Source organism: Lutjanus erythropterus, chromosome 12, assembly GCF_056507025.1.
Source record: "Lutjanus erythropterus isolate fLutEry1 chromosome 12, fLutEry1.hap2, whole genome shotgun sequence".
NCBI classification, from domain to species: Eukaryota; Metazoa; Chordata; class Actinopteri; order Lutjaniformes; family Lutjanidae; genus Lutjanus; species Lutjanus erythropterus.
The window spans coordinates 28,198,112-28,342,290 of NC_139328.1; the positions used below are offsets into that span (position 1 = coordinate 28,198,112).

A 144,179-nucleotide genomic window follows, 5' to 3' on the forward strand; every position below is an offset into this window, starting at 1 on the left:
AACTAATCTCATTGATTGTCAAGTTTAAGGGCTTTCTAGGGCGAGGGCTGCAACTATTTTCATTATTGATTTATCTGCTGATTATTTTCTGGATTAAATGATTGATCATTTGGTCTATAAGATGTAAGAATGTCTATCCCAGTTCCTCCAAGTCCATGATGATGTCTATAAATTTGTTCTGTTAGTCCAAAACCCTAAGGTATTCATTTTAAAATTATATCAAACAAAAAAACGGCAAAACTTCATATTTGAGAGGCTGAAAACGGCATTCTCTGACATTTTTGCATGAAACTTACTTAAATGATTAATTGATCATGGAATTGTTGAGTTTTATGTCAATTGTTGCACCTCTAGTTTAACCTTGAAGTAAATTCATCAGAAGAAGGATACAGTGTGTCACAGATGTAAAGAAACAAACATTCTTGTAAATTGAAAATGGTATGACAATCCCCCTCTTTCTCACTAGGATGGACTTATTAAATTTTAAAAACTGTGTTGAGCTTTTTTTTTACCACTTGCCCAACCAAGCAGTTGCGTTGTTAGATTTACTAGCCTCACATGGCAGTTTACTTGCCCTGGGCAAGCCTGGGGCAAGTATTGAACCCTGTGAGAGATGCTATGTCAACATACGGTAGAACAGGAACTAGATTTGGTTATGGATGAGTTATCCCTAAGGCTTTATGGTGTGGCGTTAGTCATAACTGAAACATTCAACGCACTGTTCAGACTAGCAACAGGTGAACTTGACAAGCCTAACTGTTAACTGTGGCCTTTCCTTTTTTCCTGAGAAAAGCGATTGCTTATATTGCCTCTAGTTGCATTGTGGGTTCAGCGAGTTATTTAGCGTGGGTGTGTTAAGAAGACACTTGCTTTCAGTTTTAGTAGTATTGGTAGTAGTATTAGTCATGTAACTGTAATTTAACTGCCTCAAATTTTGATATGCCCCTGCCTTTAAGAAATGCATGGATGTGGTGCCACCTGCTGGGCCCTTGTGTGTAAAGTTATGATCCACTATTCTATTATGAAAATGACACCCAGATCCCAAATTATAGTTTAAAAAATAGGTCTGATTAAAAATGACAAGAGGTCATTGTCTCCTCTGTACAGAAGTCAAGGACATCCCGTGTTGCTGCTCATGTCTGTAATTCAGAATGTGCTGCTGTTTTAAGAATACTTCTGCAGGCCTAATAAATGGGATTTGCCTGTCTCAGTGTTCTACTTCATTTTCCCATGAGCTACTTGGAGCTTTTCCCCAGTATGACTCTCACATGATTTGCCACTGCACAATGACTCCTACACACCCCTGACCCCTCTCCCCCTCGCCTGCTCCCCCTACCGTTGTTCTCTTTTTCTCACCGTTTTGTTGCCAGACATCTGTAGGGCTATTTCACATTCTGATGTAATTTTTTTTGGTAACTGTGTTGATTACTCAGGATTTTGGTCAGAGAAGAACATTTGGATTAAACTAATCAAGGTCTATATACAGTACAACTGTGTTAAGCTGCAAAAGTTAAAGTTTTCAGTAGTGTATTTGTGTGTGAATTTATTTAAAGTAAGCAGGCAAATTAGTTATACAGCACCACACTGGAGCAGGTTCAAATGAATTCTGGTCTGTCGGCTGCAGGTTGTTATATTACCTATGATGTTTATCATGAATGGGTATACTGTGTTGATTTTGGGGCTTTTGTTCAGTGTTGCTCAGTCACTGATTATAAGCTGCTATAATACTCTTAACATATGTGTAACTAGGTTAGGGCTGCAATTAATAATTATTTTCATTATCAATTAATCTCTTGGATAATTTTCTGCTTTAATCAAAGTGGATCACTGTTTCCCAAAGCCCAAGGTGATGTCCTCAATTGTCGAGTATTGTCTACAACCCAGAGATATTAAGTTTAATGTCACAGACTGCTAAAAAATCCGTAAAATATTCACATTTTAGAGGCTAGCTCTAATCTACATATAGAGGGTTACATTGTGTGTTGGAGATTGGTTTATCTCTCTGTGCCTACAGTGTCTCAAATCATATACCATAATTTCATCTATTTGGTGTCTGCGCTCAGATGCATTACCTGTTAACAAAACTTTTGAGCTGTGCCGTTGTCTCTGAAAGATTTTTCTTTTTGATGCACTGTGAATGTTTCCAGTCAGAGTTCAACCACTAGTTAGACTGGTCTTTCCCTTAATTCTATGGTATTTGACTCCAGGAACGCCTCAGTTTTTATTGTAACATGGCATGAAGTGATTTTACTGCTAAAAATAGTCTTCTTCCTTTTATGAAATGTGATAAGATTCTTGTTTATGCATCGGTTGAAGTGCTACTACAATGTCAGCTTAGTAGGTAGTAGTAATTTTTTTTGCAACAACTCATTAATATACACATGAATGCAAGCATGGTGTATTAAGTTCCCATTTGCTGATGGCAGAACTCTTTAGACAAATAGGCTCAGTCATTGACACCATAATGATAGTTATTTGACATTGTTATGGCAGATGTATTTAAGGTTGCACTGACTAGTAATAACTCTTGCTAAGGTATAATGTAAGTTGTTTGACTGAAGTGATTATTGGGAAATGATCATGTCAGCAGTTTAAAATAAACCTCATTTGACTCCACGCTAAGAGTGGACCATTTTGTGCACATTCATACTTTCACATTAATTCAGTCAAGTTAATTCAGTCAATGAGTGTGATTGATTCAGTTATTGTATTTGAGTAGGGTGTTTTCACCTTTAACTTCTTCACCCACTGTGAATGACCCTTAACAGAGTTCACAATAGTGCTGTTGTAATGTTAGAACAGAAGTCTCTTTTTCCACAGCTTCAATAACCTAGTATATGAAGCAATGCCTCAGTTTTGTTTTCAAAGGGATTTTTAAAGACCACCATAAAGAAGCTAAAGAACTTTTGCAACGTTTGACCCTGGAAATCAGAGGAATTCACCAGTCACACACTGACAGTGATATTTAATTTGCCCGCAAGGCTATACAGTCCTCAAGGATGAATTATGCTATATTAAAAACTATTTACAGTCTCTTACATGTTTTTTTTCCATTGTTTCCTTTTTAAGTTTTTTCTTTCATTTAATCTGCTTTATATTGAAGAAAAAACCTTACTGGGAGACTGGGAAACTATTCCACATGTTTTATTTTTCTGGCCTTGACTGCACATGCCCAGTATGCGCACGAACTCTGTCCATCATCTCTTGTTAAAGCTCAGAGGGCTGCGCTGTCCTGTCCTCATTTAGCATGACGGTCTTAACATGTCATGCCTATAAGTGCACTGCAGTGTCCTCAAGGGCGTGTCTCAATTTTGCTCTTACTATCTCTCGCACACATGCATCTAAAAATTCTTGAATGGAGATACAAGCAGTGCCTCTTCGTCATAGTGCAGAGACTGCTCCAGGCAAATTGACACCTTCAAGGTCATGAAGCACATGCTACCACATTTTAGTGGAGCTGTTAGTGTGGTGTTAAAAGTTCCTTGTGTTTGGTGTGTGTGTGTGTCTAGTTTCTGCATGTAGTTATGCATTCTTTATTTGTGTCCTCTTTAATATTGCTAATATCCATAGGTCTCTCAACTGAAAGAGTAGCTAATCTGATTAAAGTCTTAAGGCCCGGTATGTTTGGTATGTAAGATTATAGGCATAGCTCTGCCCACTTTAGAGAGCAATTAGCTTTACAGAGCAGCTAAGCCCGGTCTAATTCCACTTTTTAAAGTCCATATTCGTCAAATGTCATTAGGTTGTGTTTGCAAAGTGGGCTATGAATAAGAAAGGCTACTCTTTTTTTATGTTTGTGACCTAGAGTTGTCACGATAACAGAATTTTAAACTTTGATACAACACTAGTATAAAAAATGATAATTGATGCCTCTTTCGATACCATGCCAAAAAGGGGGGAAAAAATCCTGAAGTAATAGTCACTGAACACTGTCTGATTTTGCTATGCTTCCAGGCAAATTTCAGACAGGACAATGAAGACTCAGCTAAGGTCATGAGTGAACTCGTGGTCTTGAGAAAGTTAAGTTCCTTTGACACTTTTGACTACCTTATCATGACATTTAGGTCTAATGTCTGTTGTAGGGTTGTGTCACCCCTCAGGGTCGTAGAAATCAAGGACTCCTGGGGGTGTGTGAGGGCAAGCCATGTTCTAAACTTAGCTGTACTTCATAATGCCTTGAATAGCCAACATGTTTTCTGAGCTAAGTTGTTGTATGGCTAGGCTCCAACATGCTTGTACCCTCATTTGCTTCATGGAAATACACTCTGAGTACAAGGTTAGGCTTTTTATCTTGCCTGTGCTGTCTTGGAAACATGCTGTGGGAGTTTAGCAAGGCCATGCTTTGGCACTGCAAATTAGGACAGGCCTGCCTGTCTGGTCATTTGTGTCCCCTTGGCATCTGCCCACACCAGCTCTCCTCACGCAATGTCCAGTTTGGGATCTCCCTCCAGTGGAGCTTGTAAATTGGCCTGTAGGGGTCATTAAGGGTTTTTCTGTGCTGTCTTGCTGCACAGCACACATCACGATCCCTCCAGGCAAGCTCAGTATCTCATTTTCCCTTTTATTTTCAGTTTTTATCTTTGAGTCAACTGTCAACAAGTGTTTTCAATGCTTTGTCCAGTCCAAAGTTCAGTTAGTGTGGTAATAGTTTAACCCTTGACGCCGTACCCTTCTCACACACGTTGATTACGAGTTGTTGGATTAGCTTAGGACTTGATAAGACCAGGGTTGTTTGAAAAGTTTTGGTCTGTTTTGTTCTTCTCATAAGGACAGGCAGGGTAGGAGAGGTCATATGGGGGGTCAAATCATCCTGTCTGCTCTCTAGAACTGGGATTAGTGTTAGTAACTTGCAAATACATAGTACATGTTGCTGGATAGCTAATATGTTGGGGTTACTGAAGTATGGGTTTACTGAGCCTGCTCAAACTGCTAACTTAGTTCTTACAGAAGAGCTAGAAACACAGACGGCAGACAATGAAAGAAGAAAATGGCAAAAATTTAGAAGTAGCTAGATTATTACACATGTAAAGACATAATGTAATGTGGTATGTGCCGCTAGTTTCCTCAATAAGCCAAGACAAGCTTGTTTTTCATTGGAAACGCCACATTACAGTTCATAGAAAAACTGGACAAAATATGTCTCTCAGTAAATGAAGGCTGTGTTAACTAAGAGATGGAGTCAAAAAGGCACAATTCTCTTACCTGGTTATATGAGCTTTTGTCTATAAAGTTGCCCTGTTAACTAGGAGATACTCTTCCTCCAATACCATCTGTATTTTCTATGTGTAGGTGGTTCTGCGTATTGTTGTAGAAACATAGCACACCTTTGTACAGCTTTTATTGTTCTGGTGTTAACACCTTTTGTACAAATTGTGTTTCACAACCTGCCCACCATTATGCTTTTCTAGTGTATAAGGAAGTGATGCCACTTATTTTTGTGTAGCAATGTTGTTCATTGGGTAACTTCCCAATGGGGCATAAATGTCACCACAGTAGAATAGTCGCAGTGTTGGTTTTGCAGATCTGTGACTAACATGCATTTGCAAAACGTGTTACTACATGTATACTACATGTTGTTATACTAGTGAACCTTATCAGAAAAGGGTGTGCTGTAAGTTTGCGATAAGCCAATCTTGTTGACACCTCTTGACCAGTGTAGTCCCATACCCCACTGACTGCCAAACCACAGCTACATTATGTGTTTCTTACTGAAATGTAAAGTTTAAATAATAATTGGTATTTTGTTACTTTAGGTATCAGCTAATTGTATATGAGGTCAGCTGGATTTACAAAAGTGTCATTGTTACTCAAAGGTGATCCTTAGCCAGCTTTCAAAAACAGCATCAGCAGAAGTGTATGAAGTGACTATGCAGTGTCAAATATCGGGGAATCAACAGAAAATTGACTGAGTAGTCAGAAATTCTATACCGTTATATTGTTTCTGTCATACTTTGATGTGCACTTTTAAATGGAAAATGATGATTCCTCGTGAGTGAGAATACAAAAACTGTGCAGAAAAGCCTGATAGTTATTATCAATAGTTATTATCAAATGGTCGTTTTGTGATGGGCCTAAATGCATTAAGGGATACAGGATTCATCTGATCTTCCATAGCTGAAGCACCTTACAGAGCAGGCCTCTCTCCTGACGACGATCACATGCACACCTCTTATTCCACTGGTAATGCATTACAGTATTTAAGAAAATATACAGAGGAGTTGCATTTCAGGTTTTGTTTCTCTGTTAAATTGAAACCGTGTTTTGTGTGGGTTGCTTTGTTAATCAAAGCTAGTGGGGAGCCAGTCATTCTGTTATTGTATTCCTCTGGCAATGGAGTTCACATGAAGGCATGGAGTCTGTGCTGACCTGTATTGGACACTGGTCTTTTGTGCCCAGAGAGGGTGCTGCCTTTCTAGTTGGCAGCAAAGGAAACACCATGGATGTTTGGACAAGAGGTGGGACGTGTTCTCTGGACACCCCATTATTCTAAGAAATTAAACCATAACACAATGTACTCACTGTAGAGAAATGAAACCTCCAAGTATGTTATATTCCATCTGAAATCTTCTCTTTTGAATATAACCCCCCCCCCCCTTTAGACTTGAAAGGTGGCTGTTTAAAAAGTATTTTATATATAGCCATTAAGTCTACGATAATGTTTCATACTCAAGATAGAGTTTGGACTGGATAGAGATGGACTGTCCATTTTTAGGAACAAACAGTGAAAACGATGACAACAACCATATTAGGGCCTGATGCTTCACTAATATACTTTCTTTGCTTCTTTCCCTTTTTAGATACCTGTGAAGCAGCAATGGACCAGGCAAGGTCAACGATATCCAAAATTGTGAGTATTGTATTACAACCTAAATCCCAAAATAACAAGTTTTGCTACAAGGAAACATCCTCCCCTTATTACCACATCAGAAATGAATGTTATTATACACTACTTGTCCCTGTTCCATAATTGACTGTTTTGTCTTTTCGTCTTGGGTAACAAATACTTATTACTTTACTTTACATTTCATCACCATATGAATTCAGAGGAACTTGAGATTGTCAGTGCAGTTAATGTTGCATATTATTTAAATGGTGTAAGTTTATCCTTTAGTAAAATTAGGGATGTGCTGTGTCACTTTATAATAATGCACAATTTATAAAGGGTTTATACATTGTGTATAATATTCAGATCATACTAGCACACTCACTGTAGGAGAAGTTAAATGTGCTGCTTTGTTAAAACAATGACAGAGAAAAGGAGAGCTAGAAAGAGAAGTTGATCACAAAAGTGCAACAAAACAGATTCATTCATTATGTGTATTTTAACAAGCTTTAAAAATACAAATAAAACCTTATTGACACACTTATACACTTCATGTGCTATGAGGCTTGGAACCACCAAGTCAGTGTGATTCCTTCACTTCAAAAACCCACCAAGCCCAGCTATAACTGTTAAAGTCTCAACAAGTGACTGGTTGTCCAGAGCCTTTTTCCCAGATGTGACGTGGTCAAATGATCCTTTGACTGATGAATTAAAGTGCTCGCTAAAGAAAGAAAGTAACTCATACTGGAGGAGGAAATGTAATTTTCCACACCTATCAACCCAATAGCTGGTCGTTACTACCTGTCAAATGAGCATTGCCAAAGGATTTATTTAACTTGTTAAACCTTATTCGCTACAACTTATACTGTTTATTTTAAAGCATGGCTTATTAGACTGGCGTACCAAACTACATTGCTGATGCTGGAACATTTAAGGATGAACCTTTGTACATAATATCTGTTCCCAATTCTGTCATCTCAAGCAAGTCATTAAGAATGACCTGAAAATAATTGCCTCCATCAACAAAAATGTGTTGACTGAATAATGAACCTTGTTTTCTCCTCCTACCTGCACTTTCATTATAGTTTAATGGGGAGCCACACTCCTACACACGTTTCAACTTGACCCAGAACATGGAAGGTGATAACAGCCAGGTAGAGATGAAGCTGTCGTCTGACATGGATGAGGAAGTTGGAGGAAATGGTGTGGGAGAGCACCTCAATCACAACTCTAACCGCAAACCCTATGTGGCTCAAAAGCTTGGACGCACCCCTAAGAACCTCTGCTTCATGGCAGCCACCACCCTCCTCATCTTCATCATCGGTAAGAGAGCTGCTGACTTTCTATTAGGTTTGCATCACTGTGAAATAACTTCCTCAGGGATCAAGACCACTACTTTTTAATATGTATTTGTGGTGTTATCAGGAGACAGGGTCTGTCCGTCCCCACCTATGCTGAAGACTGACAGCTTTATTTGGCTGTGTCTCCTGATGTCACAGGAGTAATGTGTGTTCTTTTTAGATATGAGTGACTGGATATCACAAAATGTTTTACAGCTCAAGCAGGATAAAACCTGAAATATTTGTTACAGCTTCTGAGACTTGAACGAAGAAGCTGTATTCTTCAGGACTTTCCACTAGATAACAAGAGGGAAACTTGGTGTTATCCTTCGCTCTGAGCTAAACTTAAAGATCTCGGTGGAATTGGCACCAATTCTGCCTTGTATCATCTGAAAACCACTGCTGACTTTGTGATTTAGGCTGTAACTTTATGCCTTTAGTCTGTCCTTAGATGTGCACCCTGTTCCTCTCTGCAATTGTTTCTCTGTGTTCCTGTTTGTTTCTAAATGGAAACCACTGCTTAAAATTTCAGGGTACCTGATTGGTTACCTGGTTCATCGGAAGAAGGACTTGGCACCAAACTGTGTGGCGTCCGTACTCCCTTTGAAAGAGCCTGTTTCCCACGAGACAGGTGCTGCTCCCCTCATGGACTGGGACGCTGTCAAGAACCTCCTTGCAGAAAAACTCTCTGCAGGCAACTTGGAATCTGTCTTCAGGTAAATATAAACCCCCTCACACTGCCTGTAGAATCTGCTGTGAGGCAGTGTTGCCTTTTTTCAGACTAACCCTGGAAAATGTCTTCATTTATTTTACTTTTCTTACAAGTTCTATTTTCTTATGTTTCATTTCCTCCTATCCTAGTGAACTTTCCAGAGACAGCCACCGGGCTGGTTCTCCAGGTGATGAGTTTCTGGGGAACAAGGTGCTTGAAAAGTTTAAAAATCTCGGCATGGTCACCTGGACTGATGAGCACTTTGTTAAGGTTCAGGACCCCCCAGCTTCTGGCTCCAACAAAGTTGTTTTCAAAGGGAAAGAGGAGCGTCCAACCGGATTCCTGTCGTACAGTGGCAATGGAACAGTAACGGTAAACTACAAGCTAAAGTAAAAGAAAACATTTTTTCAGTTAAGTAGAGAAAAATACAGTGAATTCTTCTTATTTTTATTTATTTTATTATTTTGTGGCCTAGGGTCCTGTGTTGTATGCTCATTACGGGCAGGAAAATGACTTCAGGCTGCTGCGGGACAAGAACATCAACATTAGTGGCAGGGTCATGCTGGTCAGAGCTGGTAAAATCAGCTTTGCTGAGAAGGTGAGAAGGTTTTAGTAAGAATTACAGTTTATTTTGAATATTACTGTACACTTTCTTCTGCTTTTCCCCCAGTCACTCAAAAGCACTTGATGGTATAAAATAATTTTGTAAATGTTGGTAATATTTGATGAAGTGTAACCTTTTTCTCCATACATCCCTTTCTTTTTTACAGGTAGCCAATGCTGCCAAAATGAGTGCCTCTGCTGTGTTGATCTACCCGGACTCCACTGATTACACTTTTGAAGACACCACTCAGCTCTTTGGACATGTGAGTGAGGACAGTTTATTGTTGGAAGATAAAACCCGTTAGATAGATGTCCAGGGAAGGAGAAGACCACTTGTCATTGTAAACATGGAAGTAAAGGAGGCAGAGAAAAGGACACACAATACTTGTGTTGTGAACACTGGATGTAAACGTTAACTGTCCATAAGAGGAAGCTGATGCACTTCTCCTGCAGTGAATTTCATTTGCATGCTCAGCCACAAAAGATACACAAAATGCATCAGTAGTTCTCAGTTCAGTTGTAAATTTGTGTAATATGAATGAATTACAACTTTAATTACGTTATTCAGCTCTGTGTTGTATAATGATAATAAATGTCCTTGAATCCTTGAAATGACTTTGTTTTGTGAACAATACGCTGAACAGTATGGATAAAATCAAATATGATATTCTTGACAAAAACCCTCTATTGATATTGCAACAATATTATGAGAATGACTATTGGTGCGTTCACAATATATCAAGACAATGATAAATAATCAGCTAATGAGGATATAATGGCTAAGTGGGCAGATATTAGAACAGTGGGATAAGTCACTTTACTGTAATGCACCCTTTGAAACTAGAAAACACTTAGGCAGAACATTTGTGTCATATAGGATATTCAAAATCTTAAGACATTATCTGATCACAAATCACAGTCTCAGTATTTATCCATACCCACTACAAGGATTTCTTTTCTAAATAAAAAGTTATAAGTAGTGGGGACTATACCTTAAAACTTACACCTGTTTATTAATGTTGTTTGTATGTTTATTTTCTTATGAGTGCAAATTTGGGCATAGGAGTGTATAAGACAATGTACAACTTGTCTGTAGAGTATTTTCATTTCATTTTCTCAGTTTTAAATGTAGAAGTTTAAGGGTAAAGGCTCTAAGATGCTGGTGGGATTAGTCTGGAACACAGAAGCATTCAAAATGTCACTTTTGAATCATAGCTGCCCTGCAAAGTTGAGAAAGCAATCCAAGTTTCCTCTGCCTCTCTCCCACAGGTCCACATGGGTTCAGGTGATCCCTACACCCCAGGCTTCCCCTCCTTCAACCACACCCAGTTTCCTCCTGTCCAGTCTTCAGGCCTTCCAAAAATCTCAGCTCAGACCATCACAACACGAGTGGCTAACGACATTCTGAGGTGAGGCTGTGGACCAACTGAAAATCAACAGGGAAAGATTGTAATAAATACAGCGACTTCATTTTCAAATATCCCTCCTGCACTGTGATTGTCTAATACAGGACCCACCCAGATTGATTATTAGTCTGGCGACAGCCTTTGATTTAACACACATCCAGTCACTCACCTCTGGCACCTGTGCTGTGCAGCTACCTACTCATTTAAACAATCTTCAAGCTTTGTAGCACGTCACCTCCAACACTGCATAGGATTAATATTTATCATCTTTGTCCCACAGACAGCTTGGAGGTGAAAGTGGACCGGAAAGTTGGGAAGTTATTCACAAACTGGGAGACCAGAATGATGTCATTACTGTGGAAGTGAACAACGTTCTTACTGAGAAGAAGATAAATAATGTCTTCGGGGTCATCAAAGGCTTTGTGGATTCAGGTAAAGAGAGTGTTAATTTAACGCGAGATGTACTGTCATCAAGATTTTGATGTCGGGAAACAGAATGCTGAATGTCTTTTTCTTTCTTTCTTTCTTTCTTTCTTTCTTTCTTTCTTTCTTTCTTTCTGTTTTTCTTTTTTTGAAATGTTAGATCGATATGTGGTTATTGGTGCTCAGAGGGATGCTTGGGGTCCAGGCTTTGCTACATCGACTGTCGGCACCAGCATCCTTGTTGAGCTGGCACGTTCCATCTATGAAATGATGGAGAACAGTAAGTCTCAGTGGGAGCTGCTATTTATTTTTTTAATATGAATTACTTAAAATTATTATTAGCAAATTGATGTTTACTTTATGTCAGATCCAACACAAGTCATGAGCAGCTGGTCAAAGGATATCCTTAGTCAGCATCTGCATATTTTTTTATTTAACAGGGGCACTGCACTTTATGTTAATGTGCATTTGTTATCTTCTTGACAGATGGATTCAAACCAAGGAGAAGCATTGTGTTTGCCAGCTGGAGCGCTGGAGAATATGGGAGTGTTGGTGCCACCGAGTGGTTGGAGGTGAGAACTGCACAATAAATTCAAAATCAAGGTTTTTCCAACTGCAGTTTTGTTGATCATTAACTTTTATGCATGAATCATTCTGATCGATGTAAGCACTCTTCCTTATTTTTTTCTATATCCAGGGTTATCTTTCTTCTCTGAGCATGAAAGCCTTCACCTACATCAACCTGGATGGAGTTGTTGCAGGTATTCACTTCAGGTTTCTTGTTAAACTCTAGATTAGGTTGTTACAAGTTTAACTCCTCTTCACAACAACAATATGACGTGATCTTCAGAATAACCGAATAGAAGTCTTCTTTTCCAGGACGCAATGGATTTAAAGTAGCAGCCAGTCCCTTGTTGCACAGCCTGATTGAGAGCTCTCTGAAGGAGGTAAATTCACAGCTTTAAGTGAATCAGATTTTGAAACACATGCATACAGGCCTGCAGTACTGTGACTGTTTAAATGCCATCATTGTAATTTATTTCCAAATGTCAAGAAGTAACATACATGTACAATGGTTTCGTTCTTAGGTGAACTCCCCAAACAAGGCTTTGTCTCTCTTCTCTCAATTTGCAAAGGGCAACTGGGAAGCAAATGTGTAAGTCTGTCGTTCCAGTCACATCCACAGTCAGTGTTTGCACATTACCATGACATCCAAGCTTTTCTCACCAGCATCACATCCACAGCAGGAATGTGTAGGATAGATCCTCATGTTTGGCGAATGTTCACTACCTAATCCTTGTCAAAATATTTATCTACACTGAGAGAAAACACAGCTAAAGCTCCATCTTACATGTGGTTATTTTCCAGGTTGGAGCCTATGAAGTTGGATGATGCTGCCTATCCTTTCCTTGCCTTCTCTGGGATTCCCTCAGTGTCATTTAGATTCACCCCTGGTAATTCAGTAAGTCATCCCACTGTGCTATAAGTCAAGATAATCATTTTAGAGACAATGTCTTTTACTCAGGAGAACATTGAGCCATTGCATTTAAAACTTGGTTCAATTCACTGTAATTTTCAACACATCTCTGTTTTCCCTCTCAGGAGTATCCGTACTTTGGCACAATGCTGGACACCTTGGATAAACTGAACGGTGCCACGTCACACCAGGTTCCTCAACTTTCTGTAATAGCCGCCCAGTTTGCAGGTCACATAGCTCTGAGGCTGGTCCATGATCATCTGCTGCGGATGGACCTAACGAAGTATGACAAAGTTATACGTACTCAAGTGGCTCAGATCAACAGGAAAGTCGGGGCGGTTCAGAGGGTGCGTGTCCAGTTGTTCTTTTAAATGACTTAATTTAGTTACTGTTTTATGTCCAATTACTGATTTGATTGTGTAACTCAAATGTGCACTGAGGATGCGCGTCCATTTAGTTGTGTTTATTCAGACCACTAAATGACTGCTGTGCTATGTGTGCTTCCAGATGCAGCCCCAGCTGTTGCCCAAGGCCCTGACGGTGCAGTGGTTGATCTCAGCATCTGGCTCATACGGCCGCGCCGCTCGCAACCTGGCAGCCGATGTCCAGAACAGTGACCTTGATGACATCGAAATGTGCCGCATCATTAATGACCGCATAATGACGGTAAGACCTCTGCAACTTTCTGTGCATTTATTAGAGTGCAAAAACAATTATATTGATGCATAATCTTCATTCATGTTCTTCTTGTCTCTGTAGGTGGAAAGAAACTTCCTGTCACCCTACGTGTCCGCCAGAGAGAGTCCCTTCCGCCACATCCTGCTGGGCTCCGGCCCTCACACTCTCAAGGCTCTGTCCAACCACCTCGAAGCCCTCAGAGTTGAAAACCCTGAGGCAGATGCCGACCTGTTCCGTAACCAGTTTGCCCTGGCGACCTGGACCATTCAGGGCTGCGCCAACTCACTAGCAGGAGACATCTGGTCCTTGGATAATGAAATCTAAAAAGTGGTAAAACAAAACAAACAAACAAACAAAACAACAAAAGTCTTTGTTCATGGTTTGGCCCTCTTATCACAACTGGCAGTGTGAAAACCAGTAGGCTGTGATCATTAACCAACAGTCACAGTTGCAGTTTTAAATTAACTTAAGCTGATAAAGAAAATGAAGTGGAACCAACATCCGAGTCATCACCTCTGATCCAAAATGTTCAAAATTCAGTGAAAAGCTGCCTCATCTCCTTTCTGTCTGAAATTCTCCGTACAGCCAAACAATTATGATAGAAAAAGGTACTTGAGCCTTTCGCCTTAACAAAAGCAAAGTTTAGAGTATTTTTTCCCACTCTGGAAAGAAATATAATTTCATCATTTTAAAACGTGGTACTTAAATACTACGTTTTGAATACTTTGGTGCTACCAATGACTACCTACATGTTAAGTGGCATTACTGCTTAAATTGGTGTCACACTATGAATGAGTTGAATGTAGTGAAAGTGTTGCTTTTTCAGCACAGTATCAGGTCATAATCACAGGTAATGCTGTGTTTTCCAGCTCAGAGATTAATCAAAACACAAAAGGCCAGTATGATCTAATAAGCTAACAACTTTCCATTCGTTTACCATGATGATTACAAATCAAAACTGCTGGTATTTCCACTGCTGCTGTAGCCTCATGTTCAAACCTGAGCTGGTTTACGTTGGTAGCTGCAAGTTCATACTGTGCTGAAATCTGCTGCTCAACTCATTGCCAGAGATTCAGAAGTTGCTGCAAAGGACTAATTTACAGAAATACAGCAGTTGCGTTGCACAGAACACATGCAGAGGCAGCTTTTGGACAGTCTGCTGGCGTTACTTGGCACCATTTAACACTCATGCTGCCTTAATCTTTGAAGAAAAGTCCTAATTACATGCAACAATTTGAAAAAAAATATATATATATTTTGTCAGTTTGTTAATTATCTGAATTGTCCACCACCTGACATGAGAGCACATCTCTGTAGGCCTTTCAAAAACCAAGGGAGAATGTCTCCAACCATGTGGCACTGAAACAGAAACCGTACGTCTATTTATTGTGTTATTTATTTATCAGTGGCAGGGTTCACTATAAATAGTTTTTTTATCGCCTTTTATAAAAAAAAATGATGTATAATTATCGGGAGCAGTGCCTTCCATAATTATGACAGTTATACTGTCGAATTGACAAAAGCAGCATCTGCTAAACAAAGTGTACATGTTGACTGACGGCCAGTACTGAACACAGGCACCTCAAACCACACAACTCTGAGGTCGTTTTTTTTTTCTACTTAACTGACACTGGATTGGTCTTTTAGTGAAGACCAGCTCACAAACCACATCTTGAAAAATATATCTGTGGCTCTCTGTCAGTACCGGTCCCTTGGTCCATGGACACTTCAGGTCCTGATGACATTATCGGGAGCAGTGTCTTCCATAATGTGAAAAAAGAAGGTAGTTTTTGCCTACCAGTGTGTATCCGTATCGGAGGCAGTGCCCTCCATATTTCACTGTAGGGGTGGATGTTTTTATTATCGGGAACAGTGTTTCCCATAATGTGTATATATACAGTACATTGCTACACCTTGCTCACATTGTCCGCATCTTTAGAGCCCTTCTGTGATGCTTTCATCCTATTGTTCCGTCTGTAGTTTCCTCCGAGGCCTGCTAGTGTTGAGTTTTAACATCAGCTCTTCTGAAAACACGTCTCATTTGTCTCCTTAGTGAGGTACAGAAGCTGCAGGTCTTTAAATTGTTCTCTTTTTTTTTTATGAGCAGTTTGTCTCATTTTAATCAAACGCTGATAATGTGTTGTTTTTTCTTTCTGGAACTGATGAAAGGTCTTTTGCTTTAAAGAAAGATGTTACAAACACATTTGGGACCACTGGTTACAGCAGCGTGGTCCAGTATTTACAATAATGATAACCACTCTGCAGAAATGGGTTTTGTTGTTAATGATTCAGTCAGTGTGAAAGTAGATTCTACTTTCTATTTGGATGTGTTCATTCTTCTTGTTACAGAGATTTCCTTGTGCCTTTTTGTTTCATCACTGCATTATAGAGTTGAGTTTCTTCATACAGTACAGTACTTAAAGAGGTGTTTGAGGAGGTATATTTGGCTTGTTTTGTTTTAGTTTTGACATTTCTGTATTTTCTTTTTCTTCCCCTGTTGTCTGCTAGAATCAAAAGTTACTGGGTTAAAGACCTGTTATGCTACAACACCTTTTAGATAAAGTTACCAGAAGAATGAAAATTGTAAAAAAAAAAAAAAAATGAAAAGGACAAAAATCAATGTAAATGGGATTTAAAAATTACACAGGGAATGTCACAATAGTTTTGTCACTCATTTTCATATTTTATTATGAAAACCCACCTGATGTTATGCCTCAGAACTACATGAATTCTTGATCAGGATTTGATTTTCTAATGATCTTTTAATCATTCATACATTCCTAATGTGAGTGATTAAAGCGATCTTCTGGACTACAATGACACACGTACTTGTAGTTGCATTTCTAATTTGGCATCTTACTGACAACTCACAAAAACAAAAGCTGTCTTTGAAGATGCAGACAGCTGCAAGATTGGTTTTTGGTGGGATTTAAAAAAAAAAATTATAACATCGATGAAGAATGTGTTTGGAAATTGTTAAAATGCCTTTTTTTCTTAAACTGTACACGTTTGCTTAGCTTTATGTTTTTGTTGCTGCAATAAACAATCACATTACAACAGTTGAGTCATGTGTGATTATTAGTTCACGTGTATGTGCCAAGTTTTAAACTTCTAGAGTCAGCAAGTAAACAGCAAGTGTTTTACTGACGCTTGTCATGAACATCCGCAATTTCTCCAAAAAAGAAAGCTACCGGCGCCGCCATCCACAGAAAGCTGGACAGCAGCAGCCGCCTGTAAACCACTGCAGGTCTAACACATAGTCATATTCCTGTCTGCACATACGCACACAGTACGTAAAGGTCCCGCCTCCCCCTCGTGCGTGTCAGTGTTGATAAGTTTAATCAGAGGAAGATGATCACGCAGAACGAAAGCGTAAACAGATGAAGAGTGAGCGGGATGAACAGTAATCAGGTAAACTTGTGTTTCCTCCTCTACAACTTTGATATAATTCATTCACGGTGACGTTAAGTTGTTGATATTCATTCTGTTTATGAGAGTGAAATGAAACAATTTTATCATGTTTGATGAGCACCAGTTTGCAGCGGGGTTTATCATCTGTAGCTCAGAAAGATGACCGCGTCGCGCGTGAGCGTCCGGTCATGTGCGCGTGAACACTTTCCCGCAGCAGCCTCTGTGGAGACCAGTCCGTCTGTCTGTCCAGGCAATACAGAGACATGATGTTACTCCTCTGAGGTGGCCAGGAGTGTAAAAAGTATTCAGATCCTTTACTGAAGCAAAAGTACTAATAAAATACTTCACTATAAGTAAAAAGTCCTGGACAAAACCTTACCAAAATTATAGTATCGAAATATAAATATGGAATATTTTCTGATAAATATTCTTAAGTAGTCATGTTGCAGTAAAATGTTCCCTGACAGTGTTAATATGTCTGATGTTTTTGATTAATATTATTGCTTTGATGTTAGTGCTGTTTACTGCTGTAGATGTTTATGGTTGAGCTCATTTTAACTACTTCATAGGCCACTGTTGGTTAGTTTAAGCTACAGCAATGCATCATGGTCTGTACGATCATCAAATGTCACTAGAATGACTTAAGTGAGAACCACTTATCTCTAAAAAAAATCTCTGCGATGTAGTGTAGAAACATAAAGTTGGATAAAATGGAACTAAATTACAAAGTATGTACAGTACTTGATGTAAATGTACGTAGTTTGCATCACTAACAGGTGTGACTCTATGTGTGTTAATATGTGTTCTCCAGTGCCTTTTGTCCGCTTTAAGTTCTCAAGACATTTCAGTAGAATGGCAAAAACATTGTGGTGTGTGCCGAAGCAAAAAAAAGTTACTTTGCTGCACGTGAAAGCAAAAGAACATTTGGTCGCAGTCTCTGGGCTTAGCCCCAGATCTCCTCAAGTCCTAGATCCACCAGTGAAAATGAGCACCATGCAGTTCTGGTTCCATCAGTGGTGAACTATGTTCTGTCAGATGTAAGCCATGAAAACTGTGTGCCATGTGCTTAGGCCCGAAAGTTGAACCATGATTTCTCAGAAACTAAAATCCATATGCTGAGTGTGTAATGTTCAGATCATACTGGCACACTCACTGGAGGAGAAGTTAAATGAGCTGATTTGTTAAAACAATGACAGAGAAAAGGAGAACTAGAAAGAGAAGGTGATCACAAAAGTGCAACAAAACACAAATGGAGCTCTTTTGGTTCTTAAATTATTGTGGGTATTTTAATTTTAACGGAGAGCCACACTCCTACACATGTTTCAACTTGACCCAGAACATGGAAGGTGATAACAGCCAGGTAGAGATGAAGCTGTCGTCTGACATGGATGAGGAGGTTGGAGGAAATGGTGTGGGAGAGCACCTCAATCACAACTCCAGCCCCAAACGCCACGTGGCTCAAAAGCTTGGATGCACCCCCAAGAACCTCTGCTTCACCCTCCTCATCTTCATCATCGGTAAGTCATCAAAAGCTGCTGACTTTCTATTAGGTTTGCATCACTGTGAAATAACTTCCTCAGGGATCAAGACCACTACTTTTTAATATGTATTTGTGGTGTTATCAGGAGACAGGGTCTGTCCGTCCCCACCTATGCTGAAGACTGACAGCTTTATTTGGCTGTGTCTCCTGATGTCACAGGAGTAATGTGTGTTCTTTTTAGATATGAGTGACTGGATATCACAAAATGCTTTACAGCTCAAGCAGGATAAAACCTGAAATATCTGTTACAGCTTCTGAGACTTGAACGAAGAAGCTGTATTCTTCAGGACTTTCCACTAGATAACAAGAGGGAAACTTGGTGTTATCCTTCTCCCTGAGCTAAACTTAAAGATCTCGGTGGAATCGGCACCAATTCTGCCTTGTATCATCTGAAAACCACAGCTGACTTTGTGATTTAGGCTGTAACTTTATGCCTTTAGTCTGTCCTTAGATGTGCACCCTGTTCCTCTCTGCAATTGTTTCTCTGTGTTCCTGTTTGTTTCTAAATGGAAACCACTGCTTAAAATTTCAGGGTACCTGATTGGTTACCTGGTTCATCGGAAGAAGGACTTGGCACCAAACTGTGTGGCGTCCGTACTCCCTTTGAAAGAGCCTGTTTCCCACGAGACAGGTGCTGCTCCCCTCATGGACTGGGACGCTGTCAAGAACCTCCTTGCAGAAAAACTCTCTGCAGGCAACTTGGAATCTGTCTTCAGGTAAATATAAACCCCCTCACACTGCCTGTAGAATCTGCTGTGAGGCAGTGTTGCCTTTTTTCAGACTAACCCTGGAAAATGTCTTCATTTATTTTACTTTTCTTACAATTTCTATTTTCTTATGTTTCATTTCCTCCTATCCTAGTGAACTTTCCAGAGACAGCCACCGGGCTGGTTCTCCAGGTGATGAGTTTCTGGGGAACAAGGTGCTTGAAAAGTTTAAAAATCTCGGCATGGTCACCTGGACTGATGAGCACTTTGTTAAGGTTCAGGACCCCCCAGCTTCTGGCTCCAACAAAGTTGTTTTCAAAGGGAAAGAGGAGCGTCCAACCGGATTCCTGTCGTACAGTGGCAATGGAACAGTAACGGTAAACTACAAGCTAAAGTAAAAGAAAACATTTTTTCAGTTAAGTAGAGAAAAATACAGTGAATTCTTCTTATTTTTATTTATTTTATTATTTTGTGGCCTAGGGTCCTGTGTTGTATGCTCATTACGGGCAGGAAAATGACTTCAGGCTGCTGCGGGACAAGAACATCAACATGAGTGGCAGGGTCATGCTGGTCAGAGCTGGTAAAATCAGCTTTGCTGAGAAGGTGAGAAGGTTTTAGTAAGAATTACAGTTTATTTTGAATATTACTGTACACTTTCTTCTGCTTTTCCCCCAGTCACTCAAAAACACTTGATGGTATAAAATAATTTTGTAAATGTTGGTAATATTTGATGAAGTGTAACCTTTTTCTCCATACATCCCTTTCTTTTTTACAGGTAGCCAATGCTGCCAAAATGAGTGCCTCTGCTGTGTTGATCTACCCGGACTCCACTGATTACACTTTTGAAGACACCACTCAGCTCTTTGGACATGTGAGTGAGGACAGTTTATTGTTGGAAGATAAAACCCGTTAGATAGATGTCCAGGGAAGGAGAAGACCACTTGTCATTGTAAACATGGAAGTAAAGGAGGCAGAGAAAAGGACACACAATACTTGTGTTGTGAACACTGGATGTAAACGTTAACTGTCCATAAGAGGAAGCTGATGCACTTCTCCTGCAGTGAATTTCATTTGCATGCTCAGCCACAAAAGATACACAAAATGCATCAGTAGTTCTCAGTTCAGTTGTATATTTGTGTAATATGAATGAATTACAACTTTAATTTCGTAATTCAGCTCTGTGTTCTATAATAAATGTGCTTGAATCATTTAAATGACTTTTTTTTGTGAACAATATCTGTGAAACAATATTTCTGAAAATCTAAGCTAAGTGGGCAGATATTAGAACAGTGGGATAAGTCACTTTACTGTAATGCACCCTTTGAAACTAGAAAACACTTAGGCAGAACATTTGTGTCATATAGGATATTCAAAATCTTAAGACATTATCTGATCACAAATCACAGTCTCAGTATTTATCCATACCCACTACAAGGATTTCTTTTCTAAATAAAAAGTTATAAGTAGTGGGGACTATACCTTAAAACTTACACCTGTTTATTAATGTTGTTTGTATGTTTATTTTCTTATGAGTGCAAATTTGGGCATAGGAGTGTATAAGACAATGTACAACTTGTCTGTAGAGTATTTTCATTTCATTTTCTCAGTTTTAAATGTAGAAGTTTAAGGGTAAAGGCTCTAAGATGCTGGTGGGATTAGTCTGGAACACAGAAGCATTCAAAATGTCACTTTTGAATCATAGCTGCCCTGCAAAGTTGAGAAAGCAATCCAAGTTTCCTCTGCCTCTCTCCCACAGGTCCACATGGGTTCAGGTGATCCCTACACCCCAGGCTTCCCCTCCTTCAACCACACCCAGTTTCCTCCTGTCCAGTCTTCAGGCCTTCCAAAAATCTCAGCTCAGACCATCACAACACGAGTGGCTAACGACATTCTGAGGTGAGGCTGTGGACCAACTGAAAATCAACAGGGAAAGATTGTAATAAATACAGCGACTTCATTTTCAAATATCCCTACTGCACTGTGATTGTCTAATACAGGACCCACCCAGATTTGATTGATTATTAGTCTGGCGACAGCCTTTGATTTAACACACATCCAGTCACTCACCTCTGGCACCTGTGCTGTGCAGCTACCTACTCATTTAAACAATCTTCAAGCTTTGTAGCACGTCACCTCCAACACTGCATAGGATTAATATTTATCATCTTTGTCCCACAGACAGCTTGGAGGTGAAAGTGGACCGGAAAGTTGGGAAGTTATTCACAAACTGGGAGACCAGAATGATGTCATTACTGTGGAAGTGAACAACGTTCTTACTGAGAAGAAGATAAATAATGTCTTCGGGGTCATCAAAGGCTTTGTGGATTCAGGTAAAGAGAGTGTTAATTTAACAAGAGATGTACTGTCATCAAGATTTTGATGTCGGGAAACAGAATGCTGAATGTCTTTTTCTTTCTTTCTTTCTTTCTTTCTTTCTTTCTTTCCTTCTTTCTTTCTTTCTTTCTTTCTTTCTTTCTTTCTTTCTTTCTTTCTCTCTTTCTTTCTTTCTTTCTTTCTTTCTTTCTTTCTTTTTTGGAAATGTTAGATCGATATGTGGTTATTGGTGCTCAGAGGGATGCTTGGGGTCCAGGCTTTGCTACATCGACTGTCGGCACCAGCATCCTTGTTGAGCTGGCACGTTCCATCTATGAAATGATGGAGAACAGTAAGTCTCAGTGGGAGCTGCTATTTATTTTTTTAATATGAATTACTTAAAATTATTATTAGCAAATTGATGTTTACTTTATGTCAGATCCAACACAAGTCATGAGCAGCTGGTCAAAGGATATCCTTAGTCAGCATCTGCATATTTTTTTATTTAACAGGGGCACTGCACTTTATGTTAATGTGCATTTGTTATCTTCTTGACAGATGGATTCAAACCAAGGAGAAGCATTGTGTTTGCCAGCTGGAGCGCTGGAGAATATGGGAGTGTTGGTGCCACCGAGTGGTTGGAGGTGAGAACTGCACAATAAATTCAAAATCAAGGTTTTTCCAGCTGCAGTTTTGTTGATCATTAACTTTTATGCATGAATCATTCTGATCGATGTAAGCACTCTTCCTTATTTTTTTCTATATCCAGGGTTATCTTTCTTCTCTGAGCATGAAAGCCTTCACCTACATCAACCTGGATGGAGTTGTTGCAGGTATTCACTTCAGGTTTCTTGTTCAACTCTAGATTAGGTTGTTACAAGTTTAACTCCTCTTCACAACAACAATATGACGTGATCTTCAGAATAACCGAATAGAAGTCTTCTTTTCCAGGACACAATGGATTTAAAGTAGCAGCCAGTCCCTTGTTGCACAGCCTGATTGAGAGCTCTCTGAAGGAGGTAAATTCACAGCTTTAAGTGAATCAGATTTTGAAACACATGCATACAGGCCTGCAGTACTGTGACTGTTTAAATGTCATCATTGTAATTTATTTCCAAATGTCAAGAGTAACATACATGTACAATGGTTTCGTTCTTAGGTGAACTCCCCAAACAAGGCTTTGTCTCTCTTCTCTCAATTTGCAAAGGGAAACTGGGAAGCAAATGTGTAAGTCTGTCGTTCCAGTCACATCCACAGTCAGTGTTTGCACATTACCATGACATCCAAGCTTTTCTCACCAGCATCACATCCACAGCAGGAATGTGTAGGATAGATCCTCATGTTTGGCGAATGTTCACTACCTAATCCTTGTCAAAATATTTATCTACACTGAGAGAAAACACAGCTAAAGCTCCATCTTACATATGGTTATTTTCCAGGTTGGAGCCTATGAAGTTGGATGATGCTGCCTATCCTTTCCTTGCCTTCTCTGGGATTCCCTCAGTGTCATTTAGATTCACTCCTGGTAATTCAGTAAGTCATCCCACTGTGCTATAAGTCAAGATAATCATTTTAGAGACAATGTCTTTTACTCAGGAGAACATTGAGCCATTGCATTTAAAACTTGGTTCAATTCACTGTAATTTTCAACACATCTCTGTTTTCCCTCTCAGGAGTATCCGTACTTTGGCACAATGCTGGACACCTTGGATAAACTGAACGGTGCCACGTCACACCAGGTTCCTCAACTTTCTGTAATAGCCGCCCAGTTTGCAGGTCACATAGCTCTGAGGCTGGTCCATGATCATCTGCTGCGGATGGACCTAACGAAGTATGACAAAGTTATACGTACTCAAGTGGCTCAGATCAACAGGAAAGTCGGGGCGGTTCAGAGGGTGCGTGTCCAGTTGTTCTTTTTTTTTTATGACTTTTAATTAATTTTGTCCAATTACTGATTTGATTGTGTAACTCAAATGTGCACTGAGGATGCGCGTCCATTTAGTTGTGTTTATTCAGACCACTAAATGACTGCTGTGCTATGTGTGCTTCCAGATGCAGCCCCAGCTGTTGCCCAAGGCCCTGACGGTGCAGTGGTTGATCTCAGCATCTGGCTCATACGGCCGCGCCGCTCGCAACCTGGCAGCCGATGTCCAGAACAGTGACCTTGATGACATCGAAATGTGCCGCATCATTAATGACCGCATAATGACGGTAAGACCTCTGCAACTTTCTGTGCATTTATTAGAGTGCAAAAACAATTATATTGATGCATAATCTTCATTCATGTTCTTCTTGTCTCTGTAGGTGGAAAGAAACTTCCTGTCACCCTACGTGTCCGCCAGAGAGAGTCCCTTCCGCCACATCCTGCTGGGCTCCGGCCCTCACACTCTCAAGGCTCTGTCCAACCACCTCGAAGCCCTCAGAGTTGAAAACCCTGAGGCAGATGCCAACCTGTTCGGTAACCAGTTTGCCCTGGCGACCTGGACCATTCAGGGCTGCGCCAACTCACTAGCAGGAGACATCTGGTCCTTGGATAATGAAATCTAAAAAGTGATAAAAATGACCTTATGGGCTACAATGAGGCATGTGCTTGAAGTCATCTTACTGACAATGCACAAAAACGCTGTCTTTGAAGATGCAGACAGCTGCAGACTGGTCTTTGGTGGGATTTCAATTTTTTTTTATAACATCGATAAAGAATGTGTTTTGAAATTGTTAAGATGTTTTTTTTCTTTTTCTTAAATTGTACATGTTTGCTTAGCTTTATGTTTTTGTTGCTGCAATAAGCAATCACATTACAACAGTTGAGTCATGTGTGATCATGAGTTCACGTGTATCTGCCCAGTCAAGTTTTAAACTTCTTTCAGAGTTACATGACTATAGGCTACAGATGTTCCATATACCACATAGAGTCCCGATCTGATAGTTCGTTAAAAAATACATATAGAATTGTTATTAACAGCTGTACACTGCTAACTCTGGATAGGATATGAATGCTCTCATATATGGCCTGGCTCAGGTTAAAAGATTTGGGGTATGGAGCACTTCTGAATAGCAGGATCCTGTTTCATGCCTAGTGAAATACACAGTATTGGATTAGCACGCTGACTCGCTGGTACCCTTTCATAATGAGTGATTAATTCCAATTATAACTTTTTAAGAACCGTAATTTCTGGTGAATGTCTCTTTTTTAGTATAAGCTCAACATTTTTGCTTTTAACAACAGAGTAGGCTTATACACCCACATAATGATTGATTATCACAGGGGTGCGACCTACTAAGTAGCCTAGTATTTATGATTGAGGACAAATATCATTTTAAATCTTTATGTATACAATCTTTTGTGCAAATTGTTATTTTACTTAAAATCTAATTAAATTAAACTTTTGACACACTTTTTGTCTCGGATACCCCCCTGTCATTTTTGGTGCCACCCTAAGGGGGGGCTCAGACTCCAGGTTGGGAATCAATGTAGCAGACATTCAGAGTTCAATTTCCTCTGGATGAAGCTCAAATCAGCGCGGCCCACTGTTTGTGTTTGGTTGACTGGTGATTCCAGAAGCTCTCACATCTTTAGATTGTGAGCTGTGTGACTGTGGTCTAGTCTGGTTCAGACTTGTGCTTTTGATGGTTGTGGAAACACCACTGTATTCTTTTTCTCAGTTGATGATCCCATTATAAACAGCAGAGCTACAATACCATGACGAAATTTGTTTTGGAGTTGGATATTTTGTAAGTGCTGTAGTCTGACTCTCCGAATGCTTAGTGTGGGTGTGTAAGTCTCCCATTGGCCGCTTGTTTTGAGTGGCAACGCAGCATCTGCTATCTACATTTTCAAAGTCTCCAGCTAACAAAAATAACCTCTGAGCTGCAATCTATATGCTGAAAACAGCAAATTATGGCACAATCTATAACAAGCTAACAACTGTTGCCTTTTCTTTCACAGTGGTGTAGTCAGTTTAATGCCAGTGCCTGTCTCGTGACGTGCAAATGTTCTCCAAAACAATTTACTCTCGACACTATTTTGCAGCAGCACAGAGGACAATGAATCTGCTTTATCGTGATACACAAACCTCCAGCAGACTCTCGTTTTAGCGCAAATGCAGAGAGTCTGATAGCAGCTGCTCTGTTTCTGCTAAACTGAGCAGTGTTCAGTAGCCACGAGGCCTTGGTTGTCCTGTGCACCCCTAACTCGCCCCTCTCCTCAGCCCTCACCCACCTTTTTGTTCTTTTTTTCTGTAATTTTTCGTAATGATGCAGCGTTCAGACCTGGGCTTGAACTTAGTTTCAAATAACTCAATGTGATTTTTATATTTGTTTGTTTATTATTTGTCTGATAGTTACATGGTTGCTAGCTGTTCAAAAAAAAAAAAAATAAATAAAAACAAAATTGACGTTTGACCAATGGTGAACTACTTCCTGTCACACTTTCACAAAAATGGCATGATATTCGTTTTTGAAAATATTTGTTTTTACATTTTTTCCTTACCCAGTGCAAGTCATTTGTGATAAAAATAAAAAAAAGTACAAAAATGTTAAAAAAGGAAAACTTATTTATTTGAGAATGTGTAGATGTGGAGAATGTAACAGAAACTGGAAGTAGTTCCCCATTTTACTCTCGGAAGATCCTCCTGCCAAAAGCTTCCACTGTGTTATGCAATCTTCCTGTTCAGCTCTCAGGAAGCAACAGCTGTAAGTTCACTTTGCTCTACACTTGTTTAACTTTCTATATTCATGGATATTTTGTATATTTATAGAGATGTGTTGATAATTATGATGTTTGATCATGTTTGTGCATTATGAGGTTATGCTTTTCTGTGCCATTTGCCGAGGCCCAAACGCCTAAGCATGGTTTGCCAGAAGCCACAATTCATTTCCTGAGCCTAAAATGTGCTGATCACACTAGCACACTCACTGAAGGATAAATAACATGTGTTACTTAGAGTTAGAAAGAGGAGATCACAGAAGTGAAGCTAAACAGAAACTGAGCTGTTTTGTTTTTTAATGTTCTATGTGTATTTCACTAAGCTTCAAAACACATGTAAAACCCTGGCCGGCATTCTTACACTACATGTGTTATAGACTACTGACATTTCATTGTCAGCCAAAAGTAATGAGTCAGTGGTTGCAGATTTATACTAAACCATGAGGTCTCTAGGATTACTTTAGTTCAGAAACCCACGAAGCCCAGCTGTAGCTGTTAAAAACTTCTTTTCTGTGAATCTGGTAAGTGGTCCAACCGAGGGATCTGTATCTCTGATTAAATGAAGTGCTAGCTTAAAGAACAAAGCAACTCATGTTGAGGAAGAAATGGGACTTTGCAAAACCTGGAAACCCAAAATTTGGTCTTTATGACATTAATAAAGGATTTATTACCACTGGCAAGCTCATTAGCTACAACCCATACCCTATATTTAAAGCATGGCTTTTTAGAAAGTGGCACGAAAAACTGCGGTGCTGATGTCGCAGCATTTAAGAATAATTCATAATTCTGTCATCTCAAGTCATAACTGTACAAAAACACTTTTCTATAAAATGCACTGGACATAAATTCGAGCTTATTTCCTGCAATCATAGATTCCAAAAAAAAAAAGTGTTGTTAACTAAATAATAAACTGTCATTACAATTCAACAGGGAGCCACGCCTGCCACGTTTCAACTTCACCCAGAACATGGAAGATGATAACAGTCAGTTGGTGATAAATCTGTCATCCAACATGGATGAAGAGGATGGGGGAAAAGGCAAATATGTGGCTCAAAAGTTTAGATGCACCCCCAAGAGCCTCTGCTTCATGGCAACCACCACCATCTTTATCTTTAGCGTTGGTAAGAGAGCTGCTGTCTTTCTGTTAGGTTGGCATCACTCTGACATACTTTCTAAAATGTGGAGTTCCTCAGGCATCAATCTTTGGACCACTACCTTTCAGTGTGTGTGTATGTTATATGTATAGGTGTTACCAGGAGACAGGGTACACTGTTGCTGATGACACACAGCTTTATGTGTCTGTTTCTCTTGATGACACAGGAGTAATTGTGTGTTCTTTTTATATGAATTTTAATATGAGTGACTGAATATCACAAAATGCTTTTCAGCGCAACCAGGATAAAACTGAAATATTAGTCACAACTTCTTAACTTGCAAAGAGGAAGTGAACAAAAATGAAACCTGGCGTTTTGGTTTTGAACTAGACTCATGTTGTCAATGTCAAGTGCAAACCTTGTCTCTCCCTGTTTTAACTTTTTTCATATATTAACACAATTGGTAACCCTTTATGTCTGTCTGTGGGTTTTACAAATATTTAACAGTATTAAAAGAAGCCAGTAACTCTGACTAAGCAGCATTCAATTAGTTTAAAAAAAAAAAAAGTAACAGTCTTGGACATACAAGGTTTCTGCCCAACAGTGACAATATTGGGAACCAATTCTAACCAATTCTGCTTTTTAACATCTGAAGACCATAGACATGTGGCCATGTCTCTTTTTCTAAACAACACAGAGGCTAATGCGAGCTTTTAAAAACTGGCTGTCAGGCTTTGGCTTGAAGTAGCTGATTCAATAAAATCTAATATACTGAATGTGAGTCCAAGTTTCCTGGGTGGCGTAAGGGACACATACTGTACAATCCAGTCATAGTCACTTTCTTGGTAAAGGATTTCAAAATGCTGACCTTATTGTTTTTGCAGTAACTTGCAGTTGTTCCTCTCTGTCCTCCCTTGAGGAACTTCTAATTCCACTGCAAATTTCAGGCTGCTTGGTTGGCTACCTAATTAATCAGAAGAAGGGTGTGGCTCCAAACCGTGCTTTTGAAGAAGCAGTTGCCAACAAGACAGCGACAGGTGCTGCCCACCTCATGGACTGGGACGATGTCAAGAAGCTCCTTGCAGGAAAACTCTCTGAAGCCAACTTTGAATCTGTCTTCAGGTAACACTGCGTGTAGAATCTGCTGTGAGACAGTGTTGCCTTTTTGTTCCAAATGACTAATCCTGGAAAATGTCTTTATTTATATTATGTTGTTTACAACTTTAAACGTGAGTTGTTGTTTCCTGTTTTCTTTCCCCCCTTTTCTCATGTTGCATTTCCTCCTATCCTAGTGAACTTTCCAGAGACAGCCACCGGGCTGGTTCTCCAGGTGATGGGTCTTTGGGGAACAAGGTGCTTGAAAAGTTTAAAAATCTCGGCATGAACCCCTGGACTGATGAGCACTTTGTTAAGGTTCAGGACCCCCCAGCTTCTGGCTCCAACAAAGTTGTTTTCAAAGGGAAAGAGGAGCGTCCAACTGGATTCCTGTCGTACAGTGGCAATGGAACAGTAATGGTAAACTACAAGCTAAAGTAAAAGAAAACATTTTTTCAGTTAAGTAGAGAAAAATACAGTGAATTCTTCTTATTTTTATTTATTTTATTATTTTGTGGCCTAGGGTCCTGTGTTGTATGCTCATTACGGGCAGGAAAATGACTTCAGGCTGCTGCGGGACAAGAACATCAACATGAGTGGCAGGGTCATGCTGGTCAGAGCTGGTAAAATCAGCTTTGCTGAGAAGGTGGGTGGTATTAAGCCTGACACATCAAATAATCTATTGTACGATTTGACAGATAAATCTATGCAATTATGTTTGCTTCATATTTGATACGTTGGGCATTTATGAACATTCAAACAAGTATTGTTCATTAGGAAAATTCATTTGGTTTGGTCCCTTTTCCCTAAAGAGGAACCTTTTTATTTTTGCCTTGTGGTTGGTGAAAAAACAACAGCTCACTCAGTATAATCTGAACTGGTCAAAATAACATAAAGATTCTGAGAAACAAGGAATTGTTTTTAATTTAAAAGACAATATCAGTAACTGTTCACCTGCATTTATATAAAAAATATGCATATAAATAAATCAATTTGCACTCTAAATTTACCTTAAGATGGCATTTCAATCTTTAATTAGTTTATTTAACAATGTATTTGTGATTGTGATAAGAAAAATGGAGATTGTCTCATGAAATTCAATAGAATATTGATTGAGGGATTCACAGTTAAATTAACATATTTGATACATACATTTTTAACACAATTCTACCACAAAATATTAAGTAATTATAGTTTGTTTCACTACTCATACTGAAATATTAGTAACAATATAACTGTTATTCTTACTGTAACTTTTCCAAAATTAGCAGGGATTTTCCTGCCAAAAAGGTGCGAGTCACTACATGAAGGCAGCCATGTTGGATTCATTCACAGGCTGGTTTCTGCCTGCAGTGCACTGATAATCCACCAAAGGACAGAAGACATGTTTCATATTACATGCAACAGGTTTTTCTGGAACATATTCATCATATTGATGTTGTAGAGATCTCAGAGACTCATGTATCACGTATGATGCAAATAGCATTACAGTGTAACGTTCATGTTACTGTAAAATTTCTATAACTTTTTTTTTTTTTTTCCCCAAATATCACTTTCTATGTCCTTTTTTTTCTTACAGGTAGCCAGTGCTGCCAAAATGAATGCCTCTGCAGTGCTGATCTACCCAGACCCTGCTGATTACTCTTTTGAAGACAACACTCAGCTCTTTGGACATGTGAGTGAGGACAGTTTAGACGCTTGATGCTAGAAGATGAAATCTACTGGGTAGATGTCCATATTTACTTTGGCCAGTGTTTGATGATATTAGAAGCATAATATGAAACATTTTCCAAAAACAAAAACCCCAAAATCAACAAACAAACCAAAAACAACCCCAATGTATAGACTCATATAAACAAAATCCCTCTAAATAATCATATATGGCCTATTAGAAGTGTGTGGTGGTGTATCTGCAGAGACCCTAACCCTCTGCCTTTATTTCCTTATTTTCTCATATGTTGCTCTACTTGGGATATTTCTGGGCCTCAGCCTGTTTGGCGATGATGTGTAGCCATCCCAGGCAATAAAGAGGGTGTGTTTTGAGGTTGGGACTCTATAAATATGTAACAAACAATGGTTACATGCTGTCTCTTTTGCTCTCTGTCTGTGAGAGCTGCAGAGAGAGATACACACAAATACAAACATACGTTCATCAGACGAATTTAAGGGTACCTACTGGTTTGCTTGGAGGAATTTATTTACGAATGGCTCCCTGTTTTATTTGTATATTTTGTCTGGCCAGCCTGCATAGGAGCACAATGGGGAATATCAAATCCTACTGATGGTTTAACTTCAGTCTATTATCTGCGATAATGAAGACAGACATGTTGCAAACAGCAGGAAGACTGCTCGCCGTTGTAAACGTGGAATGAAAGGATTGAGGTTTCTATTTTTTTTTCTAAGGCTTTGCAAATGTTTTAAGAGGAAGGAAATTCACGAAATACACCAGTAGTTCTGTAGATTGGTTGGTTGTAAGAAAATTCCATAGGGTATGAGGTCATAGGTGGTACTGAGCCCTAAAACTAATACTTGAACAGGAATATGTGTTTTCTAATCACAGCAAATCTGGGTATAAGGGTAAGTGTATAAATGTGCAAATTGTCTTTAGAGGATTTTCAAATATTTCAAATTTAAAGGTAAAGGCTCCAGGGTGCTGGTAAGATTAGTCAAGATCATACGTTCAAAATGTCACTGTCAAATCATACCTGGCCTGCAAAATTGGTAAAACTTCTGTCTTTCAATCTAAGCTTCCTCTGCATCTCCCTCACAGGTCCACATGGGTTCAGGGGATCCCTACACCCCAGGCTTCCCCTCCTTCAACCACACCCAGTTTCCTCCTGTCCAGTCTTCAGGTCTTCCAAAAATCTTGGCTCAAACCATCACAGCACGCGTGGCTAACAGCATTCTGAGGTGAGGCTGTGGACCAACTGAAAGAGAAAGATTTTAATAAATACTGTACCTTCATTTTCAAATGTTCCTCTTGCTTGTTTATTGTCTGCATCCCACAGCCAGCTGGGAGGTGAAAGTGGGCCAGAAAGTTGGGAAGTTGTTCACAAACTGGGAGACCAGAATGATGTCATTACTGTGGACGTCAACAACGTTCTTACTGAGAAGAAGATAGATAATGTCCTCGGGGTCATCAAAGGCTTTGTGGATTCAGGTACAAAGAGATGTTTATTTATAGATCCTGTGTGTAGGATTTAGTGACATCTAGTAGTGAGCTTGCAGACTGCAAAAATGTCACCTCACCCTCCCCTTCCAGGCATATAAGAATACCAACAGAAACTCACAGAACACATGAAAGGCCCTGTCTATTCTGGGCTACTGTAGAAATGTGGCAGTGCAACATGGTGCTGCCATGGATGAGGACCTGCATCTTCCATAGATATACAGTAAATGGATCAAATCTAAGGTATCGGAAAAAAAATTTAGGTGATAATAGGAAGTTGCGATGGTGTGACTGCAACAATTCACACACATTCCACCAATAATTCTGTGCAACCTTTCAATTTTGTCCAAACTCTACAACTTTTCCTCAAATTTATTTAGTTTAACAAAAATCATCATTAGTTCCTGTGAGCTCTACCAACCATAGCAAATATCTTACACGTATATCTCAATGAATCGCTCACTGTTTTGACTGAATTTGCGCTCCAAAAAGATTTTCCTTCTTTGTTGCAACTTTCTTTTGCAATTTTCACTTAGTCCTGCAATTTCATTGCAAAAACATGCCTTTAAAACATAGCAACATGCATCACACTCTTTTAGAAACACTGCTGTGAAACCAGGCATTTTAGGCCACAACAATCCCCAAAACAGCTTGTGAAATCCCAGAGAGACTGACTAATGAAAACATACTTTTGAATGTTATATTCCATTTCTTCCATGTTTTTCCAATAGTTCCCCGTAAATCTTACACATTGGACCTTTATCGAGAGAGATACTGTGGTCAGGAATTTGGTGAAGTGAAAAAGAATGAGTGCATGTCCCTTTTTGTAAATGTTAGATCGATATGTGGTTATTGGTGCTCAGAGGGATGCGTGGGGTCCAGGCTTTGCTACATCGACTGTCGGCACCAGCATCCTTGTTGAGCTGGCACGTTCCATCTCTGAAATGGTGAAGAACGGTAAGTCTCAGGTAGCAGCTGATGTTTAGTCTTAATATGAACTGAATAAAATAATACTGATTGAAATGATGTTTACTTTATGTCAGATCCTAACTACGATTAGACAGAATCTGCATATTTTCTTTTTTAGGATGGCACAGCTCTTTTTGTTAATGTACATTTGTTATCCCCTCTACAGATGGATTCAAGCCAAGGAGAAGCATTGTGTTTGCCAGCTGGAGTGCTGGAGAATACGGGAGTGTTGGTGCCACCGAGTGGTTGGAGGTGAGAACTGCACAATAAATTCAAAATCAAGGATTTTCCCGAAGGTATTTTTCTTTATCACCAGCTTTGATGCACTACTAATACTGACTGGTGTTTTTTCATTCTCCCTTAATTTGTTTTCTACATCCAGGGTTATCTTTCTTCTCTGGGCATGAAGGCCTGTACATACATCAACCTGGATGGGGTTGTTGCAGGTATCTACTTTGGGTTTCTTGTTAAACTCTAGATTAGGTGACTAAAAATTACCACCTTCCTACAGCTACAATATAGAACTATGTGTGACTGATTTTCAGAATGACTTAATAGATTTCTTCTTCTTTTCCAGGTCGCAGTAGATTTAAAGTAGCAGCCAGTCCCTTGATGCACAGCCTGATCGAGAGCTCTCTGAAGGAGGTAAATGCACAGCTGGGAATCTGTCAGTGAATCAGACACTGAAGCATATTTAATACAAGCCTGCAGTACTGTGATTAGCTAAATGCTCTGATTTGTTTGCAAATATCAAGGTGTACCTTATAAGAGGGGACAATCGATGTTTTTTTGGTATAAGAAAATTAGTTTACTTTTTCAGTTCACCTTGAAGTGTTTTTTTCATGGTCACGGTCAGTTGGATTGGTAGTTTTTTATGACAGTGTTGGGCACCCTGTCCCCTTGACAGTCCCATTTTGATGCAATAAATGTGACTGAAGTGAGATGAACAGACTGAAAAATTAATTTTACTATATTAGAATTAGCCACAGTAAATGCCTGTTGACACACACCCAATCTAAAGAGGCAGGGAGGAGTACCAATAACCTGCTCTTATTTTCATAGAGGCTCTTTGGAAAAGGGCAGGCACTTTCAAAAAGGCACTGTGCAGGTGAGTGAATGAACCATCTGTCTAACTTCAACCCATCATATCAGACTCTTGCCAAAGTCAGTCAGGAACAGAAAAAACATCTTTTCTTTCAAGAAAAATTTTCAGTGCCGTACTTTACTCTATATTCAATGGAGCTCTCTAGGTTGATAAGTGTTGGTTCATCCAATCACCCGCCAAGTGTTTTTTGAAAGTGCCTACACTTTTCCAAATAGTTTCTAAGGACGAACCATCCATAAACAGGGATCTACTGTAGCTAATACACTGACTATCAAGAAGTACCTCATACAGCCACATATTAAATAATGCAGGTTATCCCTTTATTGTGGGGTCTCTAGTAACATACATGTACAATGGTTTCGTTCTTAGGTGAACTCCCCAAACAAGGCTTTGTCTCTCTTCTCTCAATTTGCAAAGGGCAACTGGGAAGCAAATGTGTAAGTCTGTCGTTCCAGTCACATCCACAGTCAGTGTTTGCACATTACCATGACATCCAAGCTTTTCTCACCAGCATCACATCCACAGCTGGAATGTGTAGGATAGATGTCATCCTCATGTTTCTTCTGAATATTTACCTAAAATGAGAGAAAGCACAACTAAAGCTCTATACTGCATATGGTTATTTTCCAGGTTGGAGCCTATGAAGTTGGATGATGCTGCCTATCCTTTCCTTGCTTTCTCTGGGATTCCCTCAGTGTCATTTAGATTCACCCCTGATAATTCAGTAAGTCATCCCACTGTGCTATAAGTCAAGATAATCATTTTTTGAGACAATAACCCAGGACATAACTTTTAAAGTGATAGTTCACCCAAAAATGAAATTTCAGTCATTATCTACTCAGCCTAATGCTGATTGAAGGTTGGGTTTAGTTTTTTAATCCACAAAACACTGCTGGAATTTCACTGGGAAACAGCGTTGCAAAATCTCTCAAACAATGGAATTGAATGGTGTCTTCAAACATAAAAAACAACAGAATAAAAACATTGAATGCCTCCATACTGCTCATGGGCTTACACCAAATGTAATCCAAGTCTCCTAAAGTCTCAACATGCCAACTTGACTAAATAAATGCTATCTTCACTGTTGATCCTTAGCTAGCCACACGTGTGCACACTGTTTGGACTGGGTGTGTGTGTGTTGTGATGGTGTTCAAATGGCACATCAGAGTGAGCAGTATGGCGGCAGTTTTTTTCCCATTTTTTTTCCAGTTGTTTTTTTATGTTTGAAAACTGGTCACCGTCCACTTGCACAGTTTGGGAGATTCTGTAGCACTGTTTTGCAGCAGTGTTTTGTGGACTAACAACATAAACCCGACTCTCAACTGGCATGAGGGTGAGAAGACAATGACTGAATTTTCATTTTTAACTGTCCCTTAATACATCTTTGTTTTCTCAGGAGTATCCGTACTTTGGCACAATGCTGGACACCCGGGATAAACTGAACGGTGCCACATCATACCAGGTTCCTCAACTTTCTGTAATAGCCGCCCGGTTTGCAGGTCACATAGCTCTGAGGCTGGTCCATTATCATCTGCTGTGGATGGACGTGATGAAGTATAACAAAGTTATACTTACTCACGCGGCTGACATCAACAGGAGAGTCAGGATTGTTCAGAGTGTGCGTGTCCAATTGTGTTTTTTAAATGACTTTTACTTACTTGTGTTACTGTTTTATGTCCACTTGCTGATTTGATCGTGTAATTCAAATGTGCACTGAGGATGCGCATCCAATTAGTTGTGTTTATTCAGACCACTAAATGACCCCTGTGGATGCTATGTGTGCTTCCAGATGCTGCCCCAGCTGTTGCCCAAGGACCTGACAGTGGAGTGGTTGTTCTCAGCCTATGGCTCGTACAGCCGTGCCGCTCACAGTCTAGCAGCAGCCGTCCAGAACACTGACCTGGACGACATCGAAATGTGCCGCATCATTAATGAACGCATCATGATGGTAGGACCTCTACAACTCTGGGTCCATTTATTGGAATGTGAAAACAGTATATTTGATGCACAATCTGTTGTTATACACTCATAAACACCACAGTTTCCTGTAATACCCGTGTAATCCCGTGACTTTTAAGAATGCAAGTTTCCCTCTCTTTATCATCCCATGTTCTTCTTCTTCTTTCTGTAGGTGGAAAGGAACCTCCTGTCACCCTATGTGTCCCCCAGAGAGACTCCTTTTCGCCACATCCTTCTGGGCTCCGGCCCTCACACTCTCACAGCTCTGTCTAGCCACCACGAAGCCCTCGGGACAAAGGCAGACGTCGATCTGTTCCGTACCCGGTTTGCCCTGGCGACCTGGACCATTCAGGGCTGCGCCAACTCACTAGCAGGAGACATCTGGTCTTTGGATAATGAAATATAAAAAGCAATTTTCTCCCGCGTCCCTTGTTCAGTGCACTCAGCTTGTGGCGCTCAAAGCACCAAAACAAAATGCATTTGAAAAATCCAGCACCAATTTCTCTTTCCAGAAATCATCAGTTTCTTTCTAGTAGAAAGAAAGTACATCTGGTAGATTCTACCAAAGAAAGAAAAGTGTTCCTGTATGAAAGAGAAGGCAGACATCTCTATGGCCTTCAAAACTCTGAAACTCATACTAAAACTATCTAAATGGGTAAATACCACTAAAGGACAGAAGAAAAAATATGTATTTTTGACTTTTGGGCTGAACTGCACTTTAAATGCTGTGACATTTCCTTAGGAAATTTTGGCAGCCAGATTCAGAAAAAATGTTTTGTCTCCATCACAACAACTCCATAAAAAACATATGAACTATTAACCTATTTTTGTTGCTGTCGTTCCACTTTCAATCATATAGCTACAATTAAAATCACAAAGCTAAACCAAACATGCTCACCTGCCTTAATGAACACATGCTGACACAACAGCAGAAAATACAATACAAGAAAATAAAAGTTCAAATGGGAATCAAGTAAGTCAGCAGTTATTTATTACATTCTTAATGTTTATATGACAAACTACCAGTAAGCAGCAAAAGAGGCAAGATCTGCACGCTTCTCAGACACAAATTATGGCGACTTTTCACCAGTGATGACCGTCCGACCACTTTATTCAAGAATACTAATATCTTTGTGTCTGGCAAACCAAGAAAGTACATTTAAAAATCACATCGACACACTTCGACACAAAATTGGATATTCATGCAGAACCAGAGTAAACTTTCCCATCTTCAGCTGGAAATGGATTATTGAGGCAGTCTTCATGTCTATCCTAGACTATCTATAGATGCGTCTCTGCCTCCACCGTCAAACTTCTAGACTCAGTTTATCACTTCGCCCCAAGATTTATTACTGGTGACAGCTATTCTACACATCATTGTATCCTGTATGAAGAGGCTGAGTGGACATCTTTAACTGTTAGATGCAACAGACATTGTTTTTTTATTCATTTGTAAAGCCATAATTGGAAATTCTTACATCACTTCATGTGTCCAGTAGCCATTTAAAATTCTCAATTGATTGGCCAACACTCCAAGTCTCCTGTAAAACAGCTTTTAGTTTTTGTACTGCACACATGGAACACTTTACACAACACATTAGAACTGAAGGCACCTGTACCAACTTGTGGACTCAAGGGAGTTGATTGCCCCCATGTTTTTTTTTTTTTTTTTAAAAAGACATAGCAGAAGTGTTTTGTTATCTTGTGCAGTTATTCTCTTCAGCCTGTCCTCTCAACATCACTGTAAATGAGGGCACTCCCTAAATGATTCTTCAAGTTTAAATAAAGCTTGAATGGATGAATGAATGAACTGATGAGCACAATTCTGAGGAAAATAGTTGATATGACAACTTTTGACCAGATGATGGAGACAAAGTAAACTCTATGTTTCTTTTGAATTTCAAGCTTTCCTACTGTTAACTTTAGTCTCTCCATATAGTATGAATCAAAGATTTGGATTTAAAGGTGCTCATTTAAGGTTCCCAAACATTTTCCAGTCTGAACTCTGACAGGGTTTTTGTGAGGGAAATTATTCACCATAGAATCTCATCACTTCTTGGACTTCAGCTTGAATTGTCCTCTTTGAATGTTTTACTGCATGTTGATGAAGCAGCAAAAATGATTTAAAATTATGTGTCAGAACACGTGTCACAAATCAAAGCACTATAGTTGTTTCTGGAAGCTGCAGTCACCAAGTGCAGTAATATTGCAAAATTGTGGCATGTTCCTTTAAGAGTGGGCTGACAGCATGAATGTGTACCAGAGATTCGGGAAAAAACACAGACTTCCCACTTCGCTACTGATTCCTGCTGCAACAAACATCTTCACTTCACCAAAACTGGTGGAAGATATGTAGAGCAAATGAAATGAGAAGAAACATAGAGACGTAAATTAGAAGCAAAACGATGAGAAAAATGTAAACATGAATCGCTGACCACTAACACTCAGTCACAGGTCAATAATGTGGATAAAAGTGAGGAAATGTACTCAGACACAAGAACATTCAAAATCTACAAAAAATCTGAGTGATGGTCATTCTTGTAGTTTGGCAAGAAAAAATGTGTGATAACAATGTAAGGCACTAAATGTGACACAAAGCTGTATTAACTTTACTTTAAACTATAGTCTTGTTGTTTTTTATGTATGTACTAATAATTGAATATATGGTGTTTAGCTGTTTTTTTTTTTTTTTTTTACATTGATTGTGAATATATCAAAAGGCAAAATTCAAAAATGATGCAGAGTTAGTAGTAGACCTTTTTCACAGCAGCCATATTGATATGATTCTGCACATTTCTGCTTTAAAGTGTCTAAAAACACTAGATATATGTTAAAAAAAATACCCCTCTCTCTGTGTTTTGTCTTATCATGTCTGTTATGTTGTTTTTTATCTTGTTACATCCTGTTACATCTTTTATGTTGTTTTTGTCTTGTTACGTTGTTTTTTTTATGTTGTTTTCTTGCGTTAAAATTAAGTAACAAGCTTATTTTGAACAGATATTTTTGCACGGATATTTGTGTTGAAATGTAGGGCATAAAAGTACAAAGTTATCAGAAAAAGAAATAGTCTTATTAACTATGTCTTGCAAGTCAAGTAAATAACTAACCAGTAAATAACTAACTGAAGTACATTGCCAGACAGGCACAAGTGCACAAACAACAGTGAGTTTGTTTGTCTGGAGTGACCCATCCTCACACACACAGACGATCTTTGTGCCGTACAAAGACAGCAAAGAACTGACGCCAGCAGCAGCCGCAGACTCAAATCCCGACTGTGTTTTCGGACGGGGCTGCGGTGCAAGTGAACCAGTCAACACGGACTGGTGCAAACTTTTACTCAGTTTCAGCCTCGTTTACGGTACGGCCGAGACCCCTCATTTGACTCGCTGCAGATGTCAGGACTTGTGAACTTGTAGCCGGTTTGTTTGGAGTGCCAGAACCCACCGGAACAGGAGGTGACAGCAAGTGACAGGAGCTGAGATTGACAGGTAGGTACTCTCACTGCAAACACCTAACTACTGCATGAAACCAACAGCTAACCTCATCAGACTTCTAGCAAACGTTTCCGTGTAGCTTTCTTAGAAAAGGCAGCTTGTACAGAAGATGCAAATTTGTGGTATAGCCACTTGTCAGAGTCATAACATTACCTAGCATGCTGAGTTTGTGTGAACCATCTGCGGATCAATCTGCGCACATCAGCCATAAAACTACTTTTTTGAAATAATTCCGCGGGACAACCTGCTAGCATTCACTGACTACACTATAAAAATGTGCAAAACAAGGTAAAACACATATTAAAGATTTAGATAAAATATGATGAAGATAAAATTAACATGACATGAGTTTTTAGTGGTCCTCTAACAGGTGTACCGAGTTAAACGGAGTGGGTAAATTGGGGCACTGAACACCCCTGAAATCTGATTGGCCACCCCGTGTGATCGTCTATTAACCTCAAGTAATGATTGGCTACCTGTCCAGTGAGCGGCGGGAACTTACTTTGTTCCAACTGTTTCACAAATATTTTTAAATGTGCAATTGTTTTTGTATGTTTTTATATGGTTCTTTTAATTTATTGATTATTTTACAACACAGGGTTGTATAATGAAACAATAGATGTTGCTCCCTTTATGCCACTCTAAAAAACAAAAGTCATATATGAATAGATAATACCATAAAAACTATAAATCATAAAAGTAAAACTGTTGTCATTTTGGGTGAATATTTTATATAGTATTATATGTATTATATATATTCATGGTGAAGATACATTAAGGAATCTCACAGAAAAAAGGTGCACTGGAGGTGCAATTTATTTTTGAGGACTGAAAGAATTTACATAAGTCAGTGCCCCACTTGGGCCACCCCAAGCAAACAGGTCTCTATGCGCCCCTGTTGTACATGTACATACATCTCCCAGTATTTTACACTGATTGGCTTGTAGACGGGCATGTGTCTGACGGCATCATGTTTACAATTCCGTAGGTAGCCTGACTTCAGTGGCTGTTTATGGAGAGAGATGAATGAACAGATTTACACTGTTGTCAAAATAATATTACCAGCAGTACCGAAGTGAAACAACAACTGAAAAATGTCTGCACTTTTGAGTTTTTGCCAGTCGACTTGTTATAAAGTCCTCAGACCAGATGTCAATCAAACATCTGGTCTCCTCCTGTCCCCATGTGCACCCGCAGTTCACTTTATTTTGGTGTGTTGTTTTCCCCTCTTCTTGCTCTGATGATATTCTGTCATAATTTTCCTGCAACTGGTCTGAAAGTCCAGACCATCCAAAAAATGTTTGTACTCGAACAAACTGTACTTGAGATGTTGAATGGAAAAAAACCCCTTTAATTTGGGACTATGGTTGGTAAATCAGGGACATCTGAAAGTAGAATTTGCAGGACAGTGAGGAAAGAAGTTAATTTTGAGCCCTGATTCAGTGGGTCAACCACTACATGCCTGGGAGGGACGCAGTCACCCAGTCACACACGTTTACCTCTGCTTGTATACATGTCATCACACAGAACAGCCATGGAGGAAGAGAACTGCATGGTGAAAGGACATTTTCAAATTAAAATCTTTCATCCTGTTGCTAAAATTGAATAAAATACAAGACCAGAGTTAAGCTAAACCCAGAGCTCTGTGACTGACACTGCACTCCTACTGAGCCCTGAGTTAAATGCCAGCTGGTACAACAGAAAGATCAGTGACTACTGTAAGACAGGGACACGCAGAATAGCAAAATAATGTTCTTGAATAAGGGTTTTTTTCCACAGAGGATGTTATGACATGTCGGTTTAAGAAAAGCGCAGGTGTAACATTAGTGGAGGCTGAATTATAGCTCGTTCCTGTTGTGACCTGCTGTGACACTTGAATACAGCAGAGTAATCATTAATATTATAGATAACACAGATGCACACACCTTTCCCTACAGTGACAAGTCAAATTGTTTGCTTTGATGAAGTAGAATTTTAAAGTTTTATAATCATTTCTGCCTACAAAACAATGTCAAAATGTTTATTTGCTGTTCTGCATGTAAATATGTCTGCCGTCACTCAAAATAGGCTTACATAGTGAATATAAACCTTCTCATCCAGACTATGACTTAGTTTTGTTTTGACAAATAGCAAATATATAGCAGACCTGACCAGTGAAGTTTTAATTGCAACACTTACAGTTCATACAGAGACAAAGAGGGAATAAATATGAAAGCAAAGATTGCATCATGCAATCATGAGGAAACTTGTTAGTCTGGGAAATTTTTCAGTAAATTAAATTAGTTAAATATGATGAGCAAGAATCCTCTGATTATTGAGTTTTCACCTCAGTGTAGTTGTTTATTTTATATGATAAAGCTTCAAGTTTTTGTCCAAAATTAGTGAAGCTGAAGCATATAAAAGAATCACCCAGGATGAATAAGAAAAAGAAAATATGTGTTTGACTTCAGAAAGACCAAATATGCAGCTTAGCTCTATGGGGGCTTTTCCTGTTCTCACTTGCTTTGTGTTATCTCTCTCTCTCTCTCTCTCTCTCTCTCTCTGTCTCATCCTCTTCCCTCTCTCTCTTTCCCCTCGCACGTGCACAAACACACACACAAACCTTGTTCTCATGGAGAAGTTACAACAAGCATGAGGGATTGTCAGTTGAAGGGCTGCAATTCATGATAAGGTTCATTATCGATTATTTTGACAATCATTTTCTCAATTAAGCGTTTGGCCCATAAAATGTCAGAAAATGATGATTGCTGTTTCCAAAGTGATGTCCCTAGGTGTCTTGTTTTGTCCACAATCCAAAGACATTCAGTTTAACCAAAAATATTTACGTTTTACATTTTAGATGCTGAAAATTAGAGAATTAGGCCATTAAAAAAAAAAAAAAACAGAATGATATTATGTTATGAAAAATAGATGATAATGAATGCAATAGTTTGCAACTAATTGATTATCTATAATCAGCTAATCGATGCAGCTCTAGTCATTTGCTGTCAGTATTGTATCTTATGCGTGAAAACTGTTGTGCAAACACACTTTATCCTTCTTTCTATCTCTGCTCAACACACACACACACTTGTCACATCATGCACACACTACCAACTTGCTGTAATGGCTCTCATTATCAGTAGATCTATGAGTAATGCTCATAGTTTTATGCTTGGCATTATGTAATCCATTTGCACATAACTGATTTTTTATTGGTACAATTAACTTTAATGGCTGCCTGTGTTTGACTATAAAATCTGATTGACCCAGTGTCTTCCGACAGGGTAAAGTCTAAGTCACTCTTATACAGGAGACTGTTGATGAATGAAATGTGGGTCTGTCTGATTTGTTTGATCATATGTTTATATTCATGTATTAGAATAATTTTATCTAATTGACATTTGAATTCGGCTCAGAGCAGTCAGTCAATACACATTTGAGCATCTGACTTTAGAAACTTTGTAGTGTTGGCTTAATTACTGGCTTTCAGTTTGAAAGAATCAGTAGTGCACTACAGTAAGGCTAGATATGGAAATGTAAGTCAGTGGAAACTAAAATGGACTTTTTATCAAGCTAACTTGCTGATTTAATACAGTGTATGTCTCTATTGGTATCTTAACATGAAACACTGCTATATAATACATGAAGCCACACTTAACCAGCCTCTGGCTCAAGCAGTTTTGAGGTTAGAATAAATTTCCGCCCTTGTATTGCATGAGCCTGTTGTATACTTTTAAGACAGTAGATGATGTTATAAGACAAGTAGGATGTGATGTTCCTCTGATGTGTTTGAAGTGCTGCCTGTTATGACACAACAGGTTCTGTCATCAGCAGACAGGCTGCTTGTCTTCACTTAGTTGTTTGGCGTCACTGCTTGGTCCAGTATTGTGGAAGGTACTTGTATGATTTGGTGAGATGTGATAGCTTCTGAATTAAATAGACGACATGACTTAAAACACCAGCTATGGTGCAATGACCTTGTTCTCTGTGAAAAGACAAACTTTGTTGTTCCCTCAATACAACATAAAACTGCAGTGTTTTCCCCTTGAATGGTGCCCCCTTGTTTTATTAAAAAGCTTTTATTATGAAGTGAAACATGAAACAGTGAAATAAAGCAGATATCTGAATGTACAAACAGCACACAGGAAAGAAACTAAAATTCAAACCACAGAGATTCAGTTAGAAGCTATAAAAGTACTGAGAGCTCAACACACAGATATTTAAAAATCCAGTGTCAGTCATTTTTTCTATTAATTGATTAATAAATCCATGTTTGAACCTTTTTTCCAAGTACTTCCTGTGATGATTATTTTCATTTATCGATTCATCTGTTGATCATTTTCTCCATTAATTGATGAGTTCAGGTCCGTAAAATGTCAAAAAATGGTGAAAAATATTAATCAGTGTTCTCAAAGTCCAAGATGATGTCCTCAAGTGTCTCGTTTTCTCCACAACCCAAAGATATTCAGTTTACTGTCAGAGGGGAGTAAAGAAACCAGAAGATATTCACATTTATGAAGCTGAAAATTTCTGTTAAAAATGACTCAGAATACTTAATTGATTATTAAAATAGCTGGCCACTAATTTAATAGTTGAATAATAAAACAATGGAGAAAAACATTTATGACATACTTTTGACTTGATTTTATTACAAAGTGATTTTATATTTACATGAAGTTTTTCCAAATTATCTGTTGAGTCCAAAAATTTTGACAGAGCTGTTTCCCTAGGACAGGTTACCTCCTTTCTCAAGTGTTTTTGTCTGATCCAGTTGGTTCAGGTCGTGAAATGTCCTGGTGAACCGTAGTGTCTGCTCTTGGTTTCTAATATTAGAAGTCACATAATGTAATGTGTATCAGTGGGGAAGAGTATTATGCCTTTCATCTCTCTACCTGCCCCTACCTTGAATCTCACACATTACCTCAGACTCATATTTGGCTGTAACTACTTCCACTTTTCACATGCTGTAGCTTGTAAATGTTCCAGTAGGATCAATCTGTGTTTGAAGTGGATATAGTCCAATTTTCAACCACATGCTTACTCTGAATATTACACATTGTTGGTCTGTGGTGATAGTGGGAGTGCTCACATAAACACACAACACAGCAGTGATAGTTGTGGATTGTAGTGAGCTCTGTGAAATGACCAGCTTCTCCAGAACCTTGAAATGTTTTTTTATGACTTTAAATAACAGTTTTATCTTAGTTTTCTATTGTATTGTCGTCTGTTCTGTTTCTTAAGTCATAATCTGCTTCTGATCATATTACTTGCAGGATTTTCCATGCATTAGTTACTAAGTTAGCAGGATGAGGCTGACAGTCATATGACATAAATGCAGTTAAACACATTTCCTGACACAAAGTCAGTCATGCTGTCGTCACTAAAGACTGGTCAGCCACAGCCTACTGATTTTATGCTTGACATAAAAAATGAACAGTTATATTCTTTCATTTAGTTGGGGGCTAGCACACATTCACAAGTGCAGCCAGGATGCAGGATTGTACAGTTTTGATTGTTTTGTTTGTTTCGATGTTATTTTAGATCCATAAACCTTGATTTCATTTTGGTGCAATGACCTTGTTCTCTGTGAAAAGACAAACTTTGTTGTTCCCTCAATACAACATAAAACTGCACAGTGCTTCCCCCTTGAATGGTGCCCCCTTGTTTTGATATTAAAAAGCTTTTATTATGAAGTGAAACATGAAACAGTAAAATAAAGCAGATATCTGAATGTACAAACAGTGACAAACATCTATATCTACAGGTTTGACAGAAATTATCTGATGGGATCTTTGATTTATTAGGTCTGATGTTAGGTTGCTTTCGAGAAACACAGTTTGTCTTATTTACTCAATTGCCATTAGCAGGCTGGTATGTGTTCTGTGCAGCAAAACGTATGCTCTTCAAAGACATCTTCAAAGATATAGTGGTATTAGTGGTAAACATATTTTCATTTGGACTTAAAGGGTCTTTATGCACATTGGACTATTTTGGCCTCCATGTTGTCCATTAATTCCTGATTATGGACGATATCCTGCTTATACCATGGTCACTGGCCAAAGAAAAGAAAATTAAAAACATTCATATATAATTGTATGTGTTTTGCAATTAAAATCTAATGTTTTTCATTTGGCATAGCTCTGTTTTCCTGGAATCATATGAGGGTCTGACAAATAGTTGGAACAGTCATTACCTTTCCATACAATTCTTATGCAACATAAATGTTATTTTCTAGTCCAGTAAATAGATACAACTTGAGAAAACCATGACAATGCTGTGGGATTATGGCAGGATTGGAGTCAGTTTTTCTATTGATCATGGGACTGGGGCCAGAAATGAATAAAAGCCAATGGGAGCGGCCAGAAGTAGGATTCGTGATGACAATAGGTCAGTTTTTTGCAGGAAGGGAATGGGATGGGAGCCACTCTTCCAGGACTGGGACAGGACAGGATTTTTTTTGTGGGAGTGAGATGGGTCAGGAGTGAAAATCCACTCCTGTTTCATGCTCTACCACCAATCTTGTGCGCCGTCATTGTAATGCTGTTTGTACTGTATGTGTCAGCTTCCGCCTCCTTAAAAGGGTCTTTGAAAATGAAAGTAACCAGACTCTTCTACCTAACATGTTTAAACACAGACCCCTAAAGATGTTGAATTACAAAACAGTTATTTCTGCTCTGAGTCAGTATGATTACAGATGATATGACATGTAAGATGGACTGGGAGGAAGCTGTCAGTACTGGCTTGATGCCCATGGAGCAGTAAGTAATATGGAAGAGTGTCGAATGCATCTGGTGCCAGTTCCCCAACAGGATGTCACAATCTGCAGGAGTGTTGCACCACCTTCCTGCATGAGTAGAAAATGTTTGAAAACTCTTGATGACTCAGAGCAATTCAAGCTGTAGTTTATATTGCGAGACAGTAATTAAGAATGACAGATGGAGATAAGATGTCATTGCTGCTTCAGACCAGCTTGACTGTTCAGTAAGTTTATGAGCAGCATGTGAACAGTAATGTAATATGAAGACTTGAAGCTGTTAGACTCATTTGGGGACATGTACAAAAAGCATTAATCCCAAAGTAATATGCTGTTCTGGGGCTGTAAATATTCACTACTGCAACTGAAAATAGTTCCTAACAAATACATGATTTACTCCTCTTTGAATAGCATTTGGTAAAAACAAAAAACAAAAAACAAAAAAACATTATCTGAAGGGGTGTGCATAAGACTGTCATTAACAGGCAGGATATGCTATGAATGTTTGTGACTGTTGTCATTAAGTGTTATTTTGGTCAATCATTGTCGTTTTTAATGCAAAGTTGTCTTTTTTATGACAACTTAATATTAATTACAGGGATAGTTCACCCAGATATGAAAATTCGGTGAGAAGATAAAGAGTGAATTTTCATTCCTGGGTCAACTATCCCTTGAAGCCAATATTGTCTCTGACACATTATGTTGTCTTGGTTCATACAAAGCTGTTAAAACAATGTTGTTATCATGTAGTTTGGTTTGAGACTGGGCATCATAAGACCATTATAAGTATGTTGTGAATATTCTCCTTGACCGCAAGCAAAGTGGTACATTTTGGACTTGTCATGAAGATGTCATTAAATGTTATGAGGCCAGTTTAATGACAGAGTTAGAACCAATGTGATTTAGCTTACAGAGTTTTTGATGGACTGCTAGTCAGCTAGTTGTTACTAAAGTCAGCTAACTGCTATTTGCTATAGTTGGTGTTCACTAGTTAGCTCAGTTAGCTCTGTTAGCTGTAGAGCTAGCTGCTTAATTAGCTGACTCAGTCCCTGGGTTTTAGGAGCTAAACCTGGCAAGAAAACCCTCCTTTTACTGTATTCCCTGTCATCAGACTAGCCACCGTCAATCTCAGAGTCAGTGTTTGTCCTGGTCCAGCTGTGATCTCCTGTCCTGTCAGACCCAGCAAGATGCTGAATACACTTAACAGTGACTTCTGTACCAATGACTTTTATATGCAGTCTATGTGACAACTCATAGCTTGTTATGAGCAGATAGAGAAGTAAACAGAAACAAACCCATAATTAATAATAATTAATTAATAATAATTTCAGAATAATGGTCTTCCAACCTAAATATCTGAACGTGACAAATTCTCAACGTAACTTAAATAAAATGGTTTGTTTCTAATGTTACGGGAAATACTGAATTTGTTTTTTGTTTTTTTTTTAAATATGTAATTTAAGGTTAGGGCTGTGTCAGTTTTCCCCTATGGTATTGAAAATGGCATTGAATATTGATATTTTTCAAAGTAGACATTGTGACAGCACACGTTTCTACAGTAGCTCAGAACAGACAAACCTAACACATTGGCCTTTTGAAAGTTTTGCAGCTACAGTAGGTGTGTGTGTGTGTGTGTGTGTGTGTGTGTGTGTGTGTGTGTGTGTGTGTGTGTGTGTGTGTGTGTGTGTGTGTGTGCGAGCGAGTGTGAGTGAGTGAGTGAGTGAGTGAGTGAGTGAGTGAGTGAGTGAGTGAGTGAGTGAGTGAGTGAGTGAGTGAGTGAGTGAGAGAGAGAGAGAGAGAGAGAGATGTACAGCAATAGAGAGACTACTGGATTTCCTGTACATTGTCCTTTGTTGGTGAGAGAGGATTGTGTTTCACTCCTCTGGCCTCATCATAGTGTCTCCTCTTCCTCACTGCAGCTTTGTTTTGTCCTCAGGAGAGAATACAGTTGACTTGACTTCTGTCTGTTCATCTCCTATTACCATAAAAGCCTAGGACTCATTCAGGATCCATAGAAACATCATCAAAACAAGAGTTCTGTTATAACATATATATCTTAAGTTTTAATTATATGGTTAAGGTAGTCATGATTACCTGGTATGTTTATATATGTACACACACACACACACACACACACACACACACACACACACACACACACACACACACACACTTACTGTATATACTGGAAACAAAAGAATTGAGAAACAAAATTTCAAGGCCTCTTACTTCAACAGGTTTTTGACCCTAACCCAACTCAAACTGTCAAATTTTGAAAAAGTTTTAATAACTAATAATGTCTTGTTGAAATAATTTACTTTTCCACTTTAGTTTAACCTGAATATTTGAGTGTCATAGGAGTGAAGGTGAATAATGGTTAATAATTTAATATTCTCAGTTTTGGCCTTTTGACTTCCAAGTACCCAAATAATGATACAGCTCACTGTGAACATTTTTTGAAATACAGTTTTTTGGGGGGAGTTTCTAAAACTAAAAGAATTAATTCCAAACTCAAAAATCTAGTGAAGGCAGTATTTTTCCTAACTCATTCCTTCTTTTTTTATACAGTTGTATAAACATTTAGTGGAAGAGTTTAAATTACAGCTCAAAGACAAAGATTGTCGTCAGTCTTCAAAAGGTCCTGGTAAACTAAACATGATGCAATTCAAAACACTTTCTTGGTGAGTGGTGCCATGTTGACTTCATCAGTGAGGGGGGCAGCATGAATGAAAGACTTTTCTGTTGGCAGTGGAGTGCATGAATCAGCAGTGATTGTGCAGTGGAAAAGACAGGAGAGGCAGGCTTTCTATTCAGCCTGACCAATTGTGGTTAAATTATACGCTTATTTAAAAAGACAAAGAGCAAAGGAGGCCGGATGAAGAGCCTTTTGTACTAATATTGTTTGAGTAATGCTGTAACATGTGCAGATGATCCTGTTACATTTTGTGGTAAACTTGTATCACTATCATAAATTTCCTACAGTTGGACGGGGAGGAAAAATGTTGCTCTGTCTCAGACCAAATTTGCATCACGTAAGCTTGATATGTAAATGTTGACTGCAAGGACACCATTTTAAGTCAGATATTGTCGCCATGCCTTTTGCTGACTACTGATGTGGTGCCAACAAGCTAGGCCCTTGTTCCAGTGGGGCTGCTTAGTGGCCAACATTAGCCTAAATGACAGGTACTGATAGGTGTTAATAAACATAACATAAAACAATAGCTATACCACAACTAATGTTCAGTGTGACTTTGAACAGACCAGTTAGCCAACAGCCCGGTATCTTTGACCACTCAAACTGTGATTAAAGACAGGACACCCGTTAGAAGTGAGCCAAAATAAAAGGAAATACATGACACTACCGATGTAGAGCAGATTTTGTGCTCAGTTTAAGTTATACATGAACAATTGTAGCAGTGCATTGATAATGTGAAACATTAATCCATGAAACACAAGCAATTTAAGGGATGGTTGTCCTGCAAATCAAAAAAACATATTTTAAAATTTCTCTGCTAAACAAAATAATGTTAGATTTCTAGACTAAATAGGCAGACCAAATGAACCCATGAGAAAAAGTGTGAGCTCTCTTCCAGTATCTTTGACCACTCATACTATAATTAATGGGGACAGACTAGTCAGAAGTGAGACAATAAATAAAAGGGAATACATGTTCTGATGTATGAAGGAAAATTGCTTCTATACTTGAGCACAGCAGTGTTATTAACTAAAGAGGAATATCAGCACAAACATGCTAACAATGACAATGCTAACATGCTGATCATAAGCAAGTAATGTTTACCATATTTGCCATGTTTCATGTTAGCATGCTAGTATTTGCTAATTAGTGCTAATCACAATAAGAATGTCACTCTTTTCTCAGTAATTTTATCATAAAACAAAGTAATGGCAAATTTAACTTTTGACCAAGTGATGCTGCAAGACAAAAGGTTTAGGGATCACCAAAGTTGTTACAACTCATCCTAAGAAGGACATCAATATCCAAACTGAATTTCATGACTAGCCATCCAAGATTTTCTTCTTCTTCTGAACCCTCTGATAGTGCAAGTGGAAAATGCAGAGGATCAATAGGCTTCATCCTCTGAGGACCATGAGCATCATTTCAATCTATCCAGAAGTTGAGGCATTTCAGTTTGGACCAAAGTGATGGACAGACTGAAATTCAGTCATATTAGTAAAGTGACAGTAAACAACTTCTCCTGCTGATACTGGTCGTCACTGCATTTGTTCCTCTGACCTCAGCTGAGCTGCTTGTTTCGTACGTTTGTAGTGTTTGCAGTGGCCTCTGTCCTTGACTGTTTGTGCAGTTTATTTCTGGCCTTTCTTCACTCTCTTGGGATTGCTTGGTGTTTATGTGTCCTTATTTTCCAGGGTGGGGGCTCCAGCCATAAACTACCTTCTCCTCCCTGCCCTGCCCACTGACAGAGTTGCGCAACAAAAATGTCAAAATCGCCGGGGTCGTGTGATGTCGCCCTCTGGCGTGTTACAGATGGTTGTCGATAGAAAGAGATGCAGCCCGCTGTTTCAGCCTGAGCCAGTAATGCATGAATAGTGCATGTGTCGATAAATGAATGACATCCCAGTGGCCATGTGTCACTTAAAAGCTGCCAGATTGTTGAGTGTGCATGTTTGTTTATCGTTCACGCCTGTGAGCTTTTATGTGATTGGTGTGTATTGCTGTCCAGTGTGTTTACAGTTGCATACGTAGTCTTTCTTTCCTCAAACAAAGGAGTCATTTGTGGAGTGTATGCAGGGAGGAAGAATAGCTTGGTGTTTCTCCTTGTTGTGAGCTTCTCCTCTGACACTGTAGGCTCCAGTCAGCGACTTTACTAGGTGGTGGGTGGACTGTGTCCTCGTGTGTCCATGTGAATTGCATTGATTCATTCATGCTGCCCTCTCCTGCACAGGGCCCCTCAGGCATTCCTACCACAGCCCCCAGACCTGGTTTGGAACAATGTCAAGTCAATTCACAGCATGCATTTGAAGTTGCTTCCGGTTGTAGCTGACTGCAGGTTATTAATTCAGCAGATTATGGAGAAGTAGTTTCATGTTTTGCTAAAAATTTGTGTTTTTAGGATTTATATCTAAGAATATGTGATCTCTTAGGCGTTTATACTGTAGATTAATCCGATATAACAAATTTCTCTGATCAGAGTGGTGTCACTTTTCAGTTCGACAATTGTGTTGTGACATAATTATTCATGTCTGTGGTTTACTTGGCTCAGGTGTTGCCAGCACTCTGTTTGGTCATGTGTGTAAAGTGTGAGTGAGGGGATGGTTGTTGCTGAAATCTTGGCTTCCGCATCATCTTAGTACCTGCTGAGTTTCATTTGCCCTGAAACAGGAAGAAACAACAAGAGAAGCGGAAGTTTAACTGAAATATAAGAACTGCATAAAGGGGGCAGTATGGCCTAAAATTTATATTTGAAAGTAAGGACAGTAACAGCATACATCACAATATATTTTTCTTTCTTTAAATTTTGATATAAATTCTTCTGCAGGGGTAAATGACAGCTATCACTGTATCCTACATATTTTACATAGTACATATGTATTTTAAGAGTATTAATCAATAAATAGAAGAAAATATAAAACCTTTTCGTATAAGTATATCAAGCATTACCACTGCTTATAACCGCTGTCATCTGACATGATTTAGCAGCCTGTGTGTTCAAACTGTGTGTGTGTCTGCAGGGGGCCCTCCAGGTCAGTCAAGTCTCTTTCTGGTGAAACCTCTGCAGGGTCCTGGCTCTGACTCATTCTTTCATCACAATATTAAATCTCCCTGTGAGGGCACAAAGCCTCATGGGTGCTCAATTTCAGTCACTCAGGACAGGGGAGATGCAGTGTGCAGTGTAAAGATGTTTAACTATTTATTTAGACAGCAGATCTGCATTTACTGTAGAGGAGATGAGGCAAGGTGTTTGTAACGCTTTATGAAGCAAAAATTATGATATTTGGATCCCATCAGACAAAAAGAAATGACCATATTTTGTTTGTTTTGCTCCAGGTGTAGTTGTGGGTTTGTTTTGACCAATGGATGAGGATGAAATGTGAGTGTGTGACAGCCTCGCAGTGCCATGGATCTGTAGCTGGGAAAAATCTCACCTCAATGGACTGGGGGCCTCGTCTGCACGTGGTTGACCTTCTGTCATCGACCTGAGAGGAGTATCTACGGTGTCCGACCAGACACAGGAAAGAAAACCAGGTAAGAAGTTCATACGCGCGCATACTTTCAGTCTCTCAGACAATAGCACTGTATCAATGCTATTCTTTTTGCAGCAGGGTGTGACTGTGTGCTGTGCGTGTTTGTCGTAATGTACACTGTTTAAGCACACACACACACATACACGAGTTAGGTTGTGTGTCTGAAAGTTTATCTGTCATACTCTCTGTTTGCCCTTCGGTCTCGGTGTGTGTGAGCTATGCAGACATGAGATCATGCCAAACAGTGACTGTGCTCTCCTCAGAGCGGGGAGGTCCGCTGACCAGCTCATTGTGAGTCTGAATGGGAACTATTCACCTTTGAAATGAGGAGAAAATACCGGGGATGATGTCATCTTGGGTCACACTGTTGGTTTTTTGCGTGTGTGTACATGGCAGGATGATGAAGAAAACAGGAAACAATCCTTTACTTCTGGCATGTTTTTATGCACTGTAGAAAAAAGTTGAGAAAACTTGTGTCTTAATAGTATATCCTAGTTCTAGTTGTTAACTCTTTACACCTCACTGATCTGCATTACAACTTCATGCTCTGCAGCCATACACAGTTTAAACCCACAGACATTTTCTTTATTTTAAAAGGTGGTGGTAACCACAAAATTCCCAAATATACCAAAGTCTTTGGGTAAATGTGCGTAAAATTATATACAAGACATAAATATTTCAATATGACTGAATGGTGCAGCCATACATAACAGTCTGCAATATGACTCTTTCAGTCAGTGTAACCACCTTTTACTGTACACTCTCAGATATAAAAGTGCTAACTAATGCCATATATTGCTCAGTATTTCAGGGGGTTCTGCCTAGAACCCAACATAAAGATTTATACCTATAACCATCTGTGAAAGATTCCACCCAGACCCTCCTATGACCTGTAAAAAAGGAAATTGTATATATATGTATTTTATAAGGCCAAACACACATTGACCTGGGAACCAGATTTGTCATTATTTTGGTGGTTTGGGTTTCTAAAACTTTCTAAAACTATTAGATGATAAAACTTTTTTAAAACTGAAAAACTCAGAAACAATTGAAGGAAATTGTCTTGAAAGTTTGGGTTTTCTCAACTTTTTCATTTTACAGTGTGGTCTCCTTGCCCATACACACCTAAAAACAGGAGGTGGATGTGGTTGACCATTTCCTGTTTAATCAGACTTGTGTTTGTGTATCTAAAGGGTAATTGGTCACGTCCCATTTAATTTATTTTCTATTTGTGCAACACAGTCACCAAACAACAATCCTTAGCTGATGAGGTAGAGTAGGAGGAAGTGTGTGTCACATCGGTGGCTTTAATAGAAACCCCTCTGTTCCTCAGGCACAAACAGACCCACATACAGGATGCAGACCAGCCAGACACTCCCAAACAGGTGTCTGCAAGCAAAGATAAATAATAATTGAATATGTGTTTGAGAGCTAAAATGAAGGGAAAGTGAGAGGACCAGACAATGAGTGTGTACAGTATGTTTCCCTGTGAATGTAGGAATTGTGCCAACATGCCTTTGTGTGTGAGTGGGTGCACTCACTGACACTTTGTATATGCTTTTGTTTTGTGAAACACCACATGAATGAGCAAATGCTGCTGCCAGGCTGGCAGTTTGCTTATCAAAGGCAGACCATCAGTGTTTAGCTGAGTAAATGCTCTATAATTGGAGCAGTGCTGAGGGCAGGTGGAGCGGCAGCCATGCTAAAGATGATTATCTCCCAGTGCTGTTAAGGTCAGGCTGGGCCTCCTTCCTTCCTCTGCCAGAGGGGATGTCTGACTGAAACATTGCATCTGGAGTCTTACCAATAAAGGATGTGTTAAGTAATGCTGGCCCCACACTACAGGAATTTTGGGCCGATTTTCCTCAAATGCAGCCCTCCTGAGAATCTCAGGAGGAATTTGGGCCAGGACCTTGGTCGATACTGATGTTCAGCTAGTATCCAGTAATGTGAGGGGTTTACGGATACATTATTGACCCCAAACTGCTTCTAGACTCATTGGGGTCACACCGATAATTTTGAAACATGTTTGATATTTATGAATTTAAACCTGGATAATTATGTCAGTACAGAAGTGACAAAGAGGTGTTGCCAGCAACTGTAAACTTTCTAGCCCTTAATGCTAACATTAGCTTCCATACTACTGTTGACAAATATTAAAACTGTGAAATTTCACCTCTAGTTCTGGCTTAAGAATAAGCAACCCATGTTGACCGTGTCTCCCCAACATTATATTTTCTCACTACAAAGTATTAAGTTGTTGTAAGCAAGTTGTTCCACTACATCCATCTCTGTTGTTCACATCTGCTTCTTCATGAGATCATGTGAAAATATGTTTTAGACAAGAGCATGTGAGATTGTTACCACTCCTCTGGCATGATAATCTTGTAGTGTGTGGTGTGCTGTAATTTTCAAATCTTGAAGTGTGTTTGTAGTGAAACAGAACCTGGATAAGGGCCCGGCCATGAATTTGCATCTGCGTGCACACTGAGTTCAACCTTGGTGAACTTTGATGGGGTGGAGCCACAGCGATGTTCACCTCAGCAGGCATTGGCCACACCCCCACATTTGCGCATGTGAGACCAGGCCCTGACTTGTGTTTTCAGAGTTGTGCGATTGGCTAGTCACATGTTAGCTAACGCTGTTGGCTGTTTAATTCAGATTGGGTCCAGATTTTAAGAAAACTACAATACAAAGGGGCAGGTGCACACAGGCACACACTTTTTTAAAGGAACCCTTCAGTTAAATATTGTTATATCGACATGCAATTGTAAAAAAAAGTAGTAATTTCAACCAACTTGTACTGAAATAATATTACCCAATGCAACTGTAATTGCAAAGTTCAAGTAAATGAGCCCTCCAAGTTTTGCTAATCTGTTATGCCTTAAGAACAAATCCGTGCTTTCTAAAAGATTTACTGATATGTTTGCCACTTGTTACTCAGCGTTTAAAAAAATAATAGTGGGAGGAAAGGTAGACAGCAAAAATATGAGGATGGAGGGAAAGGCACTAAAAGGGAGTTGGGGAACGGAGAAGAAGCTCCCAGAATAGCAGCAGTGACCAGTGAGTGTGCTTTTTGTGGAGGGTGTCTTTGAATGCTTGGAGGGCCTTGGGGGCCCAGACTGACAGAGGAGAACTTGGAGGAAAGGGAGCCTCTGGGAGTTAAAGTGTGTGTGTGTGTGGGGGTGTGTGTGTGGACAGTGTTATTTTAACCCTGAACTTGCATCCGGCTGTCACAGCGCTGCTCTAGTCTGCTGACTCCTCAATCAGTCTACCTGCACACCAGTTGTCACACACACCTCACTGTCGTTTTCACTCCTTTACTTTCCTCTGCTTTCACCTTCAGCTGTTTTTTTTTTCCTTCGTCATCCTTTTCTCTTTTTTGTGTTCCTCCACATAGATACGCAGGTATTGCGTTACCAGCCCCCCTGAGGACTGGCGTGCTGTCTGCTGCTTCCGGGTGTATTGTATGTTCGCCGTGTTGTTAACGCATCAGGTTTCCTGATGAAGTGACCCTGTAATAGATCACCTTGTGACACTGGCGAGTCACAGCTACAGGCTAGAAGGCTAGAGCTCCTCATAGTTTTCAATTCAAGCTCTGCTTTTACAAAGATGAAACATAAACCTCAGGACAGTGACCACTATTCACATGTGATTAGCATTGTAGGCACAGTCTGATGCCGATAGTGTATCACCTACATCTGGTGTCAGTTTGTCACCACAGACATGATTCATCTCTGGTCTTATTCAAGTTGTCTCTCTAAAAGGGAATTTCGTGGTGGCTTGGTGGCCTCATAGTTGGTGACATATACCGTAATATAACTGCAGCGTCCTGGTTAGATTCAAGCAGGGGACCTATATTGTCAGACCATTTGTCTGTCTCCACCTGTATTTCCCGTCTGTATCTACTGCCTCCACCAATAAAGGCAAAATGTCTCAGAAAATATGATATATGCTATTTTTGTGTCCATTGGTCATGATAACTTTTTACACACTATCCTTGAGGCAAGGAGCGTCAGCCTCCAAAGAACTTTCCAAAGAACTGTAACAGAGATATTCTCGAACACTTAAAGTAAACATAAAAAGTAGTCTAGGAATCCTTGCAGCTGTTGTAACAAAATGCAGAACACAGTGGATCCACCTCTGTCAAAAAAATTGTACTTTTACTTTTCTAGCAGGTTAAACAAACCGCCGTGCATTTAGCTAGTCAACTGGCAAGTTGACCTAGACGTGGATCTGCTGTGTTGCCAACTTGAGCTACTTTCTGTTTACTTTTTGTCCAACTCAAAGACAATTATTTTACATTTCTATTGATTATAAGGTAGGGCTGGGCAATAATATAACGACATTATATTGTATTGTGATATGACACTAGATATCGTGATAGATTTTGGATATCATTATATCGTGATGTCAGAAGTGTTGTCTTTTTCTGGTTTTAAAGGCTGCATTACAGTTAAGTGATGTCATTTTGAGAGTTTACCAGACTGTTCCAGCTGATCTCATATTTGCCTTTACTCAGTTAGGCATTATATCCACATTACTGATGATTATTTATAAATAAATCTCACATTTTGTGAAAGCACCAATAGTCATCCCTGTAATATTGTTGCAATATAATAAAACAAACTTATTTTATCCTCTCAGCCACTTCCACCCTTTGGAGTACACAACATATCAGTCAGAACTTACACGATCAATAATTATCGATATCGACGGATATGAAACTTCACTATCGTGACAGGTTTTTCGGCGATATCACCCAGGCCTGATATAAGGCTCATAGCTGCAAGCAATGGACAACAATATGAGAGTAACACCCAGGTTAGAAGACATCAGGATTTTCCTTCAGTGCACAGTAACCGGTGAGAAGCCTACAGAATCATAGAAGTTCAGGGCTCACTCTCAGTTTAACACCATGCAGCACAGTCACATTTCTGGCTGTGTGTTTGCGTGATAATGTTGAGAAACAACTCGCTCAGATGAGTCTCACTGATAGCACCTGTGTATCCAGGTTATCTGTGTGTGTCTGTGGGAAAGGGCTAGATTCACTACAGTTTGTTGTTTTCCTTCATGGTAATCTTATAGTGTGTTTTCCTGTAGTAAAGGATTGCTTCAGTTTTTTGATAAGCTGTATTTTTGTTTCTTATCTTCTGTGTGTGTGTGTGTGTGTGTGTGTATGTGTGTGTGTGTTTCACCTGCAGACACACACTCAGGGCCACAGGATACAGTGTGTATTGTTGTCTCTCCTATCAGGTGTTACGCCGCTGAATCACTCCCTCGTGGGCAGAGGGGACCGGAAGAGCAGCTTACATATTGACCAGGCACACTTATACGCACTTATGCACACTTGCACACACGCACACACCTGTGTACCACTTTAGACAGTGATGGTGCAATTTTGCAATCTTTCTTGCAGATCCGTGACAGAGCCCACATCACCGCCCACACACACTTACTCAACTTTTTTCAGTTTGAGGCAGGTGCATTGAACAGAAAATGAGACAGGATAGCCAGTAGACTTCCCCAAAAGTCTTAAATGATCCATTTTAAGCCATTAAAAGTTTGAAAGTCTTTAATTTTTTTTTTTCCAAGACAGGTTATTTCTAGTAATTCTTCAGTTTGGTGGGAACTTGTGCATGAAGTTATAGAACTTTTTACAAGTTGATAAATTGAGGATTTTTAACATTTGGACCTGCACTTCACTTTGACCTTTATGCTGTAATATTCTAGTCCTTAAAATGCCATCTGTCAGGCTGTTTCTGAGGCCATGCTCTGTGTGTGTGGATAGAAATCATTAAGCTGGCATTTCACTTTTTCTCACTGCCAAACTGCAGAATGAACAGCACAGTTCTGCATGTTGATATCAGTCCAAGGGAAGAACGTCTGCTTTTTCCAAAAATAGAAGAGATTATGTCCCTGGAAGCTGCTGACAGACATTATAGAGAATTATTAACATGTAACCTGGCATCTGTTAGAGCCTGCAGCCTTTTCTTATCTCTGCCGAATAACTTTACTTACTGTGTAGTCTTTACTTAAATATTATAAAAATGATGAAAAGTCCAATGTGATTTCAAACATATATTGTTTGGTTTAAAATGTTCCCATTCTGCTTCTGAACACCTTCATTACAGCTGCCCTCCACCTTTCCTCAAGCACATTTTGGGACCAGATACTATGAAATCAAGCCAAGCCCATTTTTAAATTATTTATTTTTCTGTTCAGTGTCTTTAATAAAAGGCATGAGGTAGAAAATCAGATTTGGACTACAGGTCTTACTCCTGCTTGTGACTTTTTCCTTTGACTGTGTCATGCTGCCCCCATGTGGCCAGATGAAGAAAAGATAACAGCAGATAGTTTGAAATAGAGTTTTAACTGTGTGTGTGTGTGTGTGTGTGTGTGTGTGTGTGTGTGTGTGTGTGTGTGTGTGTGTGTGTGTGTGTGTGTGTGGATGACCAGGGGAACAATTTAGAGTCAAACAACGTTGAAGGAATGTGATTTATGGGAAATAAACAAAAAAGAGTTTGCTGATGCTATCATGCTGACCTTTATTTCACTAAAATTCATTTTTTTTCAATTCAGTGTCTCTTGATGCTTGTCCCTCAGTATTACAACATCAGTCCAACATCACCCCAGATGTTATAGCCACATTAGTAACATGCTGATGGAAAATTAAACGGGATAACCTAACATTATAAAATAAACACTAAAACAACAAAATATGGCAAAACTCAAAGCTTTCAAGTTTGAAGTCAGGTCAGTGACAGTTGGTATCAACCTATTGTTAAGAATGACTAGCCCTTGTTCAGAAAGCAGTCAGATAGAGTAAAATCCACACACATGCCATCAAAAATAAACATTTTATCCACTCAGCTTTTCAGTCCTCTTGGGCTGGGGACCAACGTTGTGATTTGTGCCGCTACTTTAATGTAATAATGGATTAAGAAGTGCTTCTCTTCTCCATATTAAACTAACACTAATGACTTGAACATGTTGACCAATCATTCAGAAAGTGTCAGGCCCAATTAATAGATAGAAAGTTGATAGATGATAGATTATTGATTGATAATATATTGTTGCCCTTGATCACAGTGCCCAGTTTAAACTGCAGGGACCATATGTGGGATCTGCCTTGATTCTAGGACAGCAGGGTTGGCATGTGAGCTGAGGGTGTGAATGAGTTAGTATGTTCAGTGTCTCACTTCAATGTCACTACACACACACACACACACACACACACACACACACACACACACACACACACACACACACACACACACACACACAAAGCCCTTGGCATGAAGCAGGAGCAGGCACCCAGATGGCAGTGAAACACAGAGGGCTTTTGCCTCTGATGATTTGCATACCTCATCACCTGTGACCTTGGCACCACCACACATGCACACACAGATTAAGTGAAACAGTGGGACCCTCGTCCCATCCTCCTGTCCCCCTAATCCTCTTCTGTGCTGCCCTGCAGGCCCGGTGTTGCCCCGCAGGCTTCAGATCACCCTCTTAAATCCCACCTGTTTAGCCTGCAGGGACAGAGGAAAGCTAACACCACACACACTCACGTGTCCCCTCAACACTTCCCAGAAAGACAACATGAGAGCTGAGGATTATATAGCATGAAGGTCTATCTATCTCTCACTCTGTCACATTCACACACACACACACACACACACGTATCCTCTTTGTCTCTTCATCTCTCTCACACACCTCTGTCCGCAGTGGATTTGTTCAGCGTGCCTGTCCACCTCTCATTCAGCCGAAGTGGAAATCTTTCTGGGAAAGGGGTGATGAGAGGGGATTTGTTGAGGATAATATTTCTCCTGACAACTCACCATGAAATATTGTGTGTTCTACAGTAAATGGAAGCCATTAGGATGTTTGACTCTGTGCCCAGCCATGATTGATCCAAACTGAGCCTGCTGGGTTGGGGACAAGCCATCTTTCAACCACATCCTTTTCATTAGGTTTACAGACTTACTGCTTAAAGCTGTACATGGTGTTTTTTTTTTCTCGTGATAAAAAAAGGCAGCCAATATGACACAAAGTCAGAATGTGATACTTTATTAATCCGAATAGAATAACAATTTGTCTGTTAGCACATCCCCTACCCAGGGTATTACTGTCAATTACACCTAAACATGATAAACTGATTAGATGAATGGATAAAACTATTGATCTTATAGGAGTGAATCTAACATAAACCTGAAAGAAAAGATTTTTTTTTTGTTTCATGCGGCATCTCTGTGATATGAAAAATGCACTACTAATGCAATACATTGTTTAGCAATTTGGGCATTTTGTGCCATTATGAAATACATCAAAAGCAATAAGATGGCAGGATGACAGGAAATGAGAAACATGGTTCCCAGACTCTAACTGGGAATGATGCAGTTCATGGTCAGCATCTTAACCTTTTAGTTTTCCCCTCAATTTGATAGTCAACATCAGATTCAGCAAGTCATGGTTGGTACCTTAAATTCTCTTTGCCAGCAGGAAGCCCCACGGTTGAAAGTGGCTTTTCACAAATTAAACATATAAAGGTCCATTGTATGAGATTCATAATGATCTATTGGCATAATATGACAGAAATGGAATATAATATTCACAAGTATGTTTTTATTTGTGTATAATGACCTAATGAGTCCACCATGTTTCATTTTCTGAGTATTTTCTGACAAATAGAATAATGGAATAATGTTAAAAATGATAGTGAGAGTCTACAGTCGCATCTTAAAATTGCTATATTTTTTGTTCAACCAAGCAAAAATATTGACTTTACAATGATATACAGGAGGCTACTTGATCAATGACTTAAAAGATGAATTAGATATTGAAATAGTTGTGGTGTCTTTTTAACTAAGACAATGATAATGTTCTGATATACAGTTTTTTTTCCCCAGAAATGAGGCAGCAGCAACATTACATGTTTTTCTTGAAAACCTTATTAAGAGTTTTCAGCATATGGTGCGGATTTAGAGAGAGAAAAGAGGTTTAATTTGGACTGACAGCACGTGGATCAACAGTCAGGTTTCAGCTTGCTACTGTTGAAGGTAAAGGTAAAAATATAAGCAGAACAGGAACGCTGAAGGAGCTGCTGTACCGTTTCCCCACAGTCCACACCCTGACCACAGCTCCATCAGCTTCCTCACTGGCCGATTACGCTTTTACTGTGTCAACATCTTCCCGGGGGCACTGAGCTCAGATTAGTTGCGCAGTCATTGGTCAATCTGAACGTCTCTTTTCATATCGTAGAGTCGTGAATCATCTGGTAGCACGTCTGGTGTTTTTCACCCTCAGCGAGGTGAAGTCATCGCCTAAGTCAACAAGATTTGATCTCTGACTAGAAGCTGTGGGTGGGTGGTGCTAGCATGACCTATAAGAAGAAATATTTCTTTTTCATGGGTACTTTTTAAGTGTTGGCTGCCTGAATTGAGCTTGAAAAGGATTCATTCAACAGAAACAGGTCTGTTACCCATTTTAAGCTCATCTACAGCTCATGAACAGACTTTTGATGTAGAAAAGTTTGACTGCTGTTCAGTTCTAAGTTCTTCATTTTCCATTAAATTCTGAAGAAAAAACAAAACAAAACAAATTTTGTATATATAGTGGATATACAGGATTGGTTGGAGAGACATATTTATACATACATTATACGTCTTTTTTTCTTAGATAATTTAAGTTGAAAGTGTTATGATGAGTCAGCTTCAGAATAATCTGATCAATTAATCAACTAATTGTTGCAGCTCTACCACTCTTGTTGATGTGAGTTCCTAACTTCATAGAAGTGCAGTTCTAAATAGCTGGAGATATCCAGAAAATATAGGCGTATCTAATATAATGTGGATTTAACTGCAATTAGTGTCCTAAAAGACACATTTAGAAAGTATTATATATACTATACCATGTATTTTGTATGCCTACAATCAAGTCTTCAGTTTCTTTAATTTCTCTCATTTAAAATATAGTACAGTATAATCTTATACTTCACTACATTGCATTGCATTTTCATTTTGGAAAATACATTCAATGATGTTAGTATCAGGACTACCACTAATTCATACTGCCTTTTACAATTAATGTATTTATTGTTTTGTATTCAGTTATACTAATCAAATTTTAAAAAAGATAAATATCCATCGTAAGTGACCAAAACCCAAAGTGACATCTATAGAACAACTTTCGTTAATTGTTAGTCAGACAAAATAGAAAATCATCATTATATATTCATTATATATCATACTTTATATTGATGTGATATTGTTAAAGAGGGTCCAAAGAAAATGCACTATTCAAACACGTATGCAAACTCTCTCGCTCTCTCTCACACACACACACACACAGATACAGTACACCACCTCTTCCTCTGCTCTGTCCAGTCACTACCCTGATTATATTTCCACCCTACGAGCCCCACATCAGTAGTAGACATCAGGGATTTCATCCTGCTGCTGTTCTAAAGCTTATTGCTGCCCCCAGAGCCTGCACTCTGCCCACCAACAGTCGTAAAGAGACAGGAGGGACCCCAGAGTCCCAGTCCTTTTCGTCTTTAAGGACTCAGAACGGTCTCTTAAAGGGAGCTTTTAAACGGCCTGTGATATTTGGGCTGGGAACGCTGAGCCGTTACACCCACAGCCTGTCTGCTCTGCTTCTCCTCGCTCTCCATCACGAGGACAGAGAAGGCGTTTACATGTTTTAACAGGCTCAGCTTTACCTTCCCCCTGACACAACATACCTGACAAATGAAGCTTCTTGGGTCAAAGGTTGAAGCCCAGCATTTGGTTATTAAAGGGCTTTTCCAGGTGTCTGGAGGAGAGTGTGTGAAATGTGGTCTGTAATGGAAGCAGAAAGGTCAGAGGTGAAGGTGTGGTGCCCTGTGAGTAAGTCATATCATAGGTTTAAAGGCATATGAAAATGACCAAAAAATATAAGATACATAAGAAATATAAGATGTATAAAATAAAAGCTTGCATATTAAAAAAGGAGATCAAATATAGAGATGAGATAAACGAAAAATAATTGCATGTCCATGAATTAGAAGGTACAGTAATGACATACAAATGCACATTTTTTTCTGTCCAAATTAAGATGAATTTTGACATTAAATGTCAGGGAAGTTTTATACAGGAAATATTTTTTATTTATTTTTATTAAAATAGAACAGACAACTCTATGCAAAGTATGGAATGAAGATGTACAAAATATAGAAATTCATGGAGTCAAGAACATGTCCACATTCTTCCTGTGACTCTATAATGGCCACACAGTCATTTTCTTTGTATAAAATATTTGCTTTGTTCAAAAAAAAGGGCTTCAGGCATTTTATTGTCTTCTTTTGCCTTTACTTACTTTTTAATATTTTATTACCAAAGCTTTGGTTGTTAAATTACTGCAGTACATATCCAGTTTACTGACTCCAGTAGATAAACAGGTCTTTTGATTATCCAAATATCAGGCATATGAAAATTATCTTATCTCATATTTTACTTACTTACTTTACTTTATGTCTTCAGTCACCATCGTCTTTTCTAAATATTAAAATGTTTCTCTCATCTGAAATGACAGCAAATCCAATCTGAAATAGTACTAAAACAGTATAAATATTATGTTATAATCATGTATAGAATGATACAGTTTAATGACGTAACTTCTGACATATTTACTGTTCCTTATGTACCAGATTCTGAAATCTACAGCAGAACCCAATAAAAATCTAAAACAACGTTACCTGCTAAGATAACCACGTATGTATGTTGTAATGTGCATGGAATAATGAAATTATATATGACTGTTCTGTCAGATACAAAAAACTCCACTATCATGATCTATGCATTATATATTGGACATTAGCCACCCAGCTCTATAAATATCGCATCGGCCATTAAATAAAATCCATATTGGTCGACCACTAGTTAAAAGCTATAACACTACATCATCAGAGAAAATTGTCCTCATGATCCCGACCACCTGAACCAAACTGGTTAAATCTGCCTTTTCTTTTTATTTCATTCTTTTCATGTACATTCATTACACCTTCCAGTTAAAATGAAATATGAATAAATACAATAAAAAAATTTATCCTACTTTAATACTCCTGGCTTTGTTCTATGATCACTTGAATATTTTTACACTACTGCAGCCTTGCCCCTTGTCTTACCAAACTACCATACAATCTGTAAGTGTGCGTGTTAACTTCATTAGAGGGAGGTGATGGGGGAGCAGCGACCTCACATGACACCACAGCTCATCCCTGCTCCATTTATCACGGCTTCGACTGCCCAGGATGTCCGCTCTCAGTCTGTCTGACTGTCTCTCTCCTACTGCTTCTTCATTTTCTTTACCATCTAGCTCTGTGTTACTTTGTTCCTCTGTCTTGTGCATTTTATACTTCATATCGTAGTTAGATTGTTTACTGTTTTTGATTGTGCGTGTGTAACCGTGTTTGAGATCATAGTTTGTGATACTGCATATTATATCCTCCTATGCACATTTACATGTCCAAGGCCTGATGTGCGTCAAACAAATATTTTTGTATAATGTGGGATGAAAGTGAGGTTGTTATTATAATGACATTATAATGACATACTGTAGTTTTGCAGAGATGCCCCATCCTACAGATCTCCTTCTCCAGACATAATTAAACATATTTGTTTGGTACAGACACCAACAAATGTCACATCATCACAATTTGAATATTTTTTTAAGTAAAAATGAAAATAGTGATGCAAAAATTATCATTCCCACTAATTGTGAATCATATTGCAACTGCAATATCCGTGAAAATATGATTTATTTTTACCATATCATGCAGCCCTACTGTGTTGCTGCCTGCTCAGCGTTTCTGGGTTTCCGTTTTTGCAGGCACGTTTGTGCGTTGATGCGTGCACATGTGCCTTTGTGTGGAGGTGAGCGCATGTTTGTGTATTTACAGTGCGATGTTGCGTGCCGCTCACATGTGTGACAGCCAGCCTCCAGACGAGCAGATTCAACAACAGAGCAGAGGAGAGGCGGAGGAATGAGAGCAAAAGGCGAATGTTGCTCAGCGGGCTGCGAATAACTGGCCTGAGGACATCAACAGGACTGGAATGGAATCAGAGAGATGGAGAGGGAGAAGAAAGGGGTGGAGATAAGGACACAAATGAGATGAGAGCGGGGAGAAGGAGTTTAGGATAGAATCCGACACTGGAATTTTAGGGTTGATGCCAATAACAATATTAGGGAGTTAAAAAAATTGCAGCAATATATCAGCCTATATCATAGTGATCCCTTAGATGTACTTATCAAACAATTTTCACAGATATATAATGAATATTTTAGAGTTTAACAATAAACTTTGTCCAAAATGACTTAAACTTGAATTAAGAAAAGGATGAAAGATACATAAAATGCTGCCTATAAAACAAAAAGCTAAAAATTGGGCACATATCAGACAATATATATGCTGATAGTCATGTAGACCGATATAGCTGGAGTTGGCAAATATCGGCTGATGAATATTTCAATGTGGCCCTAGTTTTAGGGATGTTACTACAATGCTGGTATCAGTGTTGGTGAGTCTTTGCACTGATCCAGGGCACCTCACGATTCAGTTTGATTCAGAGGGCTATGATGGGATTATACCACATAATTCATTAACCCTGAAACGGGACCCTGCAGCATCCCAGCAGCATTCCATAAGCCATTTTTTTCCAGGATGGTGAAGTCATATTCTATGGCATTCATTCTCTGTATGTATTTGTTCATGTTTGACACGGGGTTTAACCTGAACCAGGCCAAACAACAATGAAAGCAATCATACCACACCATACAGGGTTAGTAGTATACAGCTGTTAAAAAAATAATTCTATTAGAGCCTGACCAATATTGGTCGACTGATAATATTGGCCCAATATTGGCCTATCACAGCAATATCAGTCAATATCAGTATCAGCATCACATATGTGTTGTGTGATATGCCATTTCCACCAGAACATAAAACATGTTGTTTTTATTTGTTAGTTTTATGGCAGCATTTTATGTATATTCTTCATTCAGGTTTAATTAACTTTAATTAAATTAAATTTTTTTTATTGAGTTATACATAATTATTAAAGATTTAGTATAAGTCTACTCTTTCAGTGACCTCATATCATTTTGGACAATAAGCTATTGTTAAACTGTAAAATATCCTGCCTCCACTACAGATGGAGGTTGATATGGTATCAAAACAACATTTGGAGCAGCAGTAGCTCAGTCCATAAGGACTTGGCTTGGGAACCGAGGGTTGCTAGCATCGACCAAAGCAGAGTACCCGACTACATGTATGTATACGTATGTGTGCAGCCCTCTCGCTCCAGTGTCTTCCCATTATTGCATGTCTAAAGGTTCTGTTTGTGCTTGTGGTTGTATTTCAGGCTTGTGTCTCTATAAAAATTACAACAGAGTGAAGAATTTAATCTCCCCCAGGGGATTAATAAAGTATGCCTTCTTCTGTACCTATAGGTCAGATCCTAAATGCTTTTTTTTTTTTTAACACACTGTCATAGGGTCAGTGCTCAGTATTGGTTGGTATGCATAAGTTCAGGTATTGCACTTGGTATCAGAAAGGAAAAAAAAGGTATCAAAACAACTCTATGTGATTTAAAATAGAAAGAGGGAAGACAAAATACTGAGTGACATGAACTGAGGGCTGGAGAAGCTGGAGACATATGAGTCAGCAAGCACTGCTGTCATTTACATGTGTTAAAGATTTGCACAGTGGCATCAGTGGTTGGACTGCAGTGCTGCTAGCACACGGGACAGACCGGGAGGTAGTGTCATACATACATATACACACACACACACACACACACACACACACACACACACACACATATATTGTTCTTTTATTCTATTTTCCCCTCCATCCAGATGTCCACTCAGCAAGGATCCAGATGGCCTGGATACCCTCCCTGTAGTGGCGAGGTGCTTTTGACACACACACACAAACACACACACACAAAGCAGCATGGCCATGTTTTTCTCCCTCTCAGAGGGAGGATTAACTCTCCTCATTAGTGCTCCCCCGCCTCTCGCCATCATCCCTCCTCTCCCTCCCTCCCCCATGTCGGCATGCTTTGCTGCCATTGGCTGCTCCTATCAGGACCACCGCTGACTGGATTGCCGTGACTACAGGACACAGGGGAACGGGGAGGAGGTGGGATTGGTTGATGTTGCCACGGTAATAGAGGAGGGCGACCACTCACCACATCATCGAGCGAGCCGGGGCTGAAATGGAAAAAGAAAAAATCAAGTGGAGGGGTGGCGGAAAGCGGGTTAGAGGGTGAGGGACTGAAAGGAGGAGAGGAGGGGGGAAAACAATAACAACAACAGCGAGGGATTAGGCATCGACCGAGCAATCAGGAAGTCCATTTAGGACAAAGCGGTGTTAAAAATCCCAGACTTCAGTCTTATCGTCAGAGCTGAGCTGCCAGTCCGATTGGACAGCTGCTCAAGGTTTATGGCGAGGAAAAAAATAGAAGCATGCACACAAAGGAAGCAGATGAAACAGGTGAAAAATTAAAAACAGCTCCTGTTTAATGATATTTCACTCCCAGCGATGAGTGAGAAGAGGTAAGCTGGCCAGAGCGATGCCTGGGGCACGGAAATAGAAACACAGAGAGAGGGAGAGGATATGAAGAGCATGCGTCAGCATTAAGGCAGGGCCAACAAGAGAGACGGTGACAGCAGAGATGAGCGAGGTGGCCAGCGAGGAGAGATTGAGGGTAGAGGTGATTATCGCAGTGTGAGATGGGACGACAGAAATAGAGGCTGCCGGATCTGTCACCTCCAATGCCACACCTTGGCCACATCATCCCGACACTCCATCCTAACTGCAGCAGCTTCCACGCATGGGGTTTCCTTGTCGGTGAGGACAACAATGATCAATACATGATCAGTTTCACACCTCGGATGCTTCCTGGAGATGTAAGCCAACGGAATCTGAAAAGGACAAACTGAACAACCTTTCAAAAAAAAGGCGTATTTTCAGGTTTTCTTCAGAGGAGGAAGAATCCCCACCTGCACACAACAGTGCAAACATAAGGAGTATGTTCATTCTGCAGCTTGCCAGAGGAATGCATCACTAAAACCTATTTCCATAAAGATAAACACCTGTGTTTTTACAGCCTGAACGCAGCCCTGTTATCACTGTGCGAACATGATGAACTCATCGTCCAGCCATTTTCAAGGAAAGCTGACTCTCCCTAAATGAAGAAGACAATGAAGGTGGGAGTACTGGAGGCGTAGTCCATTAAAATGATTAGAAATAATGTGCTCGGGTATCTGAAATAATGGAGTGACATGCAGAATCCTGTATTTGTCTTCCTGATGACAGCGCAGACCTCGCAGCGGGGCCGACTGACCGACTGACTGACTGACTAAGTGAGTGGGTTTGCTCACTGGAGTGGAGCTGTGGCTATTTGAGGACTTTGAGGACACGTAGCCCCGGGCAGGTACCGGTCGGGTGCAGGAGCCCCACCATGGGGGAGACAGCGGAGTACCAGAGGCTGCAGGAGACGTCAGAGTCTGACTACCAACGGCTGCCCAGCGATGACGAAGAGGTAGACCTCTACATTTTCTTTCATTTTAGTAGTGATCTTGCAACAGACAAACATGGATGACACACAAACAATGAGCTGCAGTTTCAGCAGGTGTTATAGATGCTATTGAAGGAAAATTGAGGGTGTGAGATGATGTCGGTTTTTGATATTTCCCAGTGAATGGAAAATTAATCTTAGATTAGGGCAAGGTGATGTATCTCAATATTTTTTCAGCAGATCTGTGATATATGTTGTATATCTCAATATACAGATTTTTCTTAAAATAACAATTTCAGGGCTCAACAGTAAAGGTTGTCTGCTTGCTTGGTGCAAGTATAATGCTGTGTTGGGCTCGTAAATCCAGCAACTCACTTGCCATGACTGGGCAAGTGGTAAAAAAGAATTAAACTATTTTAATAATTGATTCTTTGTTGAAGTAATTTCTCATGCAAAAATAGATAAATATTTCCTACTTTTCTCGATTTCTTATCGTATTAAACTGAATATCTTTGAGTTTTACACTGAGAAAACATTTAAAGACATCACATTTCACTTCGACAAACTGGGATGGACATTCTTCATTACTGTCTGATGTTTCAGCCCTAGATTAAACAACAAGTGACTGTAGTCTTTGTTGTTGTTTGATACCCACTAATAAATAACAACTGGGCTAGTGAAAAAAAAGCCCATAAACATTAAACCGTGATTATAGATTAAATTATACAGTGTGTTACATTGCTGTGGATTAATGTACCCAACAATATATGACGTAGCCAAAAGTAGCAGAACCTTAAACATCTACACAATGCAAAAGTAATATTAATTCAAAAACATCATATATAATAGGTTAAAAACTGTCCATGACCATTTCACCAAGCAATGACTGCTTTATGTATATACATTTAGCTGGAATTGCTATATTGTAGGGATGAGTGTTTGTTGCCATTTGTTGTTCACAAAATATTGGCAAAATGAGATAAATAATCATTAATAATGTGGATATAATGACTAAGTGGGTAAAGGCAAATAATAAAACAGCTAGGAGAGTCTGGTAAGTAAATAAAATTACATCACTTAACTGTAATGCACCATTTAAAACCAGGAGAAGATAACACTTGTGCCATATCATGATATAATAATATCTGAAATCTAAGATGATATCTAGTCTCATATCACAATATTTGCATTTTTTTTTTCAGCTCCACTTATGTATCGTTTGTAAATGTGTAATTATGTGTCTTTGTGGCAGTGACTTAATAACAGTGTGTATTGTGTGTGCAGATGTGAGTTTGGATGTGCAACATCTGTGTGTGCTCGTGTCAGTAACCAAAAACCTGAAATATTTTTGGTTAAAATCAAAGCAGCTGTTTTCTTGTAACATCCCTTACACTTCTCAGTCAGAATCAGTGATTGTCATGATGTTTAAGTGTGTTTTTGAAAGTCAGTGTGCACATTGATAGTGGTGTAATGGAACCTGAGCAAGTGGCAGGCATCATTTATGCTGTCTTTTTCACAGGCGTGTTTCAGTTTCAGGGTCCTGTTAGCATGCATACTGGTACACTGTCATGGCTTACTTGAATAAAAAAGAGCCATCATTAATGTGTTTTTCCTACCACAAGTCAAAACATCTGCTGTAGAAAAGATCTAATGTTTACATATAATCATGCATTATGAGCTGTCTTAACACGGATGCTAATAACCACAAATAATCAGAATAAAAGTGCCTCATGTAAACAGCTCAATCGGAGGAGACTGGGATATTCAACCATGCTGTAAGGCATTGTGTAAACCTCTGATAATCTGACAGGAAAATCCTAACCATGTATACGCTAAATCCGATCATTTCTCTCCGGTCGGAGTATATTCTTTCTGTGGACATCTACCCCAGGCGGGGGTTGGTGACGTGTCACAAATGAGTTTCTGCGAGGGACAAAACTTTTCTGTTAGAAACCTTAAAAGATTTAAGACACTAATATTGTTCCCAGTAGAGTTTAGCGATGCCAATCGAATTAGCATAAGATGATGTCCATAGTGAAGCACTGTGATGAACAGTGATATCGTTATTGGGTCTAAAAGGGCAACATGTCTGTAATTTAGTTGTGTTTAAAAAAGAAAGTAATAAACAGAACATGGAGATGTAATGCAGCAGCAACTGGTTATATTTATTTTCTCTCCTACGTGTCAAAAACAGCAGCTCTGAGGGAACACACCACCTCAAATACAGATGTTTTGATGGTAGGGGGCTCAGTGGTCGATGACTGTCTGCCATTGCAATGGATGATGACATCGTTCATCTCCCCAACCGAAGTTCCCGGGATACAATGTGGGTCTACCTTAAAGATTACTTCTTTCTGTGTTATATTTCTAGCAGATTAGATGCTTCAGGTGGGCGAAACCAGTTTGAGCATGTGAAAAAAGTTATATACTGATTGATGCTTTGGGGCATGGAAACACATTTAATCAAATAACTTTATTTAGCATCTATGCAAACAGTTAAATTGGAATTTCTGATCAGAATGATTTCAATCACATTAAAGAAATATTGTCCGTGTAAACGTATCATAGATCTCATTCCTCTGTCGCTCAGGGCTTCATCTGTCGCTGTTTTGTACTCGTATGTCACCATCACCCTCCTCAACCATCACACACTCATGCACACACATCACACAGCACTTCTTGCCCACACACAAGGCCAATCCCTGGGTGTGTGTGTGTGCAGAGTTATTGAATGCAGGACCATGAGGTCATTGATGAGGTGCTGCTGAATGAGCTCGGTGACAGACAAACTATGACATTTTATATCCTCCCACCTCTTCCGCAAACCCCCGCACACTTTCACAAACCCTGTGATGTACTGACAGACCAGACTGTGACTATTCTTTTAGCTTGGATGAGGCCAGCAATACCATTACCTCTACACTGTCCGCGTTTATGCCTCTTTTAAGTCTATATATTGTAGGGAGGCAGACGGGAAACGTACCAAAGACAGAGGAGGTTGACACAAAGTTTCCCGACTAGATTCAAACAGTGTTACGCTGGCCGATACATAACAAGAAATTGCAGTAGTTTTTAAGGTAATTATACTAGAAATAGTGTCACTATTACATGGATTGTTTGAAGAGCAAGTTGATTTTTTAACTCTGGAATGTTTCACCCAGTAGGCTTACATCTCTTGGCTACCATGATCCATATGAAGAGTGTTTTTGTTAAAAATAAAAAATCTGGTTAGACTATCAAAAGTATTGATGCGTTTTCAGTACTGTGTTTAAAACAGTAAGTTCAGTCTCAGTTCTCAGTTCAGTCTTCATGTCTGGCATAAAATTTGTTTTGCAGCAAAACAAGACAATATTAGACAAAAAAAAAATCCTGTTTTGTGTGCCAGGACTGTGTTCGTTCTTGGTGTGTGGTGTTGTAAGAGGTATTCATCGTTTCTTATACTATAGTATCAAAGTTTAAAATTCTGGTATTGTGGTACAGCTCTGTTATTAGCCAGTCTCGGTTGGGTTGCAGTGGAAAATGTTTATTTTGTTTGCACAAGATTCCTAAATATACTGTGAAATGAAGTGAAAATGGAGTGACCGGTGTATGGCTGTTTGTATGTGAGCAACAGTAATAACGTGTGTGTTGTTACATGTCCATTTCCCCAGTTTTACTTTGTATTTTGCTGTTTTATTTAGGCAAAGTTCTTGTATAGCAGTTTGGGTTTACAGCACAAGGTTTGAGAAGTTTGTCTTTTTTGTTCGATGAAAGAAGACGACTGCATAAAACATTTTGATTAGGAGTGTAAAAAAATGTTGATAGAATATTTTGTTTTGGGATACTGTATTCATTCTCTAAAACACTGTATTGTGATGAGATATCCAGATAAAGATATCTGGCAGTGGCTCATTTTGTGTTGTGTTTTAATCCCTGACCACTTGATAGCAGTATTGTTAGTCATCTACACTTTCTGATTTTCTATGACTGTATTCCTAAAATTAGACTTACAAAAGCAATATATCACCCTGCTTACAATATATCCAATGCAATATATTGCATTACATTGAAACATAACCGCTGTATCCTGATGAGTATGATGTTGCCTGATTTTTGCTCTAATATAGTATTTACAATCCCTGAGTGTAAGGATAAAAATTTGTTTTTGTATGGCTACCAAAACTCAGCGCGGCTTTCAACCAGTGTGTACTGGGACAGACTCTAGAGCCCTCTGTGACCCTGCACAGGATAAGCGGGTATAAAAAAAAAAAAATGGTGGATGAATGTGTAGATCTGTGCAACAGTTTAAATACCATGAATGTGGACTGTGTGTGGCGTTCAGGGTCTGTGTGCTAGTTCAGCAGAGTTGAGCCGCTGGACACTGCAGCTGTCCTGGTTACTGGGGGCTGAATCAGATCACTCTCTTCCCACAGCTGCAGCTCTGTGCTGAATGCAGCGGTTTTCTAGTTTTAAAGCACACAATGCTAATACACTGCACACAGCCATCTCCATCAGAAACTCAGAGACAGAAACAAAGATGTGGTGTTTACAGAAGAAAAAGAGAATTGAGAGAGGTTAGAGTTTATTCAGTGTTTGATCAGAGCAACCATTTTATCCTTAATACAGATCTATTTCCTCTCTGGAGCATGAGGGGATTAGTGAGCATCAATCAACATTGTAGGAGTGCAGTTACTGCCTGCCTTACTGCCTGCCTGCCAGACTCCATTAATATATTTCTCAGTTTAAACATTATAAACATCTACTCCTTCTAAAAGAAGAGTTAATGGAGAAGAAGGAGTTACTGATTTCTTCAGACTCATACACAGACAGCAACTCATTTCGCAAACATTCAGCATTAATTTGAACTCTAATTAACATGAAATGGGCAAACCAAAAAAGTTATTCTGCCCCAGAAAAGAAGTTTCAGAGGAGGACAATGTTGAAGAGTAGTCAGAGTTTCAACTTAGCATGTTTCCTTAATCTCTGATGGTATGTTACTGTCATTTTATGATAATTTACATTAAACATATAACAGCTTTCTCATTTAAAATTGAAAGTCAAATTGAATTGTGGATTTGGAGAATTGTGACACCCTGAATAAATAATCTCCATTTATCTGACTGCATCACACGCTGTGATAGACTTTTGACATGTTGTTGACTGTCTGCAGGAGGTCTGTCATGACATTTGTCCGACATTTTTCACTCACACCCTCCTTTTCCCTCTTAACCAGCTTTAGGGGATCAAAAGGGGATGGCTCAGGACAGAGGCGACAGGACGCAGTTAGTAGGGGTTGTTTTGGTAGTCTGGCATTATGCATATTAGGCCAAGCTACCAAAAGGGGACACATATGTTCTGTGCTCGCCTGGAAGCACTGTGTTTATATCCAGAACTTTATTCATTCCCACAGTCGGCTCTTGTTAACAACGCCCACCACCGCACAGCGCCACTCCTCTCCTGACTGTGTGAATGATGAGGTGCTGAGGATGGTGGAGGGATTTAAGAAGAACGTAAAAGGCAGACTTTGGCAGAGGGTTCCTATTTGTGAGATCAGGAATGACGCATCTCTGTTTGTCTGTGCATTCAGGCCTCCGTCAGAGGCATCGTCTGTTTGTGCGTGGATATTTTGCTTACACAGTTGTAAGAGGGATTAATGATGTTTGTTCTACTACTCCTTCACTCTGCTCCACCAGTTATTGGCACCCGGCTCGAAACCGCATATTGATGTTTTGCCACCAAAAGGTTGCAACTTATTTTAGAAATGCACTGGCAGCGCATCCGACCGCATCCACTAAGCTTTCTTAATTCCCAACACTATACGTCAGTGTGAATCCAGCCGATGTGAGCACATGCCTCTGCGTGCCTCTGTCTGTGTACAGTGAGCATCATATTACAAAACCAAGCTGAATGTGTGCGTGTATGTGCTATACTCAGACATAATGCAGACCTCACACAGTGCTTTGTTCTTCATAATCTTATTAGCCAGCAGGCCACTAATTTGATGCCAATTCACGATAATACAATCTAATCACGGTCGGACATTTAACTTGGGCTTTACAGCATTAGCATCCTTTTCATATTCCAGTTGACAGCCATTGAGTCATGCTACTGTCTGTGCGCACGCATGCTTGTGTGTGTGTGTGAGTGTGTGTGTGTACATGCAAGAAAGAGATGAAGGCCAAATAGAAGCAGCTGCACAGTCCTGCAGTAGCTGCTTCATTGAAAGTGTGAGGGACCAAACAAGTCAGACACAAGTTCAACATCCATTAGAAACAAACCACTTTAACCTTTTCAACTTTGAAATAGAAATGTCTGTCAGAGTGTCTATCTGGAGTGTCTTCAAATGCTTTGTATACCTAAAATCTGAACAGCCTAAGATAAAAGGTTGCATAAGTTAACAAATCACAAATCAAAATTGAAAAAACAAACAAAATCAAAAACAACATCAAATAGAAATGTTGGAACATGAGCAAAATATTTCTTAAATCACCATTATTTATTTGAACTATGTACATTTTTAAGTTTTGAGATGAGATGGCTTAGAAGGATAAGAAACCCAGATAAGGTGTTTACATGTCCAGCCCCAGCAGCTTATATCCTGGTTCAGAACTGGCTTAAGGGCTCATACAGGTTTCTGAATCCAGGTTATTTTGTTTATTGTGAAGATCATAACCATGATACTCCAAAAATCTGATTATGATACTTGCATACACGTAAAAACACTTAGTAAGGCATGTCATTGTACTGAACAAAGAGGAAAAAGAGGATGTACCAGCACTGTCTGCAGTTTGTTAATTAAAAAAGGATAAATATCTTTGTGTGCCTACGACTTGTGGACTATTACTGGTACTGTATCTAGAGCTGCAATGATTAATTGATTATAAAGTTATTATTAAATTTACTGTCAACTATTTTGGTAATTGAATAATTGGTTTGAGAATACTTTTAGAAAAAATCTCTCTGCACCTTAAATGTGAATATTGTCTGTTTTTTTTACTCCTTTATGCAAGTAAACTGAATATCTTTAGGTTGTGGACAAAACAAGACATTTCAGGACATCATCTTGGGCTTTAGGAAACACTGACATTTCTCACCATTTTCAGACAACTATTAATCAGGAAAACAATTGACTGTTTTATTGAAGGAGCAAGATAGATGTTGTACTTTACAGTCAATGCCAATCACTACGCAGTGAATAATATTTGAATTTACCACCGGAATAAATATGAATCAAAGCTGATAGTTTGAAGTGTGTTTCATTGTTCTGCTGACTGGATTAATCCTGATCATGTCACTATGAATACAGTGCAATCATTGCGTGTCCTAATGCTGAGACCACTCATCCACCCAGCTGAGCGTTCACAGACACCATAGGACTGGTGCTACCTAGTGGTGTCACAGTGGAGCTGCAGGTCAACTCACTGACCATTAATCGTATCGGTTTAATCTGCTCAGTCAGGAGGCAGCTGACGTTACCATGACACATTCCTTCCACCGATTTAAAACAACCAAACACTGGTGTAACTTGTGTATCTGATGCGCTGCATGCACCGTTCAGTAAACACTGCTCTGTCACACACTCAGCTCCCTGCTGCACTAATCCTTACCTCACCTTCCACTGTCTCCATGAGGTTTCTGTCTTTCTTACTGCCCCTGATCCGTCTTAAGTGATTTTAAAGTGTTTCCTTGTCTGTATTTTGTACTGTCAGCTGCAGATGAGCCTGAGTCACTGTACACACACCTGCATGGAGGCTTAGTTTTTTCTCTGTTGTATTAGATGCTCTTTCTGGAAAAGGCTTATTTTCACTTTTTAAACTCCGCAGTTACACGATCAGCTACAGGCTCTTTGTCCTGCTGCTGATTTGAAGGAATGTGGCCTATTTTAAATCATCTGTTTCATAGTCATGTGAGTTATATAACTGCTTCTGTACTTAAGTAAACATTATTATCCTACTTGCCATCACAATATAGTTGACTTTACTGTGACCCATTCCTTCCCAAAGCACATTAGCCAACTTATGGTTAAAAAGAGCAGAGATCATGTGGACACTAGGGAATTTTTATGCCATTAATAGCATAACTCGTTTCAGGGAGTGTGTGTGTGCATGTGTGTTTGTGTATGTGTGTGTGTGTGGTTGCAAAGCAAGGAGAGCGTGAGGGCAGGAAAGGGTCTTTGCTTTTTTTTCCCCTCCCTAATGTCCTGTCACATCCTGTGTGCTTGATGATTTAGAGCCAGAATCGTGACGTCACCTCTGCATCTGAGTGACTGTGAGAATCAGACAACTGATGGCTGAATGAGTCTGGGGGGAATCCACACTTAAACTCTTGAAATAATGGACAGTGGGCTGGTTAGCCCCAACAGCTATTTCTCATAAAACATTTGTGAAGCACAAGAAGAGTAAAAGTTAGTGTAGATACTGTGGGCCTTTAGGAGGCCTAATGACTCTGCAACAAACTATATATGAAGGAGTGTTGGAACAGTTTGGCAGCATGTGCATTTGTGATTTGACCTCACCACCCTTTCTCTGGGTGTGGATTAGGCATGGGCTTATTTCATATCTTTATACCATTCTGTCATTTTACTGGGGTATGCAGTATTATGACAGTATTTGAGTTAAGCTCTAATGATCTATGACTGATCATCACAGAGACGGTATTCCGTGAACATACACTCAGGAGCTTGGCTTTGGTCTTGAGAAGCTGCGGCCTTTATTCACTGACAAACTCAAACCTAAACTGCACATTTACTGCCAGACTGACAACTTCCAAAGCCAATGTAAAGGAAGCATGGAATTATATGGGCAGGAGTGTTCGAAACATCGTTTGGGGGCATAAATTAGTTAATGAATGAGCTAATGAACTACCAGCAGTAGGTGGTTACTTTATGTCAAACAGGAAAGCACAGAGAATCAAGGCAGAGCAGCTGGAGGACATCAGAGGGAAAACCAGAAAACTTTTCTCACTAAAATATGATCCAGTCTCTCAACAAAACATAGTTGGTGGTGTGTGACTTAGTGCTAGAAAGCATCACGCACTTGTTACGACTCAGCCACTAAAGTTACATAGTGCAAAAACAAGCATAAAGTGATTTTAAAGATGTTATTTTAAAGTTGAATAGTTACATTATGTTGCTTAAATGACATCTTTACTGTAGTGTTTATAATGACATTTTAATTAAAGTGTGTCATTGAGACAAACTGATAAAAAAAACATAGTAAGTAAGTACAAATTGCTCATGATATTCTGACAGATCCTGAGAAATTCCATCCTCAGATTAATTGATTGAATGCCTTCATAGTAAATGAGTTAAGTAAAATCTTGTTGTGAATGGAGGCAACACACTCATAAACAAAACCGTGTCTTTAAAGCCAGACATTTTCTAACAACATCCTTGTTTTGTTGTTGTTGTTTTCTTTCCTTCCCCTCCGTGACTCCACCGCTTGCTCACCTCCCTTCCTTCCTCTAGTAAACTCAACTCTCCCTAATTAAAAGCAGAAGAGAGTGACTTTGAATGAGAGAGAGAGGAGAGGAAAAACATCCAAAGTAAAAAGCAAAATGCCAAGTCAAAAGCTGAATAGACTGATTAACTAGCAAAGAGCAAAGAAAAGCAAGGAGCAGGGAGAACAAAAAGCTGTGAAATTAGAAAACCAAAAGCTTAATGGCGTTTGGCAGGAGACAGGACAGGAGGGGGCTTGCTGCTACTGAGGGTCTGAAAAGCAGCTGGTAAGGGTTTGTTTATAGTCAGCAGAGGGGGAGAGAGATAACATTTTTGGAGGATTAGAGGCAGGAAATAAAAGGCAGCACCAAATAAAGAAGAAAATGCAACGGGCTGGCCAGACCCTAGGGAGGGAGGGAGGAGATTAATGAAGGAGTAAAGGAGGGAGGAGAAGGGTGAGGTTAGAGACTTTTATGCTGCAGTCAGTGGTAAAAGACAGAATAGACATCAGTGAGACAGACGAGGGGTTGACTTAAGTCAGGTGAGCAAGTCCTGTTAAGATAATTGTTTTTTATTTTCATCTGTAACTTCAAGTACTAGTCGCCCACTGACAGATATCTTCTGCCTCTGTGTTTTTAATCCTCACTGGCCAACAGGCTCCTGTTTGTTCAACTGTAATCATGAGATAAGTGGATTCAGTCTGCAGAGCCACTGCTGCCCTTTAAAATACAGGCTTTATAGGCTTTAAATGACACATGAATGATTAAATGATCCAAATCACAGTCAGGTGTGTAGGGCTGCAACAATTTTCATCATCGGATACTGCTTCAAATAACTTATCAATCGTTTATCAGTCAATTCAGTGGTGCTCAACCTAGGGGTCGGGACCCCATGGGGGTCGCAAGGTAATTGTGGAGAGTAAAATAAAATAACATATTGTGGCAAGCAGTATGGAATCACAGCCAAGAAGCAGTTCTCAGTGACATCAAGCCCCTTAAAGACATTTAAAGTAAGGCTCAAGCACTCATAAATATGAAAAATACAACAGGCCTTAAAAAAACGCAACAGCCACCTCATTAATGGCAGCAAGAAAATGACAATTTCTAACATAAACCATCATGGTTTTAACAAACAATAACACGAAAAATAACTTTTGCATTATGTAACATAAAATGGCAAACTTAACAAACCACTAAGTCTGGCATTTTTTACAAGAAATTTAAGAGAAAAAAAAACATTTTTATATATTGTAAGATGAATATCTTAACATTGAAGTTCATTCATTGTTTTATAATTTATTTTTAGAAATGGGCCTCATTCCCAAATTGCAGACCACAAAAGTATCACAAGTTCACTTTCAGTTTCAGTGACAAACTAAAAATCTCAAAGGGAAATATCTCCACCGTGGTGAATTTTAAGATAAACAGGCAGATATGAGACCATACTGTGCAGTGGAGAAGGGAAAGAAGTGTTCGATGGTGTGTGTGTGTGTGTGTGTGTGTGAGTGTGTGTGTGTGTGTGTGTGTGTGTGTGTGTGTGTTTGCGGGGTTGCATCACAGGAAACAAGCTCTCCATCCTGCAGTTGAATGTGACCCTTTGGCCCTGGATCAAATGCTCCTCCGGGCTGAATACCATGAAGCTTCTGTCCTCTGCACCACGCACTGCTCTGCACTGCACGGACCGTCTGACTGACTGCCTGCAGGAGGGAGAAGAGAGGAGGGGGGTGAGAGGACAGAAAGATAGGGTGAGGAGAAGAGCAGGGAAGAAAACTGCAGGAAGAAGGTGTGGAGAAAGTGGGAGAAAGAAGGTAGCAATCCAAACCAATATCTGTATCATGGCGTGACATTGATGTCAAACATTCATACTGAACTCATGTTACAGATTCATATCTAAATTCCACAACGCCATGTGCTTTCTAGTAGTAAACACTATGGTAAGCAGTTTGAATTGACAGCTGTTTCATGACTTTCACATCTATTCTGCACTTACATGCAATATAAGGGAAACATGTTTCAACTTCTTGAGCCACCATATAGCTGGAGTGATGAACTGTTATAACTGCCTCATTCATGATGTAACAATAAACCAGCCCCAAAATGACAATTGCCAACATAAATCACCACTAGAAACAGCTGTGTTCTGGACAAATCACAAACATGTGATAAACACTTACAAAAAGTAACATTTGCATTTTGGAACATGAAATAGCAAACTTAAACTCTCAGCAAAGCATCATGGGAAATTATGAAAATAAGTTCTGTCCTCTTGCCTATAAGCTGCATGTGAATATAAGCCACAGTCCTTCAGTGGCCTACAATGGTTGAAGGTGTCCATTAAACAACTTACCTTCCACAAACTACACAAGCTTTTCTGACGGAGGCTAAGTTTTAGCCACATATAATCTAACTATTACCACTAATAATAATAAATATTGCAAAAAAGAGCTCTGGTATATGAGCAGGTATCCAAATTTGGATCGTAACTGAAAAAAAGTAGTAATGCATCATGAGAAATTACATGAGGGTCGTTTCTCAGCTGCACATGTGACTGTCACAAGCCACAATCCTACAGCACCCCTCAATGGTTGAAGTAATCAATATGCAAGTTACATTACACAAACTACAGAAACTTTCCAGACTAAAGATTAGTTTGGTTTAGCATTGGTATCAGCAGATACTGATCAGCAAATTCAAATATCTACATTGGATCGGAACTGAAAAAAGTAGATTGCAACATCTCTACTAAAATTTGCAACCAGAGACACTCACTCACTCTGGCTCTCTTGTCTCTGCTGCCCGCCCGAGTGGAGAGCAACTGAATCGGGGAGAAGTCGCTCCTATTTTTAGCCCCATGCTCGATGGAAGGATGGAAAAGCAAACAGACAGTAGCTGCATGCGCAAAGAGAGTCTAGGAGAGAAAGAGACAGAGAGGGGAGTCTGAGTGTGTGTGTGTGTGTGTGTGTGTGTGTGCGTGTGTGCGTGTGTGTAAGAGAGAGAGAGAAAGGGGAAGGGAGGAAGGAGGAGTGACTTATTTGTGAAGTTCTGCAAGTTTGGATGACTGGCTCACTGCTGTCTGAGAAGGACACATGGCTGGACTGGGCACAGGGCAGAGCTGGGTGGCTTTCTCTGCTGCAAACAGCAGCTCTTAATCACTCCACAGCCCTTTTTTCACACATTATAAGACTCCTGAAGTTCTCTTTTGCACACTTAAGTGCTACATGAACGCCTCTTTGCATTCTCAAGGGAGCAGAAGCTAAACAAGGGGCTTACTGGACGCTTGCCCCGCCATGGAATGTAGTAGATTTTCATACAGGATCGTAGGAAGCTTTTCTTCCCTCTCTCGGGTTCGGAGCTGCGGGTCCGGATCCAAGGAGTGCGTGAGCTTCTTAGAATTCCCTCAGAGACTGGGAACGTCAAACTGGGAGGACCCTGGTAATGGTTTAAAAGAAGAGCAGCCACCTCTGGACATTTAAAGCACACACTCATATTTTTTATGCACCTACACTCACCCAGACGAAGGAATTCAGGATGCGACGCTTTGACAAGCTGAAAAAGTCATTCCCCTTCCTGGCACACTTTCACGTATATCGAGTAAGTCTGGTGTCTGCCTGATGTCTAGTCCACTGACGGGTTTTAATACTTGGAAATATGAGCTGGAGAGTTGTAACTATAGTCAAGATCATGTGGTCTACACAGATGTTTGAATTTAGCATTTGTATCATGAATATGGTATAGTGTGTGTGAGTGTGTGTGTGTGTGTGTGTGTGTGTGTGTGTGTGTGTGTGTGCGTGTGTGGACTGTCCAGCTGGACTGGCCGTCCTCTGGGAGGGTTGTTGTTATTGCAGCAGGATGTTAGAGCAGAACAGATCTGATACAGGACATGGCTTTGGCCAGGAGATGTGTGTGTGTGTGTGTGTGTGTGTGTGTGTGTGTGTGTGTGTCTGTGTGTGTGTGTGTGTGCATTTCTCCACCACCATGAGGAATGAGTTCAGGCCAGAGGCATTTCTCAGCAGGAACATCATGTTGTTTCTCTGCATCTGAGTTCCTACATCCCTCTTTCCTCTCCCTGTGTCACACTTGTTTCTGTCTCTTTTTTTACCTAGTCTACCATATCTACTAGCAGGAAATGTCGACTCTTAGTGGTTCATTTGAAACTAGAACGATTACTGGTTCACGATAAACTACGCTAAAATTTCAGACAATTAGTATTACCATTCAAAATAAAACCAAAATCATTGAAACCATGATTGATTGCTGTGCTTTGAAAAACACACATTAAACAAAGTACAGCATCAACTGAAAAACGAAAATATTCGTAAGTTGCGGCCTTAATTTAGAGTGCTAATACTGGACCTCTGACTCTGGTTGGATTCCTCACACTCCTGCCACAGTTCACACCTGATGGTTTGAATGCAGCTTTCCTCCTGCTGACCTCACACCTCCACAATGCATGGTCTCCTCCTCATCCCATTACAGGAGAAGTCAATATAAGCATCTGGAAGAAACAAAATGTTTTGCACATGACTACATAAGAAACGAGTGTTCACAATTTTCTCCTTTGAAAATGTCATTTTATAGTGACAGTAATTATGTTCTTAGACACAACCCATCTAAACCTCCTCTACAGTGAAGGTATGACAACTTATTTCTGTGCAGCACCTGTCCAAAAAAGTTTAAAACATAATACATATATGTATGTTTAATGAGTTTTGTAAATTAGTTAGCAAGTTGACAGAGAAATATGATAGAGGGGCTTAAGCGCCTTGATTTTGACCCCTCATACCTAAGATGTGACACTATCATGGAAAGAGGCCCAAGAGGAAGCTGCCTTACGTCTTTGGCACCGTGCAGTGAAATAACACTCACATGTTGACTGCCAGGGAAGATCAGGCTTGGCGGGTGATGGTGGACATGGTGTATGCAGAAATACAGAAATATGTTGTCCTTTATGTAAAAATATTTCTTTCAGGGATGCAAAAGAAGATTTAGTTTAGTCTATTTGTACCTTTAGGTAGATTTGATTTACATACATCGACAATGACAAATACGGTGAAAGTACTCAAAGGTTCCAAGGACTCAGTGAATGAGAAATAATAATAAACACTTCAATCAGTAACTCCTATAATGAATAATGAGGCTAAGTCAGACAACAAATAATACATAAACATTACAGCATCTTTGCAGTGTTGCGAGGACTTGTTCATCTGACTGATGGCTGCTGGGACAAGTCTATTTCCAATGCTTTGAGACTATCTGGAGACTATAAACGTCCACCCAGAAGAAAGAAGCTTAAATTCAATGTGCAAAGTGTGGGAGTCATCATTTAAGACTGAGATGTTATCCAGTGTTGCTGCCTGGTGTACAGGGACACCTAGTTAAGCTGTGACTCATCAGTCAGCCTGCTGGACACGTTTATGTCAGAGAGTTTTGAAAACAGTTTGTTTAAACTTTTTCTGGGAAAACTTAAGCTTGAAACTCCTAATAGCGTGAGATGCAGATCAAATAAACATGCCACATGGCAGGAGAGCATTCAGCACAGCTTAGCGCAGTAGTGGACCAGCCAAACAGGCCGCTGTATCGTCTTTCTCAGGGTAAGAGTCGGGCATGATGCAGCAAAATATGGAGATGGATTCAATGACTGCAGCTGTGGTTAATCCTAAAGCCACAGGCACAACAGGCATTCAGTGTAGCCTGCGTCTTTATAAAGTGGATCTTGCAGGTCATTATGTTATAGCTGGACAGGTTAATAACAGGCTTGGACCTGCTGCTTCACTCTCCCAGCTAACATCAAAGACTTAGAGTGCATTTGATCAGAAACAAGCTCAGAGTATTTTCATTTAAACCTGTCGCAGTGGACGGAGCCTCCCGCTGACTCGGAGAGCCAAAGCTGCATGTTTGGATGTAGCTAAAGAGATATCAGCTGACCCACTTTTATGTGCATTGCAATGAATTTGTATCAGGATACAGACATCTGGCATAAGCATTGGGGGATTGAGCCCTCACAGCAGACTGGCCTCGGTCAGACCTCGCATCAGAAATTCATGGAAAATACAGGACCACTCACTTTTAAACTCTGTTTAATCCTCCCATTGAGAAGACACAGTAGAAATATTTCCAGTGTTTATGGCCCAACATTAGGTGTGTATATGTGTGAGACTACTCAGGTCATGGTCATTAAGCAATAGGAAGTGACCTCTAACCAAGCCCATTAAGAAGTTGAAATGACAGAGAGGAAGCTCTGACCCCTCTGACACTTTCCTCTGGACCTTGTAACCTTGGCTCAGCCAGCACAGGAAGTTCCTCATTCACAGAGTCTAATTACCACCCAGTGCAGTGACCTCTACACCCCGGAGCATCCAACCTAAAGATCTTCCTGTCAACCGCTGCGGATTAGGAATGTTTGTCATTTTTTCTTGTGTTGATTAGGTCGGTTTACGGGTTCACTTCCCCGTTGACACTGGGATTAGTCCTGTGGCCCAATGTGAGCAGGTGTAATAGAGGAGTAGATGAAGCTTTGTAATGGTTCATCTTCAAAGTTCTTTACTGCCTTGTAAGGATGTCACAGTGAAGAAATTGTCCCACCAGTTAATAAACTCAGGACAACAACGGTGTTACAGATTACACCAGATATTTTACAAGAAAAGATCGTGGAACATATGAGAGATGACACTCAATATTTGTATAATTTTGGCACTTACTTTGGTTTTTAATGTTAGATCTTTAGATCTTCCCCTTTCTTTGAACAAAACGAATGCTTAGGACAGAGTTGTCAAACTCAATTTCAACCTGGGCCATAGCAGCACTTTTGCACTGAAAGAGCTGGTGGCAAATTTAAGACCCAAGTGCCTGGAAAACAAAATTGGGATGCAGTCTGGGACAGTAATGTACTTTATGGACACTGTACTTCCATAATGCAGCATAGGATTGTATTGCATGAATTGCATCCTTTCGAGCTCTCATTGATCTGGGATGTATTTGGCCCACATGTCTTGAGTTTGACACATATGGCTTAGAAGGCTGGTTCATTATTGAGTTTCCAGTTGCAGGTCTATCGAACACCCCCTACACTGACTCCAACAATTGTAGCTGTCCACAGGTAGAAAGAAAGGTTAACGCTAAGTACATGCCAGTTGTAATGTTAGCTCTTTGTCAGGGCTAGCTTGGTTTAGCTAAGTTAGCCTTAGTTTTGACAAATCAGCCACCACCTAATTATTCCTTGATGGTTATGCATTGAACAACAGAATACTCACAGCGGTCTGCCTGCACACGCCACTGTTTGGCGATGCTGGGGCTCTGTATGACTGCCCTACTAGTGAATTTCAATCTGTACAACCATATCCAGTTGGCAAGGAAATCTGAAATCTGACTCCTGCTACTCTGTGCTGCAACTCTGCCACTGTAGGGAGCAGAAACTTTCAGTTTACAATGTTAGCATCCATTGTCTGACAAAGTATTGATAACAAACTTAGATGGTGGGGATGGTGGGCAAGTAATGTGGGCAAGTTTATTCTCAATTGAACTCCATCATCTTGACTAACAGCCCCATGAAGAAGCCCATCAGGCTTTAAGCTGAATTTCAGCTAAATTCTGTGCTAGATTCAGCTTGTTACATTAAGTAGACAGTGATGGATGGTGTTTTAAGCTGTGCTGGTGTGTTTTGACATGGAAGATTGATGGCCTGACTCAGTGCCTTATGCAGGGATGTAGCATATATGTTGTGGTCAGGTTGTTTAGGAGCCTCCCATTTGTCTTCATTGACACTTATGGACACCAGATGTGCGTCATTCATCTCACGTATCTGCCCAAAATACTACCTTCTCTTTCCAGACTACTTATGAATCTATTTGGCTGTCACTGGAATGTTATGAAGAAGATAAACTGCAGATTAAGCAGTACATTAACAGATCTGTGTAATCAATGTCTGCTTCATAATTTGTAAGTAAAGTGAGTGCACAGTTAGTTTTTTTGGCCCACTGACTGGCAGCTCATGCTATATTTGGCCCCTTGCCCTCTATGTCCTTGTTTATGTGATCTCAATTTGGGCAACCCAGTCAGCAGTGTGTATGTGTTTGGAGTGTTTACACATATTTATATATCTGGACTCTGATGTAAATGTCTGAGCGTCTAAGCAGGTATTTCAGTCAGCTGTAAACAGTTACAGACGGGCACACAATGGATGTGAGCTCAGTTTCCTCCTTTTTGTACAGAAAAGAATGGTTTGATTGTTGCTCAGTGACTTTCTATCTGGCTCTATTTTGCAGGTTTGTGACCAAGCTTTGAGAAAACAGTTGAATGAATATTGAATGTTTTTGACTCAGTTTTCTGTTTTCCTTTATGTGTGTGTTGCAGAAACTGGGCAGTAGTATGCAGTGTGAGGAGGGCACAGAATGGCTGCTGGAGCTGCTGATGGAGGTGCAGTTGCAGCAGTATTTTCTGCGGATCAGAGATGACCTTAACGTCACGCGGCTGTCACACTTCGACTACGTCAAGAATGAAGACCTGGAGAAGATCGGCATGGGTCGACCTGGTGAGAAACCGTGTGTGTCTGTGTGCGTGTGTCTCTGTGTGTGTGTGTGTGTCTGTGTGTGTAGGTTTTTGTGTTTGTTTGCACAGTATGTGTTCCTGAACATTAGTGTCTAGTCTGCCTAAAGACCAAATTCAGTTAGTTCTGCTGAAATCCTGAAAACAGTCTTGATTAAGAGACACATTAGACTGACATAATGCATTTGCAGTGGTAGCTGTTCAGTTCAGTTCCTGACCCAGCTGGAAAAGTCCCTGCTGGAAAACTCCCTGGTAGGCTTGAAAAATCAGAATATCTTATAATATCATCCCTGATTCAGAGTAATAGTCTGTCCAAGGTTCGACGTAATGTCTTCTCACTTGTCCAGTTGGAAAAATGGGTCAGAAATCTACTTGCCCAGGGTCAATATTTACTTGATCCTATACAAAATATTTTATTATTAAGCTGTTATCAAATGGCAGCAAAGTAACTAGTTGAACTAATGACCAGCATTTTTTTGGAAACTTGATAAACCCTAGAAAACTACAAAACATAGCTAGAGCTTCACCCACAACCTGTAACAGCATCTAACTGAACTCCTTACAGGACATTTAAAATGCTTGGTTGCACTTCAGCTCATAAAGTTTGTCCTTACCCACTGCCAACAGCACTGCTGTGCTGAAGGACACCATTACAGACCTGCTAGCATGGCTGTAGACTCTAATGGGCTTTCCATATTGCACGTCACCCTATGCAAAGACAGCTGTTAGCTGTAGGCTAAGAAAGCTTTCACACTGGCACAATCCTGGCACTTTCCAAAGTGGGCACTGACTTTAGCCTAGAGCTTGTTGGCCCTGCTGTGGAGCAGGGTTAGCTCACAGGCTTAGCTTAACCCTAGGCTAACAATGTGTGTGTGAAAAGGGGCCATTCATATTCTTAGCCCAGGGCTAGGGATATCACTGGGCTACAAATATGCAGTGTGAAAAGCCCTTTAGTCGTGCTTTTACTTATATCTTTCAAGACTGTGAATGAATGGACCACCAGACAGACACTGCGGTAATCTTCAACTGTCTCTTGGTTGTTTCTTCAAAAGTCACTCTGGCAGATAAACAAAGGTCATTTGGGTGTAAAACTCCATTTGGCAGATCAGAGAGGGAATTTTAGAAGCTGCCAAGCCTGCTAGTGTCTGCTTGACTTGTTTTCATAATGTTTGCTTCTCTTCACCCTTCTTGAGTAATCATAACTCGGCAGCACTTGTTTCCTCAGCATCTCTCTATTCTCTGATCATCAAATACACCTCAGGATTGGCAGAGTCATGTAATCTTTCCATCATCATTTAATCATCATCATATTCTTTCTCATATATGTCATTTGTATCCATTAATTATACACTGCAGAGAGATTAAAAGCAAAGTTTAATGAATATTGTCTTTCCAGTGTTCTCTTTGCTTTTGTATGACTATGTAAGGGACTATAATACATCTATATATAGCCTGAAGTGTTACTTTTGTCTGCAGTAATGACAGTGTGTCATTTGGCTCACCCTCGGCATAGCAGGAGCAAATCCTCCATCACTAACACCCCTAATATCGTTTTAAAGCCACAGCTGGTAATTAGGCACAATGGGAAGGGGACACATGAAGCGCCAAGTCTTTTGTCTTGTGCAGGGTGTGTGTGCGCAGTATGTGTGCGCAGTGTGTGTGTGTGTGTGTGTGTGTGTGTGAGAAGAGGATGGCAGCAGTAATGTTCAAAATCCAGTTACAGAAGCCCTCAGGGCCTCAGCTACCGAGCCGCTTAAGACTAATTACACCCACTTCTCCTGCTCATGTATTCACTCACATCTTTCTTCTCCTCCAGTCAGCCCACTGTTCTCTGCCAGGGGGGTCTATGAAAACTTTTCAAATTAATTCTTTAAATTAATTTTTATTTTAAAAAAGGCTTCAAAGTTCAAGGAATTATGTTCTAATCTAACAAATTATAACTATTAATAAATATATAAATCTTCCTCTCCACCAGTCATGGTATGTACGTACTAAGAGTGTAAGAAACACACTCTCCTGATGTGTATGTGTATCTATGTTGTGGGTATTCTGTGTTGACATGGTGCAAATATTTTTAAAACTAGTCTAATCTCTTTATAAGACATTTATCTTGTGTTATAACTAAACATAAATTATCCCAAGGGTCACGCATTAGAGGGTCCACTATATATTTTCTATCTTTTAAGTGGTCCTTCTGCTCTAGGCTCTCCATCTTTTCTTCTTTCTTGTATTTGCTTTTTTAAATTGAAACTCTTCTCATATATAGTATCTGTATGTCCTCCATTGGGAGTTGGGAGGTTACTTGATATTCAATATAGTATATGTTTGTTACTTCTGTGGCTCCTCCTGATTCAATCTTGATGTGTCTATGTTTTTAGCACTGACCATCACTGAATTACTGTTTTATTTTAATTTTTTTGATAAAGGACAGAGACGTCTGTGGGAAGCTGTGAAAAGAAGGAAAGCCATGTGCAAGCGCAAGTCCTGGATGAGCAAGGTGACGACATAGACACACACACACTCACACTCACACACACACACACACACACAGGAGTCATTTATTATGGAACATGCTTGACATTTCGCCGCGATGGCGTCTGTCTGTCTGTGTCGACACATTCATGTGAACGCAAGAACTTATGAACAATATGTAGTAGAAACTTTACACTTTGGCCACAGTTTCCACCTGTTCAGACGATATGATCACATTTTCCAACACCTTGCTGAATGAATGTTTGCATCTTAATTATTCTATGAGAAGACAATTATAATAACATAGACACATCTTCTACAATTCAGCCTTAACTGGACCACAGCGATGTCATAGTGAACTCAATACTACTGTGTGAGGATGATTAAGTGCAGTCCTGGTTGTGTTTATAAAATGCATGAACTGTTACACACAGATGAAAGATGTGTTACTGTAATTTTAAACTTTTCAGCAATTACGATCATTTTTTTTTTATTAAGCTATGGCAGCATTTACACAAAAACATTTTATTAGAAATCACAAATTCTGTATGCAGTAGATGGCTCCAACTGTAATATCTTGTTAAAAACAGGGCATAATTACAGGACATAATTTCATGATGAAAGGCTGATTTTTCTGATTTTAGAGTGCAGCTGAAAGCATTTGTTACGTTTGGAGACGATGTGCACATCCTGGTGATGTTATTAATCATTCATGACAGTTTGGTAGTGCTCCAAATGACAAATGTGGCACAGACGTATATTCCTCAATATTTATGGGTCACCAAGTCAAGTCTTCAGGCATTCAAGTCTCAAATAAGTTGAGTCTCACAGCAGACTAGTCCAAATCGCTCTAGTGAATGGTCACATAGTGTAAACATAATGTCAAGACATTGCTTGTGTGTGACACGCACTCATGGCTTTAGTGACTGTGTACTGTATGTGTGCGAAGGTCTGTGGTGATTATGGTGGAGGTCTCAGTGATTTGTCAATTGGTTCTGTGACGTCTTTTCGAAAGAAAAAAACACATCTGGAATGTCCTCTACAAATGCATAAACATCTGTAGGAAACATTCCTCCACGTCCGCATTCAGACACATACACGCAGAAAAGTCACAAGAGCTGGTGACACACATAATCGGAACATGCTGCATTCACAGAAATCTTGTTTCTCCCTTAAAGAAGCAGAATGAAGCCTGGCAAGAATCTGGTGATAAACTATGTATCATACTATGTTACATTACAGTCCTGCAAGCAAAGTGATATATTGTGTATATATGTATATATTGTATAAACTCTTTTATCCTTTTGACTTTTTAAGCAATTAGAATAGCGAAGACAGATAAAAACACTGCTACCTAGATGTTGGGGGGTTTAAACACAACACAGAATGGACCGCTGCCACAAATCTTTGCATTTCTCATAATTAGATATGGGACCGATCCAATTCAATATCATTACTGGGGCCTTATATTAATGTAAGATACTCATCGGGTATGGGACTCACATTACCAATCCCATGTGTTTTCTGTTAGTAAAGACACCGCTATGCAACGCAAATCAAGACACTTTTCACCTCATTCACGATGTAACAACAAACCAGCATACACATTACAAACACTTGAGAAACGCATGACAAAAATGAACATTTGCGTTTTGGAACTGAAATAGCAAACGTAAACTCTCAGCAATACTTAATGGGAAATTATGCAAATGACAGCACATGTGACTAGCCAGAATTATACAGTGCCTCACAGGGGTTGAAGGACGCCATTACACAAGTTACACAAACTACATAAACTTTTCAGACTGAAGTTTAGTGACAGCCTTATGTAACCTTCATAATTGTAATAATAATAATAACAATGCTAATAATAATAAAGAAAAAAGAGCGCTGGTATCTGTATAGTATTGGCATCAGCAGATATCCAAATTTAGATATTGGGTTGGAACAGAAAAAAGTGAATGGCTACGTCTCTAATCACAAATCACAGTGCAGTGTTTTTGACTATTTTTGTAAAAAGTATAACAAAACCTGACATCGCACTACTCAAGTTTATCGATATCATCTCACACCCCTACAACTGATTTTCACCCGTTCACTTCTTTTAAATAAAGGCTGGAAGATAAAAAGTATCTTGCACACAAGCTTACTCCAACTGTGATACACCTACACACAGGCAAGAGGAATGAAGTGTGTGACAGAATACTGAGCAGGCCTTGCCAGTACTCTGTGTGTGTGCGTGTGTGTTGGCTGTTCTTAGTGGAAGTCGTGGTGCCTAGAGGACGGTGCTGGCCGTCTATAATTACACCTGTCTGTTTCCCCCTCTGGCACCATCCTCAGCTAGAGTAATCTGCTTCCTCAGCCCCCTGTGTGTGTGTGTGCGTTTGTGTGTGTGTGTACATATTTGTGTGTTTGTGCCATAGTCAGAATCTTTTGAATGTCGAGCCTCCTATTTGAAACCCACTTACCACGCAGTGACCACAGAGATGTGGTGTTTTTATAAAAAGGTCTGCAGCATTATGTCATGTCTGGTACAGTGTGAATGTGAAACCACACACCAGCAGCTCGCTACTGTTTATATCTGGCCAGACAAATATGTTTGGCACTGGGGGTTCATTGACACCTTTCTTCACTGACGATACAGTTTCTGAGTATCACTGCATTCACTTCACAAGCTTTTTGCTTTACATTCAAAATTGCCCTACCTCAGAGACAGAGATATGATGTGTTATGTGTTAATTGTTGTCAGATATTACCTTCTTTCACCTTATATGTTAATGGATATGTATTTTCCCTCAGTATATGATACCAGCATCAGTTTCTGTGCATTCTAGTCTATTTATTTTCAACAAAACAAAGGTTTCCTTTAATATCTCTGCTGCACAGCACACACATTGTACAGGTTCAAATTTAGGGGAATGGAAAGCTCTTAAAGACTCAACAAACACACACATATATATGTGCACACAGAAACATTCAGGTCACTTAATCTAATAGTGCTTCTTAATGAGCACTTCCTAACAGCTCAGTCATTCCTGCTGTGTCGTCAGCGTTTAAGCCAAGAGATGGGAAATTTCTCTCTCTCACTTAATGATAAGTGTCTGTGTGTGGACATGTATTACTCATGTTTAGTGGACATGAATCTGTTCAGTCACGTTGTTGGGGCTTGCCTTCTGTTTGAGGACAGAACCCCATAACGTAAACCACTGGCACCTGAGAGGCCACCAACTGCTGAGGTGCTTAAATTCTATTAACTTCTATTTTTTCTTTTGCATATTTTGTTGTTGCATAAAATGTTCTCTTACCTGTGACTGGTAGTGCTGGATGGTAGTGTAGATATCATGCAGAAAGTTTAAGAAAAGTTAGCAAATCAAAGTCCAAACTGCTAACATCACAAAATAAACAAGAGAATACAAAAACATTTAGAAGTCGATGATATAGGATTTTAAAAGGCTAATATAATATTTAGAGTTTGGAGTTGAAACTGTTGAAATGAACAATCTTTGACTTGACTAGAAACTGGATATCTGCTGAACTTAACATCCAAGTCAAAGTAATAAATTCCCCTAAAAACATCTCTTTCAGTTCTTGATAATGCATGATGCTTCCATCTAGTGTTGCCAGTGGATGAGTGGGTTGGTCAGTCCCGTGTGTAGGAGACAAGTTTTCTGTGAGGTTACCAGAGATGGAAATGAGTGGGAGATGGACTCCATAATTGAAATTAGTGTCTGGTGTCTTCCCTTCGTCTCCACCCACACTCTCCGGCTCAGTGGTGTTCAGGCAGCTCAGTAACTAATAAACGTGGGAGATAAAACACAAATGTGTCCCTTCACAAGAGTTTTCAACCCATTTGTACGGTAGATAAAATGTGTAGATTAGTTTAGGCTATAGTTACACTGCCAAGGATTACTTGTCTACATTCTTTATTTTAAATATGATAAAATGGCCAAATATTTGAATCATAAATAATTCATATTAATGATTCATAATTCATATTAATAAATCAATTAAGAAATAATCTGAAACATTTTTATTGTAAATATGATATGATATTTATGACAAATATTTTCAACTCTATATCAAAGTAAGTTACACCTCTCACAATGCCAGGCTGCACTGAACTAATATTTTTTGTTTGTTTTAATAATGATTTATGGGTAATGGGATTTGTATTCCTTTTAATTTACATCTACAAATCTAAGATGAACATTTGAGTAAGTGCTTATTTTACTGTTTTTTAATTTTAAAGTAATCCAAACATAATCAGATTATATTGCGTTTTTTGTAAACTAGTGGATTATGTTTCTGACAAAAAATGCCATGTAATTTGCATTCAGTAAGTGACCTTTCAAAGTAATCTGACCCAGCCTTGTTTGTAAGCAGTTCATTTCATTTCACATTATACATGAACAATGAAACATGATCTTGTAACTCCTGTATACTGCATCTAATGATAAAAGTGTAGAAGTTATATTACATAATGATATAAAAATAACAATAGATGAATAAGCAAGTGTACTCATGCTTCTTTTTAATATTTTACACTCATGTGCAGACACTTTTTCACCACATTATTTCTCTTAGACACACATTCTCTCTTCCTCTGTAGGTGTTCAGTTTTCCTCTTTTGCACGTCTCACTACACAGCCAGCTTCATTCATCCTCTCCCCTCTTCTGTTCCTCTTCAGGTGTTCAGCGGTAAGCGTCCAGATGGAGGCGACTTCCCCCAGCAGGGCCAGCCGGCCTCCTCCTTCCGTAAGCTGTCTCCCACACCGCCGCTGGGCCTGGGGGAGGGAGTCCTGTCCACACAGCCCAGTGGTGGTGGTGCTCCTCTTGATGGGCAGCAGCAGGCTCTGACCTGCCTCATCCCAGAGAAGGACCTGACGCTGTTTGAGAAGCTCGGGGACGGCTCCTTCGGTGTGGTGAAGAGAGGAGAGTGGCTGACGCCTGCGGGGAAAGTGGTGAGGAGAACTGCACTTTACATTTATTTAGTTCTCTTAAGATGTATAAAACAGCTCCTGTATGTTGAAGATATTTGTTAAAGGGATAGTGCAGACTTTTTGAAGTGGGGTTATATAACACACTCATCCATAGTGTGTTAGCTACAGTGGATGGTGGTCAACATGCCCCTAATTTTGAGAGGCAAACAGGACTACAGGAACAGACAAAAGTGTACAGCTATGGACAGGGTCAGCAACACAACATATTTTAGCCACCTCAAAGGTTATATCAGTTTGTGTACCATATATTCACTGCTTTTTTATTTTACCTTGCAGAACACAGGAGTTTCTGGTCTACCACTGCCTTGATCTGTTTGTTTGTTTGTGTTACTTAGTTATTTTGGTAAACCCTAAATTACCTTTCAAAGCATCAAAGTCATGCAAACTAATCATGACAGTGGTGGACCATCATCTCATGTGCTCTGTGGGGTAAAATTGCAGATTTTGCCAATGGAGTTTGGTTTTGAGAGAGCGATATTTGGCTTTTATAACAGTGGTTTCCTGCCTTTTCTTCAAACTGTAGATAATATACTGACAACACTGACAAGTAACTCATACAACCCCACTTCATAGACTCTGAACTATCCCTTTAAAGGGAGAACTAGGGCACACTTCTACAGTTCTTTTGCATAAAACATACAGCTTGTGTGCATTTTGTGCTGATGTAGGAATATTTAAAAGCAGGTGCATGAATTTATATACTCATACTATCTTCATGATGAGTTTGTGTGAATTTGATTGGAGGTGCTTCTGCCATAAATGGAGCCCTAAAATGCTGATGAATATATTTGTCTTTGTTTCCAGCTGAACGTAGCTGTGAAGTGTCTGAAGACAGACGTGCTCAGCCAGCCCGACGCCCTAGAGGACTTCATCTGTGAGGTCAACGCCATGCACTCCCTGGACCACCAGAACCTCATTCGCCTCTACGGTGTGGTGCTCACACACCCAATGAAGATGGTAGTGGACACACAGAAACGCACACACACAGGGAGGACAGAGACACAGAAACACAGGCATACGCACCAGGGATGTGTGCAGTTAGTCAACTAAATGATTAAACGTTCCTACCCTCTGGGGCTGAAATAACTAACTAACTAACTAACGATTATTTTCATTGTTTATTAATCTGTTGATTATTTTGTAGATTAATCTTTTAATCGTTGAAAGTAGTGAAAAATGACTCAAATGTCTTGTTTTGTCCACAACCCAAAGATAATCATGAAGGAGTAAAGAAACTAGAAATTATTCTCATTCAGGAAACTGAAATCAGAGAATTTTTACTTTTTTTACTTTCTTTTTAAAACATTACTCAAACTGATTCATCAATTTAGAAAATAGTTGGTGATTCATACAGCTCTAGTGTCCATGATCAAGGACATGAAAACTAAGTTGTATGTTGGCTTTGTCAAAATAAACTGACATACTGATACCGATACTTGACCAGAATAATGGCTAACCATATTGAACACAAGCGTGTGGACATTAACCTGCAAGGAGAAAGGAGAGCAGGCTGATGCTGTTAACACTGCTAATATTAGCCATGCTGTGTAGCAGCTAAAGCTGTGGGTAAACAATATGACACTGATGGCATATATGACATTGTTTACCTGCAGACGTTGTGATCCTGCTTGGTCTGATTGACTTTTAGACTGGCCAACTAGTCTGAATTAAAATTCAAAATTTAAAATTTATCAACAGGGAAATTAGTCACCAGAAACATCTCTAATAACAGGGTTTCCTGAAATTTTGGCCTTTAAAGGTCTAAGTATGATTTTGACAGGTCTGAAAAAGGTACTGGATTATGCAATCAACATTACTTTTATAGTTGTATTGACTACAGTCTTGCTTTTAAATGTGTTTTTGGAAAAGAAAATGTGTTGATCACGCTTAAACAACTTCAAAAACAAAACCAACTGAGGCGTCCCTGTGGCTCAGTTGGTGGAGCGTGCGCACCATGTGTTGAGGCTGTCGGTCCTCTGTGGCGGCTGCCGGTTTGATTCCCGCCTGCGGCCCGTTTGCTGTGTGTCATCCCCTCTCTCTACCCCCTTTCCTGTCATATCTTCAGCTGTCACTATCACAATAAAGCCAAAAGCCCAAAAAATTAAATAAAAACAAAACAAAACTGACAATAAACCATTCTGCACTAAGAGCGTTAACTCCTGCAACTCCTTTACAATGAAGACACTGGTGAGCTGTGAACTATGTTCCATGATTCTGACATCACTAAAACCATGCCATATATTTTTTTTGCCAGAATTGGCGTGAAATAGGTCTTAAATTTCATTCATAATGGTTTTAAAAAGTCTGACATTTAATTTGCTCAAATGTGCAGAAACCCTGTAATACACACAGATGTACTTCACTCACTAGTACATTCACTTTTTCTTGACTTACCTCTCACATGCGCCCACACTTAACATGAATGTCCCTCTCAGGCACACTCTCAGCTCACTTCATGACCTCACATTCTGTTTAAATCAGGTCAAGCACCTTAAGGCCTTTGTCATGACCGCAGAAAGTGATGGAAAAAAGAGACAGGAAGGGAGGAGGACTAAAATAAGAGCTGACATTTCAGCCTTGTTGTTTTCACCCCACTACAGTGTTACCCTGCAGTTATTTCCTCTTGTGTGTTTTTGCCAGATGCTTTTTGGACCATGTCATGATTACATTCTCATTTTCTTCTACACGTCTCCCTCCTATTCTCACTTCTGTTCTGACTTCCATATTCCTTCTCTTATATCTACTCGTCTTTCCTTTTGCTTCTTAATTCCATGTTCCTCTTTTCACCCACTTTCTCCCCCTCTGTGTCCATGTTGTGAAGGTGACTGAGCTGGCTCCTCTGGGTTCTTTGCTGGAGCGTCTGCGATGTGTCCGCCCACAGGGTCCTGTGTTGATCCACACACTGTGTCAGTATGCTGTGCAGGTGGCCTGTGGCATGGCTTACCTAGAGCAGAGGAGGTTCATCCACAGGGACCTGGCAGCCAGGTATGAGAGAGAGAAAAGTGGATTGAATAAGTTTAAGTAGCTATAAAAAGGCCCAGACCTGTTTCTTAAGAGGGTCTACTCATATCCTCTATGAAACCTATTTTTCTTTCACAATTTTCTTTTTACTGGTTTGTTGAATTATTTCTATTGCTTCTCCTCCTCCTCCACCCAGAAATTTACAGGCTATTACAGGGAGACTTGGCCCACAAGCACAATGAGTCAGTGGTTGGCTGGCTGTACTGGGTGGTCTAAGTTCTCAGCCTTGCCCAAATTTGTCACTTTCATTTAACTGTTGACACGATGTAGATGCTTGAGAAAATCTTAATGGCTGGTAAAAATGAGTCACTTTCCCAGTTAAAGTGGTGATAAAATGGTAATGACTACACTTTCTCAGGCTGTGGTTTTAAATGCTGGAACTTTGAAGAAAACGTCCTGCTGATTTTATAACCCGCTGTACCAGACGGTGGATTGTGTCTGTAGTACATCACAGGTTTATTTGATGTCTTCACTTAAAACCTGCAGTAGGTCCTGAGTTATAGGGCTGCATTCACACGTTACTCACTATTAGGGCTGTACTGAGTAGTTCAAGCTAAGCTTCATTCATAACACTGACATTCATTTCAATTAAAATTAGGGCTGAACTACTTGGATAAGATATATAATTGTGATTATTTTGACTGATATTTGTTCGGTTTCTTACTTGGGATGTAAAGGTGACGTTTACATGATTCTTTCTCCTCGCAAACAAACAGTCAAATGTATCATATCTGTTTTGATAAAACATGATCAATCATTAAAAGCCTAATTTATAAAGGCTTTGTAGATTTCATCTTACTCGTATTTGTTGTTGCTACTGTACTTTCAGAGTTCTGTGAGTAACTGTAAACTTCTGAGTGTGTTGATGGCATCAGTTGTATACCACCTATACAGTAATCAAAATTTTAAGAGAGAGTTCAAATCAAACTGCAGTAATTGTAAATTTTAGGTATAAGACTGAACGATGAACAGCTGCACTCTAATTTCTCAAAATACTCCTTTGTGATGATAAAAGTGTGTAGTCATACAGTTCTGTATAATAAGCATGTACTGTATGTTTAATTTAAAACTGCACAGAAAGCTGTTAAATATTTGACCCTCTCTCTTCAGGAATATCCTGCTGGCCTCTGCTCACAGAGTGAAGATCGGTGACTTTGGCCTGATGAGAGCGCTGCCCAATAACCACGAGCATTACGTCATGCAGGAGCATCGAAAGGTCCCCTTTGCATGGTGGGTGGACAGAGAGCAGCATGATAACCAAAGCTGGGCTTGGATGGATACCAGTGGTTTTAGGGGTCAGGGTGGGAACCTGAGTTATTTTATTGCACAAAGTTTCCACAGAGAAATCTGATTGGCCACAGCTGCATTCCAGCCACGCTGATAATTCTTATAAAACAATGCTCACTCGGTTTTTTCTTTTTTTTTTTGGCCTTCTTCGCCAGATTCCGAATCAGCCAAGCAATCCATATTTATTCCAGACACAGTGCACTTTTAAAAATGCTTTAGATGTTAGAGTTACCACATTGAAAACATTTTTTCTCTCTGGGGTGAGGATCATCTCTTGTCAGACTTGTGGACAACTGGTTCAGTCTACAGTCCACAGTGAACTTTGTTGTCTGTCCTGCTGCAGGTGTGCCCCAGAGAGTCTGAAGACCAGAACGTTCTCACATGCTACAGACACGTGGATGTTTGGAGTCACTCTGTGGGAGATGTTCACACATGGCCAGGAGCCTTGGCTGGGGCTTAATGGGAGCCAGGTAAACACACTTTTTTGATAAGGAAAAATGTATGACATCAGCGTTATAATGGTGCAGACAAGCCCTGACCTACAAACTTGTTCTCAAATTGTAAGACAACAAGCCTGTTTGGCACAGACTGTAATGCAAAACTTATTATTCTCACTCATCATTAATCCTAAGGCAATATCTGCCCAAATAGTCACATTATGTTTTTCATATCATCCAGACCTAATCTTGAGGATAAATTGGTAGAAATGGTCACATTTTTTTACATCCATGCTGATATATTTTTCTTCTTAAACCTAGATTCTGCACAAGATCGATAAAGAAGGTGAACGCCTCCCAAAGCCTGAAGATTGTCCGCAGGATATCTATAATGTCATGCTGCAGTGTTGGGCTCAGAAGCCAGACGACAGACCTACGTTTGTCGCCCTGCGTGAATTCCTGCTTGAGGTAGGAGAGATGTAATTCGTGTTGACCAGGGTGTTAAATATGAGGATGTTTTTAAGCTTTATTTGAAAGATGCTGACTATTCCTTAGCTCTGTATTCCACATCCACTTTGCAAAAGACACTTGATGGTAATCTTGACACCACTGAATAAATGGACTTTTAGCTCCACCTGGTGGAGAGGCTGCAGAATAGACATTGAATGTCTCAGCTGGAGGAACTTTGACAACCAGCTTAATATGGCTCATTCATATAAGTTTGCTGTGAATTTGAATTTACTTTGGTGTCTCATGTTTATTTTCTTGTGTCTTTGTGTTTTTCAGACCATGCCCACAGACATGTGTGCTCTGCAAGACTTTGACGAGCCTGATAAACTCCACATCCAGGTCAATGATGTCATTACCATCATAGAGGGGAGGTGGGTGTTAATAAGTGTTTAAGACTTTCAAGAAGCTTTCCTGAGTATGTATGAGGTACTTAGTAATAGTCGATGTATTAATTACAGTAGATGCCGGTTGGGATTCCCCTAGTAGAGAAGCAGAGAGGGGTACTGCCATGGAAGCCATGTGGTGAACTGCTGTAGACAGGGTCAGCAACAAAAGATATTTTAGCCTTTTAAAAAAGAGCCACCTAAAAAAACAATATCAGCCATATTGTCACCACTTATCTTTGCAATCAGACAGCTTTACTGATTTTGCCTATCAAGTATGGTCGGTTTGGACAAAACAATATTTAACTTATGTAACAGCGTCTGAAAAGGCTGTCTGTTGGCAAAGTAAAGGGGTCAAAATGTTCTACATATATCATATACTTTTTTTTTAGGTGCATCTTTTTTTAATTGGCTAAAATACTTCAGTAAGTACTTTATTCATCCCCATATCACATAATCCGAACTACACCTTTAATTGGTCTACAGATATCAGCCAGTGATCTTTAGATATTATGACTCAGTGCTCTCAAATAAAATATATAGGATTTCTATTAATCTAAAATGCATTTAATTGTATTGTAATGATTAAATTGTTAAATGTCCAGGAGTATTATTTGGTTTGGTGTAATACCCTGCAGGTGGTGCTCCATGTCAATGGCTGTGGTTCATCCTGTTTCATCCTCAGTATTTCTGTCTTTTAGGGCAGAGAACTACTGGTGGCGAGGTCAAAACAAACGCACCCTTAAAGTTGGACAGTTCCCCAGAAATGTGGTGACATCAGTTGCGGGTTTGTCAGCTCATGATATCAGCCGGCCGCTCAAGAACAGCTTCATCCACACAGGACATGGAGATACCAACCCTCATCGCTGCTGGGGTTACCCTGACAGGATTGACGAGTAAGGACCAACTTCTGTTTATTAACTTGTAGCCTTATGTGAACTATGTACTACAATAACCAGAAAGGTTTTACATGGTCTAGATGTCGCTTTATAACTTAATAAATGTGTATTAGACTTATTCCTCATGATGGAAGTTGGTCTGATTAGTTTTTACTTTGTTGTAGTAATAAACTCTCACCAGTAGATGGCAGTAGCACAATATTAAACATGTCTACCAACTTACTGCAACATTATAACACCCAGGTCAGATAGATTCAGTATTTTGACATTATTGTAATTAAGTCTGTCACTCGCTTCCCTGCAGTTTGTACCTCGGGAATCCCATGGATCCTCCTGATGTCCTTGGTGTCGACCTTGGTAGTGCTCGGCCCACACAGCTACCAGGACGAGCTAGAAGTGAGTAAAAGATGCCAATTAAAACTTAAACCATGCCATCTTGCTGACTATTTTTTATGGACAAATACCAAAGATAAACCCTCGTTCTGTACCAACCATCTCTGGGTTGAAACTCTTTAGTTGGCACCACTGATCCAGATTCATTTAGCTCATAAACTAAAAGTGAAAGCTGGAACAGGGTTGGTGCTCCAGCACTGTGACTGCAGGCCTCACTTTAAAGCTACTACAAGGAACTCTCATATTGTCGATGTTGAGAAAAATATCCTGCGTCCATTACGTCTTTGTCAGAAGTGTTAACCACTTTTGAGGAATCATTGCAAAATTTAATGTATATATTCTATAATCTGCATCTGTATATTCTGTATAAAGAATATCTGCAGATATATTGATATGGGAATATTTTTACTTTAATATTTTATTTTTACGGCCCCAAAAATCCAGTTGGGCCTTAGCCTGTATTATCCTTATCAATTGTAAATGATGGTGTGCTTTTTCTTTTTTCTTTTGCTTTTCATCTTTCTTAACACAGCTCACATATGCAATCTAACATTTGCTTCCTACTTTTTTCCCCAAATCTTTCTATCTTTGCTGCTGTCTTTTTTTCTGTCTCTCCTTTGCGGTGGCGGGATTTGCTTTTGTTTTTCCAGAGGAGCCTCCTCCCCGCCCTCCTCAACCAGCAGTGTTAATCAAGAGTAAGTCTGGTTACCCTCAGCAGCTCCTCACCCATTGCTCCTGCCCTCTCTGTTCCCTCTTAGCTCCACTCTTCAAAGGTACATCCCATACTGTTTTTTGTCTCCTTTGCTTGTCTTTGCAGTGATTCTGTCCTTTGCTTTTGTTTCCTCACATAACATCTATGTTTCTCCATCTTTCTGCCTCTGTGTCCCTCTAACAGGTGTGCAGTGTCCTTGCTGTACACTATAAGACTAACATCGAACCTGGAGCCTTTTTTGGATTGGAGTGTGTCTTGTATTTGTAGTGTGAAGTGACCTTAAATGAATGCATTACTCAAAAATCAAAAATACATATATTTTCTCTTACATAGTGTTATTTATCTATCTAGATTGCTTTGGTGTTAGCTGTCAAACTGCCTCTTGATATAATGGATGAGAGGTTACAGTTCAGCCATGGAGAACACCATCAATATTTACATAATGTGCCGTTATGAGCACAAGCCTCTCCTCCATGATTAGATGCACACTTCCTTCTGCGTGGCAATACAGTTGTAGTTCGGAAGGAAGAAAATAGCGCTACACTGTCCCTCTAAAAACCATCAGTGAACCACTTTCTAATTTTCTTACAGTTAAGTAATGGTTGTACTGTTTTTGTGTCTCCAGAGCCTTGCTATGATCCAGTAAACGATGATGAGGATCTGACTTCAGCAGGACTCAAGAGATTATCGCTTCGGAAAACAGGTTCTGTGAAAGGCTTAAAACTGAAACCCGCTGCATGGGTCTCTGCTTCCAAACAGGGGAGTGGCAGGACGTCAGGCTCAGGCTACAACCCCAACAGTGAAGTGTCCCTCATTGACTTTGGGGAGGAGTTCCCCCCGGCCACACCCTCTCCCTCCCCAGTGGTTGAAATTCAGATTCCCTCACTGGCAAAGCTAGCTTTGGAAGCAGAGAACATCCTGGACCGGACGCCGCCTCAGAGTCCGTGTAGATCACTGCCCCGCCCCCTTCACCCTACGCCTGTAGTGGACTGGGATGCCCGGCCATTACCCCCACCCCCAGCCTATGATGATGTAGCACAAGACGAGGACGATATGGAGGTACGGTAGGAGGTGATACAACACATTTCACATTATGTCAACAATTCAAGGAAATTGGATGTTTATCAGCTTCTGTTCTAATATCACCTACATCCATCGCAGAATGTATTTAAATGGACAGTTTGGATTTTTTGATGTGTAGTTGTACACATGTAAGAGGCTTTGATGTAGTCAGTGTATTACATACAGTAAATGGTGGATGACACAACCCAGTTTGGAAAAGCAAACAGGATTACAGGTACAGAAGCTAAGAAATGTACTGCTGTGTACAAAGTCAGCAGCAAAACGTGCTAGATACTTAAAGAAGGTCCAAAAAGTGAAAAAAAAAAAAAAAAGTGTATACTATATTTAGAATCCTTTCACCGGTGAACCTTGTGGTCAGCCAGCCTTTTCCAGTGAGAAATCGCTGTTATACAAGACAAATATCACTTTCTCCAAACTAGCTAGACTCCACTGGCAAAATTAGTCATTTTACCTTGCAGAGCACAGGAACTGCTGGGCTACCACTGCATCAATCAGTTAGTTAGTTTGTGCTTTTGTTTGAATTTGGTGAATTCAAACTAACCTTTTAAACACTGAAGTCTCAGTAAAACACAAACTAACATAGAACCAGCAACAGAACAGCAACTCCTGTGTTCTACAAAGTAAAATTAATGATTTTCTCGATGGAGAAGGCTGTCTGACAGCAAAGTAAAGCAGTGACCATAATTTAATAGAGAGTACACTTAAACTGATACCGAGTTTTTTAAAGTGGACCTTTTTTCAGTGGCCAAAATATGTTTTGCTGCTGACCCTGTCCACATGGGTACTCCTGCTGCTTTTTCAGACTGGGGGCATGATGACTGCCATCTATTGGAGATAATACACTGACTATGGATCAATACTTAAACAGATAATGACTGGTTTTATAATAGCTATCATATTATTTGATACAGGATTGTATTAAGTTGCAAATCTTCATTCTCAGGTGAGCTCCATCAACAGCTCAGAGCAGCAGCATGAAGAGGAGCAGAGTGATGCCTGTAACCCAGATGAGACCGTCTCCCCTGGACAGAAGGTGGAGGGTGAGGCTCCTGTCTCCAGGGGGACAGACAAATCAGGCCTGGAGGACAACCTCTTTCTCCCCAGCAAGCAGAGCCAAAGCTTGTCCACTTCTTTCTCACAGTCAGCTGAGATCTTCCAGGAGCTCCAGCAGGAGTGCATGAGGAGGCTCAATGTGCCAACAGGAAGTGCTGCCCAGTCAAGCTCAACTTCACAGGGCTCAACCTCCTGTCCCCAGACTCCACAAACCCAGGAGGGGTACCAGCAGAGTGTTCCCTCCTCCAGTGAGGACAAACCCCAAATCCCTCCACGTGTCCCCATACCCCCTCGCCCCATAAAAAGGGGTGACTATACATCTGCTCGCTGGTCCAGGGATCTCTCCCTGTCCCCAACGCCAGCTGACGCCACAGAGGACAGCCCAGGGTCAGGTCAGGACCGACCACCTCAGATCCCCCCCAGGGACCCTCTGTCCCAGCCAGGTTCCAGGACTCCTAGCCCCATGGGCCTGGTGGTGGGCTCCCCCCAGCAGAGAGTCTATTCTGTCAGCCCCACCACCATGCAGGCTCCCCTTACCTCCTGCCCCTCCACACACGCCTATGGCTCCTACCTCTCCACCTCTCCAGGTAAACTCATGCCCACCACACACAGCTTTGCCTCAGATCCTAAATATGCTGCACCCAAAGTGATCCAGGCGCAGGGGAAGGACGCTGTCAGCAAGGGCCCGTGCATCCTCCCCATTGTCCGTGACGGACGCAAAGTCAGCAACACCCATTATTACCTTCTGCCAGAGAGGCCGCCATACCTCGACCGTTACGACCGCTTCTTCAGGGAGGCGGAGAGCCTGCCTGCTAGCAGCGTGGAGGAGAGGCATGTACGGCAAGCTAACACCGCCACCGTCAGACCCATGGTGGTCAGCAGCCAGACTGTCCAGGGACATGCCCAGGGACAGGGGCTTGTCCAGCCAGGCGAGCTGAAGGCTAATTTCTCCTCCAACAATAACAGCAGTCTGGGTGGGCCGTGGTCAGGGATGAAGACATCAGTTAGTCTCCCTCGCGTCTGTTCAGAGGGGCTGACGACACCGATGGTCACTGCTGCCTGCACCAGGACAGATGGAGGAGGGAACTCAGCAGACAGGGTCAAAATGGTAAGGTCAGAGCGATTTGGATTGCCTTTTGAAACTTCTTATTTGAAATAAACTGTATGTATAAACTGTATGTATAATTTTATTTCAGATTTATATCAAGTGCTGAAAGGTGTTTAGTGTTCCCTCAGGAATTAAAATTCGAGTTTCCTCACTTTCTCTCTCATGATGGATGAGAAACCCCCGCACTTATTTAGTTTACCTGCAATATATTGTTGACCTCATGTCCTTCTTAATGCTGCTTTGATTGCTTTTTGTTAATGTGATAAAAAGTACACTCCTATAAACTAGTTTGTAGTGTCATTATCACACAGCTAAAAGCTAAAATATCAGTGCAATGTTCCGGTTGATCCATTATAATAGTTTTAAGACATGATAAGAACACTTTAAATGTGATTTCATAGAGTGTGGTGCATATTTGATACATGTTTGTTTGTGTTGTTGTGAGACTTTGGTGAATCTGACCTTTTAAAATACCAAATTCACACAGTTATACAACCCAAATATTGGTCTCTCTAAAAAAGCCAAACTCCATAGGTGAAATCAGCAATTTTACTTCACACAGCACAGGAGTTGCTGGTCTACCACTGCCTCGATCTGAGAGGTAAAATGACTGATCTTGCCCAACTATGTTTGGTTGATTTAGAGAGAGCGATATCTGGCTTATATAATGGCAATTTCCCATCAGAAAATGCTGCCTGACAGCCAGGTAAAGTGCTGATTTACAAAATTACATTTTGTAGATGACCCTGTCCACTTGGATATTTTAATATATAGTTAACCTCTCATCCTCCTTGATTCTCTTTTGATTGTTTTTTTGTAAATTAGATAAGAAGTACATCCCTTAAACTAGTTTCTAGTGTAATTACCACACAGCTAAAAGCTCAAATATCAGTGCAATGTTCTAAGTGATCCACTATGATTGTTTTAAGAAGAATTAAGAAGGCTTTAATGTGATGTAATAGAGTGTGGTGCATATTTGATGAATGGCTCTCTTGACTTCTCTCGGTTGAAACTTGCATTTTCTCACAGTTAATGCAAACTGAAAATATATATAAGCATGATGGTGTACAGTATATTGCATTTGTGCATACACTGAACACAAGGGGGCAACAGAAGGTAATTTTTTTGGTAGTCCAGTCAGATCATAGCTTGTGTGGAAAACTGTGTGTACGTCTTGGTACAAATGTGAGTTCAAGAGACAGAGTAAAAGTGAATAATTAGCAATTTCTCGCACAGTAGCAGCTTTTTATAATGGCTCAAAGCTCTTATAATAGAACAGATTACCTCCCTATTCAACTTCAAATCATTATCAGAACCAAATTATGATTGATGTGTAACAGCAAAATAACATTTTCAAACTGCAGCTGAACTTATGAAAGCCAGCGAATCAGACTAATTAAACTGGAAGTTACATTTGAATATCTTTTCAGTAAAAAAAAAAAACAAAAAAAACTTGGTAGCATACAAACACTTTTTCCACTAAAATGAAAAAGCACAAAAATGCTCTAACATCTCATAATTTATTAAAAAATATGCCAGTGTTCTTGAGAGACAAAGGCGGCATTAATGTTTGCTGTGAATTGAATTTAAAAGATGAGGAACCAGGGTTTAATCGGTTTTTTGCTGGCCAATTGATTCTGACACAGATTGAATCTGATTGAGCTGGAGTCCGAATCACTGCGAAAGACCAAAGGCTGAACATCGATCAGGCACTTGGCATTTTGTAATGGATACTGAGATCTGTGGCCGCACACAAAGTGCAGTGAGAATATGGGATCATATATAAAGTGTTCAATGCAAGACACAGACACGCACTACTCATTTACTAACTGTAGTATTTTAAATCATATGGTTGAATAAATAAAGAAACTACAAGAATGTACCCAGTAGAGTGCAGATCCCTGCCAGACAATGGATGATGAAGCACCTACTGCAATGTCATCACAACTGCCAGACGCAACCAGCTGATTTGCAGTTCTTCCAACATTAACATGATCTCCAGAAACATTGTCCTGAGCTGAAGCAGTTGCTGATCACTTGTGGCTCCTAGTGACTGGTTAAGAAGAGTGAGAAGTCAGCTGTCAAAGGCTGTATAAAACAAAGCAGTCAAAAAATAGAATTACTGCCTCATAGTTGTATGTCTCCGACAACCAGTCAAGTTACAATTTACATCCATGTCTGTCCAGGCTCAGAGCAGTATAGACGACTGATAGAGAGCTGAATATTATGATGTCATAGTGAAGTTGACCTCTAACCTTTAAGACATAAAATATCACCACCTCATCATTTTATGCTGTTAGATATTTGTGTGTAATTTTGTCATAATTACTGCAGTTAATTTTGAGCCAAAAATGTGCTTAGTGAGGTCACTGAGACCTTTGACCACCAAAATCTAATGGAGTCATGTTTGAGTACAAGTGGCCATTTGTGTTAAGTTTGAAGAAATTCCCTCAAGACGTTCCTGAGATATCATGTTCACAAGAACGGGACGACCTGAAAATATAATGCCTGAGGCCATAAAAACATAAAAGGCACAAAAGTCATTTAAAAAAAAAGGTTTTCAAGAATTACGCCTGGCAGGGATAATAAAATCAATGACTATGCTATTAGAAAGTCCCATTACATGCAGGAACATAGCGTCAATGTGATATTGTTGTGCTAGCTGAAAGGGATACGATGGATTATTTGAAGTGGGTTTTAAGAGGTTCTTATCCAAAGTGTATTATCTACAGTAAAATTTTGGTCGGCACACCCCGTTAGGAGAAGCAGAGAGGGACACAAGCACAGAAGCAAAGCTATGTATTGCTGTGGAGGGGGTCAGAAAGGTATTTTAGCCCCTTAAAACGTCAATCATTTTAAGCGTATGCTATATGTAGAATATTTTCACTACTTTGCCATCAGACAGACTTTTACAACAGGAAATCTGCATTATATAATTCAAATATCATCTCTCCAAACAAACCAAACTCCATAGTCAAAATAAGTAAATTCACATTGCAGAACACAGGAGTTGCTAGTCTACTGCTGTTTGTTTGTGTTATTATGTGACTTTAGTGAATCCAAGCCATCTTTCTAAAACACAGAAGTTACGCAATAACACAAACAAATAGTCATTTTACCTCACAGAATGTAGGAGCTGGTAGATCTGATTTTGCCTCTGGAGTTTGGTTGGTCTGGAGAGAGTGATATTTGTCTTATATAATAGTGGTTTCCTGTCAGAAAAGGCTTTCTGATGTCAAAGGTAAGTGGTGAATTTTCTAAATATAGTGTAGACTTAAAAAAAAGGTCCAACAAAAAAACATCAGTACCAGTAGTTTAAATGGCTAAAATACCTTTGGTTGCCGACCCTGTCCACAGAAGCTTATTGTTTAGTGTCTGTGCTGGTACTCCTCTCCGCCTCTTCAATGTCGAGAGGCTCTACTGTAGCTAATACACAGTACCTCATACATCTACACTTCAAATAACCAAAACTATCACTTGCTGGAGTAGGCAGTTAATTTTTAATGTGATTGGGCAAAAGTTCTGTAAAACCCTTTACGCATAATCTAATTCAAGTGGTCTGAGAGAAAACTAGACTTCTGTTCCTCCTCTTTGCTCTGTTTTCAGGACTTTAGAAAGTCTAGCCCGTGACGCAAGACTTTGGCCAATCACAGGTCATTAAGGTAGTTAATTGTTGATTCTCACTCCCAAAACATCAGTATCTAATGAGCTGGGAATGAGACTCAACAATCAAGTATCTTTCTCCAGAATTGCTTACTTCACCTTTGAGGCAGATTTGGATAAACATAATTAGAACTCAGACAATTCAGTTTGTGAAGAGAGACGGGAAGGGCTCAAAAAGCCTCATCAAATGCAGTGATGCCTAAATCTCTGCTGCACTTGAATTCTTATCATCAGCTTTTTCAGGCGATGCTAAAAGTAAACAAAAGAGCTTAGGTAAGTGCCAAAAGTAAAAAGTAAAATATTTTCGATTCGAAAAATCCTGCTTGAGTATATGATTTGGAAATGTCTGTAAATGAGGGGTTACTGTTAAATTGGTACAGATGATTTCATCTCAAAGAAAGCACCCAGTTATGTGTACAGGTGTGAAGGCAGGAGGGGTGAGGGATCAGAGCCAGGGGAATATAAGTGCTGCTGCAGAGACTAACACCGTTGATGTTGTGTGATTCAGGTGCAGGAGGCAGTTCATGGTGTGACGATAGAGGAGTGCCAAGCCGCCCTGCAGAACCACAACTGGAATGTCCAGAAAGCTGTGCATTATCTAAAGGTGAGAGTTTTTATTGGTTCGCTATGAAAAAGCTTAATGAACTGCAGTCATAGAAAACCAACCTGTTGCTCATTCTGTGATTCTCTAGTAATCACAATAATAAATGATTTTTAAGGTACTGCATGGAGCCCTGAAACAGACAAAATGAAGTAAAAGGTGATCAGACAAGTAGCAAATTAAATTAAAAAAATAGTTAAATAATTAAAATAAAACGTTAAGAAATATAAAGCTTTATTATATATTTTTTTACATTCAATCAGTTCTTAAAAATAGAAAACTCCCAATTAGTTGATTAAATTAATTTTAATTAAGTTTTAATTTTTTTTTTTTTTTTTTTTTTTGTGCATGCTAGCCATATCAAGACCTGTGGTGGTGGAAACACAAAAGCTTTTGTCCAAAGGGGCTGCCAGAATCAACACAAAATGAAGTTCCCTTTACTTGTAGTTCCTTTAACTGAAAACACTGGTTTCTAAACACGCTGGAACCCCAGCCTCTTCAGCAAGCTATGTTGCTAAAGCTAACTTTTAACTCTCTCTATCACCTGATGGAGGGACAATGAAAAATGATGGAAAACTTCTGTGGTTGAAGGTTTTCGTTTACACCTCATTTAAATTTACTGATGTACAATAAATGAACTTAGCTCAAAAAAAAAATGAACATTTGAAGAGTCTGAGCTGTTTTGTTTTTGGGAAGCAGATAATTATTGGTTACTGGTATTGTCTGAAAAAAATCATATAGTGCATCCCTATTTAAATTATTTAATAATATTTTTATTGATATATTCAGTTACATTTTTGGCACAACTGAAAATCTTTTACTGCCTTTGGATTTTCTGTGCCCCATGGTATTGCATTTCCATATAAACAAAAATAGTTAATAAACAATATTCCAGGCATAAAATAAATAGTTGCATATAAAGTGAGGAGCAAATAAAAATAATAATAGTCTCATAGGCAAGCTGTCACACAAGAAATGTGAGCTGAGTTGCTAAAACAAAATTTTATACAAAGTCAGAGCAACAAACAGTCCATCAAAATAAAGTCCCTACTGTATAAAGTGCTCAATTATGCTGCAGTGCTGCAATTACTAAAAGAGAAGCTGAGTCCTCCATAACTCTGCTGTGCTGCTGAGGGGCCCTCAGAGATCCAGTTCATCGCACCTCAGGACAGGCCTTGAGTCCTTTTCTATAATAACCTTTTCTATACAGGATATAACTGCAAACAAATGGTCATTTAAAGTTGCTGAATGCCATTTTTACTTTATAGGTTCATAGCATTTGATAAAAACAACTGTTTTAACCTTAAGGGAAAATCAGGTCATTGCAGCTGCAGCGAGGCAGCTATAAATACAAAAAAAAACTATATAGACGCCGTGATGTGTCTACAGTAGTGTTCAGCACCCTCTTACCTGCCACTGTGTCAGGGCCACTGTAGCAGGATGGAAGATGTGTTTGGATGGCAGCGGGCATGAGGGAACACTTGAGTGCCCCTTAATAATGGCTGCAAAGTTTAGAAGATAAAGAAAAATGCAATCCAAAGGTCTCAGATTCAATCTGAGCAACAGAGGAGAGGTTGAGCCAGAAGACACTGAGCTGGTATTAAGGCTGAAAATAATAACACAATATGCGTACTGCTGCTGCAATCACACTTAGGGAGTGAAGGAGTGAAAAAGATGAATTCTGCAGTCTTCTCCTATACAGTAGCTGACCCTGTGGCCCTGCTATAATGCCTCCTCCCTCCCTGACTCCTGGCCTCTTTAAGCTCTCATCTTTGTTTGGTGTGTGTCTCTCTGCAGGTGGAGCAGCTGTTCTGTTTGGGTCTGAGGAGCAGGTCAGAGTGTCTAAAGCTGCTGGAGATGTGTGACTGGAACCTGGAAGTGGCCAGCACTCATATGTTAGATAACTATGGATCCACAACAAGACAGAGGTGCTGTGTGTTATAACTTTGTTTTCTTAACTATGGGTCATGACTTCTAATATAGAATCTATTAATCTTAAGGCAGATGCTATGAGCACCCAGGCTTGGTAGCCAAACGGCCAGTAACAAAGGCACACTGACTCCCACCATAAATTTAGTGAACGCAACGGTGCTCATAGTGAACATAATGCCCTGGGCTAAGAAAATTTATTTATTTTAAGGGGAAATTGCCTGTAGGTAGAATAATGGTTTGTTATTTTGGATCTATTCATAGAATAATGTATGGGCATTGTGCAGGGCAGGTCTTTATGTAAAAAATAATGTACAAAGCAAGCAAATTTTGCCATAATGACTCGCTTGCTGTACATTACCCTGCTTATTACACAGCTACTTACTAAAAAACTATCAATCATTTCACACAAACTATTGATTTAAAGCTAGTACAAAATGTATTTTTTATTGGTTATGAAGCAGTCTCAATTTATTACTGATGCCTCCATATGACCTACATAAGCGAACGTGACCATCCACGAGGAGATCAGCTATTTCTACTGTTAATGCCTGCCACTGGGTCAGGTTCTCCTAGAAATCATATAAAACAAGCCTGAGTGTACATTTTCCCAGGCAAGGTTACAATAAGTGGGTTGTTAGTGAGTTAAAGAGAAAGGAGCAAGAGGAGATCTTTATTTAGTTAATTTTAATTTTCATGTCATATTTTGTGGTTATTACAATGGAAACACTACTGCTATTGTTCACAGGGGCCTCCAAAATCAACATATTAAAGTTCTTTGTAGTAGCTTTAAAACTGATTTTACTGATTTAAAAATGACTTTATTTTTCCTGTTAAGTCCTCCAGAAGTGCGTCCATAGCAGCAGCCTGTTATTCATAGCAGTGGCTATCTAACAGACTGTAGAATGCCACAATTGAGGCATGAAAACCAAATTCAGTTAATTTTAGATAATTGTCCTGTGCCAACCAACAGAGATGTTCCCTGGATTGTCTTGAATCACCTTGTGGGGATTTATTACTTTATTATTTTGCAATAGTAACTCTCTAAATGTACATGATCCTGTTTTGAAATTCAGCATCATGATACTAAACTTGGTATTCGTAACAAAGTTAAAAATGTTGGTATTGTGCCAACACTAGTGCAAATACGCACTTGGAGATGGACTCTCATAATATCTATCCATCTATACATTCAACTTATTTAGTAATTCAATGTTGTCTCTTCTTGTACAGTAGCACCCAGAGCCTCTAGTTGACATGTAGAAGTTTGTTCAGGTATTTAATCTTGCATCTGTGTCATTCTGTCGGCCATTGTGACAGTAATGCTCATTAGGCACATATTTGGACATTGTTTCCGGAAATTGAATTCAGTTACTTATGACCTCACTCCACATGCTGACATGAGGTCAATTTGGTCACATCTGTCTTTGGAAAAACATACCATTAAAATATGCTTCCTAGCTGGGCTTAACTGCTGGAGATTTTCTCTCCAAATATAAATTACTGGAAAAGTTAACAGCTGACGTATACAGGCGGGAGGGAGACAGGCAGCGGCATGATGCAACGAGAATGCTGGTGTGCTCAATTAATGAGGTTAAGAATCATATTTGCTGCTAGACCGAGAAAGTTTCCTGCTGTGTTGATCTTTTTTATACTGTTTCTTTAAGCTTGAACAATTTGACGTGTATCTCTTTTTAATAGCCTTAAAAGTGGGAGTCTTATTTGCAATACATTGTAAATATCATTCACGTTAATTAAGGAAGATTTAGCATTTCATCCCCCGATTTTCTCAATCTAATCTAAAGCCTCTGTCTATTTGCAGACGGTGACAGAAATCTCAAGCTGCTGAGCTCTGATTGGAACTTCATCCTCAGTAAAACATCATCAGAAGAGGTGAATCTGCTCCTGACCCTTTCCTGTTTACGCTTCAGACACGCCTCTGATCAGAAGATGGTAATATGACCATGGAAGAGTCGAGCACATTTTCACTGAACTAGCACAAAATCAAAAACTTAATTATGGCTCTATTCATACTTAACATGGACAAAGGAATTCATCCTGCAGGCAGAAAAGAAGACTTGCAGTCATTTTCTGACTTGGGTCTGAGCGATATGTGATTGCTGCACTGATAAAGAAATTGTAGACGGACATCTGCCATCTTTTGAAAGACAAAACAGATCTAACAGATCCTGGGTGCTACAATACTCAGTCAGATCCACTTACTGGTATCCTCACTGCCGCAGTTACACTGTTGACCAACTGCAGACAGACACCTAAGTCTTTTCCTTTGTTAACAGCATTAAAAAGCCAGTTTGAAAGTGAATCTGAAGAGGCCAAAATAAATGAATTAGCACATTATACACTTCCTAAAAAAGGTACTTTGCAACAAGGTCATTGTATTTTGTCAAACTAAGCCAAGAACTCATCCACTGTGACTGAACGCTAGACTTAATTGAACCTAAATACTGTACAGTGTATGTGTGACTAGTTCAAAGGTCAGCTTCCTGTACTGGCAACTCAAACTCCACTTAAAAGCAATTGTTTTGAAGACCAGTTTAATAAAAATCATATTGTACCTCTACCACATAAAAGCACAACAAAATACAAAGCCAATATTTAATTGGCTGTCCAGGCTGTATTGCAGAAGAAATTAAGAGGGGTGGGGATATGATCATGCTGCTGAAAGGAAGAGGAAAAATGTGCAGGACAAAATACTGTTGCAAAAGATTTCTCTACTATTAAAAACTGCTCAGATCCTCGGTAATTTGTGTAAAACATTTTATAGTTTATAGCTGATGCAGTGCTGCACTCCCTGTGCTAAGAGTCAGAGGCAAAACTGGTTCCGTGTTGACTTGAATTTACACTCTTAGAAATAAAGGTTCCAAAAGGGTGAAGTTCTACCCAGAACCAAATGCTTCTGAAGAACCCTTTTTTTTTTTTTTGAAGAAAGAGGTTGTCAAGGGTCTTTTCTAAGACTAGGGGTTCCATTAAGAACCCTTTTCATTCAAAGCACCTTTCTTGGAAGAAAGTTCTTCAAGGATTGTTGTCAAGGTATCTTTGTATCATAATAGATAAGGGTTTTTAGTGGAAACCCTTGGGTTGGTTCTAGATAAATCCTTGGAGTATATAAAGGTTCTCTGTAGAACAACCTTTGAGGGCCCTTTTTCACCAAATTACCTCTGGTTCTTGAACCGGTTTCAATCAAGATCCTTAGAACCTTGGTTCTACCTAGTGAACCTGCCCACGTTTCCGCCAGTTTTGATGGAACCATTGACCTGTAGAATATCACATGCCCACGTTGGTTCCCAAAAGCTATTTATTGGTTCCAGTGAAGAACCAACTTCTCAGGTTCCAAACTTGTTCATTTTTGGTGGAAATGCTCTGGACGGTTCAAAATTTGGTGCTTGAACCTGAATGGGGCCGGTTCCATGTTGGTAGAAAAGGCCTCTGAGTGTGTTCTAGATAAAACTCTTGGAATGTAAAAGCATTCTCCATTGATACCTTGGGTGGTTTCTAGATAAAATCAATAGAAGGTGGAAAGGTTCTGAACAGAGCCCCTGACAGTGTTTTTGGTGGAACCATTACACCATGGAAGGGTTCTTGTCCGAAACACTCATAAGTGGTTCTAGGTATAACCCCTTATGTTGGGTCTTGGGTAGAACTCTGAAAGGGTTCCACGTGGACATTTTTATAAAAGTTCTATCCAAGTGTCAAAAAGGGTTCTCCTATGGAAATAAGCCGAAGAACCTCTTGTGGTTCTAGTAAACACCTTTATTTCTAAGAGTAAGAGAATTAATGGAAATAAAGGATCAGAGAAGCGGTTTGTTGACTTCTTCTAAAGACCTAATAAACTGTCTAACATGTATATTCAAAGGGTATAAGCAATATACTCTTTATAAAGACACATTTATGTACTTGTGAACAAAATATTGATATAATATTTTAATATATTTTAAACATGATGCTCAGAGACAAAAGAAGACTGTTATGTCCATTACTGGGCAGGCCATTTGTTTAATTATTTAAATGCGTCACTCCTTGATTACTGATCTATGACCACACGTGGCTCAAGAACAAAAGGGCCACCCAGTCAGTGGAAACTTCCCACTCCCCTCATATGCAGTCGTCTTTCCTGATTCCTTCCCTCTAAGCACTTTGCCCACGCAGAACTCCTGTGCATCAGCTGAAAACTCCTGCCAGCTTGGTATTTTCTGTACACGTCCCGACTACGTTGGCAGCTAATAACAGCAACGTTGTCAGATTTGCCCCAAGGAACACATCCTGTCCCATAATCATCACTTAAAACCACAACTGTGATATTTTGGTCAGCAGCTTTAGGGGCAATAATTTAAAACTGGGAGGACGTGCCAGCTCTGGGTGAACTCACTCACTGTTGGGTGGGACAATACATCTTCTGACAGGCTATTGTCTCAGTAAAGGCCTCAGCAAGGACTGCTTCAAAATTCAGTTAACATAGAAAACTTTCAGGGCTGTCCAGCTGCTTTTTGTTCTCCCATTTTTGTGTTTGAGGAGTCTAATGAAAGGAAGGAAACCAAATGCATTCCACATGCTTTTACTTCTAAAATTCACTTTGATGTGAACTACAATTCAAAAAAACAATTATACAGGCAATAGAGTTTTTCCGTTTAAAAAGATAATTGTACAAGAAAAGAAAGTCGCAATTTGCGGTACGTTTGTTGTAGTTTAGTTTTGTGTGAAACTGCTCAGTAAATTACATCTCTCGTCTCGCACAATATATGTCATCAGCACCAACACTGCTGTCCTGTATAATGTCGTGTATAATGTGTTTTATCCAGCAACTCCTGGTCCTTTAATCAGATGGGAAGCAAATGACTGACCGGCCCATTGCTCATATCTCTACATCCCAGTACTGAAACATACAAATACAGTATCTTGACTTGTGAAATTATCTTTTAAATTGACAAACATCAGGTGTAATTCCTGTCCCAACTGACCCCTCTTAAGTCCCACCCCTTTTGGGACATTGGTCAACTCTGTCCCTTCCTGTCTTGTGTACTTATGCTGTATACTAGGCTAGACCATCTTGGAAAGAAAAACAAATTTTGTTGCTGGAGGACCTGTAAAATTGACATATGGTCAAATCTTAAGTTAGCTAATGTTAGCAAAACCCTTGCTAACTAGCTAGCTAATCTACACCAGTCATTAGCAGGGTAGTTATCTAGTGTTTTGCTGTGTGGCAAAATAGCCACACAGCCCATTAGCCAATTAGCTAGCTAAACTATATAAATTAGGTCTTCAAGGCAAATCTTGTAACCATCTTCAATCTTCAGTTTTTGTTTGAACAAAGATATGCTATGTGCTAGGCTCATCTAAGTACAAGAAACAAAACAGGAGAAAGCTGACAAGGTTCTGCTGGGTACCAAGCTTGCTCAACTGTTACTGAAGCAAATATGGGTGGGACTTAGGAAGGGTCACTTCAAACAGGAACAAAAATTGTTTGTCTCCTGCCATTGACTACAGTTACTTTTTTTTTTTTTCAAAAATTAGGCCCCACGCACCAGAATGGGACTTCACCTCTCAATTTATGGTCAACCCACCATCCCCATGCCTCTCTATAGACAACAGAAAAAAACCCTATTTGTCAACTGGTATCATCTATTTAAAGTACAATATAAAAGTATACATCCGCATATAGACACTGGATTTTCTACAAACCAATCAGCGCCTCCATATGTCCAAAAGTCCCCAGTATGTGACAGGTCTGAGCACAGTCTGTTTGGGCAGAAACTCCAAATGGCTTCTGAAAAAGCTAATATGGAACCACAACAAGTCTGTTATCTGCCTGGACACATTAAAAGGCTTTAAAGAAAAAAAAAACAGTTTGGAATATATTTATAAAGGATACACAGGACTGATTTTGGATGACAACCTCCAGTAAACGCTTTCTCCCGTGTGCAATAAGGCTGCTGTGAAACCTGAAACATCCCACTCTGTCCATCCATCAGTGCTACCCAGTTGTGTAAAAAGAGCTGTTTCCTCTGTCATGATGTATCCCAGTCACTGAACACTTTGAAATGTTTGGTGACTCAGTTTCCCTCCCTGGAGTAAGATGAAGTTGTCCTTAAACACTGATCCAGTCAGTTTCCCCCCCTCTGATGTGTTGCGGTGAAGCTGATTGTTCACCAGTGCGTAAGAACAACTTGATGTGAGCGGTGCCTCCACCGTCTGTTCATGTGTTGTTTGTCTTATTACCAAGCTGCTGTAGTTGTATTGAAGGACTGAAGTGAACCTTGTGGTGTTATGATCAACCTGAAGCAACATTCTCCTGTTGTGATGTTGACACTCTGATGTTAGAGAAGCTCTGTTCAATTCTGTATCGTCTTTGTTTGCCAGATCAGTTTCATCAGAAACTCTCTATTTTAAGTCATTTATATTGTTTTTGCTGTTTTTCCTTCAATCCAACTTGCCATTTCTTCCTCATTTGTATGTATTTGCTCCCCAGAATGTGTTTTATTTTAAATGCCTCCTGTACAGTTGGTTTTCATTGTTTCTCTCCCCCTGGGTTGATGGAAATGTTCGAAAAGTTCATGCTGCCGAATTTATAAATGTATTTTTTATTAAAGAATTAATTATTTTTTACCTCTTTTCTTCTGTTTATTGGTCTTTTTCAATCACTCTTTGTTATCTTTTGAGTACCGAGTACAATTTAATGGGGATCATCATACTGGATTTGGTTTCTACTAAATGAAGACATGTTTCACACCATGCTCAGATGCATTAGAGCTAATTATTATGAGACAAATACTGCATTAATTACCATGAACAAAGTATTTTAATGAACACTGAAAATTTTCTGTCCTTTTAGTATCAATTAACAAGAAGCACAGGAAGTCTCTAGAATGGAGATCTGTGTGTTTACATGAAGCTCGTCAGGTTTTGTTAATCACACATCATTGTGTAACATTAAGTGCTGAAAACAATGACTGGAGGGAATGTTAGTAGTTTTGCAGGAACCATAAATAAAGTTCATCCTCATTGGCATGCGAAATGGCAAGTTAAGGGATCACCAAAGTGATTATTCCTGTGAGGAACATCAATATCTGTATTTCAAATTGTCAACCTGTTGGTGGCACTAAAGGAAAAGTAAGGGATCACTAAAATCACCATATGGTTCAACATTAACCGTGGCCTCAAGAGCAACTTAATGGTCACCAAATGTTCCATGTATGTAGCCCTGTGTGGTCAAACTGTTATCCACGTACTGCAAGTCTGTGCCAACATGTTACAGTTCCACAACATCCTGATTCCTTTGCACCTCGTAGCTCAACATTTTCTGAAAACAAACAGCGAACACTACTCATCGGCAGCTGGCAACTGATATGTCAAGGCTACTGAAGTCTGGGGTTATTGAGGCAACTCAAACCGCTAACACAAGTCTTACAGAGGAACTAGAAACACAAAACGTGGACCATGAAAAAAAAAATGAAACGTAATGAAAAAGTAAGAGTGAATGGTGTCAGTGGCTATAGGACACAATGTCCTACAGTTGTGTGCCGCCAGTTTCCTCAACTAGACAAGAAGTCTAGATTGTTTGTTATCTGAAACAATGTCCTCAGAATTCACTTAAACACACAACCCAAGTCCAACAGTTAAGGAAGGCTGTTGTTTTACCTAAGTTTACATTTGGACCACCAAAAATGTATTTTGGCCAATAAATTTAGGGTCTTGGTGGCCCGTAGGGGACTGACAAGGATTCCATGTCTTGGAAACATGAACATCTGTACTAACATTTGTGGTAATCCGTCTGGTAGATGTCAAGATATTTCACAGAATAAGTGAAAAATAGTGCTAAATAAAAAGTCAAAAGAACACCAGAACACAAGAAGTTATTAGGATTCATTAGGATTTGGATTCATCCTTTGAAGACCATGAATGTTCACACATGATTTCAGTGGGATGTCACCAGATGTTTGTCAAGATAAATCAGTGTTGGACTGATCGAGTGACATTACTGTTCCTACAGCCTTTCTCCAAGCAAGGCAACAAACGACATTGTTCATTTTAGCTTCTCAAATAAGGATTTACTATATTTATCTTTGAGAACTGAATATTTGAACTGCTGTTCAGACATAACATGTAATTTGAAGATGTCACCTTGGTCTTTTCTGGGAACTTCAGATCAGTGTTTTTCATTATTTTTCTAGACATTTTATAGACTAAAGCAGAGCAGGGCCAGACTCACCAGCGGGGCTCCAAACATTTATAGTGGAGGCTCAGTGAATGGAAGTGAAAATGATTACTTAAGTTATTACATCAGTTATCAAAAGGAGATCACATGGTATAGCCTAAGTGTGTTTGACTTGGTTAAAGAGATAGTTCAGAGATACAGTATTTTGAAATTCTACTGTTTTTTTTCCCACTAGCAGAGACATAGACTAATAAATGCCTTTGGGCAGAACTTTTTTTTGGTGTATTTTGGTGTAGTATTAAGTTATGTCAAAAAGCAAAATCTGTCCATCTTGGCTCAATTGTTGCGATCAAAAAAACAATCATGATCCCACAGACATCCAGGAATTGAATGAAACTAAGAAGGTTAAACTAAAGTGGGCTGCATCATTTTTTAACAATTAAAACAAAAGTAATAAAAAGTATGAAAACTATTATTAATGGTAACCCTAAATATGTCCATACAACCAGCTGAGCTCTGCTGTGCAGTGACTAACTATGTAAGTAAGTAGCTGTCCAGCTCTTCTTCTCACCAGCCCTCCTGGCCTCGGTGTGTGTGTGTGTGTGTGTGTGTGTGTGTGTGTGTGTGTGTGTGTGTGTGTGTGTGTGTGTGTGATGTGACAGATCAATCCGAATCAATTAGGCTGTGTTTGTGTTTGTGATCATCGACGTTCCGACAATGTGAGACCTTGATCCCTGTGAGAAAATAAAGCCCAGACCTTGCATGTGTCGACCGCATCGATCCCCGCCGCACACGTAACAATTGACCTCATATTGTTATTTCATTGTCTGCTGCAACAGCGAGCCACGGTTCATAGTTCATAAATTGTTTCAGACATGTTAGAAGCTAAATGAGCACATCACAGACTCATTTGTTTATTGATGACATGGCTGGAATCCTGATGGGGAGAAGGGACTTCAGGTCAATATAACATTAAACTATATTGCAGAGTAAAACTGGGCACAGAGCGTGGAAATTTTAAGAGACGGAGGAACTGCTGAACCTTCAGTCACACAAACACTAATAATCTTTGATTTTTCCCTCTCACCCACCACTCACTATCTTTCTTTTCTTTACACATACATCCTGCTTTACTGTTGGACCTGAGGAACTTGTGCTTACTAATGAGAGACCCAGTAGGCTTTTCATTCATCTTGGTGGTGTGTTTGTGTGCGTACAGTATCATTACTCAGTCCCTGGGCAAATTATTAATGTCTGTTGTTCCAGTTGTTTTGGGCACTGGAGGAGTGGGCTCACAGGAATCCCCGGAGAAATTATTGCGACTTTCACCAAACAGAAGAGGGTAAATTAAGAGACAAAGCAAAAGCAGGATGAGAGCTGCCAAGAAAGTGCAGAGGAGCAGATAAGAGTGTACCTTGTGCTGCCTGGAAAAGAAATCCTCCGGCATATTTATATATGTGTGTACGTGTCTGCGGTTTGCTTTTTAAGAGTATGATTTCAATATCTCCCTTTGCTCCCTTTTTTCAGTTTTCTTTCCTTTTTTTTATTTTCTAAGGCAGGTATATATTTTCCCCCAGACTGTCTTTTTCCTTCCTTGCCATCTCCTTTGTTGTTCTGAGTCGAAACTTTAGCTCGGAGCCGAGCATATAGCGCGAACCTTCGGTGTGCGATGGAGCAGAGAAAGACGGAGTGATGACAGGGTGCTGGTGGAGAGGAGGAGACACAGGAGAGACTTTTGAGAAGTCTGAGACGAGAAAGAGAAGAAAAAAAAAAGATCACCAAAGAGTGGGAGGGATTGGTGACTGGACTGAAAGGGAAGTGGTGCTGTGCTTCACTGCATGGATCTCCTTAATCTCTCCCCTCTGCTTTACTGCCTCTATCAGTATAAATAATCTGTACCATTATTATATATCATTTCTCTGGGCGATCTACCTGATATTAATTAAACAATATTGATATAAAAAACAGCAAGAAATATCATGATAATGCATGAAAGATTACATTAAAAATGCTCAAATTTATGTATAATAAAAACATTTAAAAAATAAAAATTCATTTGGACGACGGGATTTTGTAGGACACTATCATACTATGATCACATCGTCATTTAAAGACTTGACTGAAGAATCTGATTTGATTGTTGAGAAGTGGGTGTGTCATTAACCAAACTATTACATGACTATTAGCCAACCATGCTAAACTAATGTATCTTAGCTCTGTGCCCTTAAAAGTTGAAGACTGACTGATGGGTGGATGTCTTAATAAGTTTGGCTTAAATTAGTTGACTCAAGTGATCTAAAAGTAGTAAAGAATAATTTTTCATTTCAAATGAACTTTAAAGGTTAATATTGCTTGTTTATGCATCTGATACTTGACAACATTATCATTCATTTGGTCTAAGTTAAATATTCACTCACACAGAATTTTTAGCTCTGCTTTGGTCTTTACCAACAGCGTTAACACTGCAGCTAAGCTGACGGCACAAGAGGACACCACGGCCTCTAGTTTTGTGAGGCCAGCAGTGCGGCCCCTTTAAACACAGGGCTCTCAGACAAGAAACACAGCTTGGGAATCCTGTAATTTTCATCAATAAAATGTGTTGTTTTCTGTTATGTGCAGAGGTTCAAATATGAATACAGGAGCTCAACTATCCTGCCAAGAGAAGATCATGACAGATTCCTGAAATTCTGTTTCAACAGAAGTAGAAAACTTCGAATTCACCGGGAGTAAAGACAGTCACGTCAGGATACTTAAAGCTACTGCAAGGAGTTTTTAACTATTACTGATGTCTCTATACAACCTACGTAAGGTAACAAGGTCACCCGCGAGACAATCGGCTATTTCCATATATCCATCCATCCATGAGATACGTTATCCCTCCAGCAGGTTCTGGGTCTCTGGGTTTCTGTATAGTTATTCTTAATGCCTGCCGCCGGGTCAGCTTCTCCTTGAAATAAAAAAAAAAGCCTGTGTTTACATTTTCCCAAGCAAAGTCACAGAGAATCCTTTGGTAGCCAATTAGAAAGAAGCAGGAGGATATTTTGAGTTAGATAATGTTATTCTTAAGGCATATATTATGATTATCACAGTGGAAACACTAAAGCTCTTGTCCACAGTGTCCTCCATTATCAACAACATATGAAAGTTCCTTGCAGTAGCTTTAAATAGAAAACCATACTGTATATACGTGTTTATATACACTGTTCAAATGATTTCTATCAGAGATTATTTAAAAAGGTAAAATAATATTTCCACTATGTTTCATTACGGCCACCGGGGGGGCTGCAGCATCCAGTGGCGCTTCCCTTAGATGACAGGGCTGTATTGTACAACAACTCAGCTGTGATATACAGTAACACACACTGAAAAATAGTAAAAGCCACAGTTACAATTATGATGCGTTACCTCTGTTGCGAGTAGGTGACTGCTAAGCTAAATGTTGCTTGCACAAGGCTAGTTTAATACAGACATGAACAGTTTGAACCAGCAGCAAAGTAAGGTTACGACTGATGCAGTATCTATGAATCACTGTGCTTTTGGTTAACAGAGGCCTTTTGTTAAGGGCATCACTTAGTGTTGAAAAGAGGCGGAGACATAAAGGCTCAGATGAAAGCAAACTTTTAAATGGTCTTCAGCATATGTCATTTTAGGCAACGTAATGAGGCGCTTGGTATGACTTCAAAGTAAGTAATTAGAGGGGGTCGGGGAAAAAACGGAACAACGGCACATCAAAAGGACAAAGTCTAGGCTACTACAGAGTGGACAGTACGAATACATGAAACACAAAACACCAGCAACAGCAAAAGTAAGAGTCAACACCATGACAATCAACTGAACAATGCCAATGTCACATCTACTGTAGAAAACACCAGTCAGCCCAGTGATAACAAAATCCAATATCAATGACCTAAAATATGACAAAATGAAATGAATAACACTGGAACAATGTTGGCTAAAGATAATAAATCAACCTTATTTTTAAATGTTAAGTTAAACTGCCTTGTTGTGTCGATGCTGCATTCTTAAACATCAGAGAAACTTTCAAGACTTCAAGTTTAACCACTCATTAAATGTTTTCTCATTGTGAAAATAATTCTCAAAGCGCTTTCTTTCATTAGCCAATCTTTCTCGCTGCAAGCTATTTTTGAGAACTTTAACAATTTATGTTTTTAAAAATGAACAAAATTGGCCATTTCAAAAAGTGGTGGAGCATCAATCAAACCTGTGCCTTTTTGTTCAACGTCCTTGTGTGCTTGTGGGTTATTATAGAATTATCTAACCTTTATGAACAAATGTACTTTCCCTTGTTCTCTAAAGTGCACCTTCATAATGATATTTATTACCTTGTGGTGTCCAGATCTTCCCATTACAACTCATAACTCATACTGAAATTAATCTCCCATAAGACCTTAAAACATCACATAATATAATCATATATATGCTGTGGAGCATGTCCTTTCATTTGACATAATGAGACATGATTGTGTGAACATCAGCTGTGAAATGTTTAGAGAGCTGGGATGTTATTGGGCTTATGAATGACTGTCTGACTGTTATATTGGTACATTATGTGCATGTTCCCTCCACCGACCTCCACTCATGGATGTAATTGGATTTGTGGAAGTGCTGCGACACGTGCATACCCAGACATATTGTACGGGGCAGGTGCACGTGTGAAATGTGCAACAGTGGTGGCTGATAGGTGAAGAAAGCCTAGAAGGAGTGTGAGATTATTACTGTGCGACAGTTGCAGGACGAAAAAGGAAAAAAAACAAAACAGACAAACTTTACCACTGGAGAAGTCACCATCTGTTAATGAAAATGAAACAGGAGTGTAGTAAAACACAAACTCATTAGTGCAACTATTAAGTTTTATATATATATATATATAAAAAAAAAAAACAACTCAGATTTTGGCATGGTTCCAAATCATATATCCCCCATTTTATATGACCATTGACCGCTGACTCTTTTCACTCTTCTTAATCAGTCGCAAGTGACCAACAACTGCTTGAGTTTGAAACCTTTTTTCAGTTAGAGACAACAGTTGTTAATGTTGGTGGAACTTTGTAAATCTCAGCTAGTTGCATCTGGCAGTTGTGATGGCATTGCAGTAGGTGCTTCATCATCTGTTGCCTGCCAGGGATCTGAGTGCATATGCATAAACAAACTGTATGAGTGTGTAGAAAAGGTCGCTTACACTACATCGACTTTGACAAGCTCTTTCAATCTACAGGGGAAAAGGATGACAAAGCTTTAGAGATACAACCACACAGAGGCAATTTGGGGTGTGGGACAGGAGAGTCATAAAAGAAGCTACTTCTATAGGCTAATAAGAAAAAATAAATCTTAACTCTCTAAACAAGTTCCATATAATGACTTCAAACCTTTGAGATTTTAAACTCTGAAGTGAGTTGTGGAGCAACACAGGGTAAGTGGAGACTGCTATACAAACACAAACTGCCAATAATGTGAAGGTTTGAGGGAGACAGTAAGAGAGAATCAGCTCTGGAGGGAGGGGGAGCCTCGCTCATCTCTCACTCTGGCCAGCTCCCTCTGGATTGCTGCACTATCAGTAGAGATACTGCATAGTTCCTGCTCTCTCTGTGTTCACCTGGTGTGAAGACACAGTCATGGATCCCACCCAGGTTTATTCCCCAGTAGCCAGCCTCTGGCCCAGTGCCCTAATTACTGTGCTGCCAGTTTAAACTTTTCTGCTAAAGGCTTTCCAAAGCTATCTTTAGCCCCTTTTACACTGGACAACAAACCCACTAACATGCACTAACATCTGGCTTGCACGAGTCACAAGTATTTATCGGCTCCGAGATCAGCAGTGATGCAAACATGAGTGCTGGGTGGACACGCTAATCGAAGCCCTTTTGGCTCTTTTGCTCCTTTTTCATTTACATGTGCTGTTTGCTTTTGGGCTCAAAGTGAGCATGAAACAGTAAAACAAAGCAGATATAAAAGTACAAACAGGTACACAGGAGAGAAACTAACCTCTACACCACAGAGATTCAGTTAGAAGCTACAAAAGCACTGAGAGCTCAATACACAGACAAAGTTTCTCTCACAGAACATTTCTCTCTCTGCTCTTTTGCACAGACGTGAGTTGATTCTCAGCTTTTCAACACACCTCAGAAAAAGGTGTAAAGGCTTTTGGTTTGCTTTTGTCAAAATGGTATTACAGAATGTTCTTACAGGACCAGTGAGATTTGGTAGCAGATTACAAACACCCCACATCACCCTTGATTATACACTGATGAAAACATACTTAAATAATTATATACTTATGTAAATATTCAATACCCATTAAGTCGCCATAAAGCGTAAACACTAGACCTTTAAAGCTGTTCTGTGTCATATTTATAGCTCTATATTAAAGTATTTATTGAAAAAATACTAATCAGAACCTAAATTTGAAGGTACAGATACCCTGTGCAATTTTCTTTCACAAACACAAATGTTTACATTCATTGTTCATTCAGCACCAAAAAGCAATGTGTGTATCCTTAAGGTCAAACAAATATCGAAGGCTTTTCCTTCCATATAAAATGTTTGCAAAGCCAATTTCTGTAATACCTGGAAGCTTACATTGTTTACCTCCATGTTTGCTGTCTTACAGTCTGTCTTTCTCCCTGGCTTTTACGTGCACATTTCTTGAAATATTCGTGTAACCACCTGTCAATGAAATAATGTGAAACCATCAGAATTGTGTATTATGTAATCTGTGAGCACATGTATAGATGTGCATCTGTGTGGGCAGAATAAAGCATAAACAAACATGGGGCCCACTCATCAAAACATTGATCCATAGTGCTACATGAGTTCAAAAACTAAATGGAGTACCTTCAAACCTACCTTTTTTTGTTGTTGTAATCAGACTTTGAACCCTTTTACTTTTGTATTACAATGATTTACCCTCTGAAAAGCTAATAAAGGCTAAATTGTTGGGCCGATGTGTTAAACCTCTGGTTCTCCAGTCAGACTGTATGCCTGAATGCAACCAAAGCCTGTCTACCAGTTTGCGTGGTTGGGGCTGGGCTTTCCACAATGCTTGTCGTTTATTAACATGAGCTACACATCCACCTCACCAGGCCCAGCTGTATGGCAACTATCTTATCATACATGAACAGAATAGAGGCCACACAACAATAATGTTACACATGAGTTGAGACAAAAGTCATGACCTAAGTTAACTCAAGAAAAGCACGGTGCCATCAGATGATGCTGCTTCTCCCACATCTATGCAACACATTATGTCTTAGAGGTAAATTTCACAATTTTAACTGTTATATGGGCTCAAGTGGATTGGTCATAGCTATTTTATCTAAAAATGGACTTAATACTGAGCCGCTTCTGATACCAAAATCTTGCCTACAGATTCTGCATTAATATGCAGATATGTGTTTATAGAAATTAAGTTGTAATGAAAGATGGCAAAATGAAATAAGTCACCTCCAACAGATAAAAAACCCTTTGAAGGAAGAAGTAGCATCTGCTTCACAACCATTTTAATCTTCATGAAGAGCAGCATTAATAAACTGACTGGAGGGACTAGGCATTTCTTACATATTTAAAGTTTCTGATAGTAATGATGTTGTTGGTGATCATAATTATTATCAAAACTATAATTACTCAGCACCAATAAAAGCAGACAATGACAGACTGCACTTATGTTTAAAAAAATTCAACAGGACCTTTAAATATTTATGAATCCCAGTACACTAAATAATGACACAATTAAGCAGTGATGTTTTATATTAACTCCCTCAATGCTGGCCGTCTACTTTTGACCCCTCTACTGATGTTTGTCAATAAAAAAAACAATGAAGACCAAAGAATAATTCTTAGACACTTAGGTTATGATTCAAAATGCATCACTGATGTTAAAACATTTAAAGATGATTTGTATTCTAGCGTTTGCTGGCTGCATTCAGCACCGTCTGCCAGCAGAAGCAGGTGAGCAAACTGATTTGTTTGGAGACCGAATCTGTGTGTGAAAGTGTTTGTGTGTATATGTATGTGTGTGTGTGTGTGTGTGTGTGTGTGTGTGTGTGTGTGTGTGTGTGTGTGTGTGTGTGTGTGTGTCTAGAGAAAGTTACTGCTGTCCATCATCACTTGTTTCCTCTGCCCCTTTCATCTTTAAAACTTTCACAGAACTCTTCTTTTCGTGTCCCACCTCTCATTTCTCCTCTCCTCTGTCATCTTTAAACACCACCACATGCACAGACACACACACACAGGCATGTACCCCAACACCTCCACTCTAACTGTCCATCTTCCTTATTCCTCCCTTTAGTGGAAGCTGCTTAGCTTGCTGTGTTACAACCAGTAGATGATTTGAAGGGGGATGTTATTCCCTTTGCTAGCTAAATTACACCAAAATTACACCAATGCATCCCCCTTCTTAACCTGCCACCACCCCACCTTCCATCCCTTAACAGAGAGAGCAGGAGGAGGGGTTGCTTGGTTGAATAGGTTAGTCTAGTTTACCTGACTCAATGGCTCAATCACCAGTTCTTCTTGAGAAAGGACTTAAGTCTAAAAAGCAAGAGATTATTCTATTGAAGTGTTCTCGTCTTCAATGTGTGTTCAATAAGTGTTACTTAAGTGTTTAGTTTGTATTCAAATTTTAAACATTTGCTTTTATTGTATAGACTCCCAAACAACACCCAGAAGGTCACTACAGTGGCTCTGTTTTTATCATTTATTTGCAGAACTTCCACTGAGGCAGACACCCACTGAGGCTGAACCTTGCATGTTGCAGCCAGCACCTCTAGGTCCTGTTTAGATGCCCAATGTCTGATATCAGATGCTGTCCGGACGACCACAGTCTTACATAGACGGCCTCGATGCTGGCCAAGATCTTTGAGACATTAAAAAAATTAATACATATTAAACAATATATATGCACTGTGGTGTCTTTCTGAGTTGAGATAAATTGTAAGCTAGAAATAACCAAACTGTAAAGCCAACTTTATAATTTATTTTAAATACAAATGGAATGGCAGCTTCTTCAATTCCACACAACTGTGGAACTGAAGAAAATACAAAACACAAAAATACAAAACATTTTGCAGTATGTCAGTGCTAAAATGTGCTTAAGTGTGTTCTTTGATTCTGTTCTTTCCTAAAAACAAATCTGACATAAGAAAACACTGGCAAATGACAAAATTTTTGTGAAAACTGTAAGTGGGTTTTAAGAAGAAATTGTGTTGGAAAATCCATGGCGCTGTCCATGGTGCTGAAGTAGCAGACAGATTTGTAATTACTACTTTTTCTCTTTGGATCTATAATACACACCTGAACAAAATCTTAAGACCAGGGGAAAAATTACAAGTATTCTCATTTTGCGCTGGTGGATCGTAATCAGGTTGTAAGTGGAGCTTCAAAATGCAAAAAGAAGAAACAGGAGCGAGAGACAAAAAAAAGAGAGTAGGCAATTTATTTAAAACTGGATTTAAACTCAAACTTTTGATCAGCTGATGAACTGCCTGTTTAAGACCATAGCCTTAAAAACTCAAAATCTGTGCAAAAATCTGGCCTTCATATCATTTTCTTTCAGGCATTCATACTGTCATGACCTCTTGATGGCAAAGGCAAAAAAGCTTTCTGTCTTAATGTAGCAGGATTGTTGAGCTGCAAAAGAAAGGCCTCTTGCAATGTGCCATTGCTGCAGAGGTTTGACACAGTAAGGCAGTCATTTTAAATTTCTTAAAAGATCTTGAGGGTTGTGGAGAAAAGATCAAGTGGTAGACCCAAAAAAACTTCCCCTGAGCTGAGCCAGTGGATCCAACAGGCTGTCCATGAAGACACAGGCCGATTCTCGACCCAAATTAAGGCCCTTACTGATACTGACTGCAGCCCAATAACCATAAGATGCCATCTGAGACAGAAGGACTTAAAGAATAATAAATGTCTTCAAAGGCCACGTCTACTCCCACACCACAAACTTGCCCGTTTGGAGTTTGCAAGGGAGCACGAAACATGGAACACTGAATGGTGGAAGAAAGTTTTATTCTCTGACGAGAAAAAATTTAACCTGGAGGGTCCTGATAGCTTCCAATGTTACTGGCATGACGAGGAGATCCCACCGGAGATGTTTTCTAGGTGGCACAGTGGAGGAGGCTCAATCATGATCTGGGGTGCTTTTTCCTTCAATGGAACAATGGAGCTTCGGGTTGTGCAGGGGGGTCAAACGGCAGCTGGCTATGTGGAGATGTTGCAGTGGGCATCCCTCTTGACTGAGTGCCCTCGTCTGTGTGGTAATGACTGGGTGTTTCAACAAGACAATGCTGCAGTTCACGCCTTAGTTAACGCCAGCCTGACAAAGGACTTCCAGGAGAAGAACGTCACTCTTTTGGACCATCCTACGTGTTCCCCTGATCTAAATCCCATTGACAACATTTGGGGATGATGGCAAGGGAAGCTTACAACAATGGACGTCAGTTTCAGACTGTGGATGCCCTTTGTGAAGCCATCTTCACCACATGGAGCAACGTTCCCACCAGCCTCCTGGTAACACATCAAGCATGCCTAAACAAATTTTTGAAGTGATCAACAAGGACGGTGGGGCTGCTCACTACTGAGTCCTTTTTTGACACTTTTAGTTCTGTTTTGGGGGGGGTTTGTGCTATGGTCTTAAACTGTTGATCAGCTGATGGGTTAGGGTTAGGGTTAAATATACATAAATTGCCTACTTTCTATTTTTTGTCTCTTGCCTCTGTTTCTTCTTTTTGTATTTTGAAGCTCCACTTACAACCTGGTTACAATCCACCAGTGCGAAATATGAATACTTATAATTTTTCTCCCGGTCTTAAGATTTTGTTCAGGAGTGTATTCTGATAACTATACAGAACCAAAAGAGACATTTATGAGTTGGTTTGCTAGTCACAGGTGAAAGAAAATAAGTGGGTACAACCCCCGTTAAAAAAAGTAAATAAATAAAAAAAAAAATCACCCACTGATTACAACATTATGTTATTAACAGTTTTGTATAAACGAGACCTGGTGGTGTGGCTCCACTCATACACATTCTGCCCTGACTTGTTTGCATTTCTTTAAACCAATCACAAACATCTTGGAAGGTGCAAATCCCATGATGCAGCGATGTCGCTGCTGCAAAATAATGTCGAGGGGAACTTGTTTTGGTGGAACATTTGCACGCTGGGAGGCGAGCTCCGGCATTAAAACGACTACATCACAGCAAAAGAAAAGGTAACAGCTGTTAGGCAACCGGACTTTGCTTGAGGTTTGAAGCAAACTGTCAGGTAGAACTGAACTTTTTTGAATGAGAGATGAAATGTCTTCAAGAACCTCAAGCAAGTCCAGTTGCCTACATACAGCTCCTGGAGAGTAAAATGACCAGAATGACTGAGACATCTTCACAGACACTTCATCACAGGTTACTGATAATGTTAGGGTTAGGGAGTAAATGATGGCTGTAGATCAAATCGAAACGTAAGTTTTTACTGTGAAAAAATATGGCCTTACCATGAAACGACTGCTTTTAGAATTAAGTTTAGTTTAACAGTCTGCCTACTCAAAAGACCACCGACAGCAGAGGATATTTTAACGTTATTAATTCACAAACTGGGCCGACAGACCTTCTACTAATGACATTTTAAACAGCATAAATTAAAGGATTTGTTACTACTACTTGTCTCAGTAGTATAATAAGAATAAATGGCTATCAAATTTATTGGGCTCAGTAGTTTTAAATCACAGTGGGGGCCATCAAATGTTCCTTAATTATGTTTGATCATCCAGTAACTAAAATCTATCTCCCAAACAGTGTTTAAACTAGCACACTGAACTGCTTTACTTTGTACTGAGTTTCTACTTTTCTGATCCATTTGTTGTTAATAATATATATTTACTAAGTAATGATTTTTTTTAGCCAAGTACTTGTCATTAGCTTGCAAACTGGCCTCTTCTCCCAGACAATTTTACTCCATAATTTCAGTTGGCATCTACATCTCACCCCCTGGCAAGAAATGATGAAATGGGATGCTTATCAGAGGGACACATTGCAGAACTGGACACCAGACATCCCAACTCTGCAATCTTTATTCTCGCTGATTTGTGCTGGAACTGGTTACCTTTCCAACCCGAGAGGACAAAATATTCAATCTTCTTTTTTTCTGTATTTTGTTATATTAAGGGTACATCTCGCCTGAAGCACTTCTGACCAGGCAGTTATTCAGATTGTGCCGTCAGAATTTCAATCGAGCCAAACCAATGTGGACCCCGGAGTAAAGTGAAAAGCTATGAGACTGCAAAGTAGGTAGACTTCACATTTCTGCAGAGACACTCTCTGAGCTTTATGTCCCCCCAGGAAAGCCCATTTTAATGTGCTCTGGGTATCTTCCATCAACAGATCAACAACAACAGGACAGCTAAAGGCCTCAGACATAACACCAACCAGCATCTCTGGTCTCTCCTGTCCACAAGCTTCTATTCAGTTTAACTAGAGGAACTGGAGGCCAGTCAAGCTGACCTCAGTTAAAATGAAGACATGAGAGTCTGACACTCTCCTGCCTGCCCCTCAATCTCTACAATGACAGAAATGTCAGAATGGACAAGGGTTACCAGACACTGTTTCCTGTATGTATGAATCCTGCTTGTTTACTACAGCGGTGACACCTTCCATAATATGCCAGTAGATAGTATATTGAACCTACTGACAGATGGAGGCAGCTTGTTCACCAGGACCCCATCTGGCCCCAAAGGTTTTTGCAATCTTGTTATTTCCCTCCAGACACCACAGTCTCTATCACTTGACTTTTGATAGAAATCAACTTATCATCAAGAAAAGTAGTAAACATTATACACATTTCTGTCTTGTTCCCTTGTTTTCTTTCATACTTCAATGCCATGACAATGTTTCGACCTCAATGTGAGGACATGGACATACGTTTGCACATAGTTGACTTTTCACTACGTTCTGCCTCTCTTATCACACAGTAACCCACCATCTTCAGTCATTTCAATGAGGGAAAGGTGGCAGAAGGGAAGCGCCTTTGTTCACGGCGGTAGGGCAAGAGGCAGTTGCCGCCCACATGAACTCACACAGATTTTGCTCTGCCACTCGAGTCCACTGGGCTGAACAGTTTGTCTAATGTCAGGAGGGGAAGACACTCTCTCTGCAACCCTCAGAATTTAAGGATAATATATTATCTTGCATGGATTTGATGAATATTTCCGACAGTTTAACTTCACTGAAATCTAAACAGCCATGAAAAAGAGATCTTTTTTTTTTTTGCAACAAAACATTTAGGATTGTTAAAACCCTGCAGAAAAGCTATCATCTAATGACTGCTTTATGCTGCAGTGGTGCATCATGGATTGGTTTTTATCCAAGCTCTTAGCTATCAGACAGAAGGAACCATTGGTCAATAGTTTAAGTTAGCTGCCAAGGTGTCAGAGGATGAATTGCTTTGGTACCCTGGTCTTATCAGTAAAGAGAGAAGAGTCTTATCTCTTCCATTTCTAGGCTGGCTTTCTAGTTTAATCTAATGCAGTTTCTTTGTTTTCTGGACAAAATTATCCTGTGAGATCCACTGTCTTTACATAGTTTGTTTTCTCCTAAATTTAATTTCCATACAATATTATAGTTTGTAGATGTAGTCCCATTTTTTTACTGCCTCCTCTCTCCTGTCCTCCCATCTGTGCATTTTGGCAACAAAATTAATCCATAAATTCAGAAGAATTTATGGATTTAGGCTTGATGTATGGAGGCTGGCAAGTATACTGGTCAACCATATGTATTCATCATTGATCATGATTATTGACTTGGCTTTTCATTTGTACTTTAAAATTTTGCATTTGAATGCTGAACTGTTTAAATAAAATTCCTGAGTGATGATCCCGACCCCTGCAGTGGGTCATGTCCATAAAGCTGACTTATAAAATGCACCAACTTCACCAATACTGAATCTCACTCCAAACTAAGTTGAAAAGTTGCCAGCTCTGATTTGTAATGGTTTCCAGCAGACATTTTTAAACTGCCAACCCAGCAAAAGAGTCTTAAATATGCACTTGATGGCTACATACATGATATTGTGCTAAAAGACTGACATCCAAGCTACATGTCCCTGGCAAAAAGTCAGCATCTTCACCAGTTGATGATCCATGTAGACACTGAAATAAGCATTTAGAGTTTAGGGAAGCGCTAGTTATCTATAGTGTTACAGTGCAATATCAAAACTTAAAATGTTGTTTTGTTCTAACATAATCCTCTTTGGATGCTTACTATAGAAAAACGTATTTGATTAAGCAACATCGTTATATGAAGATAAAAGATTATGGGGATGAGGACTGAGTTTGGGAAGTTTAGCACTATCTCAAGTAATGAGTTTGGCTTTCCTAAAGCAAATACAGAACAGGGCAGAACTGCTAAAGCTAGCTAAATCCTAATATACTGTACTAGCATCCTGGCTCTCACACAATGGATTTTCATTGTCTAAACCCCATGAAACAATGGAGTAGTCAGCTAATGATGTGTGGCTTGGCTTCTGTTGTTAACAGCTTTTATTACACGAATACACAGTTAAATCCATTCTTTACTTTTCATTACATTACATTCTCAGCAGGGGTGGAAACAGAAAGTGCAGGTAGTGCTGCTGCACTGGGACCCCGCTGGGTGCAGGGGCCTTTTGAAAGAGCAGGCCATTTGACAATGTGTTGGGTGGAGAACAGGTCATTGTCAGTGATACAGACTGTCACCTGCACCGGTGTTCAGAGAACTCATGTTAATTTAAACATGGTGCCATTTGCTATAAACGCCCTTGAAAAGGCAAATCTCCATCATGGTTTCAATTGTTTTTTTTTTGTTTTTTTTTTTGAAAATAGTTAGTAGCAATCTATGACAAAATTCTACCCTTGTTTTACATCAACTAAAAAATTCAATTAAATGAATAATATCTCATTTACTTTGGTATTTAAGTCATATACAGATATGCAGTGATGATTGCTGGTAATATGTATGTTGATACTGTCCAAGCCTGGAATAGCATTCAATGCCAAGCCTCTATTTGAATATGTGACAATTTGATATATGGTGGTTAGTTTGAGTGTGAAATCTGTTAAGACCAGTGTTGGAAGTAATGCATTACAAAATAACCTAAAGGAACATGCTACATGTAGCAACACTTGCTTAATGACTCTCTTTTTATATCAATCAGCTGTCAGTTATTATCATCCGCATGAAAAAGAAAAGAGTAAGAAAAATTGAGACTGATCTGATCCTGCAATCCATCTCCCTAACTGCCCCACCAACCTTTTCATACATGTGGCACAATAACAACATAGATGTAGCCAATTCAGCTTTGCACACATTTTTGAAAAATGTGTCATTAATAGGTGTCAGCATCTTTAGAGATAGTAAAATACAGGGAGTGTTGGAATAACCTTAAACACTAACACTAATCAATAATCAAAAACTCACATTGGATTAGACTTTAAGAAAAAAAAAAACAGATCAAACAACAGAATAACAGGAGCCAACACAGATGTATCACAAATTAAAACAGCACTGTAGAGACGTGTTTGTCTCCGTGCATATATATTAGTTCTTCTCGATTACAAGCTCCCACACAGATATCTGTATTTTAAAATTCAGCTACAGCCAAGTAGGCGATAACTATGTAAATGTTGCATTCTTTTTTGATTTGTGCCATGGAACTGTTTGTGTGAGTTTATACACACTCTGAAAACATTAGGATGCAGCGTGCTGATGATCTTTGCTCCTATCTCTGGGTAAAAGCCGAGCTGCTGAATTGTGAAATAGCTGCAGATGAGAGAGAAGTTTGTGTTGAAGCATAAAAAGTGTCCTTATTACAAAGAGATTTGGAGGATTCCTTTGGACATTATACCTGAATTTCTGACCAGGATTACAGCTATTCCCTTCACTGTTACCATGTGGGCAAGTTTAAAATGAATTCTACTTTGCATTTGGTGGCTTAGTATAATTCATCATTAAAATGAAAAAGGTTTGGAGTTTTACAGCATTCAAGGGTAACACTTTATTCAAAGGGTTGTGCATAAGACTGTCATAACCATGCCAGGACACCTGTCATAAACCTTATGTCTTTATGAATATTTATTACTGTTCTCATTAAGGGTTATACAGTTAATTATTTCATTCTTAATGCAAAGTTGACATGGTTTGACATGTACTTGTTATGACAACTTGACAATTTAGTCACTATGTATTTGTTTTTTGTTGTGACATTAACCAAGACAACGTAACCTGTTTCTATGTCTTTGTTATGACAACTTGACACTATCAAACTTAAACTGTCGTATGTGGTTGGCTTTGACACTGGCTGCCATGAGACCATTGTAAATGTGTCATTAATATTTTCCTTGACCTCAAGAAAAGTAGTACATTTTGGACTTGTCATAAAGATGTCATTAAATGTGTTTGTAATTGTGTCATGGTGTCATGAATAATTTCCCAGTTTGACAGAGTACAGTACCAAGGTAGTTTAGCTTACAGAGCTACCTGATGGACAGTTAGCAGTTAGCTAGTTTACTTGTGGCTAAATAAAGTTAACCGCTGTCTGCTGTTATCATCTGCAGCTGGCATTAGCTAGCTAGCCGGTTAGCCATGGACCTGGCCACTGACTCACCCCAGGGTGCCAAGAGCTGAACCCAGTGAGAAAACCACCAAGGTACTATGATCCCTGTCATACTGGTCACCAGCAGTCTCACAGGCAGGCACAGTGTTTGGTCTCATCCAGCCAGGATTTTTAGTTCGGTCAGACTCAGCTATACTGATGACGTGTGCATGATGGGGGAAAGTGCTGATCGGTACTGTACATCATTTACTCTTTAGTTATTTCCATCATCAGCTCCTGAAAAAATAATGTGTTTAATTCAGAGTCTTTTTGATTATAAGACTTTTTAAAACCTGTGTTTTGTCAAATTGCCATAACAAAGACATCTCAAACAATGTCAGCATTGCATTAAAAATGACATATCTGACTCAATGACACATCATGACAATTAGACAAACATTCAGTTAGGGATGGGTATTGTTAAGATTTTATCAAGACTGCTTCTCTTACCAATGCTTCTTATCAATCTGGTACTTTAGTGGTACTCTTCAAAAATAGAATCGAAGATTTTTGATTGACAATAACTAGAGCAGCAAAAGTAATTATTTGCAACATAAAAGTCACTATATAAACTATAAATTAAATCGTATTCCTGACATCAAAATACTGAGCAAGTTGTTAGAAATAGTGAAGAACATGAACATTAGTCTCATTCATCCTGTTTATTCTCCTCTCTGATGTTGAGGTGTTTCTCTGCCTGCAGGTGTCTGCCTGGCAGAGAGAGGAGGGGCTCTTTGTCTCAGCCAACAGTAAGTTTACAAAAGTTTGACAAATTTTAAGATACGTGGGAAAGTAAGTTAAGCAGTTAGATTCAGACAGCTTTCATTTCAGCTTGTTTCAATTCGCTATTGGCCGAGCTAATGCACCGTGCTTGTGTAAAACAGTGATGATGGATGAGAGACCACGGGCAGAGCAGATTAAAATATTGCTGGCCACAGGTTTACATGTTTATGCTTGCTGATCAGGTGTACTGATGAAGTATCTGCTTTTAATTCATGAGGGTTTTATTGCATTTACTGACAGTGTTGAGTGGAGCTGTTGTCAATTTGAGTAATCTTCGAGTTACTTCACCTGTTTCATTTCATTGTTTGCAGCCCTGTGATAATACATTACGCCAGATCTTAAGAAATACAGATAAAAGAACTAATGATGTTAATACTCCAGTCTTGAATAATTTAGCCCTGAGGTTCTTTTAATACTGGGCTTTGATACTCATCCCTATTCATGTTCATGACAGGTATCATGACATGGTTATGACAATGTAATGACAGTCTTATGCATACTCCCTCAAATAAAGTGTTAGTCATTTAAGCATCCCAAGACCACTTGTATTCAAATAAGTTCTGTTCTGTGTTTAACATGGCTGCTATCCAAACTTTGAACTCACTGTTGGAATTAGACTTTGTGTACTTCATCATTTATATGTCCTGTGTTCTAAACGTCTCTGTTCACGTTTCTCACTGAAAGTCTGATCAATTTGAGGTGACCCTCATCTACTCTGCATCTGACTGTATGTGATCCAATATATCAATCATGTTATAGACGTCTTGATTTCTTATTGTGCTTTGGAAAGCACATACTGCACATACAAGGACACACATTGATCCACAATGCTGATACTATTGAAACGTAATAATAATAAAGGATACTGCTGCTGATACAGAGTGACACCCCCCCCCCCTCAAATTTTTATCTCTACTGGCAAATAATGGCCAGTATTGTCCTCATTAAACTTCTCTTTCCTTTTGGTTAATGTGATATGTAAATTCTTAATAACCCCAAATGAGTCTTTTGGCTGCTTGTATTGGAATGAATAAAAACCCCAAAATGAGAACAAAGCTAATAAAACATCTTGCCTCACTGTTGTGGCTGATCTTCACTGGCCTGTTTCTGCTCTGCCATCTGTCCATTTATTTCTGTCATGAACAGAGGAGTACAGAACAAAGCAGAGCTTTGCAGCCTGAAGACCCAGGCTGACCTGGGCCCAGTTTCTGATGTATAAGCACTAGGATTATCAAAGTTCCCCTAAAAGCTCCAGATCAAGCAGATTTTAGCTTCTACGAACAACTACAGAAGAGGGACCCAGAAGAGACTGTTCTCTGTTCAGCAGAGTGTAGTCTACACATGGCCTGCAGTACATTTTATAGCTAAAAAGGGCTAGGGCTGAGGAGAGAGTCAGTAAATGTAACACAAAATAGTCAAAATGAGTATAACCAAACCACTAACAAAGATGGATAACGCATCTCCACTTCCTCCCACTGTACAAAACTGGAACCATAATATGAGCGCTGCCATCTTGCGCTGGGTGATATCATCTGGATCCAGTGGTGATTAGGGTTGGCATCGCACTTTTGAGTTCCCACCCACACAAAGATTCAATCATGAGCAGGGCTCAGCTGTCAGTCATGATGTGAAATCTACTTTTTATAGAATCAAATATCTAATTAAACCCAGAATCAGAAAAAATGAACACTTGAACATACATACAGTTGACAAAATTATTAGCCCCCTATGAAATTTAAAGGATTTTTTTCAAAATTCTCCCAAGTGCCTTTTTGACAGAGCAAGGAGTTTTCAACATAGCATTTCTAAACATAGTAGTTTTCCTTAGAAAGCATACATTATCTCCATTTGCACACAATAGCAGAATTATTTCAGCAAAAATTACCAGGGTCAATATTAGTAGCCCCCTTAAGAACTGACCTTTCTATTGAGCCATAGCACAAACCACTGTTGTGCAATGATGTGCTTTAACTTTGTAATACACAAAGCTTGTAAAATCAAGTTAGAACTGAGGATTATCTTCCAGTTTACACACAGTATAAAAACTTCAGTAAGGGTTGAGATGGCATCATGCCAAAAACAAAAGAAATCAGTTACACTTGAGAATAAGAATCGTTGATGCTCACAAAGCAGGAGAAGGATATACAAAGTTATCACAGCGTGTCAAGAACTGGAGTGAGAAGTATAATCAAGAAATTCAAAGAGAGCCACGCAGTACAGAACAAGCCTGGCAGAGGTAGGAAGCGAAAGATTTTTAAGACTGCCAAGACACTAGTGAATGACGTAGCCAAGTCAGGAATTACAGTCTCAACGAAGACAATCACCAGAGCCCTGCACAGGAATGAACTGCAAGGTTGCAGATAAAAAAAACTCCACTTCTGCAGAAGAGACACCTTCAAGCCAGATTGAAGTATCCTAAGGACAACCTGGAGAGAGCTTATGCAGACTGGAAGCGTGTCCTTTGGTCAGATGAGACGAAACTAGAACTCTCTGGCCATAGAGATGCTGCTTATGTTTGGAGAAAGAAGGGAGAGACGTGTAACCAGAAGAACACCGTCCCCACAGTGAAACACTGTGGTGGGAGTATTATGGTGTGGGGATGCTTCAGTGCATCTGGAACTGGAAATCTCATCAAGGTGGAAGGAATCATTAAGAAAGAAGGATATGTGAAGATTCTGAAAGGAAACCTCAAGCAGTCAGCAGCAAAACTGGGTCTGGGTTGTCACTTTGTCTTCCAACACAACAACCCAAAACATACGTCGCTCCTGGTGAAGTACTACCTCCAGAAGACCAAAGTAAACGTTATTGACTGACCTGCACAAAGCCCCGACTTGAATCCCATTGAAAATCTGTGGGGTGAACTGAAGACTAAGGTCCACGTCAGAAGACCATCAAAGGAGCTTGAGAGGTTTGCCAAAGAAGAATGGACTGGGATTCCTCAGAAGACGTGTCTGAGACTTGTTGAAAACTAAAACAAACGACTGCAGGCTGTTATCCAGCAAAGAGGATTACATAATTGACTATTAGCATCAGAGGGGCTAACATTTTGACCCTGGCAGTTTTTGGTTTTTGTGAAGTAATTTTGTTTCTGTGTGTAAGGATCAAAAAGAAAATGTTTGAAAAAAATGTTTTGAAAAGCTGTGTTAAAGAATTCCTTGCTCTGTTCAATAGCACTTGGGAAATACTTTCAAAAAATGACATTTTCATACGGGGGCTAATAATTTTGACCTCATCGGTAAATGTGAGAAGAACCACCTAAAAGGATAGAAAACATGTTACAGAAAAATGTATTTGACGTGTACTTTGATGTTTTAGTTTGGCTCATGTCCTGTCTACTAAAATGGACGGGTACCTATACTGCAGCCGGCCACCAGGGGGTGATTGAGATATTTTGGCTTCACTTTTGGAGAGCTGTCATGTTGTCGGTCTTTATAATAAATCCCGCACTTTTTAGCAGGAAATATATAAACATCCTTACGTATATATGTATGGCCCCGAAACCAACAATTCTCCACTTTTTTCCATTTTCAAGGACCAGTAATGACAAAATATGACATTGGTTTGTGCCTTTAAAATATCTGGGCCTGCTGTGCACAATTTGTGTGTGCCCTTATAAAAGTTTATGGCTCTTTAAGTTATATTTCTGACAATACTGAACCGTAAAAAGTGGCTTTCAGTCTATGACATTTTTGAGGTGCAGATATTGGGGCAATAAACTTTCTGCAATTTATTTTTTGGCAAACAGCATACACACAGGGTTTAATAAAAATCTAAAATTTAAACAAAAACCACTACCTGATTTGACATGGAATAGCATTCAAGTGAACCCTTCTCTTTAACTAACTTTTGAGTGTGAAAAACTTTTTCCTGTAAACTTCAAAAGTGGGCTTAATAGATTGCTGTTTGCTTCTTCACAGAAAACAGAGGATCAGCATTAATTCGCTGAATTTAAGATGCAGAGGCAAGGCATTAAGACAAGATATAAAAGAAACTCAGACACAAACTGCTCAGACAACACTGTTGCATGGAGTCTGGGGGCAGTGAGGACTGTTAGACTGGAGTGGCAGTTTCCATTTTTCAAAAAAGGGCCCTACAGGTGTGCTACAATAATCAGGGGGTACCGATTGTTGAACAAAGAGCAATGTAGTTTCCATCTTGGTTGTGTAACTGCCAGCTGTTTACCCATATAGAAATCCTGGAGGGGTGATGGGAGCTTGCTTACCCACTACATGTGATTTGTGGACTTTGAAAAGCTTAATGATCATGTCCCCTTGGGTATCTTGTGGGGGTGACTGTGAGAGTATGGAGTTATTACAGTTATTACAAGCCATTTGGTTCTTGTGTAAACAGAGTAAGAGTTTTTTTTATTCTTGGCAGAAAGTCAAACACTTCCTCAGTTGGCATGTGGAACCAGTGGGATTGTGCCATGGGACTGATTCAGAATGTGATTTCTTGAGTTTAGAGTGTCCAGTATGGTGAGCCTCTGCTGCAAACTGTCCCAGTGCATACTGGATGTCACAGTACATCTGAGACATGCAATCCAGAGTGTGAAGCCTCTGAGATGAGGGTCAGCACCTCCAAATCTGAGGCCTGAGCAGTCTGCTGGAAAACAGTGGCTTGGTCCCTCCAGGATGGGAGTGAGTCACCGCCCCTCGTGAAGGAGTAAGTATCTTGGGGTCTCGTTCAAGACTGAGGGTAAGATGAGCAGACCAAAAGACAGATTGGTGCAGCAATGGCTGAAATTTAGATGCTTCACTGGACTGTTATAGTGAAGAGGAAATAGAGCCTGAAGACAAAGCTCTCAATTTCTAAACCAGTCCTTTCATTCATGTTCCAAACCTCACCTGTGGTCATGAGCCTTGAATAGCAACCAAAGATCTACAGTGGGTGTAGAGACAGCAAAAAAGAAGTTTCCTTCACTGGGTTCAACCTTCGACATAGAGTGAGAAGCTCGGACATCTGGAGCGAGATGTAGAACTGCTGCTTGTCTCGTGGAGGTTTTCTGGGTCCGTTAAACTAGGAGGAGACCACAGCGTAGACCCAGAACATGCTGGAGGAATGCATATCCAGATTGGCCTAGGGGGTCCTCTGGATCCCCACGGAAAAGCTGACCTACATAGCTTGTGAGAAGGACATATGGGCTACCTTACTTAGCTTGCTGCCACTGTAATTCCAAACAGAATAAGCAGGGGATGGATGGATGGACGGACGGACAGAGAACCAAATGTAATGTCACCCATTGGTCTGTGGACTACCACTTTGAGACCCCAGGTTCAGCATTATGGGGGTTGCCATTTCTGTTTTGTGCAATCAGAGGATGAGTTGGTGGGTGATACACTGCAGCTTGGGTGGTGCTTGGTTTTGGCTTTTCCGTTCAGCAGGAAATAATGGCGGCTTACTTATGATCCGTCTCATGTTACAACTAAACAGTGCACTAAAATCTGTTTCTGAAAACATTTTAGGTAAGAACTAGGCAATGTATTAACAGAATATTGATCCATAACTGCCTAGTTTAACAGTTTCATCTGGCTCTCAGGAAGCACCACTGGAAACTGGAAACATGGCTAACTGGTCACAATCTTTCTCATAATTCAGCTAAACAACACACTAAATATGTTTCAGAAAACATTACAGGCCTATTGCCTCTTATAGCTAATCGGCAAGGTAATAAGCAAATCTTGATCCATAAAAGCATAAAGCATACCATCCTTAATCGTTTATCTTACTCTAAAATCTATTGTCACCAGTGGTGTCGCCCCCTGCTGTCTGTTATATAGAAAACAAATTTAATGCACTTTTGCATTGGTTTCACTCTTCAGACTTGAAAGAGCCCTCGATAGGACAGGCAGTCCACTTCAATTATATAGCACATACCCAGCTGCTTTAATGACAGAAAAATACAATAATCAATGACAAATTGTTCCCGTTCTGGCCCGTTCTGGCTGTTTGGTATTTTGTAAGAACACACAAATAGAAATGGGTACAAAAGCCAAATGATTAAATTAATTTGGTGTGCAAGAAGAATTTTTTTCAAGATGATGGGACAAGTGATGCTTCTTAGATGACCTGATGACACTGACATCTTAAAAACACAGAGTATAGAAGTTTTGTTAACATGTTGAGCATATTTTCTGCTGATTAATGGGGAGTGTACAGTATGAAGCAGATGGAAGTTGTTAAGCCCGCTGCTTCGTCAGAAGCAAGAGATCGCGTAGTAGATTTTTAACATCAACAAATGAAATCCCACGAACCAATCAACCAACTCCCTACCCAATGCAGTTAAACAGAGCAGAACAGATATAATATGACACACTGTAAAACTCATATCTGCAGTTGTTAGTCTCCACACCATGCCTTTCTCATCTGAAAAGAAAACATAATTTAACTTTCTCAATCAATTACTCCCTGGGGAACTTCTACAATGGCTAAGAGTGAAGTGCAGACCCCGGGGACTGATGCAGCAGTTTTATGTTTGTTTATCTACACTGTGCTTTATCACAGTTTACATCACATTGTTGCAGTGGTATTTCACTTCAGTAGCCTGCAGCACACATACACTCATGCAAAATTATTGGCCGCCTGCAGCGATGTGATCACTTTTAATTTGAAATAGCTCTGTAAAAGTCACATTACATTTCTGGCATGCACATAAACTAGGCAGGTGTGGACTCAGTGTTATAGTTTTCTATATTTATGTCTGTTACTTTGCACATTTCCTGAAACTGATAACAACACACACACACACACACAGTGTATATACATACACTGAACCAGCCAACTGCTCTTTGAATCCACCATGAAACTAAAATAAGAGTTGCAAACAACCCAAGGAATCAAGCTTCTACCCTAAAATTTAAAGAATCCTCATAAGTCCCTACAATATAAGCCTGGATGCCTAACCTTACCATAAACCAAGTCTTAACTCTTACATTCATACTTTGCATTATACAGACTTGTGTTCTTTCCCCATAAGAAAGGTGAGTCCCCACAAGGAAAGCAAGTCCCCTCACTGTGTGTTGTAAACAGATTTTTGTCTCCACAACATAAGTAATACATGTCCACACTAGGGTTGGGCAATACGTTAAAAATTTGTCAAACGACCATCATCAGCCCATCCATTAATATATTCATCCAATCACCGACCCTAGTCTACAAATACACATTATGTAAAAGCAGTGTTGTGTATATAAATATATCACTTGAGCAGCCAAACAGCTCTTTGATTCCTTTTGGAAGACTATGACCCACATGTATACTGCACATTAGAACATAAAAATGCACCATAAAACCAAAATACAAGTTGCAAACAACATGACGAATCAATAACAGTCTAAATTCACTCCTGATGAACACAGCCTGGGTGATCGGGTCAATCAGGTACTTGACACACTTGCAGGAAAAACTAGAGCTGACAGATATCACCTGCTGTTTGCCTGGCATGCTGCCTTGCCCATGGGGCTCTGGAATCGATCAGTCTCTCCGTTTTACCATGTTACTCAAAACTCAATCGTCTCTCTTCCTCTGTGTCCCTTTCCCCCCCCCCCGT

General features: G+C 39.6%; 4 protein-coding genes across 8 annotated transcripts; all 4 read left to right on the plus strand.

The window, feature by feature from the left end:
* Positions 1–6,690: 6,690 nt before the first annotated feature.
* LOC146318144 (transferrin receptor protein 1-like) lies at positions 6,691–15,766 on the plus strand. The gene is made up of 17 exons (XM_084731691.1): positions 6,691–6,847; positions 7,909–8,146; positions 8,696–8,879; positions 9,025–9,247; positions 9,351–9,473; positions 9,646–9,741; positions 10,748–10,887; positions 11,165–11,316; positions 11,468–11,587; positions 11,794–11,879; positions 12,005–12,068; positions 12,187–12,254; positions 12,396–12,463; positions 12,676–12,769; positions 12,910–13,131; positions 13,292–13,450; positions 13,544–15,766. Exons 1-17 carry the CDS (start codon positions 6,731–6,733, stop codon positions 13,784–13,786), a joined length of 2,397 nt encoding a protein of 798 aa, XP_084587817.1. The 5' UTR covers positions 6,691–6,730; the 3' UTR covers positions 13,787–15,766.
* A 998-nt stretch (positions 15,767–16,764) lies between these two features.
* Positions 16,765–24,041, plus strand: LOC146318145 (transferrin receptor protein 1-like). The gene is made up of 17 exons (XM_084731692.1): positions 16,765–16,873; positions 18,210–18,390; positions 18,946–19,129; positions 19,275–19,497; positions 19,601–19,723; positions 19,896–19,991; positions 20,877–21,016; positions 21,299–21,450; positions 21,666–21,785; positions 21,992–22,077; positions 22,203–22,266; positions 22,385–22,452; positions 22,593–22,660; positions 22,873–22,966; positions 23,107–23,328; positions 23,486–23,644; positions 23,738–24,041. The coding sequence occupies exons 1-17, from the start codon at positions 16,859–16,861 to the stop codon at positions 23,978–23,980; spliced, it is 2,238 nt and encodes a 745-aa protein (XP_084587818.1). The 5' UTR covers positions 16,765–16,858; the 3' UTR covers positions 23,981–24,041.
* Positions 24,042–27,054: 3,013 nt separating this feature from the next.
* Positions 27,055–36,140, plus strand: LOC146318146 (transferrin receptor protein 1-like; the record flags this gene model as incomplete). Its single annotated transcript, XM_084731693.1, has 16 exons — positions 27,055–27,259; positions 28,180–28,354; positions 28,525–28,747; positions 28,851–28,973; positions 29,907–30,002; positions 31,098–31,237; positions 31,336–31,487; positions 32,334–32,453; positions 32,632–32,717; positions 32,848–32,911; positions 33,043–33,110; positions 33,940–34,007; positions 34,201–34,294; positions 34,967–35,188; positions 35,360–35,518; positions 35,702–36,140. Coding segments are annotated over 16 exons (2,229 nt in total), but the record flags the coding sequence as incomplete, so codon positions are not given.
* Positions 36,141–38,772: 2,632 nt separating this feature from the next.
* Positions 38,773–113,428, plus strand: tnk2b (tyrosine kinase, non-receptor, 2b). 5 transcript variants are annotated; one of them, XM_084732343.1, is made up of 19 exons: positions 38,773–39,017; positions 51,788–51,985; positions 86,313–86,490; positions 88,931–89,001; positions 93,665–93,937; positions 94,781–94,933; positions 96,798–96,961; positions 98,108–98,227; positions 98,628–98,754; positions 99,043–99,189; positions 99,508–99,602; positions 100,316–100,510; positions 100,818–100,909; positions 101,557–101,679; positions 102,244–102,677; positions 103,645–104,862; positions 109,034–109,129; positions 110,924–111,054; positions 112,878–113,428. In XM_084732343.1, the coding sequence occupies exons 3-19, from the start codon at positions 86,328–86,330 to the stop codon at positions 112,882–112,884; spliced, it is 3,609 nt and encodes a 1,202-aa protein (XP_084588469.1). In that variant the 5' UTR covers positions 38,773–39,017; positions 51,788–51,985; positions 86,313–86,327; the 3' UTR covers positions 112,885–113,428. The 5 variants fall into 5 exon arrangements, with proteins under 5 accessions (XP_084588469.1, XP_084588466.1, XP_084588468.1 ...); XM_084732340.1 differs by lacking the exons at positions 38,773–39,017; positions 51,788–51,985 and adding exons at positions 67,344–68,238; positions 68,348–68,573; XM_084732342.1 differs by lacking the exons at positions 38,773–39,017; positions 51,788–51,985 and adding an exon at positions 67,344–68,573 and having other exon boundaries at positions 101,557–101,601.
* The last annotated feature ends 30,751 nt before the right edge of the window (positions 113,429–144,179 follow it).

Coding starts and splice junctions, on each gene's coding strand:
- tnk2b (XM_084732340.1), top strand. CDS start 68,493: ATGGGGGAGACAGCGGAGTACCAGAGGCTGCAGGAGACGTCAGAGTCT. Junction 100,910..101,556: donor GCTACCAGGACGAGCTAGAA/GTGAGTAAAAGA, acceptor TTGTTTTTCCAG/AGGAGCCTCCTCCCCGCCCT. Junction 101,680..102,243: donor CTTAGCTCCACTCTTCAAAG/GTACATCCCATA, acceptor TTGTGTCTCCAG/AGCCTTGCTATGATCCAGTA.
- LOC146318145 (XM_084731692.1), top strand. Junction 22,967..23,106: donor GATTCACTCCTGGTAATTCA/GTAAGTCATCCC, acceptor TTTCCCTCTCAG/GAGTATCCGTACTTTGGCAC. Junction 23,329..23,485: donor AAGTCGGGGCGGTTCAGAGG/GTGCGTGTCCAG, acceptor GTGTGCTTCCAG/ATGCAGCCCCAGCTGTTGCC.
- LOC146318144 (XM_084731691.1), top strand. CDS start 6,731: ATGACAACAACCATATTAGGGCCTGATGCTTCACTAATATACTTTCTT. Junction 8,880..9,024: donor AACTTGGAATCTGTCTTCAG/GTAAATATAAAC, acceptor CTCCTATCCTAG/TGAACTTTCCAGAGACAGCC. Junction 11,317..11,467: donor CAAAGGCTTTGTGGATTCAG/GTAAAGAGAGTG, acceptor TTGAAATGTTAG/ATCGATATGTGGTTATTGGT.